The sequence below is a fragment of the Ahaetulla prasina genome, chromosome 3 (genome assembly GCF_028640845.1).
Source record: "Ahaetulla prasina isolate Xishuangbanna chromosome 3, ASM2864084v1, whole genome shotgun sequence".
Classification (NCBI taxonomy): domain Eukaryota; kingdom Metazoa; phylum Chordata; class Lepidosauria; order Squamata; family Colubridae; genus Ahaetulla; species Ahaetulla prasina.
In genome coordinates, this window is record NC_080541.1 from 228,212,903 (window position 1) to 228,354,720 (window position 141,818).

The 141,818-nt window shown below is 47.6% G+C and overlaps 3 protein-coding genes across 6 annotated transcripts; all 3 read left to right on the plus strand.

Annotated features, from left to right (window-relative positions):
- Positions 1-1,658: 1,658 nt before the first annotated feature.
- REM1 (RRAD and GEM like GTPase 1) lies at positions 1,659-19,620 on the plus strand. 3 transcript variants are annotated; one of them, XM_058174646.1, is made up of 6 exons: positions 1,659-1,810; positions 5,615-6,023; positions 7,553-7,635; positions 12,755-12,965; positions 17,224-17,462; positions 17,720-19,620. In XM_058174646.1, exons 2-6 carry the CDS (start codon positions 5,693-5,695, stop codon positions 17,729-17,731), a joined length of 876 nt encoding a protein of 291 aa, XP_058030629.1. In that variant the 5' UTR covers positions 1,659-1,810; positions 5,615-5,692; the 3' UTR covers positions 17,732-19,620. The 3 variants fall into 3 exon arrangements, with proteins under 3 accessions (XP_058030629.1, XP_058030627.1, XP_058030628.1); XM_058174644.1 differs by having other exon boundaries at positions 17,224-19,618; XM_058174645.1 differs by having other exon boundaries at positions 1,735-1,810; positions 5,562-6,023; positions 17,224-19,618.
- A 28,020-nt stretch (positions 19,621-47,640) lies between these two features.
- HM13 (histocompatibility minor 13) lies at positions 47,641-93,866 on the plus strand. Of its 2 annotated transcripts, XM_058174638.1 has the most exons (13): positions 47,641-47,929; positions 52,972-53,070; positions 66,479-66,561; positions 71,334-71,422; positions 73,814-73,899; positions 75,683-75,808; positions 77,827-77,884; positions 78,807-78,890; positions 80,320-80,356; positions 81,033-81,135; positions 84,418-84,503; positions 88,328-88,538; positions 93,289-93,866. In XM_058174638.1, exons 1-12 carry the CDS (start codon positions 47,756-47,758, stop codon positions 88,476-88,478), a joined length of 1,176 nt encoding a protein of 391 aa, XP_058030621.1. In that variant the 5' UTR covers positions 47,641-47,755; the 3' UTR covers positions 88,479-88,538; positions 93,289-93,866. The 2 variants fall into 2 exon arrangements, with proteins under 2 accessions (XP_058030621.1, XP_058030622.1); XM_058174639.1 differs by lacking the exon at positions 88,328-88,538 and having other exon boundaries at positions 47,643-47,929.
- Positions 93,867-129,371: 35,505 nt separating this feature from the next.
- On the plus strand, positions 129,372-132,860 carry ID1 (inhibitor of DNA binding 1). Its single transcript, XM_058174658.1, has 2 exons — positions 129,372-129,825; positions 132,346-132,860. Exons 1-2 carry the CDS (start codon positions 129,439-129,441, stop codon positions 132,385-132,387), a joined length of 429 nt encoding a protein of 142 aa, XP_058030641.1. The 5' UTR covers positions 129,372-129,438; the 3' UTR covers positions 132,388-132,860.
- The last annotated feature ends 8,958 nt before the right edge of the window (positions 132,861-141,818 follow it).

The window sequence follows — 141,818 nt, forward strand, 5'->3', positions numbered from 1 at the left end:
GCAATAAGTTGACTTTGTATATAATATACAAATGGATGAAGACTATTGCTTGACATAGTGTAAGCCGCCCTGAGTCTTCGGAGAAGGGCGGGATATAAATGCAAATAAAAAATAAAAAATAAAACAAAAAAACCAATAAAGTCAGGTAGTAAATAAATAAATACAAATAAATGTAAATACAGCTAATCCTTGTCAGTTTTGGTCACAAGTCAGGGTTTACCTGCAGCGTTCAATGGCCTTGGAGAGGGCTTAATTCAAGAACTACCTTCTCCTGGGTGAACTCGGAATAAAAACAGAGGAGGAGGGATCTTTTTAAAAATGCACATTTTCTGAAAAATTCCACGCTGGGATTGGGATGGGAAGTTCCTGGTGAGCATCCACATTGCAATGGAGGGCTGAGCATCTGCTGCTCTCATTAAATCCTTTCTCACAGATCCCCCTTGGTCTCTCATGGTCCTCTGAAGGGCCCCAGGGAGCCATCTGGATCCCAAATACAGAATAACGAAATTGGAAGGAGTGACAGGGTAGCGGCTTCCACGACTTCCATGAAAAAAGGAGGGGGTCAACTTATTTTCCAAACCACCCGACAGCAGGACAAGAAGCAAGGGATGGAAACTAATCCAGGAGAGAAGCAACCTGGAACTAAGGAGAAATTTCCTGACAGGGAGGACTATTAAGCAATGGAACTACTTGCCACCAGACGTTGTGGGTAGCTCCATCACTGGAAGCTTTCAAGCAGTGGTGAAATTTTTTTTACTACCGGTTCTGTGGGCGTGGCTTGGTGGGCGTGGCAGGGGAAGGATACGGCAAAATCCCCATTCCCTCCCCACTCCTTGGGAAGGTTACTGCAAAATCTCCATTCCCTCCCCACTCCAGAGGAAGGTTACTGCAAAATCTCCATTCCCTCCCCACTCCTTGGGAAGGATACTGCAAAATCTCCATTCCCTCCCCTCCAGGGGAAGGATACTGCGAAATCTCCATTCCCTCCCCACTCCAGGGGAAGGATACTGCGAAATCTCCATTCCCTCCCCACTCCAGGGGAAGGATACTGCGAAATCTCCATTCCCTCCCCATTCCAGAAGAAGGTTACTGCAAAATCTCCATTCCCTCCCCACTCCAGAAGAAGGTTACTGCAAAATCTCCATTCCCTCCCCACTCCTGGGGCCAGCCAGAAGTGGTATTTGCCGGTTCTCCAAACTACTCAAAATTTCCACGACTGGTTCTCCAGAACCTGCTGGATTTCACCTGGTGCTTTCAAGAAGAGACAGACATTTGGTCCACAATTGTGTAGGGTCTTCTGCTTGAGCAGGGGGTTGGGCTAGAAGACCTCCAAGGTCCCTTTCGGAATGTGAGTTTCCAAGGAAAACCAGCTTGGCAGCGCCAAGTGGAGACGGCTGAGACCCGGGCCAGCCTGGGTCTTCCCAGATGGGGTTGTTACTGAGCCATGCCCGCAAGAGCATCAATTCACTTTTCTGCAGGGCTCGGCTCCCCTCCCCGGCTCAGCCCAGGGAGACCCCTGCCCAGCCGTCTGCATGCTCTCAAGAGACCCCCTTCTCCTCGCCCTGTTTGGGAAGGGCGGCGGCAGGGAGGGAGGGAGGGAGGGAAAGGGAGGGGGGTCTATCTGGGTCGCAGGGGGTGTGTCCCGCCCGCAGCTGCGACGGGGCGGGGTCGCCTCCGCTCCGCTTAAAAGTTCCCCGCCTGTCCTGCCCCGCCGCAGCCGACGCTGCGCCATGAAGCCGGACCGGGCTGCTGGACCGGGCGCAAGGTTGGAGGCGGCCGGAGGATCCCCGAGAGCGACCCCGTCCAGTTGGTAAGCCACCGGAGTGAGTAGGTGGGTGGGTGGAGTAGCGCGCGACCCCCGCTCCAGCGGAGCCCCTCCTGCAACTTTTAGAGCCAACCCCCCCTCCCCAGATGCGGGCGAGAGGACCCCCGAGGCTATGCAGAGTGCCTTGGAAAACTTTCCACCCGTGACTGATTTTTGGCGAGGTTTCTGGGGGGGGGGAGAAGGATTCCGGACCCACCCACCCCCATTAAAGAGAGGGTAGAGGAGGGGTCTGCAATTTGGGCAGTTTTGGAACCCTCCAGCGATGGAACAGAAGTTGCCATCGGAAGGAAGTCGTGGGAACTTCATTCCCTGGAAGCTTTTCAAGAAGAGACTGGACTTTGCCAGAAACGGTGTAGGGTCTCCTGCTTGGATTGGGGGTTGGACTAGATGACCTCCAAGGCCCCCTTCCGACTCTCTTAACCTGTAAACTAGTTGGACTCCGCAAGTCTTAAAAGTTGGCAAGGTCGGATACCCCTGGATTTGTGACCCCCACCCACCCACCCCCACAAATCGAAGCGCGGGCCCCCTTTGGGAATTACCCCCGTGGGAAAGCAGGGCGACGCGCTTTGCACGTGCTCAGGTGCACCTTCGCCTTCCCCCCCGCCCGAACCTTACTAGCCTGGGCTCCCGGAGGCGGCCGATGGCAAGTCGGCTGCGGCCAGCCTTTGCGGAGCGCGCGTGTAACTGTATGCCGCGGGTGACAATCGGAAACTGCTCTCCTGTTTGAATTTTTAACCGTGTTTTGGAAGCAGGGAGCTGGCAAAACCAGCCTGGCCGGGCGTTGGGTTACTGGTGCCCTGGCAAGAAACCAGAGTTGGATTGCAACCCAGGGAGGGAGAGAAAGAGGGGAGGGAGGGAGGGAGGGAGGGGGAGAGAACGAGAGCGCTAAAGGACCAAAAAGGACGATGGGCTTCGTGATATTTTTATTTCACTTGTGGGCTAATGGGCTTCTTCTTCCGCCCAAAAGAGGATCCAGGTACTGAGATTAAATTGAAATTAAAAGCCGAGGTAGCAGACCGAAATCTGCAAGCAAATGAACTGGATTAATTTGAGTCATCAGTGGAACGACTTGCCTCCAGAAAATGTGGGTGCTCCAATACTGGAGGCTTTTAAGGAGGGTCTCTTCCTTGAGGGTCTCTTGCTTGAGCAGGGGTTGGACTAGAACATGGGTCTCCAACCTTGACAACTTTAAGCCTTGTGGACTTCAACTCCCAGAATCTCTCGGCCAGCAAAGAAAGTTATTCTGTTGTTCTGTTAAGGAGAGAAGCAACCTAGAACTAAGGAGAAATTTCCTGACGGTGAGAATGAACCAGTGGAACTACAAGCCACCAGAAGTCGTGGGTGGTCCATCACTGGAGGTTTTCAAGAAGAGTTTGGACAGCCATTTGTCTGGAACGTTATGGGGTCTCCTGCCTGAGATAGAAGGGGTTAGGCTGGAAGACCTCTGAGTTCCCTTCCAGCTCTGTTATTCTGTAAGGGTCTCCTGCTTGAGCACAGGGTTTATTCTATTTTTTATTTATTTTTATTTTATTTATTTTATTTTGTCACAACAATATATGTAGGTATCATACAAAAAGATTATATAGTAAATAAACACATATATGGGTAAATATAAGGAGGTATAAGCATATATATAGGAAGAAGAAAAGAAAAACAATAGGACAGGAACGGTAGGCACGTTTGTGCGCTTATGAATAGAATAGAATAGAATTTTTATTGGCCAAGTGTGATTGGACACACAAGGAATTTGTCTTGGTGCATATGCTCTCAGTGTACATAAAAGAAAAGATACGTTCATCAAGGTACAACATTTACAACACAATTGATGATCAATATATCAATATAAATCATAAGGATTGCCAGCAACAAGTTATAGTCATACAGTCATAAGTGGAAAGAGATTGGTGATGGGAACTATGAAACGATTAATAGTAGTGCAGATTCAGTAAATAGTCTGACAGTGTTGAGGGAATTATTTGTTTAGCAGAGTGATGGCCTTCGGGAAAAAACTGTTCTTGTGTCTAGTTGTTCTGGTGTGCAGTGCTCTATAGCGTCGTTTTGAGGGTAGGAGTTGAAACAGTTTATGTCCAGGATGCGAGGGATCTGCAAATATTTTCACGGCCCTCTTCTTGATTCGTGCAGTATACAGGTCCTCAATGGAAGGCAGGTTGGTAGCAATTATTTTTTCTGCAGTTCTAATTATCCTCTGAAGTCTGTGTCTTTCTTGTTGGGTTGCAGAACCGAACCAGACAGTTATAGAGGTGCAAATGACAGACTCAATAATTCCTCTGTAGAACTGGATCAGCAGCTCCTTGGGCAGTTTGAGCTTACTGAGTTGGCACAGAAAGAACATTCTTTGTTGTCCTTTTTTAATGATGTTTTTGATGTTAGCTGTCCATTTTAGATCTTGCGATATGATAGAACCTAGAAATTTGAAGGTTTCTACTAAATACATGCCCAAGTTGCCAAACTCCCAAATTTTGGTCATGTGGCTGGGCGGGTGTGTGTATGACTGCAATGGTTGTAAGTTGAAACATGGTTGTAAGTCAGGTTTTTTGGGGGGGCTCTTGTATTTTTTTTTTGAAAAAGTTTTTTATTTTTATTTCTCATAAACATGTCTTAAATGTACAGTCTTTTATCTATTGTTAATCATCCATATTCTCTTTTGACTTTCATATTAGTTCGTTCTTCACCCTAAACAATTTAAGTATATTCAGGGTTGCTCTTTTACCATTCTATCTCCCTTATTTTTACAACAATCCTTCTTCTCCTTCTCCTCTCTTTCCCTTTCCTCCCTTCTTCTCTTCTACTTTCTTTCCTCCTCTCCTTCCCCTCCTCTCCTTCCCCTTCCTTTCCCCCACACCTCCCTTCTTCCTCCCTTCTAACCTTCTCTCCTACTCTTATTTCCCCTCCCTTTCTTCCTCTCCTTTTCCCTTTCTTCTGTTCTTCAAGTTTCTCCTGAATTCCAGGTTCCTTCTCTCCTTGATTAGTTTCCATCCCTTGTTTCTTGTCCTGCCTTCAGGTGCTTTGGAGAATAGCTTGACTTCCTCTTCTTTGGGGCAGCCCCTGAGATATTGGAACACTGCTATTGTGTCACCCCTAGTCCTTCTTTTCATGAAGCTGTTCAATTCAGAATAGAGTTGGAAGGGACCTTGGAGGTCCTCTAGTCCAGGGGTCTCCAACCTTGGCAACTTTAAGCCTGGAGGACTTCAGCTTTGCTGGCTGGGGGATTCTGGGAGTTGAAGTCCTCCAGGCTTAAAGTTGCCAAGGTTGGAGACCCCTGTTCTAGTCCAATCCACTGCTTGAGCAGGAGACCCTATACCACCACTTCAGACAAACGGTTGTTCAACCACTTCTTAAAAACCTCCGATGGTGGAGAACCCTCGACTTCCAGTGGCAAATAGTTCCACTGGTGAATTGGGCCTCTGGTGGCTCAACAGACTAATGCAGTCTGTTATTAACAGCAGCTGCCTGCAGTTACTGCAGGTTCAAGTCCCACCAGGCCCAAGGTTGACTCAGCCTTCCATCCTTTATAAGGTAGGTAAAATGAGGACCCAGATTGTTGTGGGGGGGCAATAAGTTGACTTTGTATATAATATACAAATGGATGAAGACTATTGCTTGACATAGTGTAAGCCGCCCTGAGTCTTCGGAGAAGGGCGGGATAGAAATGCAAATTTTAAAAAAAATTTAAAAAAATTGTCCTCACTGTTAGCAAGTTTCTCCTCAATTCCAGATTGCTTCTCTCCTGGATGAGTTTCCATCCGTCCTTTCTCGTCCTGCCTTCAGGTGCTTTGGACAACAGGAGGATCCCCTTTTTCACCAGAGCCGCAAAGCTAACCGTGGACCGATTCTCCGGGGCAGAAGATGACGCTGAACATCCAGCGGGGCAACACCGGGGGTCCGTGCCAGCGAAGGGCCAGCACCCCTCTCCCGGCTTCTCATCGGGAGAGGCTGGACCCCAGGAGCAGGCGGGCTGAGCTTTGCCACCCTCCGCTGGGACAGTCTTTATCCTGCGAACCCCGAGCCCGCCTCCCGGAGCCCTGCGGGGCCTGGCGGTCCGAATCCTCCAGCTCGGAGGAATCCTGTGGCTCCCTCTACCACGTGGTCCTGCTCGGTGACCCCGGGGTGGGCAAGAGTACCCTTGTGAGCCTCTTTGCCGAGGTGCAAGAAAAGGACTCGCTGGAACAGCAGAGAGGTAGGGGGGGGGTCTGTTACTCTTCCCTGGCGGGTGGGGGCGAGACCCAGAATTTTGCTACGCTTTTTTGGGGGTGGGTTGGGGGAGAAAACCGTGGGCCTGATGATCTCCCCTTTTGTGGGTGATCTGTGACCCGACAGGAGGCAGATTAATTTCTCCAAGAAGCCCTGAAGGCTGTAAGTGGAGAGGGCGGAAGAGCATCCGGGAGATGTGTGGGGGAAAAATGAAGAATTATTTTAAGATTCCCCAAGGAATTAATTTAATTTAATTCATTTAAAGTTAATTATTTAATTATTTTAATTTAATTTTTTTAAGATTCCCCAGGAATCTTTCTAACTCAGGATTCGAACTTGGCGGGGGTCTCGGAGCTTGTTTTCTTGCAGGTGTTTTTTCATGGCCCAGCTAGGGAACGTCATCCGTGCTAGAATGGGGAGAAGGGTTGCATGGATGGTGTTACCTAGTTGGGTCCTGAAACGTCTGCAAGAAAAATAACCCAGCTCAGAGAGCACCAAGGATACCACAGTCCTCCTCCTCCTCCTCCCCCCTCCCCTTCTCTTTGCTTCCTCTCCCGCTTCTCCTCCACTCCTCCTCCTCCTCCTCCTTTAATCCACACTCCCTTCCAAGCACTGATAATGTTACCAAGTTGGGTCATGAAATATCTGCAGGGAAACAACCAAGCTCAGGGAGCACCAAGGACCCCAGAGTCATCGTCCTTCTTCTCTTCCTCTTCCTCCTTTTTTCTCTTCCCCTTCCTCCTCCTCCTCCTTTCCCTCTCTGCAACCCCCCTTCCTTCTAGTATTGATGATGTTCGATAGTTGGGTCATGAAACATCTGCAGGAAAACAAGCATGCTCAGAGAGCCCTAAGGACCCCACAGTCCTCCTCCTCTTCCTCCTCCTCCTTCTCCTCTTCCCCTTCCTCCTCCTCTCTGCAACCCCCCCCCCCTTCCTTCTAGTATTGACAACGTTCCCTAATTGGGCCACGCAACATCTGTAAGAAAGCAACCAAGCTCAGAAAGCACCAAGGACCCCAAAGTTGTCCTAAGGTTGGTGACTTTTAGAATAGAATAGAATAGAATAGAATTTTTTATTGGCCAAGTGTGATTGGACACACAAGGAATTTGTCTTGGTGCATATGGTCTCAGTGTACATAAAAGAAAATATACCTTCATCAAGGTACAACATTTACAACACAATTGATGGTCAATATATCAATATAAATCATAAGGATTGCCAGCAACAAGTTATAGTCATACAGTCATAAGTGGAAAGAGATTGGTGATGGGAACTATGAGAAGATTAATAGTAGTGCAGATTCAGTAAATAGTCTGACAGTGTTGATTTTAGCATCGTTGCGGTCTCATTTCCACCACTTGCCCACCTGTTTTCTGCAATGGCTGCTCCCAGTGGCTCCCTCCCTGTTTTTGGAGTCTGGGACGGTTGCGATTCTCTGGGTCTCGTCTCTTGATTGCGAATTCTGAAGCAGTTAATCATCTCTGCGCCCGGTTTTGTTTCTTCTGCTTTCTTCCAGATGACACCTTCGAGCGCACTTTGTCCGTGGACGGAGAGGAGACCACGCTGGTAGTGATTGATCCTTGGGAAGCTGAGAAGCGGGTAGGGGCAGTGGGGAAATCCAGTTTTTTGTACTACCGGTTCTGTGGGCGTGGCTTGGTGGGCGTGGTTTAGCTTGGTGGGCGTGGCAGGGGAAGGATATTGTAAATTCTCCATTCCCACCTCACTCCAGGGGGAAGGATACTGCAAAATTCCCATTTCCAGCCCAGTGCAGGGGAAGGATACTGCAAAATCCCCAGTCCCTCCCCACTCCTGGGGGAAGGATATTGAAAAATCTCCATTCCCATCTCACTCCTTGGGGAAGGATATTGTAAAATCTCCATTCCTTCCCCACTCCTGGGGGAAGGATACTGCAAAATCCCCATTCCCACCCCATTTCTGGGAGAAGGATATTTAAAATCTCCATTCCCATCTTACTCCTGGGGGAAGGATACTGCAAAATCCACATTCCCACCCCACTCCTGGGAGAAGGATATTTAAAATCTCCATTCCCACCCCATTTCTGGGAGAAGGATATTTAAAATCTCCATTCCCATCTTACTCCTGGGGGAAGGATACTGCAAAATCCACATTCCCACCCCACTCCTGGGAGAAGGATATTTAAAATCTCCATTCCCACCCCACTCCAGGGGAAGGATATTGCAAAATCCCCATTCCCTCCCCACTCCTGGGGGAAGGATACTGCAAAATCCCCATTCCCTCCCCACTCCTGGGGGAAGGATACTGCAAAATCTCCATTCCTACCCCACTCTGGGGTCAGCCAAAGGTGGTATTTTCCGGTTCTCTGAACTGCTCAAAATTTCTGCTACTGGTTCTCCAGAACCTGTCAGAACCTGCTGGATTTGTATCCCTGGGTAGGTGGGCGTGATCTGACCTAGGGAGCCAGGCCAGCCTTTCTCAAACAGGTAAGGGAGCCTGCATTTTTCGCGGAAGGAGAAAATTTGCAAAGAGCTCTTCCTGACCGGTAGACAAAATTCCTTTATTTCTTTGTATCCTGCCGTTATTATTTTTGCAAAGAACTCAAGGCACTGAATCTATTTCCACTTAGAATAACTTTGTTGTCGCTTTAAATGTACACTAATTGGCCTACGTTAAGATGTAATTTCGTTGCATACCGCACCTCCGATATATCCAACACAACTTTCTCCTATTTCTTCCCCCCAACAACCCTGTGAGGTGGGCTGGGCTGAGAGAGAGAGGGACTTGCACCACCTGTCTTAAAGTTGCCAAGACTGAGAAACACCAATGTTGACACTGTCAAACTTTGCAGGAGGGTCTTGCTTTGGTCTGTTGGTTAAGGAACTAGACTAGAAAGCCGGAAACCCTGAGTTCAAGTCTTACCTTAGCATGAAGGCCGGCTGGGTGACTTTGGGCCAATCAACGGGAGACAGTGAGTTCTAGTCCCTCTTTAGGCATGAAAGTTGACTGGATGACTTTGAGCCAATCACTAGGAGACGGTGAGTTCTAGTTCCGCCTTAGGTGTAAAATCTGGCTGAGTGACTTGGGCCAATCCCCAGGAGACTGTGAGTTTTGTTTTTTTATTTGCATTTATATCCCGTCCTTCTCTGAAGACTCAGGGCGGCTTACACTATGTCAAGCAATAATCTTCATCCTATTTGTATATTATATACAAAGTCAACTTTTATTGCCCCCAACAATCTGGCTCCTCATTTTACCTCCCTTATAAAGGATGGAAGGCTGAGTCAACCTTGGGCCTGGTGGGACTTGAACCTGCAGTAATTGCAAGCAGCTGCTGTTAATAACAGACTGTCTTAGCAGTCTGAGCCACCAGAGGCCTAGAGTTCTAATCCTGCCTTTGGCAAGAAATCCTGCTGGGTGACTTGGGCCAATCCCCAGGAGACAGTGAGTTCTAGTCCCACCTTAGGCAGGAAAGCCGGCTAGGTGACTTTGGTTCAAACGCCAGGAGATTGTGAGTTCTAGTTCCGCCTTAGGTGTGAAAGCTGGCTAAGTGACCTTGGACCAGCCTCTCTCTCTCTCTCTCTCAGCCCATCTCACATCACAGGATCGTTGTTTGGAAAATAGGAAGTTGGGTTGTACACGTCTACCACTTTGAGTTATTTGTATAAAAATAACAAAGTCAAGAAACAAACGAATGAATTCAATTTAATTAATTCTTAGTTCAGCACTGGCAGTGGCCTTCCTAGGAAATCACCTGCGCTCAGGTAATCAAGCAACGGGTATCTTTTCTGATCAAAGAAAGAAGCAACTTAGAACTAAGGAGAAATTTCCTGACAGTTAGAACAATTAATCAGTGGAACGACTTGCCTGCAGAAGTTGTGAATGCTCCAACACTGGAAATTTTTAAGAAAATGTTGGATAACCATCTGACGTGAGATGGTGTAGGGTTTCCTGCCTGGGCAGGGGGTTGGACTAGAAGGCCTCCAAGGTCCCTTCCAACTCTGTTGTTATGTTATGTTATGTTTTGGCCCTGTCCTCACCTGGCTGCCTACACAAACTGCTCACCTGTGCGATGGGGTGCTCCAGGTACAGGTACTCCTCGACTTACATCCACAATTGAGCCCAAAATTTCCATCGCTAAGCGAGACGGTTGTTAAGTGAGCTACGCCCCATTTTACGAACTTCCTTGCCGCTGTTGCTAAGCGAATCGCTTCGCTTGTAAAACGAGTCACACGGTCGTTCAATGAATCCGGCTTCCCCAGGGACTTTGCTTGCCGGAAGGCCGCAAAAGGAGATCACGTGACAACTCCTCCCCATCCACCCCGCCCCCGGTCGCTGCAGCCGTCATAAATATGAGACTGTTACCAAGCGTCTGAATTTTGATCACGTGACCTGCACGGATGCTGCAGCCGTCGTAAGTGCGAAAACAGCCATAAGTCACTTTTTTTTCAGGGCTGTTGTAACTCCGAACGGTCGGTGAACCAAAGGTTGTGAGTTGCAGGCTACCTGTACTTTGTGCTAGCAAGAAAAGGATTGTTATGACAGATTTGAACATTGGGTGCTATCTAACAAAATACTGGAGGATAAAACATATGAAGAACGGTTGCAGGAACTGGGTATGTCTAGTTTAAAAAAAGAAGGACTAGGGGAGACATGATAGCAGTGTTCCAATATCTCAGGGGTTGCCACAAAGAAGAGGGAGTCAAACTATTCTCCAAAGCACCTGAAGGCAGGACAAGAAGCAATGGGTGGAAACTCATCAAGGAGAGAAGCAACTTAGAACTAAGGAGAAATTTCCTGACAGTTAGAACAATTAATCAGTGGAATGACTTGCCTGCAGAAGTTGTAAATGCTCCAACACTGGAAATTTTTAAGAAAATGTTGGATAGCCATTTGCCTGAAATGATGTAGGGTTTCCTGCCTGGGCAGGGGGTTGGACTAGAAGGCCTCCAAGGTCCCTTCCAACTCTGATGTTATGTTATATTATGTTAAAATGAAATTTTAGCAGTGAAAAAAGTAAAGTTCTACATTTAGGCAAAAAACCCAAAATGCACAGGTACCGGATATGTGGTACCTTGCTCAATAGTAGTACCTGTGAGAGGGATCTTGGAGTCCTAGTGGACAACCATTTAGATATGAGCCAGCCGTGTGCAGCAGCTGCGAAAAAAGCCAACACAGTTCTGGGCTGCATCAACAGAGGGATAGAATCAAGATCACGTGAAGTGTTAGTGCCACTTTATAATGCCTTGGTAAGGCCACACTTGGAATCCTGCATCCAGTTTTGGTCGCCACGATGTAAAAAGGATGTTGAGACTCTAGAAAGAGTGCAGAGAAGAGCAACAAAGATGATGAGGGGACTGGAGGCTAAAACATATGAAGAACGGTTGCAGGAACTGGGTATGTCTAGTCTAATGAAAAGAAGGACTAGGGGAGACATGATAGCAGTCTTCCAATATCTCAGGGGTTGCCACAAAGAAGAGGGAGTCAAACTATTCTCCAAAGCCCCTGAGGGTAAAACAAGAAGCAATGGGTGGAAACTATTCAAGGAGAGAAGCAACTAAGAACTAAGGAGAAATTTCCTGACAGTTAGAACGATGAATCAGTGGAAAGACTTGCCTGCAGAAGCTGTAAATGCTCCAACACTGGAAATTTTTAAGAAAATGTTGGATAGCCATTTGACTGAGATGGTGTAGGGTTTCCTGCCTCGGCAGGGGGTTGGACTAGAAGACCTCCAAGGTCCCTTCCAACTCTGTTATTATGTTATCGTCATCATCGTCTCCTTTTAATGACCCCAGAATCAGTGGTGAAATTCAGCCAGTTCTATCTGGCTCGGGTGAACCTGTAGCGCCGGTGGTGGGAGGCTCCGCCCACCCATCTGGACATCATCACCTCCCATTTTTGACCCTCTGCACATGCCCACCTGCCACCCCCAAATTGCATCCCTAAAGGGGGCGGATGGCTAAGCGGGAGGCAGGAGCCCTTCCATGCCCGACGAGTGGGGGGGAGAAGAGACAGCAAGGGGAGCCACCTCTCGCTCCACGCATCTTGTTTCTCCCCGGCCCCACCTGTCACCCGCGAGGAAGGGAAGCAGGCAGGCTGCTATTGCCATTGGGGTGGGAGTGGGAGGTGTTGGGCCGCTCGGGCGGTGCAAAGAACAGGGAGGGGAGGGCATGTCCCCCCCTTGCCCCTCCTTCCGGCCTCGCCTCCTCAACTCATTTTGGTTGCGCGGCAAGCAACCAGAGGAAATGGTGGGACCTGCCTGTAAGTAGTTGGGGGGGGGCTTATTTTGCGACAGTGGCTTATATTATCGCATGCGCTGAAAAGCCCGATTGGGCTTATTATCCGGACATGTCTTATTTTTCACAGAAACACGGGAACTAAATTTCACCCCTGCCCGTAATCCCTTGCGGGGTGGAGTTTGGGGCAGCTGAATGGAGCTGAGTGTTTTACTGGCCGGATGCCTTTCCTGTCCCCAGTACTGAGTTTTGTTCAGCAGATATATTCTCCATGTGACCAGAGAGAGAAATATCTGCCTCTACCTAGGATCGAACCCGCAGCCTTCTGATTGTGAGGCGAGAGCTCCACCTCTAGGCCGCCGCCCCACCGCTAGCAAGGAAAGGATGGCGAGATTTATTCCTCTCACTGTGGGGTCAAAACGCTGGGCGTGGATCAGGGTGGGGCAGAGGGCAAAGGAGACCCCTTCCCCTCTTGCGAGCACCCTTCTCGTCCCCTCTTCTTGCAGTCGTCGGGCGAAGACAACTGGCTGCACAACCACTGCATGCAGGTGGGAGACGCGTATGTGATTGTCTACTCCATCACCGACCGGGGCAGCTTTGAGAGCGCTTCGGAGCTGCGCATCCAACTTCGGAGGACCCGGCAAGCGGAGAACCTGCCCATCATCCTGGTAGGGAACAAGACCGACCTGGTGCGCTCCCGGGAAGTCTCGGTGGAAGGTAAGTCCACAAGGGGCCAAGCTGGTTCCTGAAGGTCCCTGGAGGGTCTCCGTCATTCAGGTCACGGTGGTCCGAGAGACGCTTTTCCAAAAGGAAACTGGACTTTCTAGGGGGGGGTTTCCTTGGAAATGTTTTGGTTCTCAGCCAAGAAGCTTCTTTAGTTCTTCAGGGGGAGGAAGAGAGGGAGGAAAGAAAAGGGAAGGGAAGGGAAGGAAGGAAAAGAAAGAGAAAGAGAGAGGAAGGAAGAAAGAAAGAAAGAAAGAAAGAAAGAGGGAGAAAGGAAGGAAGGAAGAAACAGGGAGAAAGGAAGGAAGGAAGAACGGAGAGATGGGAAAGAAAGGAAAGGAAAAGAAGAAAAGGAAGGAAGGAAAAGAAAGAAAGAGAAAGAAAAAAGAGAAAGAAAGAGAAAGAGAGACGAAGGAAGAAACAGGGAGAAAGGAAGGAAGGAAGGAAGAACGGAGAGATGGGAAAGAAAGGAAAGGAAAGGAAAAGAAGGAAGGAAAAGAAAAAGAAAGAGAAAGAGAAAGAGAAAGAAAGTTAGGGGTTCTCCATCACTGGACATTTTAAGAAAAGATTGGACAGCCACTTATCTGAAGGGTCTCCTGCCTGAGCAGGGGGTTGGTCTAGAAGACCTTCAAGGTCCCTTCCAGCTCTGTAATTCTGCTCTCTTCTCTGGGCCAGGCGGTCTCTCCACGCCTCCCGATCTTGCGCTGCTTCCTTGAATTTTCCGATGCTCTGGCTGGTGTCAGCTTTGACGGTGTCCGGCCACCGAATTCTTTGGCGGCCTGGTTGCCTTTTACCGCTAACTCTTCTCAACATAACTGCTTTCTCCAGAGAATTCCCCTGCACGGCCAAAATCAGTGAGACAACAATTTCCTGATTTTCTCATCCCACTTCTGGTGTTATGCACTTGTTGGTCAACCTTTATATATGTAGGTATGGCAATAGCCCTTAGACTTATAAGCCGCTTCATAGTGCTTTCCAGGCCTCTCTAAGTGGTTTGCAGAGTCTGCCTCTTGCTCCCAACAACCTGAGTCCTCGTTTTACTGACTTTGGAAGGAGGGAAGGACGAGTCGACCTTGAGCCGGTGAACATACAGCTCTAACCAAGCTTTCGGTGCTGCATGAAAGAATCCTTCAATTTAAGATTCCTTAGGCCAGTTTAAAAAAAAGTTTTAAAAGTTTTTTTTAACTGGCACTTGGGAGTCTGCCATCTCTCTCTCTCTCTCTCTCTCTCTCTCTCTCTCTCCTCTCTTTCCTTCCTCTCTCTTTTGGCCTGATTGAATGTATTGCACAAAAGCTACCTTTAGTAAATCTTCCTTCCTCCCTCTGTCCTCACCACTTTCTTCCTTCCTCCCTCTGTCCTCACCACTTTCTTCCTTCCTCCCTCTGTCCTCACCACTTTCTATACAGAGACAATGGCGAGCATCCTGTCCTATGGCATTTTACTGTCTGTTTTGGAAGCATTAACTGCTTCGGACAGGCAGGCAATGCAGAGAATGGTGAGGACAGCAGAAAAGTTCACTGGCAGTTCACGCCCTTCTATCCAGGACATGTCATATAAGCGATGTTTGAGCAGGGTCCGCAGGATTGTCTGGAATGCTACACATCCTGTTCATGATCTGTTCTTCTTCGTACCTTCCGGGAGCGGGCTTCGTGGTACCCGAAGCAGAACATCCAGATTCAGTCAGTTTTATTCCCTATAGTATCAACCCTTTAAATCCTCACGCTTCACCTTTCTGCTATGCAGTCAAGGTGGACAATGATATAAATGTGTGTGTGTGTGTGTGTGTGTGTGTATGCATAAACTATTTGTATATGGGTATTGTGTACACTTTTGAGAGCAGGCCAATGTGCCCCAGTAAATAAATGACAATAAAGGTTATCTTATCCTCACCACCTCCTACCTAAGACTGAAGCCCTCCCACCCACCCCAATTTTGTCGGGTGTTGCTTTCAACGGAGGTTATAGGACCAAACCATCCTGTTAGCTACAGAGTGTCCTTGACTTATGACCATTCTTTTAGCGACCGTTCAAAATTACAACACCACTGAAAAAAGCGACATATGTGCATTCTTCAGGGTTTTTGCAGAATCCCCCCAGGACACATGATCAAAGTTTTTGCAACAGGCATGTAATTTTTAACAACTGCAGTCTTAGGGGATCGTCATTTCTGACGTTCCCAGACGGCTTCTGACAAGCAAAGTCCTTCCTCCCTCCCTCCCTTCCTTCCTCCCTCCCTTCCTTCCTTCCTTCCTTTTTCCTTCTCCTTTCTTCTTCCTTCCTCTCTTCCTTCCTCTTTTTTTTGGCCTGATTGAATGTATTGCACAAAAGCTACCTTTAGTAAATCTTCCTCCCTCCCTCTGTCCTCACCACTTCCTTCCTTCCTCCATCTGTCCTCACCACTTTCTTCCTTCCTCCCTCTGTCCTCACCACTTTCTATACAGAGACAATGGCGAGCATCCTGTTCTACGGCATTTTACTGTCTGTTTTGGAAGCATTAACTGCTTCGGACAGGCAGGCAATGCAGAGAATGGTGAGGACAGCAGAAAAGTTCACTGGCAGTTCACGCCCTTCTACCCAGGACATGTCATATAAGCGATGTTTGAGCAGGGTCCGCAGGATTGTCTGGAATGCTACACATCCTGTTCATGATCTGTTCTTCTTCGTACCTTCCGGGAGGGGGCTTCGTGGTACCCGAAGCAGAACATCCAGATTCAGTCAGTTTTATTCCCTATAGTATCAACCCTTTAAATCCTCACGCTTCACCTTTCCGCTATGCAGTCAAGGTGGACAATGATATAAATGTGTGTGTGTGTGTGTATGCATAAACTATTTGTATATGGGTGTTGTGTACACTTTTGAGAGCAGGCCAATGTGCCCCAGTAAATAAATGACAATAAAGGTTATCTTATCCTCACCACCTCCTACCTAAGACTGAAGCCCTCCCACCCACCCCAATTTTGTCGGGTGTTGCTTTCAACGGAGGTTATAGGACCAAACCGTCCTGTTAGCTACAGAGTGTCCTTGACTTATGACCATTCTTTTAGCGACCGTTCAAAATTACAACACCACTGAAAAAAGCGACATATGTGCATTCTTCGGGGTTTTTGCAGAATCCCCCCAGGACACGTGATCAAAGTTTTTGCAACAGGCATGTAATTTTTAACAACTGCAGTCTTAGGGGATCGTCATTTCTGACGTTCCCAGACGGCTTCTGACAAGCAAAGTCCTTCCTCCCTCCCTCCCTTCCTTCCTCCCTCCCTTCCTTCCTTCCTTCCTTTTTCCTTCTCCTTTCTTCTTCCTTCCTCTCTTTCCTTCTTTTTCCTTCCTTGTTCCCTTCCCATCTTTCCTTTCTCCCCTTTCTCCTTTCCTGCCCCTTCTTGCATGCTCAAATGCAAAAGTGCAAATGTTTCTCCTTTTGTTTTGTTTTTTTAGCTTTGATGGCTCTATGCTAGCCAAAAATGGGGCATGGGGGCCCTGCGTGCAGCCCCACTGCGCCCCGTTTTTGGCCGGGACAGCCTTCCGCAACACATTGCCAGCCAAAACGGAGCACCTTATTATTGCTGGCAGAGGCACTGCAAGCTGGTCCTTTGCTATTTTCTGGCTGGCCACACGGGCCAGTTCTAAGCACCCTGCGGGCCAGATCTGGTCCGCAGCAGAGATGGGTTTCAGCCGCTTCTGACCAGTTCTGGAGAACCGGTAGCGGAAATTTTGAGTAGTTCGGAGAACCAGCAAATACCACCTCTGACTGGCCCCGCCCACATCTATTCTCTGCCTCCCGGGTACCCAGCTGATCAGGAGGAAATGGGGATTTTGCTGTATCCTTCCACTGCCACGCCCACCAAGCCACGCCACGCCCACCAAGCCACACCCACAGAACCGCTAGTAAAAAAAAAATTGAAACCCACCACTGGTCCGCAGGCCTTGAGTTTGACACCCTTGCTGTACAGCATTAATGTCTGAAGTGATCCTTCTACATTTCCTCGGTTATGAATTGTGCTTTAAAACAGGTCTCCAAACTTGGCCCCTTCAAGACTTCTGGACTTCACCTCCCAGAATCCCCCAGCCAATTCAGCAGAGCTTAAAGTTGCCATTTTTGGAGACCTGGCTGAAGAACTCTGGGAGTTGAAGTCCACAAGTCTTAAAGGGGACAAGGTTTAGAGACCCCCCACTGTTTTAAAAGATGCCCAGAGAGAGAGACACCAATCAATCTCTTGCCCAGCGGGTTCTCATCACCTGGCATTTTCCCCTTGCAGAAGGCCGGGCCTGTGCCGTGGTTTTCGACTGCAAGTTCATCGAGACCTCCGCTGCCCTCCAGCACAACGTGACCGAACTTTTCGAAGGGGTCGTGCGGCAGATCCGGTTGCGCCAGGACAGCAAAGAGGCCAACGCGCGGCGCATGTCACTCTACAAACGCAAGGAGAGCTTGACCAAGAAGGTGCGCCGTTTCCTGGACCGGCTGGTGGCGCGCAACAACCAGAAAGTTGCCCTGAAGGTCCGTTCTAAGTCATGCCACGATCTTTCTGTGCTGTGAGAGACAATCGGGGGGGAATCTTTGTCCTCTCGCCCCCTCTTGTACTGTTGTAGAAAACTTACGTATTAAAGTGAGGAGACAAGACCACGAAGGATTTGAGAAACAAGAATTAATTTATTATTTGCGCAAATAGGACACAGACCCCCACTCGGGTGGAAAACAAAGGTCTGAGCATCGAGCATGGCTTAAACATAATCTTTTATACTTTTTGGTTACAGACATTGCCATAAGAAAAAAAGAAGAAGTTATCCTAATTGGTTGAAATAAACAAAAGCCCATATATGGTCTACTCTTATCATACACCTTCTGGATACACGTGTTACTCTCGATGCCCCCTCCTCTTTGCCACAGAGTCACAAGAACAGTTTGTAGAAATATTTCTGCACTTTCCCGAAAGCTTGCAACACCATATACCTGCCCAATGGTATACTTCTGCTTTCTAAGTGACACGTTGACTTTTATACAAGTTGGTGATATCTGATCTTGCTATAATCCTAACAAATAAACATAAAGCACTTGTATTATAAAGCATTGGGGTCTTGCTTCAGTACCACTCTTGGTGCCTAGCATGGCTTTGCAAATGCCCGTAACTGCGAAAAGGATCTTGGAATCCTAGTGGACGATCACTTAAAAATGAGCCAGCTGTGTGCTGCAGCCGCCAAAAAGACCAACCCAATTCTAGGCCAGGGGTCTCCAAACCTTGGCAACTTTTAAGACTTGTGGACTTCAACTCCCAGAGTTCCTCAGCCAGCAAAGCTGGGACCCCTGTTCTAGGCTGCATCAACAGAGGGATAGAATCAAGATCACGTGAAGTGTTAATACCGCTTTATAAGGCCTTGGTAAGGCCACGCTTCGAATACTGCGTTCAGTTTTGGTCATAACAGTATAAAAAAAGATGCGGAGACTCTAGAAAGAGTGCAGAGAAGAGCAACCAAAAGGATTTAGGCTAAAACATACAAAGAACAGTTGCAGGAACTGGCTATATCTCTTGTCTACTGAAATAAGGATTTAGGGGTGACAAGACAGCAGTCTTCCAATATTTGAGGGGCCGTTACAGAGATGAGGGGGTTTCAATCGAGTCACTAAAGCACCAGAAGGCAGGACAAGAAACAATGGATGGAAAGAAATCAAGGAGAAATCTTGAACCAAGGAGAATCTGGAACCAAGGAGAAAATTCCTGACAGTTAGAACAATTAATTTGGGGGGGACGGGACTGGAGGCTAAAGCATATGAAGAATGAAGAATGGTTGCAGGGTTTGGGAATGTCTTAAGAGTAACAGAGTTGGAAGGGACCTCGGAGGTCATCTAGTCCAGGGGTCTCCAACCTTGCCAACTTTAAGACTTGTGGACTTCAACTTGAAGCCCACACGTTTTACAGTTGCCAAGGTTGGAGACCCCTGTAATCCAGCCCCCTTCTCACGCAGGAAACCTGTACTAAGGATTTGAACCGCTGAACGGCTGACTTTTCTGATGGACAAGCTCCGTGTCTTAGCCTCTGAGCCACCTAGTCGGGCGAGTTTAATGAAAAGAAGGACCAGGGGTGACATGATAACAATCTTCCAAAATTTGAGGGGCTGCCCCAAAGAAGAGAGGTGGGTCCACCTATTTTCCACAGCATCACCGTTCAAGAAAAGAAACAATGGGTGGAAACTCATCAAGGAGAGAAGCAACCCTGGAATTAAGGAGAAACTTCCTAACAGTGAGGACAATTAACCAGTGGAACTGCTTGCCACCAGAAGTTGTGGGTGCTCCAATACTGGAGGTTTTAAAAAGAGACTGGACAGCCACTTGTCTGGAGTAGGGTCTCCTGCTTGAGAAGGGGGTTGGACTAGAGGACCTCTAAGGTCCCTTCCAAACTCTGTTATTCTGCCTTTGTGGGCGGTATTCAATTTTTACGGTAGTAAAAGACGGGAGGGCAGCAGGAGGGAATGGCAGAGAAGGAAAATTTGTAAAATTTGTTACTACCGGTTCTGTGGGCGTGGCTTGGTGTGTGTGTGTGTAATGTGACTGGTGGGCGTGGCCAACTTTTTTTACTTTTGAAAGCATTTTTTCTACAAGGTTGTAGAAAAAATGCTTTTAAAAGGCTCTGACGATCCCAGCTGAGCCGCGCGATCATCAGAGGCTTTTTTTTTTACTTTTAAAAGCATTTTTTTCTCAACCGAAGAAAAAATGCTTTTAAAAGTTAAAAAAAAAAAACCTCTGATGATCACACGGCTCAGCTGGGCATGGGAGGGGGGGGCAGGGATTTTTGCTACCAGTTCTCCGACCCACCCGCTGCCATCGCTACCGGATCGAGCGATCCGGTCCGAACCGGGAGCATTTCACCCCTGAATCTCCTGAGCTGATTGCTCAGGATTTGTTCAGGGGAGGCTCACCTTGGCTCGACCACCTTTGCATATCTGAGACAGGTGCCAAGAAATTCGGGCTTTCTGGCTTACATTTGGTGGATGAGTACCAGCACTGAAAGAGACCACAGCGTGGGACTGAAGCCCACCTGATTCCTTCGGCTCCCCGAGGCGTGTGATTTTTTTGCCCTCGTGGCTCTGCAGGGCTGCCCGCTATCTTTGAGATTCAGGCCAGTGGCTTCGTGCCAGGCTGGGTCAGGAATGGAGCCGGCTGCTTGGCAGATGCCAGTCGCTGAGCCCTGGCGAGCACAGATAAGCAGAAGGAAAGGGGGAAAAAATGCAATTCAACGGGAAAGTTTTCTGAAATACGGCCGCCTCTCGCATTGTAATTAGCCGAACGTCCCTTCTTGCGAACGGTATTTCCGGCATTAAAACTGAAGTACAGGTAGTCCTCGACTTACGACTACAATGAGCCCAAGGTTTCCGTTGCTAAGTGGGACGGTCGTTAAGTGAGTTTTGCCCCATTTTACCACCCTTCTTGCCACAGTGGTCCGAGTGAAGCGCTGCAGTTGTTAGTTAACTCCGTCCTTGAGGGAATCTAGCTTCCCCATGGATTTTGCTGGTCGGAGGGTCGCAGAAGGGGATCACATGACCCCAGGACACCGGAGCTGTCATAAGTATGAGACAGTTGCCAAGTGTCTGAAGGGATGCTGCAACGGTCATAAGTGTGAAAATTGGTCGCCAGTGCCGTTGTGTTGTGTCTGCGCCCCCCGACTTGGACAAGGACCATCAGGACTTACCTGGGGAGCACCGGCTTCCCTGGCTCAGTTCCAGGAGCCAGAGGCAGGCCAGGTGGGGGAGATAATGAGGCCTCCGTCCCCTGACTCTTCCCCCCCCAGGCCACGCCTCCAGATCCGGCTGATGGCAGTCAGGCCTGGCTGGACCCTAGGTTTCGTAGGCAGGAGAGGCGGGAACAACAGAAGCAAGGGTGGGGCAGGCCTAGGAAGTGCTGAGTCATGGAGCCACACCCCATAGGATATAAAAGCAGCAAGGGCTGCTATACCACTTCGTGGCGAGCAAATCAACTGCTTAACTAGAGCTGAAGTACTGTTTGTTCCTGGTTGACTCATCGGCATCAAGAGAGATAACAGAGACACTTGGCAGACGCTTGCTAGTTTGCTGCCAGAAGCTGATAGTTGACAGCTAATTAAGTCATCGCTCGGACTGAGGCGAGGGGGACAGAACACGTTATAACTTTGAAACGGTCACTAAATGAACAGTTGTTAAGTCGAGGATTATCTGCAGTCACCCATGGAAACTGGAGATGTCGCCTTGGAGGGTTGAGAGTTTAGAAAGTACTTTTGGGGAACCGGGTCTGCTCTCAGATTGAACAGAAGGGGTTCAGAAATGGTCCCGAGCTTTTTTGCGCTCTTCATTACAGCAGATGTGATTTTCAACTTGGCCACTTAATGATAGGTGGACTTCAGTTCCCAGAATCCCCCAGTCAACTATGATTGCTAAGCAGAAGTGAACGGAGCTCTTCCCTAATCCAACATTTCTTAATTTAGGGCAACGTTAAGATGGGTGGACTTCACCTCCCAGAATTCCCTAACTAGAATGCTTTAAGATGGGGGGACTTCAATTCCCAGAATTCCCTAGCTAGAATGCTTTAAGATGGGGGGACTTCACCTCCCAGAATTCCCTAACTAGAATGCTTTAAGATGAGTGAACTTCAATTCCCAGAATTCCCTAGCTAGAATGCTTTAAGATGGGGGGACTTCAACTCCCAGAATTCCCTAACTAGAATGCTTTAAGATGGGGGGACTTCACCTCCCAGAATTCCCTAGCTAGAATGCTTTAAGATGGGGGGACTTCAACTCCCAGAATTCCCTAGCTAGAATGCTTTAAGATGGAGGGACTTCGACTTCCAGAATTCCCTAACTAGAATGCTTTAAGATGGAGGGACTTCGACTCCCAGAATTCCCTAACTAGAATGCTTTAAGATGGGGGGACTTCGACTCCCAGAATTCCCTAACTAGAATGCTTTAAGATGGGGGGACTTCGACTCCCAGAATTCCCTAACTAGAATGCTTTAAGATGGAGGGACTTCAACTCCCAGAATTCCCTAGCTAGAATGCTTTAAGATGGAGGGACTTCAACTCCCAGAATTCCCTAACTAGAATGCTTTAAGATGGAGGGACTTCAACTCCCAGAATTCCCTAGCTAGAATGCTTTAAGATGGAGGGACTTCGACTCCCAGAATTCCCTAACTAGAATGCTTTAAGATGGGGGGACTTCGACTCCAAGAATTCCCTAACTAGAATGCTTTAAGATGGGGGGACTTCGACTCCCAGAATTCCCTAACTAGAATGCTTTAAGATGGAGGGACTTCAACTCCCAGAATTCCCTAACTAGAATGCTTTAAGATGGAGGGACTTCAACTCCCAGAATTCCCTAGCTAGAATGCTTTAAGATGGGGGGACTTCAACTCCCAGAATTCCCTAACTAGAATGCTTTAAGATGGGGGGACTTCACCTCCCAGAATTCCCTAGCTAGAATGCTTTAAGATGGGGGGACTTCAACTCCCAGAATTCCCTAGCTAGAATGCTTTAAGATGGAGGGACTTCGACTTCCAGAATTCCCTAACTAGAATGCTTTAAGATGGAGGGACTTCGACTCCCAGAATTCCCTAACTAGAATGCTTTAAGATGGGGGGACTTCGACTCCCAGAATTCCCTAACTAGAATGCTTTAAGATGGGGGGACTTCGACTCCCAGAATTCCCTAACTAGAATGCTTTAAGATGGAGGGACTTCAACTCCCAGAATTCCCTAGCTAGAATGCTTTAAGATGGAGGGACTTCAACTCCCAGAATTCCCTAACTAGAATGCTTTAAGATGGAGGGACTTCAACTCCCAGAATTCCCTAGCTAGAATGCTTTAAGATGGAGGGACTTCGACTCCCAGAATTCCCTAACTAGAATGCTTTAAGATGGGGGGACTTCGACTCCAAGAATTCCCTAACTAGAATGCTTTAAGATGGGGGGACTTCGACTCCCAGAATTCCCTAACTAGAATGCTTTAAGATGGGGGGACTTCGACTCCCATGGGCGAGTGGGGAATTCTGGGAGTGGAAGTCCACCCACCTTAAAGTGGCCAAGTTTGAAAACCACTGCTTTTTAGAGCATCAGCCGGCCGTTGCTGTAGCTCCAGAAGGCTCCACTAATGGCACGATGATGATGATGAAGACGAAGGCGATGAGGATGAAGGAGAAGGCGATGATGAGGATGAAGGAGAAAGGGATGGTGGTGAAAAGTGCTAATGGAGATATAGTCTCCGGGTGGACTGGAACTGCAGCGAGGCGAGAGCCAAACTCTTGGTGGGGAAACCATCCACAATTCCTGGTCTGAACCCGGGCAGGGTGGGTGGGTGGGTGGGGTGTGGCTGCCTGGTTTGCCAGGGTCCCCGCCTCTCCGGCTTGCACAGTTGTAAATAAAACCGATGCCACACGAACCCTTTCTGTCTCCAAGCCCTTCTCTCTCGAAAGGCAGCACAAGACCGGCAACCACACGGTGGGTGGGGAGGGGGAGGGAGGGAGGGCCGAACAGTGGCTGAAGGAGAAGGCAGCTGGGCCCAGCGCCAGCCCTGACCAGCTCCGGGAGCTGCTCCTTCCTAGGGTCAGTCAGGTCAGCAATTTCCGTAGCTGGTGGGAGCTGCCAGGGTTGTTTAAGGAGGACAGAAGAGGATGGGGATGTGGGGGGGGGGTGGAGGGCTCAGCTCCTCTGCTTTGCAGAATTAATTTTATCGGCAACAGCAGCAGCAGCAGTGAGGGGGGAAGAGGAGGAGGAGGAGGAAGGCTTAGCTCAATCACCTTGCAGAATTCATTGTCAGAAGGAGGAAGAGGAGGAGGAGGAAGAGAGGGAGAAGGAGGGGAAGGAACAGGAAGAGGAGGATGAAAAATGAGGAGGAGAAAGAGGGAGGAGGAGAAGGAGAAGGAAAAGGGAGGAAGAGGAGGTGAAGGAGGTGAAGGAGAAAGGGAAGGAGAGGAGGAAGAGGAGGAGGAGGAAGAGGAGAAGGAGGAAGGAACAGGAAGAGGAGGAGGAAAGAGGAGGAGGAGGAGAAGGGGGGAGGAGGAGAAGGAGAAGGAAAAGGGAGGAAGAGGAGGTGAAGGAGAAAGGGAGGGGGAAGAGGAGGAGGAAGGCTTAGCTCAATCACCTTGCAGAATTCATTGTCAGAAAGAGGAAGAGGAGGAGGAGGAAGAGAGGGAGAAGAGAGGAGGAGGAAGAGAAGGAACAGGAAGAGGAAGATGAAAAATAGGAGGAGGAGGAGAAAGAGGAGGAGGAGAAGAAGGAAAAGGAGGAAGAGGAGGAAGGAGAAGAGAGGGAAGAGGAGGAGGAAGAGGAAGAGGAGGAAGAGGAGGAGGAAGGAGGTGAGGAAGGCTTAGCTCACTCACCTTGCAGAATTAATTGTCAGGATGAGGAAGAGCAGAAGGAGGAGGAGGAAGAGGAGGATGAGGATGAGGAGGAAGAGGAGGAAGAAGAGGAGGAACTGGGAGGAGGAAGAGGAGGATGAAAAATAGGAGGAGAAAGGGAGGAGGAGGAAGAAGAGGAGGAGGAGAAGGAAGGAGGAGGGGGAGGGGGAGGAAGGCTTAGCTCACTCACATTGCAGAATTAATTGTCAGAATGAGGAAAAACAGAGGGAGGAGGAAGAGGAGGATGAAAAACAGGAGGAAGAGGAGGGAGGAGGAGAAGGAAAAGGGAGGAAGAGGAGGAGAAGGAGAAAGAGAAGAAGAAAGAGGGAGGAGAAAGAAGAGGAGGAAAAGGAGGGAGTTGGGAAGAGGAGGAGGAAGAGGCTGTTGGAAGAAAAATCCAGGGTCAGGTCCACACAGGGAATAAAAAGGAGGCTGATTGGAAAGTAAGTTTATTGATGAGCAGAACCCACAGTGGTCAGTTCTGGGACCGCTGACCAAATGGAGTTGAGAGTAGGGTGGGTTTTGATTTCAATGGGTTCGTGGCTGGCTCTATTGGCGAAAGGGGAAATGCAAATCCTAGGGGTTTCTCTGAGCTAATCTCCTCTTTCCTAATCACTTATCGGGAGTCTCTGTTTGACCCAATCGGCAGTTCTAAAAAGCTGGCCGCCTCGGTGTCTGCTTGGGGGCAGGGAGGCTGGGGCTGGGTTCTGCCTCCCTTAAGATATTTTCCCCCCATTTAGGGAAAATATTCTATCCTGCCTTTTTGATATCCCCCAAATATTTCATTCTCTAAGAGGGTGGGTGGAAGGGGGAGGAAGAGGGGGAGGAAAGGGAGGGGGGAGGAAGAGGAGGAGAAGGAGGAAGAGGAGGAGGAGGAAGAGAGGGAAGAGGGGAAGGAGGAGGAGAAGGAAGAGGAAGAGGAGGATGAAAAACAGGAGGAGGAGGAGAGGAGAGGAGAAGGAAGAGGAGGAAAGGGAAGGAAGGAGGGAGGAGGAAGAGGAAGAGGAAGAAAGGAAGAGGAGAAAGAGGGAGGAGGAAGAGGGTGAGGAAGGCTTAGCTCACTCACCTTGCAGAATTAATTGTCAGGATGAGGAAGAGCAGAAGGAGGAGGGAGGAGGAGGAGGAGAGGAAGAGAGGAGGAGAGGAGAGGAAGAGGAGGAGGAAGAAGGAGGAGGAAGGAAAGGAGGAAGGGGAGGAAGGGGAGGAAGAGGAGGAGGGAGAGGAAGAGGAGCTGGAAAAGCGGGAGGCGAAAGGGGAAGAAAAGGAGGAAGAGGGGGAGGAGGAAGTGGGGAGGGGAAAGGGAAAGGGGAGGAAGAGGAAGAGGAGGAGGAGGAAGAAGAGAGGGAGGGGGAGGAGGTGGAAGAGCGGGAGGTGAAAGGGGAAGGAAAGGAGGAAGCTGGGGAGGGGAAGGGGGAGGAAGAGGAGGAGGAGGAAGAAGAAGAGAGGGAGAAGGAGGAGGAGGGAGAGGAAGAGGAGGTGGAAGAGCAGCAGGCGAATGGGGAAGAAAAGGAAGAAGAGGAGGAGGAGGAGGGGAGGAAGAAAGGATCCTTCCAGCAAATTCCAGCTTCCCCGTTTCCTCCTTATGGAACCAAGCGGTTGGTTTGCCTTTGTTTGCAGCCAAAATCCAAGTGGACTTTCTGAGTTGTGGAAGAGGCTGGGAACACTTTCCCCTGATTGGCCAGGCTCCAGGGAGCGATGCTGATGTGGTTTCCCTCCTTGCACCCGTCCTGAAGTTTCCCAGAGATTCCAGATGTTCGGAACGGACGTCCCTCTGGTCTACTTGGGTTGCAGGAAACATGCAATACCCAGAAATCTGTCCAGGCAGGGCAACCTGGTGACCCATCACCCAGGAGCTTGGAGCCCTCTCGGGGGTATCCCGGGGACCCTGTGTATGTAGTTTATGTATTTCTTGATATCCCACCCTTCTTGTTTTTATAAATGATTCAAAGTGAGGAACACAGCCAATGTATTTTTTTTCCTCCTATTTTCCACAACAACCCTGTGAGGTGGGTTGGGTTAAGAGAGAGGGAGTGGCCCAAAATCACCTGGACAGTTTTAATACTTAAGGTTGGACTAGAACTCACCATCTCCTGGTGATTGGCCCCCATTCACCCAGCTGACTTTCATGCCTAAGGCAGAACTAGAACTCACCATCTCTGGTGATTGGCCCAAAGTCATCCAGCTAGCTTTTTTTTTTCTTTCATAAAAAAGTTTTATTTTTACAATCATATCAAACAGCTCATCCAATGTACAGTTATATACAATTAGTCGGGCTTGCCCAGTCACCACCCCCTCCTTTTAAATCTCTTCCCTCTTCTACCTTCTTCTACTTTCCAGACCTTCCTCTCCTTCTCTCATCTACATCCTCTCCTCCCTCCACCCTCCACCTTCCTTCTCCCTCTTCTACCCCTCTTCCTTCCTCTTCTCCTCTTTCCTACCTCCTACTCTCTCCTCTTTTCTCCCTCCCCACCGTTCTAAAATGGTAACTGGGCAGACCCGACCCTACATTAATTATATTTATACATCTTCAATAATCCCTGTACATTAACCATCACTCCATCCTCTACCCTCAACCCCAATTCCCTCCCCTTACCCCCACCCCCACCCCGACTTCCCAGAACAAAATGCAGGGTATCAAAACTGACAATCATAATCCAAAATAATTCCTAAATTATAATCTCTAGTCACTCCACACATAATCACACTCTCAATTCCCCTCTCCTTCAGAAATCCAGCTAGCTTTCTTGACTAAGGTAGAACTAGAACTCACAGTCTTCTGGTGATTGGCCCAAAATCATCCAGCTGATTTTCATGCCTAAGGCAGGACTAGAACTCACCATCTCCTGGTGACTGGCCCAAAGTCACCCAGCTGGCTTTGGTGCCTAAGGCGGGACTAGAACTCACTGTCTCCTCCTGATTGGCCCAAAGTCACTCAGTCGATTTTTGTGTCTACGGCAGGACTAGAACTCACAGTCACCTGGTTTCTAGGCCAGCACCTAAGCCAGTATGCCAAATTGGTTCTCAATTATTGGATCACTGTCCAAATATTATTGCCCCTAAAACAGTCATCAAATGAGATTTAGAACTTCTCCACCATCCGGGCCCATAAAAAGTGGCTGGCACGTTGCTTTGTGACTGAATTGCCCCTCCCTCATTAAGCAGAGCCCCTCAGAAACGCAACCCATCTCTCAAGTGTGTGTCAACTATTAAATAAATGTTGTGTTTGTCTCTCGCTTGCCAAGGGAAAAGGGGATTTCCTGCAAAGCGTTTGCACGTTCCCTGAATATTCCCCACCCCCCACCCCCCAGCCTAGCCCCCTCCCAGCTTCTAGCTCAGCGGACCAGATGCAGGCAAAGACCCCTGTTCTCCACAGGACCCCCACCCACCCCGTCCCGCTGCCTACTTCCCCCCCCCGCCAAAAAAAAAAAGAAAAAACTTTATTTTTTTTTTAAAAAATCCATGTTGTCATTTAGCAAGAGGCGGCGAAAAGATGGAAGGGAGAAAGGAGGGGAGGGAGAGAAAGCAGAGCTGCGGATGGAAAGTTGGCAAGAGGAGGAATGGAAACAGTGAGATCGGACACAAAAAATGCGGGGGGGGGCCAGACACAGGAAGTTTGTGGGGAGGGAGATAACAACCACATCTGGGCAGGGATTAGAAGCAGCCGAAGGGTTTGGGCGAAACACAGAGGACTCTAAGAGGAAGGGTCTCCAAGTTTGGCCACTGTAACACTTGTGGACTTCAATTCCCAGAATTCCCCAGCCAGCAGGACTCCAATTGACCACTTTAAGACTTATGGACTTCAACTCCCAGAATTCCCCAGCCAGCAGGACTCCAATTTGGCCACTTGTAACACTTGTGGACTTCGACTCCCAGAATTCCCCAGCCAGCAGGACTCCAATTTGGCCACTTGTAACACTTGTGGACTTCGACTCCCAGAATTCCCCAGCCAGCAGGACTCCAATTTGGCCACTTGTAACACTTGTGGACTTCAACTCCCAGAATTCCCCAGCCAGCAGAACTCCAATTTGGCCACTTGTAACACTTGTGGACTTCGACTCCCAGAATTCCCCAGCCAGCAGAACTCCAATTTGGCCACTTGTAACACTTGTGGACTTCGACTCCCAGAATTCCCCAGCCAGCAGAACTCCAATTTGGCCACTTGTAACACTTGTGGACTTCGACTCCCAGAATTCCCCAGCCAGCAGAACTCCAATTTGGCCACTTGTAACACTAGTGGACTTCAACTCCCAGAATTCCCCAGCCAGCAGGACTCCAATTTGGCCACTTGTAACACTTGTGGACTTCGATTCCCAGAATTCCCCAGCCAGCAGAACTCCAATTTGGCCACTTGTAACACTTGTGGACTTCGATTCCCAGAATTCCCCAGCCAGCAGGACTCCAATTTGGCCACTTGTAACACTTGTGGACTTCAACTCCCAGAATTCCCCAGCCAGCAGGACTCCAATTTGGCCACTTGTAACACTTGTGGACTTCGATTCCCAGAATTCCCCAGCCAGCAGGACTCCAATTTGGCCACTTGTAACACTTGTGGACTTCGATTCCCAGAATTCCCCAGCCAGCAGAACTCCAATTTGGCCACTTGTAACACTAGTGGACTTCAACTCCCAGAATTCCCCAGCCAGCAGGACTCCAATTTGGCCACTTGTAACACTAGTGGACTTCGATTCCCAGAATTCCCCAGCCAGCAGGACTCCAATTTGGCCACTTGTAACACTTGTGGACTTCGATTCCCAGAATTCCCCAGCCAGCAGGACTCCAATTTGGCCACTTGTAACACTTGTGGACTTCGATTCCCAGAATTCCCCAGCCAGCAGGACTCCAATTTGGCCACTTGTAACACTTGTGGACTTCGATTCCCAGAATTCCCCAGCCAGCAGAACTCCAATTTGGCCACTTGTAACACTTGTGGACTTCGATTCCCAGAATTCCCCAGCCAGCAGAACTCCAATTTGGCCACTTGTAACACTTGTGGACTTCGATTCCCAGAATTCCCCAGCCAGCAGGACTCCAATTTGGCCACTTGTAACACTTGTGGACTTCAACTCCCAGAATTCCCCAGCCAGCAGGACTCCAATTTGGCCACTTGTAACACTTGTGGACTTCGATTCCCAGAATTCCCCAGCCAGCAGGACTCCAATTTGGCCACTTGTAACACTTGTGGACTTCGATTCCCAGAATTCCCCAGCCAGCAGGACTCCAATTGACCACTTTAAGACTTGTGGACTTCGATTCCCAGAATTCCCCAGCCAGCAGGTCTCCAATTTGGCCACTTGTAACAATTGTGGACTTCGATTCCCAGAATTCCCCAGCCAGCAGGACTCCAATTTGGCCACTGTAACACTTGTGGACTTCGATTCCCAGAATTCCCCAGCCAGCAGGACTCCAATTGACCACTTTAAGACTTATGGACTTCGATTCCCAGAATTCCCCAGCCAGCAGAACTCCAATTTGGTCACTTGTAACACTTGTGGACTTCGATTCCCAGAATTCCCCAGCCAGCAGGACTCCAATTTGGCCACTTGTAACACTAGTGGACTTCAACTCCCAGAATTCCCCAGCCAGCAGAACTCCAATTTGGCCACTTGTAACACTAGTGGACTTCGATTCCCAGAATTCCCCAGCCAGCAGGACTCCAATTTGGCCACTTGTAACACTTGTGGACTTCGATTCCCAGAATTCCCCAGCCAGCAGGACTCCAATTTGGCCACTTGTAACACTTGTGGACTTCGATTCCCAGAATTCCCCAGCCAGCAGGACTCCAATTGACCACTTTAAGACTTATGGACTTCGATTCCCAGAATTCCCCAGCCAGCGCATGCACGGTTGTTAAGTGAATCCGGCTTAAGCCCCATTGGACTTTGCTCGTTGGAAGATCGCAAAAGGGGATCATGTGACCCCGGGGACCGTCATAAATACAAGTCAGTGGCCAAGCATCTTAATTTCAATCGCGTGACCGCAGGGTTGCTGCCACGGTCGTTAAGTGTGAAAAAACAGGTCGTAAGTCCCTTTTGCCAGTGCCGTCGTAACTTGGAACGGTCGCCGAACAGACTGTGTGTTGACGTGCCGTCTCTCCATGAAGAATAGGTGAGATCTGAAGGCTGAAGTATGCGCGACGTGAGACATGTGTCAGTTTTACAAATCGTTTCAGCCATAAAATTCATTTTTTTCCCAGCCGAGACCCCTAAATTTTGGGCTCTTGAATTAATATGCATCTGGGTGGCACAATCCTAAGGTACTTACTCAAGTTTTCTCCGCATAACCTCACTGCAGCTTGTTAATTTTGAGTTTCTAGCTTTATCTTCGGTTTAACTGCCTCCCCGAGATTTCAAAAATAGAAACCGGTGCACCAGGGGTTGGGTGGGAGGTAAATTGACAGCCATCTGGCCTCCGTAAGACGTTGCTGGAGGTTGATTGGGCCTGTCATAAATTGTTAGGTCTGGGATATGTTAACTCCTATTTAATTCCGTGCCTCTCTAACCGCTTCTGGGAGCAAGGCTGGCCCGGGGCCATTCACTGAGCTAAAAAAAGGCTTTGGTGTAACAGAATATAGAATCGTAGGGCTGGAAGGGACCTCCGAGGTCTTCTAGTCCAACCCCCCTGCCCGAGGCGAGAAACATTATATCATGCCAGTCAAATCGAGTCTGTTTTTGGAAGCCTCCACTGACGGAGCGCCATTCCTGGAGGGAATCTATTGCACTGAAGGGACCTCGGAGGTCTTCTAGCCCAACCCCCTGCTCAAGACAAGGGACCTTATATCATCCTGCTCAAACGGCAGTCCAGTCTGTTTTTGGAAACCTCCAATGTGACGGAGCATCCACAGTTCCTGGGAGCAATCTATTCCAGTGAATAACAGAATTCGGAAGGGACCTTGGAGGTCTTCTAGTCCACCAAGCAGTGCTGCTGCTGTTATCCATTCAAACGTGATTGACTCTTGTTGATTCTGTCGGCCAGCTTTCTCCAAGCCTCCCGATCATGCGCTGCTTCCTTGAATTTTCCGATGCTCTGGCTGGTGTCAGCTTTGACGGTGTCCAGCCACCGAATTCTTTGGCGGCCTGGTTGCCTTTTACCGCTAACTCTTCCCAACATAATTGCTTTCCCCAGAGAATTCCCCTGCATCACAGGGCCACAATAAGTGAAGTCACGGTTTTGTGACTTTTTTTGCCTTCCAGTGACATGTCTGGTGTGATCCTGCTTAAGCGAGAGGTCCTATACCATTCCGGACAAGTGGCTGCCCAGCCTCTTCTTAAAAGCCTCCAGGGATGGAGCTCCCACAACTTCTGGAGGCAAGTCGTTCCACTGGTTAATTTTTCTCGCTCCCGGGAAACTCCTCCTTAGTTCTAGGTTGCTTATGAGTTTCCACCCGTTGCTTCTTGTTCTGCCCTCAGGGGCTTTGAAGAATAGTTTGACTCCCTCTTCTTTGTGGCAGCCCCTCAAATATTGGAAGACTGCGATCATGTCACCCCTGGTCCTTCTCTTCGCTAGATTAGAAATACCCAATTCCTGCAACTGTTCTTCATATCTTTTAGCCTTCAGTCTCCTAATCATCTTTGTTACTCTTCTCTCCACTCGTGGACCCTTAGAGAATACAGAATAACAGAATTGAATAGAATTGAATAGAATAGATTTTTTTTTTCTTTTGCATTTATATCCCGCCCTTCTCCGAAGACTCAGGGCGGCTTACACTATGTTAGCAATAGTCTTCATCCTATTTGAATATTTATATACAAAGTCAACTTATTGCCCCCAACAATCTGGGTCCTCATTTTACCTACCTTATAAAGGATGGAAGGCTGAGTCAACCTTGGGCCTGGTGGGACTAGAACCTGCAGAAATTGCAGGCAGCTGCTGTTAATAACAGACTGCATTAGCAGCCTGAGCCACAGAGGCTCTTTTTATTGGCCAAGTGTGATTGGACACACAAGGAATTTGTCTTGGTGCATATGCTCTCAGTGTACATAAAAGAAAAGATAGGTTTATCAAGGTACAACATTTACAACACAAATGATGGTCAGTATATCAATATAAATCATAACGATTTGCCAATTGTCTGGGCAATGGAGCCAGGGCTGGGGCCGGGAGGCATGCTAGGACATTCCTCAGCGTTCGGAAGCAGATAAGAAGGCCCTGGCTGCGGGGAAAGCGGGCGAGGCACAACAGCGTGTGTGCCGGCACCCATAATGCAATATGTGTGCAATGCCCCCTGTGCGCCGCGCCCCCCCCCCCTGGTAAATGCATGCAACGATGCTCCTCGTTTTGGTCTACCAGGCATCCCTGCAGCATCCTGGGACTAAAAACAGCTGCACTGCACTCTCCCGGTGCTCCCCCCGCCCCTCCATGTGCTCCCCCCGCCCCTCCATGAATGTGTGCGTGTCTCTCGCATGCGCCCCGCCCCTGTGCATGCGTGGCAGAGACCCGAAAACCAGCTGGCCAGCGGGAGAGGTGCACACATGTGCAGTGGAGGTGAGCTGGCCGATGGCTCGCCATACGTGCCATAGGTTCACCATCACGGCCTACACCATTCCAGACAAATGGCTTTCTTGAGGACCTCCAGTAATGGGCCGCCCACCACTTCTGTAAGAAAGCCGTTCACTGATTCACTGTCCCCACTGTTAGGAAGTTTCTCCTTTAGTTCCAGGTTGCTTCTCTCCTTGGTTAGTTTCCATCTGTTGCTTCTTGTCCTGCCTTCAGGTGCTTTGACGAACAGGTAGACCCCCTCTTCTCTGTGGCAGCCCCTCAAGTCCTGGAAGATAATGATCATGTCCTTCCCTATCCTTCTCTTCGTTAGACCAGACATATCTAGTTCACTCAACCGTTCATCGTGCAATTTAGCACCCAGATTCTTTATTATCGTTTGTTGGGAGAAATATCCATCTGGTTCGGTCCCGAGCCGGGAGAAAGATGCTGGAAACATGGACGCTGACTGGAAAGATGGTTTCATGACGAAGCAGAACCACATGGGTTTGAGGTCCTGGCGCAACTGACCATGCGGAGTTGAGAGTGAAGGGTATTTATACCTTCTCTTGGGCTTTGCCCTTGAGCTTCCTGTTCCTGTGCAAGGACAATGTATCCTGTTGGCAGTTGTAGGGGTCATAGCTGGCTCAATAGGGTTAGTCTGAGCTAAGTTTGTTTGAGGTTTGGAGGGAGATGCCATGTCCTTAGGGGATTGTGCAATAGAATAGAATGGAATAGAATTTTTTATTGGCCAAGTGTGATTGAACACAAAAGGAATTTGTCTTGGTGCATATGCTCTCAGTGTACATAAAAGAAAAGATACCTTCATCAAGGTTCAACATTTACAACACAAATGATGGTCAATATATCAATATAAATCATAAGGATTGCCAGCAACAAGTTATAGTCATACAGTCATAAGTGGAAAGAGATTGGTGATGGGAACTATGAGACGATTAATAGTAGTGCAGATTCAGTAAATAGTCTGGCAGTGTTGATGGAATTATTTGTTTAGCAGAGTGATGGCCTTCGGGAAAAAACTGTTCTTGTGTCTAGTTGTTCTGGTGTGCAGTGCTCTATAGCGTCGTTTTGAGGGTAGGAGTTGAAACAGTTTATGTCCAGGATGCGAGGGGTCTGTAAATATTTTCACGGCCCTCTTCTTGATTCGTGCAGTATACAGGTCCTCAATGGAAGGCAGGTTGGTAGCCATTATTTTTTCTGCAGTTGTAATTAGTGAGCCCTGCTGCTAAATGGTAGTAGGTTAATCCTATGATGTCCTGAAGGATCGTGTCCCGTTCTTCTTAATCCCATCACTCTGGTGCTGAAGGTCTTTTGTTTTGTAGATAGGTTGGCCCAGTCTTTCTCAATGGGCACCAAATACCTGCTGGGGGATTATTAAGAAAGGCAGGGGCTGCTGTCTCTTGCTGTCTCCAAGACCATTCCTCCTTTAGGGAAATACAATATTTTGCCTTTTTAAATATTTCTCAAAATTATTTCATTCTTCGAGGAGATGGGTGTGTGTGTCTTCCCTCATTGTGTAGCCCTTCTCTGCACACTTTCTAGGGTCTTGGCATCTTTCTAACAAGTTACGCTCAGACTGCGCCCTCCATTCACGGCACCCTTGGCAAGGTTTCCAATCTTACAGCCGTTTCCTTGCTGTGTGTTTTCCTTCTAGGGAGCATCTGCTGTGCTGCCGTTTTTTTAAAAATAGGATGAGTAAACACGAGGGGAATTTTCCAAGAATTGAGCTGATTATATGGAAGCAAAACGGTTATTTTTTCTCCCCCAAATTGTTTAAAGTCTGAGCGGCCGCAGCGAAGAGATTTACTTGCAGCAGGGATTTTGTTAGGTTTATAATTTGTTGGACCTTCGACCGATGAAAGGGACAAATTTTCTTTGTCATAACAAACCAGTGGGTTGGATAAGCCATTTCTAACCTCGATTCACCTGTTGCAAAAAACAAAAAGCCACAATTTATGCTTACGTAGCAAAAGGCGGCCAAAAATTGTGCTAACTAGGTTCCCTACCTTCTTTCATACAAAGGTTTTGAAAGATGAGAATTTCGGGGAGAACTTTATAATATTGATTTAAACTTCACGGAAACCCCCCAAATCATTAATGGAGTTCTAAAATTGAGGCCTTTGAACTCTGGTGCTGGAGAAGACTCCTGCGAGTCCCTTGGACTGCAAGGCGAACAAACAAGTCAGTTCTAGAGGAGATCAACCCTGACTGCTCTTTAGAAGGCCAGATCCTGAAGATGAAACTGAAATACTTTGGCCGCCTAATGAGAAGGAAGGACTCCCTGGAGAAGAGCCGAATGCTGGGAAAGATGGAGGGCAAAAGAAGAAGGGGACGACAGAGAACGAGGTGGCTGGATGGAGTCACTGAAGCAGGAGGCGTGAGCTTAAATGGACTCCAGAGGATGGTAGAGGACACGAAAGCCTGGAGGAATGTTGTTCATGGGGTCGAGATGGGTCGGACACGACTTCGCAACTAACAACAACAACAATAAACCCTGTGAGATACAAGAAGGAATAAAATAAGGTTGTGGTCCGCCAGCAGCCTGCAGACCTGGCAGTGGAATCGGACAGTGAGGAGGCTGGGGAGGACAATGGGCCAGTCCTGGAGTCAGGGGAAGGCCCGGACGAGGACTCTGCATCAGAGGCAGAGATGGGGCCAGGGCCATCTGGGAGTGAGGCGCGGCCTCCGGAGCCTCCAGAGGCGAACAGTAGTGAGGCAGAGGAACAGGAGGAGCCTGTTCCTAGTGCATGCATGCGAAAAGCTGCCAGAATGCAAGAGCAGCTGAAGCAAAAAGGATGACTTGGGAGTAAGAGCCAAGAGATGATTGGCCCCTCCCATAAGGCTTAAAAGAGCAGCAACGACTCTTGGGCTCTTTGTAGGAAAGCAATGTTGCTACATTGGTTTCTAGTCAGTGTCTCTTGTTTCTGAACTTCATGGGGCTTTGCCAATAAAAGCCTTTGGCAGGGTGCCAAAGAAGACAAAGGTTGGTGATAAGGCCGAAGGACTGTTTATGAAGAATTTGTAATTCATTCTCAGCTGTTTTAATAAAATAAGTTTGTTCGGGACTGAATTGTGTTTGGTAATCACTACTTGGGCCTCGTTCACAGCAGATACCCACAGTCTCCTCTCCTGTTTTATTTTGTTGTTCTTCTTTAATTTTTATTTTATTCAAAAGATTAAAAATCCAAAATCCAAAGGGAAAAAAAACCCTAACAAAACAAAATGACACAAGAACACCCACAACCGTGGCAAGAAAGGTCGTAAAATGGGGCAAGTCTCAATTAACAACTGTCTCGCTTAGCAACAGAAATTTGGGGCTCAATTGTGGTCATAAGCCGAGGACTAACTGTAACGTACAATTGGAACAATGGGAAAATACAGGAAGTCCTCGACGTACGACCACAATTGAACCCACAATTTATGTTGTTAAGCAAGTCATTCGTTCAGTGAGTTTTGCCCCATCTTACGACCTTTCTTGCCACCGTTGTTAAGTGAATCTCTGCAATTGATAAGTGAGTCACAATTGTTAAGGGAATCTGACTTTGCTTGTCAGAAGGTCGCAAAAGGGGATCTGCCACAATATGAGTCAGTTGCCAAGTGTCTGAATTCTAATCACATGATGAGGCAACGGTTATAAGCGTGAAAAACAATCATAAGTCACTTTTTTTCAGTACCGTTGTAACTTTGAACGGTCGCTAAATGAACTTCGTAAAGTGAGAATTACCTGTATCATTTTTCTTTCTTTTTAGTTTTTCTTTTTTGTTTACTGTTCTTGCGCGTTTAGTTCTCTGTTTGATGTCTCTTTTGTTTTCTTACTTTATATTAATAGAATAGAATAGAATAGAGCTGGAAGGGACCATGGAGGTCTTCTAGTCCAGCCCTCTGCTCATGCAGGAGATCCTATCCATTTCAGACAAATGGTGGTCCAATCTCTTCTTGAAAACCTCCAACGATGGAACACCCACAACTTCTGGAGGCAAGCAGTTCCGCTGGTTAATTATCCTCACTGTCAGGAAATTTCTCCTTAATTCCAGGTTGCTTCTCTCCTTGATTAGTTTCCATCCATTGTTTCTTGTCCTGCCTTCTGGTGCTTTGGAGAATAGGTGGGCCCATCTTCCTTGTGGCAGCCCCTAGAATAGAATAGAATAGAATAGAATAGAATTAGAATAACAGAGTTGGAAGGGACCTTGGAGATCTTCTAGTCCAGCCCCCTGCTCAAGCAGGTGACCCTATAAGATTTCAGACAAATGGTTATCCAACATCTTCTTAAAAATTTCCAGTGTTGCAGCATTCACAACTTCTGGAGGCAAGTTGTTCCACTGGTTAATTGTTCTACTAACTATCAGGAAATTCCTCCTTAGTTCTAAGTTGTATTATTAATTATTACTAAGCTGTAATATCAGTTGTATTAGCTTTTATTTTCCTTTTTAGCAAGCTTTTATAAAAATTATATTTTTAAAAGGAGGCTTCCTACTTTTCTGGATGGATTCAACATCTCAATTTTCCTTAAGAGAAGATGGGTCTGCTTTTTACCAGGAACTAAACTATGTGAGAATTTACAAGGGACTTAAATTCTCCCTCTGAAAGCATTTCAAATTGATGTCAGTGGTGTTTTTTTTTTCCTTTCGGTATACAGCTGGGAGATGATGAACAGAACGAAGCTCTCTAGTGATGTCTTGACTTGGGGATTTTATAGTTTCATCCTCAAAGGGTGAAAAGAGCAAAAGGCCCCTTTCTAAAAACATAGAAGCTGAAATTTTAGGAAATGAGATGCCTAGGGGATGAAGGGGCTGCAGAAAAACGGCGAAAAGAAACCCCTGCAAGACACAGGGCAATGTTCCTCTTTGTCGGACCCCAAATTATTAAAAAACAACATATGGAGATACTTCCAAGCTGAGTTTATTTTATCGTTTCACAGCGACAGACAAAAACCTTGCGAGATTGAAGATCTATCGTATACAGGTAGTCCTCAATTTGCAACAGTTTGCTTAGTGACCGTTCATAGTTACAGCGGCATGGGATGATTTACGAACGTTGTTCACACTTATGACCAGGGGGTGCTATTCAGCAGGTTCTGACAGGTTCTGGAGAACTGGTAGTGGAAATTTTGGGGAGTTCGGAGAACCAGCAAATACCACCTCTGCCTGGCCCCAGAATGGGGTGGGAATGGGGATTTTGCAATATCCTTCCCCTGGAGTGGGGTGGGAATGGGGATTTTGCAATATCCTTCCCCTGGAGTGGGGTGGGAATGGGGATTTTGCAATATCCTTCCCCTGGAGTGGGGTGGGAATGGGGATTTTGCAATATCCTTCCCCTGGAGTGGGGTGGGAATGGGGATTTTGCAATATCCTTCCCCTGGAGTGGAGAGGGAATGGGGATTTTGCAGTTTACTTCCCTTGCCACGCCCACCATGCCACGCCCACAGAACCAGTAGCAAAAAAAAAATTGAATTCCACCACCGTTTATGACCGTAGTAGCATCCCCAAGTCCACAGGATCAAAATTCACCCCTGGTGTGCATCTTTTGAAATCCTGGAGACCAGAGATATAAATAAATGCACCCACACGGATGGGGGGAACGGAATCCGAAATGTTGGGCCACAAAGAGTGAACTGCTTGTGCGCCGCTTGTGTGTGTTTGAGGCAGGAGAATTGGCGGGCAGATGTTGTCCAAAGGAAACAACATACTAAGGCAAAAGGCCAGATTTCTTGGGGACGGGGGGGGGGGGGGAGGGAGGAAGGACCACTGCTCCCAGGAGCCTCTTATCTTTGCTCTTAGCTTGAAATGTGAATTCATGATTCATCTCTCTTGGAGCCTTAAAATAGACGCTCAGAGTATTTTTTTTTAAGGGGACATTTTAAAAACACCCTAACCCTCTCCCTCCCTCCCTCCCTTCCCCTAAGCTCAGCTTCCATTCAGAAATTTTGATGGGTCCTGAGAAGACTTCGAAAGACAAAAGAGTTGTGTTAAGGATCATTTGCCTCAGTAAATGATCAGACTTGAACCCTGGGCCCTATCTAACAAAATGAAATTCAACGTAGAGAAAAGGAAGGCAAGAAAAATCCAAAGTGCACATATAGACTGGGTGAAACCAGGCTTCGTAGAAGGAACTGTGAGAGGCATTTTGGAGTCTTAGTGAACAACCAGCTAAATAGGAGCTAGCCGTGTGCAGCGGCAGCCAAATAAGCCAATGCAATCCTAAATTGCATTAACGGAGGGATACAATCAAGATCAAGGGAGGTACTAAGACCACTCTATAAAGCCACACCTAGAGTCCTGCATCCAGTTTTGGTTGCCATGATGTAAAAAAGATGCTGAGACTCTAGAAAGAGTGCAGAGAAGAGCAACCAGGATGATGAGGGGACTGGAGGCTAAAACATACCATGAACAGTTGCAGGAACTGGGCCTGGCTAGTCTAGTGAAGAGAAGGACCAGTGGAGACAGGATAGCATCTTCCAGTATTTGAGGGGCTGCCACAGAAAGGAGGGGGTCAAGCTATTTTCCAAAGCCTGCGAAGGCCAGAGAAGGAATAATGGACGGAAACTGACCAAGGAGAGATTCAATCTGGAAATAAGGAGGAATTTCCTGACAGCGAGAACCATCCATCCATGGAACAGAAGTTGCCTTCGGAAGTTGTGGGAGCTTCATTCCTGTAGGCTTTCAAGAAGAGACTGGATTGCCATCTGTCAGAAATGGCGGTTGGGTTGGTCTAGATGACCTACAAAGTCCCTCCCAACTCTGTCATTCTGTTAAAGCACAGCCAAGAACAGGGATTGAGGTTCGAGCCAACATCCAGATAACGGGGCCAAAGAACCAAGCAGAAAATAATATCCTCATGATGGAACTACCAAGGAGAAAAACCACACCCATTGGAAGGGGAAGCTACTGCCAAGTTCTAAATCCAATTAGCCCAAATTTCATACTATGTATTTGTACACAGTTGTGCAGATTAATAGAGTGTTGTGTCTCGTCCGATCTCACCACAGCCGGGGCCTTCTTATCTGCTTCCGAACACGGAGGAATGTCCTAGTATGCCTCCCGGCCCCAGCCCTGGCTCCATGCCCAGACAGGCTGAAGAGGAAGAAGTACCTCCAGCCCCCAGCTCTGGCTCCATGCCCAGGCAAACGGAGCAACTAGACCCCTCCCCCTCCTCCACAGCATGTGAGCCTGAGGGAGGTCAATTGCCAACAGCTGCAGACTGGAGTGACCCTTGCGTCAGAAGACTTGATAGACGGAGGCAACAGAAGGAAGGGAGGGGCAGGCCTGGATAAGTGCTGAGTCATGGAGCCACACCCCATGGCCTATATAAAGGACCTGCTTTCTGGCATTCTCTGAGTCAGGCAAAGTCTAAACATATCTTGCTGATATGTTTCTGGTCTCCTGCCTGCCCTGAGGACTTTGCTAGGACTTTGGCAGAGCTGCAGAGGCACGCCTGATTCGGATTTCCCTGACCCGGCCGTCAGCGGAGGAGTGGGACACGACATAGAGTTGGAAGGGACTTTATAAGTCATCTAGTCCAACCCCCCCACCCAAGCAGGAAACCCTACACCATTTCTGACAGATGGCAGTCCAGTCTCGTCTTGAAAGCCTCCAGTGATGAAGCTCCCACAACTTCCGAAGGCAACTTCTGTTCCATGGGTTGATTGTTCTCACTGTCAGGAAATTTCTCCTTATTTCTAGGTTGAATCTCTCCTTGGTCAGTTTCCATCCATTGTTTCTTGTCTGGCCTTTTGGGCGCTTTGGAAAATAAGTCGACCCCTCTGTGGCTAAGTGAGACATTTCTTAAATGAGTTTTTTTCCATTTTACGACCTTTCTTTCCACAGTTGTTAAATGAATCACTGCCGTTGCTAAATTAATAACACTGTTGTTAAGTGAATCTGGCTTGCCCACTGACTTTGCTTGTCAGAAGGTCGCAAAAAGGGATTGCATGACGCCCCGGGACGCTGCAACCGTCATAAATATGAGTCAGTCTGAATTTTGATCACGTGACCATGGGGATGCTGCAAAATCCAGACGCTTGGCAACTGGGTTCCCCTTTTGAGACCTTCTGACAAGCAAAGTCAGTAGGGAAGCCGGATTCACTTACTGACCTTGTTACTCGTTTCAGAACTGCAGTGATTCACTTAACGACGGTGGTAAGAAAAATCGGGAAAACGGGGCAAAACTCGCTTAACAAATTTCTCCCTTCGCTACATTAGTTCTGAGCTCCGTTGCGGTCGTACGTCGAGGACTACTCAGTGGTGGGATTCAGCCAGTTCGCACCACTTCGGGAGAACCGATTGTTAGCTTTCTGAGCAGTTTGGCAAGCTGATTGTTGGAAGAAATCATTAGGGCAGAGAACCGGTTGTTAAATTATTTGAATCCCACCACTGGGACTACCTGCAATGTAAATTCTGGTTCCCATCACGGTCATAAAGCGAGGAATGTCCATGGAGGAACACCTCCCCCCCACACGCACATAGCTGGCTAACAGACCAGAAAACAAGATACTGGGGAACGGGAAAGATGTTTAATAGGAAATAATAACACGAACGCCAACGTGCTAATCAACAGCTCCACAAAAATTCCAAAGGAAAATGCATTTTTCGGCCAATTTTCCAGTGATTCCTGGCTCTTTTCCAGCATTGTAGAACATCTGATTCTCTTTACAAGGCAGTTTCATTAGAGAGCTATAAACTTCGCCCTGGTGAAGAAGATCCAGAAAGAAGCCAAGAGAAGTTTTGCTCCGTCTACAGAGAGTCCCCATCTTATGACGACAATTCAGCCCAACATTTCTGCCGTTTGGGGAGAGATGGGTTCGGTGAATTTCGCCCCATTTTAAGGCCTTTCCTCCCCCAGTTGTTAAGTGAAGCACTGCGGTAACCTGGTCGTTAAGTGAATCTGGCTTCTCCCATGGATTTTGCTTGTGCGAAGGTCGCAAAAAGAGGAATCACGTGACCCCAGGATGCTGCGACCGTCATAAATATGAAAATGCTGGCAAGTGGCCGAATTTTGATCGCGTGGTCCGACGGCCAAAAGTACAAAAAACTGTCACAAGCCACTTTTTTTTTCAGGGCCGTGGTGGCTTTGAATGGTCACTAAATGAACTGTGGTAAGTCGAGGACTAATTTTGGTCAGAAGCAACAGCTGGATGATGCAGCTGGGTCCTCCCTGGTTTCTTGCCACGATGGGAAGCTTTGCAGGAGCAGCTTCCCAGGAAGGGCAAAAAACCCAGGAGGTTTCGCTTTTCCGCGCCAATAAAACCACCGGATTAGTTGCACAGACTCTACTACAGATCTTAAAGTGGGCTAAAGTTCAAAGTGCTAATTTTTTTCTGAGCACATCCCTTCCGGTCACCCAAATCCATTATGCATTCGAAGCATTGTGAGAGATCCCCCCCACACCCTCTCAAAGCCCCTTTACGGTCTGTTTCTGTATTTCTAGCAGGACTGCCAGATTCTGAAACGGCTTTGTTCCCTCGGCCGGCCGTCTGGTAAACTCACAAGATTCTTTTCTCTCGCCGTGTAGACATCCGAACTAGACTGTGGTGTTTCTCTACCACTTAAATGTGAGCCAGCCGTGTGCAGCAGCTGCCAAAAAAGCCAACATGGTTCTAGGCTGCATCAACAGAGGGATAGAATCAAGATCACTTGCAATGTTAATACCGCTTTATAATGCCTTGGTAAGGCCACACTTGGAATATTGCATTCAGTTTTGGTCGCCACGATGTAAAAAAGATGTGGAGACTCTAGAAAGAGTGCAGAGAAGAGCAACAAAAGTGATGAGGGGACTGGGGGCTAAAACATATGAAGAACGGTTGCAGGAACTGGGTAGGTCTAGTTTAATGAAAAGAAGGACTTGGGGAGACATGATAGCAGTCTTCCAATATCTCAGGGGCTGCCACAAAGAAGAGAGAGTCAAACTATTCTCCAAAACACCTGAGGGTAGAACAAGAAGCAATGGGTGGAAACTAATCAAGGAGAGAAGCAACCTAGAATTAAAGAGAAATTTTCTGACAGTTAGAACAATGAATCAGTGGAACAACTTGCCTGCAGAAGTTGTGAATGCTCCAACACTGGAAATTTTTAAGAAAATGTTGGATAGCCATTTGTCTGAAATGGTGTGGAGTTTCCTGCCTGAGCAAGGGGTTGGACTAGAATACCTCCAAGGTCCCTTCCAACTCTTCATTACTATTATTATTAAACTAAATCAATGGGGGAAGCCAACTGATTCACTTAACAGCAGTCATTCCTTTAAGTGTAACCCTCGAGGGCTGAGAATCTTCACAGACTTCCAACAAACAGGATAGTCCACATAATGGGATTTTGCTACCCCCTGGAGGCTGATATACTTGCATGGACACTCATTCCCTAGGAGTCTCCCTGGGTCTTGCTCTTCCAGCATTGCTATGGTGGCTTGGTTTTCCGGTGTGATTGGTTTCCCACAAGGGTTTCCTGATGAGCCTACAACCCAGCATTCTCTGCCATAATCGAGGGTCTTCGGCCCAAATGTTCAATGTCTGCTCTCCCTCCAAAATAAGAGACAAGAGACCAAGCAAGCTTAGCTTGAGGACCTTCAGCAGCAAATCCATCCTGCTCTTCGGTGCCTTCCTGGAGTTTCCCCTCCTACCAGTGGTGGGTTGCTCCTGGTTTGGTCCGGTACCGGTAGCAAAACTGGCGGGAGGCAACGCCCACTTGCCACAACATCACCATGGGTGATCTGCGCATGGGCAGAAGCGTGTGTGCGCATGCATGAGCAAAGCGTTGCAAACCGGTAGTAAAGGTAAGTTAAGTGGAACCCACCCCTGCCTCCTATAGTTATTTATGCATAAATAAATGTCCAGGAGAGATGGACGGTATGTTAAGTTGAATATTTAAATACATTTATTCAGGTTTATTTTTTGTTGGAATTTATTGGCCAAGTGTGATTGGACACACAAGGAATTTGTCTTGGTGCATATGTTCTCGGTATACATAAAAGAAAAGATACGTTCATCAAGGTACAACATTTACAACACAAATGATGGTCAATATATCAATATAAATCATAAGGATTGCCAGCAACAAAGTTACGGTCATACAGTCATAAGTGGAAAGAGATGGGTGATGGGAACGATGAGAAGATTAATAGTAGTGCAGATTCAGTAAATAGTCTGACAGTGTTGATGGAATTATTTGTTTAGCAGAGTGATGGCATTCGGGGGAAAAACTGTTCTTGTGTCTAGTTGTTCTGGTGTGCAGTGCTCTATAGCATCGTTTTGAGGGTAGGAGTTGAAACTGTTTATGTCCAGGATGTGAGGGATCTGGAAATATTTTCACGGCCCTCTTTTTTTTTTCTAGTCTGGCGCTAATCCCTTATATTATGTCAGAATAACAAAATAGCAGAGTTGGAAGGGACCTTGGAGGTCTTCTAGTCCAACCCCCTGCTTAGGCAGGAAACCCCATACTATTTCATACAAATGGTTGTCCAGTCTCTTCTGAAAAACCTCCAGTGTTGGAGCATTCACAACTTCTGGAGGCAAGTTGTTCCACTGATTAATTGTTCTCACTACCAGGAAATTTCTCCTTAGTTCTAAGTTGCTTCTCTCTGTGATAAGTTTCCACCTGTTGCTTCTTGTCCTGTCTTCTGGTGCTTTGGAGAATAGCTTGACATCCTCTTCTTTGTGGCAGTCTCTCAAATATTGGAAGACTGCTATCGTATCACCCCTAGTCCTTCTTTTCATTAAACTAGACATACCCAGTTCCTGCAACTGTCTTTCATATATTTTAGCATCCAGTCCTCTCAATTAATTGCCCTCACTGCTAGGAAATTTCTCCTTAGTTCTAGGTTGCTTCTCTCCTTGATTAGTTTCCATCCGTTGCTTCTTGTCTGCCGTGACCCTTTTCAAAGGAGAAAGAAAAGGGTGCGACTGAAAAAAGAGAGAGATGCAAACACAGTCTTTGTCACCAAAGGACACCTTGCAAAAGGAGTTTTCCCTGCCTCCGATACAAGCCATATTGTTAGACAAGGCTGGTGACCAGCTGGCTTAGAGTTTAGAGTGCTAGTCATTCTCCATCAAGGTTTTGATGCTTCAAGGCCTGGGACAGCTGTCTCCTACTGTTCCTGCACGTCCTTCGCGCCTAGCAAGGCTGGCATGCTCCAGATGCAACCAACAAAAGAATGCCATTAGGGGGGTTTCAAGATACTCTTTGTCCATGGCTTCCCGTCTTTGGGAACATCATCATCGCTTCCTCAACTCAATCAATTGGTGAGACCAAGCTTGGTCTAATGCAGAGGTCTTCAACCTTGGCAGCTTTAAGACTTGTGGACTTCAACTCCCAGAATTGGAGTTGTGCTGTGGTGGCTGGAGAATTCTGGGAGTTGAAGTCCACAAGTCTTAAAGCTGCCAAGGTTGAAGACCTCTGGTTTAATGGTTAAGGCATCAGACTGGAAAGCAGAAAAACAGGAGTTCTAGTCTATGTGTAAATGAAGACTCAATCACCCAGGCCAAAAGTTATCTTTAAAAAGTTTAAATCAAGGCAACCGGACCAATGATTATTAAAGATTATTTTCATTTTGACTGATGAAGTTATTTGGATGGGTAACGAAACGTCTCAGTTTTTTAAAAAAAAACTTGGTCCGGGTGCCTTAATCTTTCTAGATGGATTCTAGTCCCTATTTAGGCATGAAAGCCGGCTGGGTGAATGAGCCAATCACCAGGAAATGCTGAGTTCTAGTCCTGCCTTAGTCATGAGAGCTGACTGGGTGTCAAATCCCCAGGAGACGGTGAGTTCTAGTCCTGCCTTTGGCAAGAAAGCCGGGCGGGTGACTTTTCAATCACCAGGTGACTGGGAGTTCTAGTCCAGCCTTAAGCACGAAAGCTGACTGGGTGACCTTGGGCCAATCACCAAGGGGACAGCAATACTTGCAGAAGTAATAGCAATTAATTGCAGCAATAATAGAAATAACTGCAACAGTAGCCATAATAATGGCAGCAGCAATAGGAGTAATTGCAGCAGCGATAAAAATAATAACTGCCCTAACAGCAATATAACCACCGCAGCAGTAACACCAATAATTGCAGCAATAAGAGCCACAACAGCAACGACTACAGAAATAATAACTGCTGCAATATAGCAGGAACGCTGCCATCATCGCAACAAGTATTCAGGGCAGTCACAGTCATCATCCCAGCATCCAGCTGACACGTGTCAGGAGGGCGTTACGTGGGAATGCACCGTCTGGGGAGAGAAGGGGGCGGTGAAGCGGGAGGAAAGGGCCAGTGCCGAGGGCCAGTTGGGGTGGGGGTGGGGAAAGAAAAGGGTGCGACTGAAAAAAGAGAGAGATGCAAACACAGTCTTTGTCACCAAAGGACACCTTGCAAAAGGAGTTTTTCCTGCCTCCCATACAAGCCCTATTGTTAGACAAGGTTGGTGACCAATTGGCTTAGAGTTTAGACTGCTAGTCATTCTCCATCAAGGTTTTTACGCTTCAAGGCCTGGGACAGCTGTCTCCTATTGTTCCTGCATGTCCTTCGCGCCTAGCAAGGCTGGCATGCTCCAGATGCAACCAACAAAAGTATGCCATTATGGGGGTTTCAAGATACTCTTTGTCCATGGCTTCCCGTCTTTGGGAACATCATCATCGCTCCCTCAACTCAATCAATTGGTGAGACCAAGCTTGGTCTAATGCAGAGGTCTTCAACCTTGGCAGCTTTAAGACTTGTGGACTTCAACTCCCAGAATTCTCCAGCCAGCACACCTGGCTGGAGAATTCTGGGAGTTGAAGTCCACAAGTCTTAAAGCTGCCAAGGTTGAAGACCTCTGGTTTAATGGTTAAGGCATCAGACTGGAAAGCAGAAAAACAGGAGTTCTAGTCTATGTGTAAATGAAGACTCAATCACCCAGGCCAAAAGTTATCTTTAAAAAGTTTAAATCAAGGCAATCGGACCAATGATTATTAAAGATTATTTTCATTTTGACTGATGAAGTTATTTGGATGGGTAACGAAACGTCTCAGTTTTTTTAAAAAAAACTTGGTCCGGGTGCCTTAATCTTTCTAGATGGATTCTAGTCCCTATTTAGGCATGAAAGCCGGCTGGGTGAATGAGCCAATCACCAGGAAATGCTGAGTTCTAGTCCTGCCTTAGTCATGAGAGCTGACTGGATGTCAAATCCCCAGGAGACGGTGAGTTCTAGTCCTGCCTTTGGCAAGAAAGCCGGGCGGGTGACTTTTCAATCACCAGGTGACTGGGAGTTCTAGTCCAGCCTTAAGCACGAAAGCTGACTGGGTGACCTTGGGCCAATCACCAAGGGGACAGCAATACTTGCAGAAGTAATAGCAATTAATTGCAGCAATAATAGAAATAACTGCAACAGTAGCCATAATAATGGCAGCAGCAATAGGAGTAATTGCAGCAGCGATAAAAATAATAACTGCCCCAACAGCAATATAACCACCGCAGCAGTAACACCAATAATTGCAGCAATAAGAGCCACAACAGCAACGACTACAGAAATAATAACTGCTGCAATATAGCAGGAACGCTGCCATCATCGCAACAAGTATTCAGGGCAGTCACAGTCATCGTCCCAGCATCCAGCTGACACGTGTCAGGAGGGCGTTACGTGGGAATGCACCGTCTGGGGAGAGAAGGGGGCGGTGAAGCGGGAGGAAAGGGCCAGTGCCGAGGGCCAGTTGGGGTGGGGGGGTGGGGGAAAGAAAGGGTCAAATCAAGCGAGGCTCCCCATTTCAACTCCAAAAAAGTAGGCCCGGTGGCGGCGGTGGCGGCTGCTGCCTAGCAACGGGCCGGGCCGCCGTCGTTTCCAAGGGGCGTGTCCGCGCGCGCGTGTCGTTTGCGACGCCCGCGCATGCGCCGCGGCGGCACTTCCGGCTGGGTAAGGGAAACGTGTCCCTGGGCTCTTTTCGCGGGGCCGCCTCTGCCGGGTCGGAAGTGTGTGTGTGTGCGCGCGTGTGTGTGGCGGCGGACATGGAGCAGGCCGAGGCGCACAACGGCAGCGGGGCGGCCGAAGCCCCCGCGGCCGGCACACGACCCCCGGCCACCCCGGAAGGCATGGCCTTGGCCTACGGCAGCCTGGTGGTCATGGCTCTGCTGCCCATCTTCTTCGGGGCGCTGCGCTCCGTCACCTGCGCCAAAGGGAAGGTGAGGAGGAGGAGGAGGAGGAGAGCCTCCCCAAGCAGGGGCAGTCTATCTCACTGGGGGGTGGGGGAAGCTTTCATCCCTAAAAATCAAACGTGGCCCCTTTAAGAGGGGGGGGTTGGACTTCAACTCCCAGAATTCCCCCAGCCAGCTTTGCTGGCTGGGGGATTCTGGGAGTTGAAGTCCACCCCCCCAAAGGAGCCACGTTTGAGAAACACGTCTATGAAGTTAGTCCTCGACTTACGACCATTCATTTAGTGGCCGTTCAGCACAGTTTTGCTGGCTGGGGGATTCTGGGAGTTGAAGTCCCCCCCCCTCTTAAAGGAGCCATGTTTGAGAACACGTCTACGAAGCTAATCCTCGACTTACGACCATTCGTTTAGTGACCGTTCAATGCAGCTTTGCTGGCTGGGGGATTCTGGGAGTTGAAGTCCACCCCACCCCCCGAGCCACGTTTGAGAAACACGTCTATGAAGTTAGTCCTCGATTTACGACCGTTCATTTAGTGACCGTTCAGCACAGCTTTGCTGGCTGGGGGATTCTGGGAGTTGAAGTCCACCCCCCACCTTAAAGGGCCACGTTTGAGAAACACATCTACGAAGCTAATCCTCGACTTACGACCATTTAGTGACATTCAACGCAACTTTGCTGGCTGGGGGATTCTGGGAGTTGAAGTCCCCCTCTTAAAGGAGCCATTTGAGTGTCCCCGGGGTGTGTGTGTGTGTGTGTGTGTGTGTGTTACGTGATCCCCTTTTTTTCCCCCCGCCTCCTAAACGGCAAAAGTCCATGAGGATTCACTTAACAACCGTGCGACTCACTTTTATGGCAGGCAGGGATTGTGGCCAGAAAGGTCGTAAAACGGGGTGGTGTGTGTGTGTGTGTGTGGCGCTTAGGAAACGCCTCGTTTTGGCATCAAGAAATTGGGCTCCCTTGTGGTCGTAAGTCGAGGACTGCCTGTAACTTTGAAGGGTCACTTAAGAGACGGGTTATAGTCTATATTCCACTTGTATTATGGTTTTTTTTTTGAGAGGGGGTCTTTTTCTCCCCCCTGGACTCCCATCTGGGCTGGTTCTGACCATCTATCCCAGCAATCTTGACTGCTGCCTGGGATCCAATAAGGCTGGGTGGGTGGGGAGGTGTTTTTTTAGCAAATAGGGGGTCCCCATGTACAGCAATGGGGGTATGTCCCTGTGGGCCCCCCCCATCCTTTTTTGGCAGCTGTGTGTGTGTGAGAGACCCCAGCTGGTCCCCAGGATTAGTGCAAAGGATTGTGCCCAGAGGTGACTAATCTGGTAATGGGTGTGGGGGGGTGGACACAATTTTTTTTGGCCTTTTTTCTGCTTAGTCTCTGCTTCTTGGCCCCTTCTTCATATTATATTGTGCATATCTAAACTGCCTGTCTCTCTCAAACGGGGCTCTGCAATGTAACATAACTGATAAATCAAACAATGGGAAAAAATTCAATTAGGGTTAAAATTTTAAAAGGATAGGATTTCAAATATAGTCTCTTCCCTCCTCCAGAGATTCCTATAGATATGATTTATATCCTATAGATTTATGTTTTTCTCCCCTTCTTCCTTCCTTCCTCCCTTCCTCCCATTTCTCTGTCTCTGTCTCTCTCTCTCTCTCTCTCTCTCTCTTTCTTTCTTTCTCTCTTTCCACTTATGACTGTATGACTGTAACTTTGTTGCTGGCAATCCTTATGATTTATATTGGTATATTGACCATCATTTGTGTTGTAAATGTTGTACCTTGATGAAGGTGTCTTTTATGTACACTGAGAGCATATGCACCAAGACAAATTCCTTGTGTGTCCAATCACACTTGGCCAATAAAAAAAAATTCTATTCTATTCTATTCTTCTTTCTTTCTTTCTTTCTTTCTTTCTTTCTTTCTTTCTTTCTTTCTTTCTTTCTTTCTTTCTTTCTTTCTTTCTCGCTCCGTCCCTTTCTCCCTCCCTCCTTTGCTTTTCTTTCTCCTTCCTCCCTCCCTCCCTCTCTCCCTCCCTCTCCCTTTAAATAAGCCAAGACTTTCAATGGAAGGGTGGATCTACTGCCCCCCCCCATTTTTTTCCCTTCCCCCTTCCGCGAGGAGTCTTCATGGGTGTGAGCTAAAACAGGCAAAGAACTGACGTGTTAGTAGCCAAGAGGGCCTGAATGAGAAAGAAATCCCACCTCTTCACTGACTTCGACTGCTTCCTTTGCTGGAAATTATGGCTCAGTGGGTGTCAGGGAGGATGCGTTGACCTTCGCAAAAAGTCGAGATTTGCATCGGGTGCATTGACTCTGGATTCCGTTGCTGACCTTCGCAGCAGCAGCTGTCCTGTTTCAGGCTATATAATTATTTCTGCAGCACATTTAAAGTGTGGGAACTAACAGCTGTTGAGGGCTGCTGCCGCCTGAGTCAGACAGTGGTTTTAATCCAGTATGGTTAAAACTCTTTAAGAGGGGATCTGATTTGCAAATACTTTGTAATCCAGCATCCCAGTTCTGGTTGCCACGATACAAAAAAAAGACGTTGAGACTCTAGAAAGAGGCCAGGGAAGAGCAACAAGGAGGAGGCTGGAGGCTAAAACATACGAAGAACCGTTGCAGGAATTGTTTAGTTTAATGAAAAGAAGGACTGGGGGTGACTGGATATCAGCCGTCCAATATTTGAGGGGCTGCCACAAAGAAGAAGGGGGGTCAAATTATTCTCCAAAGCACCAGAAGGCAGGACACGAAACAATGGATGGAAACTCATCAAGGAGAGAAGCAACCTGGAACTAAGGAGGAATTTCTTGACACTTAGAACAATCAACCAGTGGAACAGCTTGCCACCAGAAGTTCTTGGTGCTCCAACACAGGAGGTTTTTAAGAAGAGATTGGACAACCATTTGTGTAAAACGGTATAGGGTTTCCTGCCGGAGCAGGGGGTTGGACTAGCAGACCTCCAAGGTCCCTTCCAACTCTGTTACTCTGTTCTGTTAGTTTAATGAAGGAACTAGTGGCGACATGATAGCAGTCTTCCAATATCTGAGGACCTGCCACAAAGAAGAGGAAGTCAAGATATTCGCCAAAGCACCTGAAGGCAGGACAAGAAACAATGGGTGGAAACTGACCAAGGAGAGATTCAACCTGGAATTAAGGAGAACACTTCCTGATAGTGGGAATAATCCACTGGAACCTGTGCCTTGGGTGAACAGGTCTCTGTTTAGGAATCCATCATTCTTACAGATAGCCCTTGACTTATAACAATTCGTTTAGTGACCGTTCAAAGTTACAGAAGCCCTGAAAAAAGTGACTTATGGCCATTTTCCACACTTAACGAACAACGCAGGATTTCCCCACGGTCGCGTGATCAAAATTCAGACGTTTGGCAGCCGTCTCACATTTATGACGGTCGCAGCCTCCCGCGAGGGTCACGTGATCCTTGTCACTCATTTAACAGCCGTGGCAAGAGAGGTCGTAAAGAATAGAATAGAATAGAATAGAATAGAATAGAATTTTATTGGCCAAGTGTGATTGGACACACAAGGAATTTGTCTTGGTGCAGATGCTCTCAGTGTACATAAAAGAAAAGATACGTTCATCAAGGTACAACATTTACAACACAATTGATGATCAATATATCAATATAAAGTGGGAGAACAAAAGAATTACTGGGCTCCGTTGTGGCCACGAGTCAAGAACTACCTGCATTTATTTTCTGAATCACTTTTTCTTTTTTCTCATACAGGAACTTCTCCATTCCAGAGATGGGGAACTTCGAGTTCCTTCTTCCTATGTTGCCGAACTATATTTCTCAGGGAGGCTTGTTGTAATTCGGCAACATCTGGAGTCTATAAATTTCTCTTTCCCCCACCTCCAATCTTCTCCTTGATATCCGGAGCAAAATTCTCCCTTTTTCATTGGGTTACTTTCCAATCTGATTTAAACCAAAGGACCAGAGGTTTTGTTTTTTTTAAAAAAAACGGAGAATCTTTTCCCAAAAAAAACAGAAACAAAAAAAAAACCAGACATTCTCTGGATATTTTGGATGGCGGTTCGTATATCGGATTCAGCCAGCACCTTCAAAACAGGGCAGGGAGAACGGAAAGTATGATTCAAAACATCTTCAGGGCCACCGGGCTGAAAATGGCTGCAACTGTAGAGTTTTTGTTGTTGCTCTTTTTTTAAAAAAACGGAGAATCTTTTCCCAAAAAAAACAGAAACAAAAAAAAACAACAGACATTCTCTGGATATTTTGGATGGCAGTTCGTATATCGGATTCAGCCAGCACCTTCAAAACAGGGCAGGGAGAACGGAAAGTGTGATTCAAAACATCTTCAGGGCCACCGGGCTGAAAATGGCTGCAACTGTAGAGTTTTGTTCTTGCTCTTTTTTAAAAAAAAAGAAAATTTGCTTTAGGGGTTTAAAAAAAAAAAAAGTTCGGAAGGGTTCCAAGTCGTCACACGAAGCAGGCAAGCGCCGCGACGCGAGAGGGATATTTAGCAGGATATTCAGATTAAATCAGAAAGCAGGAAAAGTTCAATGAAAACAGCTGTTTTGCGTGTAGCGGGGCAGAGCTCCCACCCTGGTGCCTTCCTGCCAAGCGGCTAATTTTGCCACCGGTCCTTGTGCAGGGATGCCTCTCTTGAGCTGCGAGGACTGTAAAAAATGACAGCCGAGGACTGTAAAAACCGACAATCGCAACCCTCGGGGTGTGTGCGGACTGCTTACCTCACGCCACAACTTCTGCTGTGGAATGAGGAGGGGGGATCAGTTGATGTGTATATACCAGGGGTCTCCAACCTTAGCAACTTTAAGACTTGTGGACTTCAACTCCCAGCTCTGGGAGTTAAAGTCCACAAGTCTTAAAGTTGCCAAGGTTGGAGACCCCTGGTATATACAATAGCAAAGTTGGAAGGGACCTTGGAAGTCATCTAGTCCAACCCCCTGCTCATGCAAGAGACCTGCACTACGGATTCGAACCGAGGTGGGCTGGTTTTGAGAGGCGTTGCGAAATCCTGGCTTCTGCCTGCTACACCCGGGGTGGGTCTCAATCCTGGCTTGTTTCTCTTCTAGAATGCTTCGGATATGCCAGAGACCATCACAAGCCGAGATGCGGCCCGTTTTCCTATCGTTGCCAGCTGTACCCTCCTAGGCCTCTATCTCTTCTTCAAAGTAAGTACAGCAACAGAGGTCCCTGGGTGGGGCAGTTTGCTTCTCCTCGGTGCTCTCTGAGCTTGGTTCTTTTCTTGCAAGACGTTTCGTAACCTGACCCGGTAACATCATCAGTGCTGGAAGGGAGTGGGGTTTGCAGAGAGGAGGGAGGAGGAGGTGGTGTGATGGGTGATCTCTGGGCTTGGTTGTTTGCTTGCAGAAGTTTGCTTGCAGAAGTTGCATGACCCAACTAGGTAACATCATCAGTGCTGGGAGGAGTGTGGAATAGAGGAGGAGGAATGGGGAAGGAGAGGAGGCAAAGAGAAGGGGTGTGGGGGAGGAGGAGGACTGTGGGGTCCTCTCTGAGCTTGGTTGCTTTCTTGCAGAAGTTTCATGGCCCAATTGTTGGGGTTCCAAGGAACACCCCAACAAAATAAAGCTCTGAGCCTTGAGGTTCCTCAAAGTTCCAATTTATTAGAGATGTCATGTTGGCACAGCTGGGAAAACCCGAAACTGAAAGCTTCTAGATTTTCTACACCCAGTTGACAGTTCACAGCCCTGCCCCACACCCACAACTTCATCACATTGTCCAATCAACTCTTCACACTCAGCTGGATACAATCTTCAGGCAGTCTCCATCAGACGCTGGATGTCCTTGAATATGGAATGTTGTTATGACTAACTTTCTACCGCTCCAACAACAACCCCCTCCCAACTTCCCCAGCTAAAATATGTGGCAGTTAAGAAGCAAAAAAGAAAATTGCCTTCCAAAACTGACACCAACTAGATAACATCATCAGTGCTGGAAGGGAGCCCGGAGTGGTGAAGAAGGGGAGAGGAGACGAAGAGAAAGGGAGCAGGAGGAGGAGGAGGGGCTGTGGGGTCCTTGGTGCTCTCTGAGCTTGGTGGTTTTCTTGCAGACGTTTCATGACCCAACTAGCTAACATCATCAGTGCTAGAAAGAAGGAGGAGAAAGAAGAAGAAGACTGCAAGATCGATGGTGCTCCCTGAGCTTGGTTGTCTTCGTGCAGGCCTTTCATGACCCAACTAGGGAACATCATCAGTGCGAGAAGGAAGGAAGGGTTCAGGGTTAAGGAAGAGTTCAAGAAGAGGAGGCAAAGAGAAGGGGTGTGGGGGAGGAGGACTGTGGGGGTCCTTGGTGCTCTCTGAGCTTGGTTGGTTGCTTTCTTGCAGACGTTTCATGACCCAACTAGGGAACATCATCAGTGCTAAGGAGGGAGGAGTGGGGTTTGCTCTGTTTATATTTCAGTTTTCCTCTGCTTTGCAGCTAATCAATATTTTTATCCTGTGACCAGGGAGGACTGCAGTTCCTCTTGGAGATGGAGGAAAGTTTTTCCAACCCTCCGTTAGACAGGAATTCATAGTTCTGGAGGGCAAACCTAACGTCACTTTTTTAACTGCTTGGTCTGGTTTGGTCTGCCACGTGCTGGAGGCATTGGTTTCATTCAGAGGAACGCAGCTATTGGGTTTCCTAAAAGTCAAGAAAGCAGCAGATAATTATAGGTCGGTTACTCCTAGCTTTTTTTTTTAAAGTTTGTGCAGGGTTTTTAGCGTGACAACAATTGTGCAACAAAAGCGAAGGTGGATTATTTTCAGTGAAAGCAGAACCGCAAATTGCATGAAAAGCAAATAACCAACTTCAAGCAACTGAGTTATAAAATAAACTAGCCTTCAATTAGCAGGTAGGCCAGCAGGGAAAGGCGCAGAAGCGACAATCTGATGTGAGACCGCTGCGTTTCGACGCTTGCGTGAGTTCAGCGATACATAATAAAATATTCAAGAGCAGTTCCTCGGGCAGATCGGGAAAAATTGCCAGATGCAAACAGGAAAAGTTAAAAATATTTTATAATCCATAATGTAAATGTAGGGAGGTGGCCTCGTGGCTGTTGTCTAGGAAGGCATTTTGCATATCTTAGTCCTCCAATTTACTGTAAGAGACGGTGATTCTCAGCCTTGGCAGTTTGAGGATGGGGGGACTTCAACTCCCAGAATTCCCCAGTCAGGAACTAGAACTCACATTGGCCTGGTGATTGGCCCAAAGTCATCCAGCCGGCTTTCACTATTCAGCACTAGAACTCACCGTCTCCTGGTGATTGGCCCAAAGTCACCCAGTCGACTTTCGCTACTAAAGCAGGACTAGAACTCACCGTCTCCTGGTGATTGGCCCAACGTCACCCAATCGGCTTTCACTATTCAGCAATAGAACTCACCGTCTCCTGGTGATTGGCCCAAAGTCATCCAGTCGACTTTCACTACTAAAGCAGGACTAGAACTCACTGTCTCCTGGTGATTGGCCCAACGTCACCCAATCGGCTTTCACTATTCAGCAATGGAACTCACCGTCTCCTGGTGATTGGCCCAAAGTCACCCAGTCGACTTTCACTACTAAAGCAGGACTAGAACTCACCGTCTCCTGGTGATTGGCCCAAAGTCCCCCAGCTGGCTTTTGTGCCTAAGGCGAGACTAAAATTCACCGTCTCCTGGTGCTTGGCCCAAGTCCCCCAGCCGGCTCTCATGCCTAAGGCTGGACTAGAACTTACAGTCTCCCAGTTTCCAGTCCAGTGCCTTAACCTCTAGACAAATCTGGCTTCCTCCAGCCAATACCATGCTTCCCGGGTGGTGGGAAGGGGAGGATCCCCATTTCCCCCTCTCCAGCCCTTTTGCAGCTTCACGTCCTCCATGAGATGTTTGAACCGAACTGGATTTCGTCGCTGTTTGGCAGCTCCTTTCCCAGTCCCAGGCCACATCGAGGCCTGCGCCCTGAGGCCAGGATGCGTCGTTAATTGGCAATTCATGTTTCCTGCAAGACGGTGGCTTGCATCTCCAGGTATTTAGAAAGCTGTTCTGGAAGACAGAAGCCTGGAGGGAGGCTGCTCCTGGGAATAACCACAAGAAATGAGGAACGGTGGCCGGCTGTACCGCGGAGGTAGTCCTCTCCTTATGACCATTTGGTTCAGCGACCGTTCGAAATTACAACAGGGCTGGAAACAAAAGGAGTGTTGTGCCTCGCCCGCCCTCCTCTCCTCAGCCGGGCCCCTCCCATCTCCTGCTATCTGAGCCAGAGACTGATAGTGAAGAAGAATGGCCTGGCATGCCTCCAGCCCCCAGCCCTGGCACCATGCCCGGACAGACTGAGCAAATAAACCTCCCTCCTACAGCGTGTGAGCACGAAGCTAGCCACGAGCTAGAGTTGCCGGCAGCTGAGCAGCAGGACGAAAAGATATAGTGGACAGATCCCCGCTTCCGGAGAATGGAGAGGCGACGTCAGCAAAAGGAAGGGAGGGGCAGGCCTGGATAAGTGCTGAGTCATGGAGCCACACCCCATGGCCTATATAAAGGATCTGCTTTTTGGCATTCCTTGAGTCAGGCAAAGTCTCATCTGGTTTGCTGAAGTCACACCTTGGATTCCTGCCTGCCCTGAGGACTCTGACAGGAATTTTATTTATTTATTTATTTATTATTTAAACTTATATACCGCCCTATCTCCCAAAGGACTCAGGGCGGTTTACAGGCATATAAAAAACATCAATATACAAATTAAAATAATCATTAAAAGACTTATTCTAATGCCAATAGTTAATAATACCAATTGTTAAAAATAGAAATATAAATATTAAAATCGATTTAAAACCCCTCTAAATTTAAAAAATCTAAGCCAGTCCTGCGCAGATGAATAAATGAGTCTTAAGCTCGCGACGGAAGGTCCGAAGATCTGGAAGTTGACGGAGTCCTGGGGGGAGTTCGTTCCAGAGGGTGGGAGCCCCCACAGAGAAGGCCCTTCCCCTGGGCGTCGCCAGACGACACTGCCTAGCTGACGGCACCCTGAGGAGTCCCTCCTGTGAGAGCGCACGGGTCGGTGAGAGGTATCTGGTCGCAGTAGGCGGTCCCGTAAATAACCCGCCCTATGCCATGGGCGCTTTAAAGGTGGTCACCAAAACCTTGAAGCGCACCGGAAGGCCACAGGTAGCCAGTGCAGCCTGCGCAGGATGGGTGTTATCACGGGAGCCACGGGGCTCCATCTATCACCAGCGCAGCCGCATTCTGGACTAACTGCAGCCTCGGATGCCCTTCAAGGAGCCCCATGTAGAGGCGTTGCAGTAATCCAGGCGAGGCGTCACGAGGCGTGAGTGACCGTGCATAGGGCCTCCCGGTCCAGAAAGGCGCAACTGGCGCACCAGGCGAACCTGGTAGAACGCTCTCCTGGAGGCGGCCGTCAAGTGATCTTCTAGAGACAGCCGTTCATCCAGGAGGCGCCTAAGTTGCGCACCCTCTCCATCGGGGCCAATGACTCGCCACCGATGGTCAGCCATGGTTAGCTGACTGTACCGGGATGCGGCATCCACAGCCACTCTGTCTTGGAGGATTGAGCTTGAGCCTGTTTCTCCCCATCCAGACCCGTCGGCCTCCAGACACGGGACAGCACTTGATGGCCGTTGGGGTGGTCCGGTGTGGAAAAGTACAGCTGGGTGTCATCCGCATACAGCTGGTACCTCACACCGAACCCACTGATGATCTCACCCAGCGGCTTCATGTAGATGTTGAACAGAAGGGGCGAGAGAATCGACCCCTGCGGCACCCCACAAGTGAGGCGGCTCGGGGCCCGCCTCTGCCCCTGTCAGCACCGACTGCGACCGGTCGGAGAGATAGGAGGAGAACCACCGATAAACGGTGCCTCCCACTCCCAATCCCTCCAACCGGCGCAGCAGGATACCATGGTCGATGGTATCAAAAGCCGCTGAGAGGTCTAATTTGACAAAGCTGCAGAGGCTTCGTGGGCACGCTGGATACAGACTTCCCAGACCCGGCCGTCAGAGGAGGAGTGGGACATGACGAGGTGACTCAGGACCGTTTTTCACACTTAGCGACCATTCCAGCATTCCCTTCCCCGGTCACGTGATCCAAATTCGGATGCTATTTAGGACAGTCGCAGCATCCCCTTTTGTGACCTCAAGTCAACGGGGAAGCCCGATGGTTTTCAAGTCAAAGCTGATGGTTTTCTTGCATATGTTTCATGACCCAACTGAGGAACATCATCAGTGTTAAAAAGGTGTGGGCTTTGCAGAATGAAGTAGAAAGGGAATAGGAGAACAACTATGGAGTCCCTGGTGCTCTCTGAGCTTGGGTGCTTTCTTGCAGACGTTTCATGACCCAACTAGGTAGCATCATCAGTGCTAGAAGGGAGGGGGGTGAGGAGGAGGAGGAGGAGGAGGAAGAGAGGGAAGAGGAGGAGGCGGAGGGGGGGGAGGAGGAGATGGAAGAGGAGGAGGAGAAGGACTGTGGGGTGCTTGGTGCTCTCTGAGCTTGGCTGCTTTCTTGCAGACCTTTCTTGACCCAACTAGGGAACATCATCAGTGCTAGAAGGGAATGGGGTGTGTGGAGGAGGAGGACTGTGTGATCCTTGGTACTCTCTGAGCTTGGTTGGTTTCTTGCAGACGTTTCATGACCCAACTAGGTAGCATCATCAGTGATAGAAGGGAGGGGGGTGAAGAGGAGGAGGAAGAAGAGAGGGAAGAGGAGGAAGCGGAGGAGAAGGGGGAGGAGGAGGAGGAGATGGAAGAGGAGGAGGAGAAGGACTGAGGGGTCCTTTCTGCTCTCTGAGCTTGGGTGCTTCTTGAAGATGTTTTATGACCCAGCTAGGGAACATTATCAGTAGTAGAAAAGGGAATGGAGTTTGCAAAGAGGAGGACGGCAAATGTGGGATCCTTGGAGCTCTCTGAGCTGGGTGGTTTTCTTACAGACATCTCATTACCCAACTAGGTAACATCATCAGTGCTAGAAGGGTGGTGGTGGGAGGATTGATGTTACCAAGTTGGCTCATAAAACGTCTGCAAGACAACCGACCAAACTCAAGAGAGCACCAAGGACCCCGCAGAGCCACCATTTTTGTTTCCCAGAATTCCCCTCCATCCTACTGATGCATTGTGGGAATGAAAACGTCGCTGGGTGTTTTTTTCTGATGTGTTTTAAGGACGCCCAGCTGCACAGGTTAGCCTGTGGAAGACGAGTGAGCTTTCTCAAGGATCGTCTAGATACCCAAATGGGTTCTCATTTTCAGAGGGAAAGAGAGGTAAATTACGCAGAGCAAACAGCTGGCCAGGCCTTGTAAAATCAGGCGTCGCTAGTGGCTTAATCTCGTTTATTATTTGTTTGCAGATTATTATTATTGTTTCTTGCACTAGGGTCCTAAACAGATTTAATGTACGGGGGTGCGGAGAGTATAAACTGCAGAACAGGAAATTAGAAGTATATTATTTCTTGAAAATAATGGCGTAAACCATTTGTAATACCTGGGTGTTAACCTGATTGCCTGTCAAAACACACCGCGTGGCATAAATCGGAAATATCCTTTGCAATTTGGATTTGTTTGTCTTGGGGGTTTGTTCTGTGCCCGGAGAGGCTGGCATTTGGGATGGTAAACTGAGGCACCGAGCCGCAAAGGAGCCTGGGATCCCCATCAGAATGGAACTTCCTCATTGGCTCACTTCCCTCTTAGCTCTATATTTATTTAATTTGATTTATTGATTGCATTTATCGGCCGCCCACTTCGGTGTCACCTGAATGTGGGCCTGTTGTAACATTTATTTATTTATTTTATTTTATTTATTTTGTCACAACATCATACAAAAAGATTATATAGTATATACACATATAAACATATATAGGAAGAAGAAAAGAAAAACAATAGGACAGGAACGGTAGGCACGTTTGTGCGCTTATGCACGCCCCTTATGGTCCTCTTAGGAATGGGGTGAGGTCAATAGTCGAAAGTTTTTGGTTAAAGCTTTTGGGATTATGGGAAGAGACCACAGAGTCAGGTAAAGTATTCCAAGCACTGATGATTCTGTTGCAGAAGTCATATTTTCTGCAATCTAGATTAAAGCGGTTGACATTAAGTTTAAATCTATTGGTTGCTCTAGTATTATTGCAATTAAAGTTGAAGTAGTCTTTGACAGGAAGGACATTACAATAGATGATTCTGTGAGTTAAACTTAGGTCTTGTCGAAGGCGACGGAGTTCCAAGTTTTCTAAGCCTAGGATTTCAAGTCTAGTGGGATAAGGTATTAACATGATAAAACAAAGTTAGAAAACATTAAAATACTGTACAAGTAGTCCTGGACTTACAAGCCGGGATTCATTTAGTGGCCACTTGAAGTTATAACAGCACTGAAAAGGTGATTTATAACTGTTTTTCACACTTACGACCATTGCAGAATTGGATACTTGGCAACTGACTCGTATTTACGACGGTTGCAGCGTCCCTGGAGGTCCCATGAGCCCCCTTTTGCGACCTTCTGATGAGCAAAGTTAATGGGGGAAGCTGGGTTCACTTAACGACTGTGTTACTAACTTAACAACTGCAGTGATTCACAACTATGGCAAGAAAGGTCGCAAGATGAGGCAAAGCTCACTTAACAAATACAGCCAGTCCTTGACGTACAACAATTTCGTGACAGTTCAAAGTTACAAAGGCACTGAAAAAAGCGACTTATGACCGTTTTTCACACTTAACGACCATTGCGGCGTCTCTGGGGTCACGTGATCAAAATCCGGACGCTTGGCCACAGATTCATACTTATGACGGTTGCGGTGTCCTGGGGTCACGTGATCATCTTCTGAAGAGCAAAGTCAACGGGGACACCGGATTCACTTAACGACCGTGTGACCCACTTGGTGCTCCCTTGAGCTTGCCGATGTTTTATGACCCAGCTAGGGAACATTATCAGTAGTAGAAAAAGGAACGTGTAGTTTGCCAAGAGGGGGAGAAGGACTGTGGGGTTCCTTGGAGTGCAGTGATTCACCGAACAACCGTGGCAAGAAAGGGCGAAACTCACACTTAACAAATAACTCACAAATTTGCGGCTCAGTTGCCGGTCGTAAGTCGAGGACTACCTGTAACTTCGAACGGGTCATTAAGTGACCAGTTGTAAGTCAAGGACCAGCTGTACTACGGCTAAGAGACTGATATTGCAACATTGGAAGAAATAAATGTATGGGCCATTCACTCAATGGATCAGAGACCTGACTATACTCATCTCCAGAGGTGGTGTTCAGACCGGTTCGCCCGAACCGGTAGCAGAAATCACAGGTGGGCCCGTCCACTTGCTCTGGCTCTATGCCAACCTATTTAGGCACATTTTTGTGGGCGGATGCATGAGCAAAGCCCATGTGCGGAAGGCCGGGCACATGCACGGAAGGCACGCACGCACACACGAAGTGAGTGCGCGCGGGTGGGTGAACCAGTAGTAGCGTCATGTGAAACTGTTGCTCCCCTCCTATGATAGCTGTTGTGTCTCGTCCAATCTCACCACCACAGCCGGGGCCTTCTTATCTGCTTCCGAACGCTGAAGAATGTCCTAGCATGCCTCCCGGCCCCAGCCCTGGCTCCATGCCCAGACAGGCTGAAGAAGAGCAAGTATCTCCAGCCCCTAGCTCTGGCTCCATGCCCAGGCAAGCGGAGCAACTAGACCCCTCCCCCTCCTCCACAGCATGTGAGCCTGAGGAAGGTCTATTACCAACAGCTGCCGATTGGAGTGACCCTCGCTTCAGAAGAATTGATAGGCGGAGGCGTCAGAAGGAAGGGAGGGGCAGGCCTGGATAAGTGCTGAGTCATGGAGCCACACCCCATGGCCTATATAAAGGATCTGCTTTCTGGCATTCTCTGAGTCAGGCAAAGTCTAAACATATCTTGCTGAAGTCACTTTCTGGTCTCCTGCCTGCCCTGAGGACTTTGCTAGGACTTTGGCAGAGCTGCAGAGGCACGCCTGATTCGGATTTCCCTGACCCGGCCGTCAGCGGAGGAGTGGGACACGACAATAGCGATGTAGACTTTGTATGGATTATAATACAGAATATGGAACTTTCTGCAAAATACAGCTGGTTTTTTTTTTTTTTACAAAAGCACGATAGTTATATAAGCCTTTAAGAGAAATAAATAAGATACATGCTGGCATAACATTTGCATTAGATAAGTATAAATAGAATTGAAACTGATTATTGTTATAACACTTTTTTTTTTCCTTTGGTCCGCTGTATTTTTGTCACCTTTTTAAAATCAGTTGTTAACGTTTTTGTTTTCCTTCGATACTGTATGTCTTTCTACCCTGGTTATCTCTGCGTTTTGTTCCTTTCTTTTCCTGTGATTATTTAAAATCAATTGAAAGAAAGAAATGTGGACATTTTTTTGTTGTTGTCTCCTAAAGCTCTTACCAAAACATTTTGTTCAACAGGAACTTTGCTGCTTTCTGTACCTAGAATTTGTGTTGGAGATGTTCATTGCTTTGAGTTATTTGCAAAAAATAATAATAATAAAGCAGGGATTACAAAGAAAGAACTAATAAATAGGGGTGGCACCGAAATACAATTCTATCCTATTTTATTTATCTATATATGTGGACTGGAGGAGAGTGGCTAGCTTATTTGGAGCCAGGGCCTATACTGTTGGGCGTGGAACTTCTGCTGAAATGACATCTGGACCGGCTGGATGGGCTGCTAATCGCACCACAACTTTATTATGCGAAGATTTTCTACTGCGGACCTTCTTGCCCTGCGAGATTCCCCTCTCTCGCAGGTCTGGCCCTCCTCACTATCGAGGGCCCACCTTGAGGACGGGTTTTGGAACCCCGAGAGCTGGCATGCTAAATCTAGGAGGCTTAGGGGACTTTTAGTTAATTGTTTTAACCGTTTTTTAAGTGGGAGTTTTAATGGAAATTTTAAGGGGAGGAAACCGACGGGTCTGGGTTGGGGTGGGTGGGAGGTTAGGGCGGGTGATGGGGTAGCCCGTCGGGAGAAACCAGTTCCAGCACATGCTCATGGCGACTATCAAATGGGTTCGGAGGTTATGGGGGAAGTGTGTTCCTTTGTGTGAGGTGAGTCCATCTGCACGGTAAGTGGGAGGCAGATATGGCGGAAGGGGGGGATCGCATCGGTTTAGGGGGTCACGCGTTCGATGTATACAGGCGATCGCGTGCCCCGATCCCCCTGACTTCTCCCGTTCCCCGGATGGTCAAGACCCTCAGAGCCTGGGCCTTCGTCTGATGTTATGCAACGCACGGTCCGTGGCCAATAAGGCCCCCCTAATACATGATCTGATTCAGGGGGGTGCCGCGGATATTATAGGTGTTACGGAGACCTGGTTGGGCACTGAAGGGGGCGTGCCCCTGGTCGAGATGTGCCCACCGGGTTTCCGTGCATTCCATCAGCCGAGGGCCCAGGGTAGGGGTGGTGGGTGGCGGTTATTATTAAAGAGAGTCTAGAGCCGAAGGAGACCACTGTACCTCAGATTGCCGGGTGTGAATCCCTCTTTGTGAGGTGGGGTCATAGATGTCAGATGGGCTTGCTGGTCGCGTACCTGGCTCCTTGCTGCGTGACAGCCGCCCTGCCCGAGCTTCTGGAGGTGCTTGCCGGGGTGGCAGTGGAGACCCCCAGACTTTTAGTCATGGGGGACTTTAACTTGCCATCTGCCGGCCCGTCATCGACAGTAGCTCGGGAGTTCATGGCCTCCATGACGGCCTTGGACCTGACCCAAGTAGTGGATGGCCCTACTCACATCGGGGGAGGCACACTGGACCTGATTTTCATCTCTGGTCAGTGGCTGAAGGATCTGGACTTGAGAGATATAGTCACAGAACCTTTGTCATGGTCAGATCACTCTCTCCTTCGCCTGGACTTTCTGACCGCTACCCAACACCGCAGGGAGACGGAACCACTACGTTGGTACCGTCCCAGGCGCCTGATGGACCCAGAGAGGTTTCGGACGGAGCTTGGGCCATTCCCTGAGGGTCTGGCTCACGGCACGGCAGAGGAACTAGCCGCAGCCTGGGAACGGGCTGCGGCTGGGGCTTTGAACCGTGTCGTGCCTCTGCGACCTCTGACCCGGCGCAGATCCCAACCGGCTCCTTGGTTCTCCGAGGAGCTGAGAGATGAAAGCGCGGAGAAGGCGCCTAGAGAGTTCCTGGAGGTCCAGCCGTTCAGAGGCTGATCGGACACTAGTTAGATCCTATACTAGGACCTACCTAGTGGCACTGAGGGAAGCGGCGTTGCTCGCCTCCTCCCTCATTCCGCCGACAAATAACCGCCCAGCTGCCCTGTTTCGGGTGCCCCGCTCCCCCCTTCACCAGGGGGAGCGGGATGACCCGTTGCAGGGACGTGCTGAAGAGTTTAACGGTTATCTATACGATAAAATCGCTCAGCTTCGGGACGGCCTGGACCAAAATTGTGGCGATTCGGACGGGGCATCTGAGGCGGTCTTGGTGATGTTGTTTGGGATGAGTTTGACCCTGTGACTCCGAGGACATGGACAGGTTGCTGGGTAGATTGAATGCCACCACGTGTTTACTGGACCCGTGCCCCTCCTGGCTGGTGCTGGCCACTCAGGAGGTGACACGAGGCTGGCTCCAGGGATTACGAGTGCTTCCTTGTTGGAGGAGTCTTTCCGCCGCCTTGAAAGAGGCGGTGGTGAGGCCCTCCTCAAGAAGCCTTCCTGGACCCGCTGTTTTAGGTAATTATCGTCCGGTCTCCAACCCGCCGGCGAAGGTTGTAGAGAGTATGGTGGCATATCAGTTTCCCTGCACCTGGAGGAAACTGTCTATCTGGACCCGTTCCAGTCCGGCTTCCGGCCGGTTACAGCACTGAGGCGGCTTTGGTCGCGTTGGTGGATGATCTCTGGAGGGCCAGGGATAGGGGTTGTTCCTCTGCCCTGGTCCTATTAGACCTCTCAGCGGCTTTCGATACCATCGACCATGGTATCCTGCTGCGCCGGTTGGAGGATTGGGAGTGGGAGGCACCGTTTATCGGTGGTTCTCCTCCTATCTCTCCGACCGTCGCAGACGGTGTTGACGGGGGCAGAGGTGGGCCCGCGGCGCCTCACTTGTGGGGTGCCGCGGGGTCGATTCTTCGCCCTTCTGTTCAACATCTATATGAAACCGCTGGGTGAGATCATCAGTGGCTTGTGTGAGGTACCAGCTGTACGCTGATGACACCCAGCTGTACTTTTCCACCGGGCCACCCCAATGAAGCTATCGAAGTGCTGTCCCGGTGTTTGGAAGCTACGGGTCTGGATGGGGAGAAACAGGCTCAAGCTCAATCCCTCCAAGGCGGAGTGGCTGTGGATGCGGCATCCCGGTACAGTCAGCTGAGTCCAGCGGCTGACTGTCGGGGCGAGTCATTGGCCCCGATGGAGAGGGTGCGCAATTTGGGCGTTCTCCTGGATGAACGGCTGTCTTTTGAAGACCACTTGACGGCCGTCTCCAGGAGAGCTTTCCACCAGGTTCGCCTGGTGCGCCAGTTGCGCCCCTTTCTAGACCGGGATGCCTTGTGCACAGTCACTCACGCCCTTGTGACGTCTCGTCTGGACTACTGCAATGCTCTCTACATGGGGCTCCCCTTGAGGGGCATCCGGAGGCTACAGTTAGTCCAGAATGCAGCTGCGCGGGTGATAGAGGGAGCCCCTCGTGGCTCCCGAGTGACACCTATCCTGCGCAGGCTGCACTGGCTACCTGTGGCCTTCCGGGTGCGCTTCAAGGTGTTGGTGAACGTCTTTAAAGCGCTCCATGGCATAGGGCCGGGTTACTTACGGGACCGCCTGCTGCTACCGAATACCTCTCACCGACCCGTGCGCTCTCACAGAGAGGGACTCCTCAGGGTGCCGTCGGCGCGACAGTGTCGTCTGGCGGCGCCCAGGGGAAGGGCCTTCTCTGTGGGGGCTCCCGCCCTCTGGAACGAACTCCCCCCAGGACTCCGTCAACTTCCGGACCTCCGAACCTTTCGCCGTGAGCTTAAAACTCACTTATTCATCTGCGCTGGACTGGGTTAGTTTTTTTTAAGTTTATGGGTTTTTAATGGGTTTTACTTCTAAATTTTAATTCTGGCCAATTTAATAAGTTTTTTAATAGTATTTTAATTGTATTTATAGTGTATTATGTATTTTTACTTGGCTGTGAACCGCCCTGAGTCCTTCGGGAGAAGGGCGGTATACAAATTTAAATAATAAATAAATAAATAAAAATATTAAATTATTGTATGTTATTCCAATTTCATTTTAAATTGTATTTTATTTTAATTTCATTTATAATCATATTTTATTCCAATTCCATTTTAAATTGTTTTTATCAGATTTTAGTAATAATTTGTGTCTGAAACTCTGCACTTTGATACGGCCACAGGGCTCATCAGTAAAGTAAACTTAACTAATAAATACTTTTATTATTTATATTATTATTTAATACAATATATTAGTTTATTATTTATTATTATATTATTTATTATTTAAGCTGAAAGAGCTTTTGATGAGCTGGCTGGCTGATTTTGCTCAAAATATATAAAATAAAAATGGGAGTGTGCTTCTACGATGTCATTTGTGTCGTTGGGAAACCCAAAGTTTCACCTCGCCTGGTTTTGTCTTGCCTCTTAGATCTTCTCCCAAGAATATATCAACCTGTTGCTCTCCATGTATTTCTTCGTCCTTGGGATCCTCGCCCTGTCACACACCATCAGGTAAAGACCAGAAGTGTGAAGAACACAATGTACTGTGAGTGTGCAAAACATCTAAAAAGCTTGTAATGCCAGGAAATTTATTAATTAAATTGATACGCGGCCTGTCTCACTGTCTCGAGCGACGCGAAACAGAGAAAAGAAGGATCCTCGCCCTGTCCCACACCATCAGATAAAGAAGTGTGAAGAACACAATGTACTGTGAGTGCAAAACATCTAAAAAGCTTGTAATGCCCGTAAATTCGTTTATTAATGAAATTGATACGTGGCCTGTCTCACTGTCTCGAGCGACGCGAAACAGATAAAATAAGCTTTTGCTTCGTAAAAAGAAATAAAAAATGAACAGAACATGAGGCCTATGACAGACGTCCTTAAGGGTAGTTATAACCCCCTTTCTAACACCCCTGCACTTGGGTGCCCTACAGTCAGCCCCCATTTATGTCACTGTGGTCACATGTCCCCATTTTACGACATTTTTTTTTTGCCAAAAACTGGCAATTGCTTGTAGTTTTCGGCAAAAACACCACATTGGTTCGCTTAACGACTGCGTCAGTTGCTTTAAAGATTGCTTCATTCACCTTACGACCGTGGCCTTTGCTTTTTCAATTGCAGCACTCCCTTAATGACCGCCACAAAACAAGTCACAAAATCAGGTCCTTCATGTGAACCGCCTTATGACTGTCATGCCTTATGGACAAAGTCTATTACCATCATAAGTCGAGGACTACCTGTATACACCGAAACACACCTGGTACACAAGAATGCTTTTTAAACAAACCCTTTGGTCTGCTTAATGACCGCAGCAGCCACTTAATGACGGCTGCAAAAATAATGTCCAAAAAAACAGCTCGGTTACATGATACGCGGACTGTCATGACTTGCGGCCATGATGGGCAGGCTCCCTTATGGTCGTACCTCGTGGACTACCTCTACTAAGTGAGTCATGCTCATCCCGTTCCTGAAATATCCTTTTTATACCTTTCTGGCTATTTAACAGATTACCAGAGTTGGAAGGGACCTTGTAGGTCGTCTAGTCCAACCCCCTGCCCAAACAGGAGACCCTAAATCATTTCTGACGGATGGCAGTCCAGTCTCGTCTTGAAAGCTTCCAGGAATGAAGCTCCCACAACTTCTGAAGGCAACTTCTGTTCCATGGGTTGATGGTTCTCACTGTCAGAAAATCCCTCCTTATTTCCAGGTTGAATCTCTCCTTGATCAGTTTCCATCCATTATTCCATGTCTGGCCTTCAGGTACTTTGGAAAATAGCTTGACCCTCACCTCTCTGTGGCAGCCCCGCAAATATTGGAAGATGCTATCTTGTCTCCCCTTCTCTTCACTTGACTAGCCAGGCCCAGTTCCTGCAACCATTCATGGTATGTTTTAGCCTCCAGTCCCCTCATCATCCTGGTTGCTCTTCTCTGCACTTTTTCTAGAGTCTCAATGTCTTTTTTATAGTGTGGTGACCAAAACTGGATGCAATACTCTAGGTGTGGTCTTACTAAGGCTTTATAGAGTAGTATTAGTACCTCCCTTGATATTGATTGTATCCCTCCGTTAATGCAATTTAGGATTGCATTGGCTTTTTTGGCTGCCGCTGCACACAGCTGGCTCCTATTTAGCTGGTTGTCCACTAAGACTCCAAGATCCCTCTCACAGTTCCTTCTATTAAGCCTGGTTTCACCCAGTCAGTATGCGTACTTTTGCTTTTTCTTGATACGCGGACTGTCATGACTTGCGGCCATGATGGGCAGGCTCCCTTATGGTCGTACCTCGAGGACTACCTGTACTAAGTGAGTCATGCTCATCCCGTTCCTGAAATATCCTTTTTATACCTTTCTGGCTATTTAAAGTGTAGGACTTTACTTTTCTCTACGTTGAATTTCATTTTGTTAGATAGGTTTCTTCACTTCTCTACCAGCGCAGAAAATTTATGTCTTTGGGCTGAGTGAAAGCTGAAAAAAGTTTTGGAGGCCCCATCATCTGCAAGTAAAGTAAAGCTTAGTTGATTATTGGCACATAAAGGAAAGGTCAAAATCCTGGCAGAGACTTAAGTTTAATAGTTAACCGCCTTATCAGATGGGAAATGGGCACCCATTTCTGGCTGCTGAGCTTCCTCTCCGTTAGCCACGAATGAGAATATTTACATGTGGGTGGAAAACATCTGACAACTTTGGAGGCCAGCTTTCCCCGTTGAAAACAAAAGAGTCCCAGCCTTTTAAAACGAGTTTTTTTTTTCAAAGCTTCATTTTGATCTCCAGGTGCCAAACAAGGCTCAGCGTTGGCTTACTCAGTTTATTATTTTATTATTATTTATTTTATTTTATTAGATTTCTAGACCGCCCTTCTCCCGAAGGACTCAGGGCGGTGTACAGCCAAGATAAAAATAAACAATGTACAATTAAAAACTAAATTAAAAAACTTATTATACAATTTGGCCGGAAAATTAAAATATTTAAAATCTAAAAACCCCAATTTAAAACTTAAATAAAATTTAAATTCAAAATCTAAACAGTCTAAGAAAGCCCCGCGCGAACAAACAAGTATGTTTTCAATTCGCGGCGAAAGGTCCGAAGGTCAGATATTTGGCGTAAACCAGGGGGAAGTTCATTCCAAAGAGTAGGAGCCCCCACAGAGAAGAATCTTCCCCTGGGGGCCGCCAGCCGACATTGTTTGGCGGACGGCACCCTGAGAAGTCCCTCTCTGTGCGAGCGTACGGGTCGGTGGGAGGCACGAGGTAACAGCAGGCGGTCCCGTAAGTACCCAGGCCCCAAGCCATGGAGCGCTTTGAAGGTGGTAACCAAAACCTTGAAATGCACCCGAACATTGCCGTGCCTTAACAACCAAAAAATGAAGGATTATCTTGCAAGGTCTTTGTACAATTAATGAAAACTCTTGATTGGCAATCCTGGAACGGAATTTATGGGGGTGCACAGCCCCACACCCTGATCCTGCGGGATCTCTCACCCAGCTGTGTGGAGGGGAGGGGGGATAACACTGCTGTTTCTGGAGAATTTCAAGCCAGAATGTTGATTATAAATTAATAATACAGAATAACAAGAGTTATGGAAGGGACTTTGAAGGTCTTCTAGTCCAACCCCTTGCTCAGGCAGGAGACCCTATGCCGTTTTAGACAAATGGCTGTCCAGTTTCTTCTTAAAATCCTCCAGTGATGGAGCAACCACAACCTCTGGTGGCAAGCAGTTCCACTGATGAATTGGTCTTAACTGTCAGGAAGTTTTTTCCTTAATTCTAGGTTGCTTCTCTCCTTGATTAGTTTCCATCCATTGCTTCTTGTCCTGCCCTCGGGGGCTTCAAAACCCCTCCAGAAACAATTCTTATTGGGTGCCGATTTGTTTGCGGTGATGCAATTCCAGGTGCTAGTTGTCACCTTTAAATCCCCTTATTGTATTTGAAGGACCATTTTTTCCAAGTTACATCTATCCAACCCCACCAGAGCAGGGAGGTGGGAGATGTTATGGGCCCGCTCCTCTAAAGGAGGTCCATCTGGTGGGACCCCTTCTTCGGTGGTGGCCTTCCCCGTGACACTCGATAAAGGCCCTAAAGAACTGGTTTTGCCAGGGGGCCTGTGTTGTGGTCCGCCAGCAGCCTGTGGAGCTGGCAACGGAGTCAGAGAGCGATGAGGCTGAGGAAGAACGTGGGCCAGTCCTGGAGGCTGGGGAAGGCCTGGATGAGGGCTCTGCGTCGGAGGCAGAGATGGGGCCAGGGCCATCGGGGAGTGAGGTGAGGACTCCGGAGCCTCCAGAGGCTGACAGTAGTGAGGCAGAGGAACATTAGGAGCCTGTTCCTAATGCATGCATGAGAAGAGCTGCCAGAAGGCAAGAGCAGCTAAAGCAAAGAGGACGACTCGGGAGTAAGGCCAGAAGATGATTGGCCCCTCCCATAAGGCTTAAAAGACCAGCAACGGCGTTTGGGCTCCTTGTCGGAAAACAACGTTGATAGCCTTGCTCCTTGTCTTGCTGCATTTATTTCTTGTCGGCGTCTTCTGCTTTTGGACTTTTGCCAAGAAAAGCCTTTGGCAGTTTGCCTAATTAGACCAAGGTTGGTGATAAGATTGAAGAATTGTGTTAGGAAGGATTTGCTTTGATTTAGTTTGGACGACGCTGAGAGTGAGTTTAATTCTTAGCTGTTCTAATAAAGTCTGTTTGTTTTTGAACTGATTGTGTCTACTACTACCTACTTGGGCCTGGGTCACCACAGCCTGGGGACCCCAGAGTGTTATAGAGCCCCTCAAGTGGCTGGTTTGATTTTCATCATGGGGGTGGGAGGGTTTACTGGGGTTCGTATTTGGGGCTGCCCAATGAAAGCTGCCCACAGTCACCTTGAGTGAATTGGGCGACCATATAAATTTTCTTAATCAATAAGTAATGGCTAAATTAACTCAGAGGTTATGGCATCATTGTGAGGCTTCAGATTTCCATGTTTATAATTCTCTTTTTGAGTTTTACAACTTCAGCTACCTTATGGTAATGGCTGGGGAATTCTGGGAGTTGAAGTCCACCCGGATTAACATTTATTCACATGCTGGCTGGGGGATTCTGGGAATTGAAGTCCACACACCTGAAAGTGCCTGAGGTTGAGAAACACCGCTCTTAAGTATTTGCTACTCCTTTCGTTAGATTTATAAAGGTATTTTTGTGGGATTTTTGATTTTCCTTCCATACCGCTGCCCTTCTTGGTTATGCCTTTTAAAACAACGATTCCTTCCCTTCTTTTTCACCTTTCTTTCCTTCCTTTTCCTCCGATCTCATTTCAGCCCCGTGATGAATAAATTTTTCCCAACCAACTTTCCCAACAAGCAGTATCAACTCCTTTTTACTCAAGGCTCCGGAGAAGCAAAAGAAGGTAAGTTTGTTCCTTTGTTCAGCCAAAGAATTTCCTCTGTGAACCTTCGTTTCCTGCCTTTGTGTGTCTGCTTGTGTAGGGCCATGCAACAAATGCTTTCGGCATCTTTCCTGGCTGTGTTGTGTTGTAGCCAAGGAGTGAATTTAAAAGAAGAGCAAAACTTTATTAGTCACTATTTCTTTATCTGTCTATCCATCCATCCATCTATCTATGATCTATCATATCTGCTTACCTACCTATTATTTCTCTGTCTGCCTACCTACCACTCTAAGCTATCTCCTTCCTTAGCAACATCTATCTGTCTGTCTCTTTCTCTCTTTCTCTTTGTGTCTTTCTTTCTTTGTGTCTGTCTGTCTATCTATCTATCTATCTATCTATCTATCTATCTATCTATCTATCTATCTATCTCTATCCACCCATCATCCAAGCATCCATCCATCATCTCTCTCTCTCTCCCATCTATCTGTCTTTGTGTCTGTCTATCTATCTATCTATCTATCTATCTATCTATCTATCTATCTATCTATCTATCTATCTATCTCTATCCATCCATCCACCTGTCTGTCTGTCTATCTATCTATCTATCTATCTATCTATCTATCTATCTATCTATCTATCTATCTATCTATCTATCTCTATCCACCCATCATCCAACTATCCATCCATCATCTCTCTCTCTTCCATCTATCTATCTTTGTGTCTGTCTATTTGTCTGTCTGTCTATCTATCTATCTCTATCAATCCATCCATCCACCCATCTGCCTGTCTATCTATCTGTCTGTCTGTCTATCTATCTATCTCTATCCACCCATCATCCACCCATCCATCCATCCATCAACTCTCTCTCTCTTCCATCTATCTATCTTTGTGTCTGTCTGTCTGTCTGTCTATCTATCTATCTATCTATCTATCTATCTATCTATCTATCTATCTCTATCCATCCATCCATCCACCCACCCATCTGCTTGTCTGTCTGTCTGTCTGTCTATCTATCTATCTATCTATCTATCTATCTATCTATCTATCTATCTATCTATGTGAGATTGCATGCCAAAACAATTAGACAGAAAGACATTTTTCCTTCCTTTGCCATCACTCTGCTAAACACCTAATTCCCACAGCACTGTCTTAAGCCTAAGGATATTTACCCATGTGGTAGGTCTGCATTGCTATTATCCTTCTCATTTTATCAATTATTGTTATGACTTACGATTAATGATTGTAACTATGATCTCTGATATATGACCTACCCCCTTGTAGGTCATCTGTAATCTGTAATCATCTGTAATCTGACAGTTTAAGCACCAGAGATAAATTCCTTGTGTGTCCAATCACATTTGGTCAGATAAAGTTATTCTCTCCTGCCCTGTCTTTTATATACACAAACATACATACTGGTTTTCCCAGTTGCAATGTATGGCTGTGAAGGTTGGACCATAAGGAAGGTTGAGCGCCAAAAAATTGAGGCCTTTGAACTCCGGTGCTGGAGAAGACTCCTGCGAGTCCCTTGGACTGCAAGGCGAACAAACAAGTCAGTTCTAGAGGAGATCAACCCTGACTGCTCTTTAGAAGGCCAGATCCTGAAGATGAAACTGAAATACTTTGGCCACCTAATGAGAAGGAAGGACTCACTGGAGAAGAGCCGAATCTGGGAACGATTGAGGGCAAAAGAAGAATGGGACGACAGAGAACGAGGTGGCTGGATGGAGTCACTGAAGCAGTAGGCATGAGTTTAAATGGACTCCAGAGGATGGTAGAGGACAGGAAGGCCTGGAGGAACGTTGTCCATGGGGTCGCGATGGGTCGGACACAACTTTGCAACTAACAACAACATACATACATACATACATACATACATACATTCATACATACATACATACATGCTCTTTTTTAAATGCACGCACACTCCCATCCATACTTTATTCATGTCCTCCACAACTAGGCTGGCAGGTACCAACCAGAGCAGGGGTCTCCAACCTTAGTAACTTTATTTATTTATTTATTTATTTAATTTGATTTTTATACCGCCCTTCTCCCGAAGGACTCAGGGCGGTGTACAGGCAAAATAAAACCAACAATACAAATATACACAATTTAAATACCCTTAAAAAACTTATTCAAAATTAGCCTGACTAATTTTAAGGTTTGTGGACTTCAACTCGCAGAGTCCCTCAGCCAGCAAAGCTTTTTAACTGCTAGGAAGAAACAGCTGCAATCACACATTGCTCCCAGAAGCATGAAGCTGAAGCCTGAAGATGACGAATGAGACTTCGTCGAAAAGTCGCCAAGACACTTCCAATTTTACGCGGGAGAAAACCCAAATAACCAAAGACCTACATACAAACACCCGCGAAAACCTCAGAAAACATATATATATTTGTCTCGTTGCAGAGATTGTGAACTATGAGTTCGACACCAAGGATCTCGTCTGCCTGGCCATGAGCAGCGTTGTAGGTGTCTGGTACCTGCTGAGGAAGGTAAGCTGACCTGCTGGCGAGGCAGGTGGAATGTCAGTAGCACTTTATAATACCTTGATAAGACCCCACGTGGAATATTGCACCCAGTTTTGGTTGCCACGATACAAAAAAGATGTGGAGATTCTAGAAAGAGTGCAGAGAAGAGCAACAAAGAGGATTAGGGGACTGGAGGCTAAAACATATGAAGAACGGTTGCAGGAACTGGGTATGTCTAGTTTAATGAAAAGAAGGACTAGGGGAGACATGATAGCAGTGTTCCAATATCTCAGGGGTTGCCCCAAAGAAGAGGGAGTCAAGCTATTCTCCAAAGCACCTGAGGGTAGAACAAGAAGCAATGGGTGGAAACTAATCAAGGAGAGAAGCAACTTAGAACTAAGGAGAAATTTCCTGACAGTTAGAACAATTAATCAGTGGAACAACTTCGCCTCCCGAACAGGGGTGAAATGATACCGGTTCAGGCCTATTTGCCCGAACCGGTAGTAAAAAAATGCTTTAAGAAGTAAAAAAAAAAAAGAGGTTCTGATGATCATGGGCACAGCTGATCATTGGAACTTTTTAAAAACTTCTCTTAGTTAAAAAATGATTTAAAAAGGTAAAAAAAAGTTGGCCACACCCACCCAATCACATCACACACACACCCACACCCACACACACACACACCCCAACCAACTAAGCCATGCCCACAGAACCGGTAGGGAAAATTTTTGAATTTCACCACTGCACCAGAAGTCATGAATGCTCCAACACTGGAAGTTTTTAAGAAGATGTTGGATAACCATTTGTCTGAAATGGTGTAGGGTTTCCTGTCTGGGCAGGGGGTTGGACTAGAAGGCCTCCAGGGTCCCTTCCAACTCTGTTATTAGTGTTCTGCTAGTTTAATGCAAAGAAGGACTAGGGGTGATAGGATAGCAGTCTTCCAATATCTCAGGGGTTGCCACAAAGAAGAGGGAGTCGGGCTGTTCTCCAAAGCACCTGAGGGTAGGAGAAGAAGCAATGGGTGGAAACTAATCAAGGAGAGAAGCAAACTAGAAATAAGGAGAAACTTCCTGACAGTGAGGGCAATTAACCAGTGGAACGGCTTGCCACTAAAAGTTGTGGGATCTCCTTCCCTGGAGGTTTTGAAGAAGATATTGGACAGCCACTTGTCTGGAATGGGGCAGGGTCTCTTGGTTCAGCTGGGGGTTGGACTAGAACAGGGGTCTCCAACCTTGGCAACTTTAAGACTTGTGGACTTCAACTCCCAGAGTTCCTCAGCCAGCAAAGCTGGCTGAGGAACTCTGGGAGTTGAAGTCCACAAGTCTTAAAGTTGCCAAGGTTGGAGACCCCTGGACTAGAAGACCTTCCCTTCCTATTCTAGTTTTTCCGAGGCTGGGCAGCTTGAGCAGGCAGCAGACAGCGGTGTGGCTCAGGCTGTAAGAAGCCTGTTATTAAAACACAGCAGCCTGCAATTACTGCAGGTTCGAGTCCCACCAGGCCCAAGGTTGACTCAGCCTTCCATCCTTTATAAGGTAGGTAAAATGAGGACCCAGATTGTTGGGGGGGCAATAAGTTGACTTTGTAAATATACAAATAGAATGAGACTATTGCCTTACACACTGTAAGCCGTCCTGAGTCTTCGGAGAAGGGCGGGATATAAATGTAAATAAAATAAAATAAAATAAAAAAGAAGGATCTGCAGAACGAAAGGGCTGCATTGCTGTCGGACTGAGGGGGTGGGATGTGGGCTGGGGGTGGGTGGGGGAGCATGGTTCATGGTAGTTCTTCTCTCTCTTTTTTTTCCCAGCACTGGATTGCCAACAACCTCTTTGGCCTGGCCTTCTCCCTCAACGGGGTGGAGCTGTTACACCTGAACAACGTCAGCACGGGCTGTATCCTGCTTGGAGGCCTCTTCATCTACGATGTCTTTTGGGTAGGCCTCTGCTCCTGCCGTTCCTCCCCAGGCTCAGCAGGTCCTGCGGACAAAACCATCGTTATTTATTAGCCTTTCATCCTGCTTTTTCGTCGTTGTTTTTTTTTTTATAAGTAACTCAAGGTGGCGGATGAATTTTTTCCCCCACAGCAACAACCCTGTGAGGTGGGTTGGGCTGAGAAAGAGGAGTTGGCCCAAAGTCACCCAGCCGGCTTTCGTGCCTAAGGCGGGACTAGAACTCACCGTCTCCCAGTGATTGGCGCAAAGTCACCAGCCAGCTTTCATGCCTAAAATAGGCAGGACTTGAACTCACCGCCTCCTGGTGATTGGCCCAAAGTCATGCAGGTGGTTTTCATGTCTAAGGTGGGACTAGAACTCACCGTCTCCTAGTGATTGGCCCAGAATTATCCAGCCGCCTTTCATGTCTAAGATGGGACTAGAACTCACCATCTCCTAGTGATTGGCCCAGAATTATCCAGCCACCTTTCATGTCTAAGGTGGGACTAGAACTCACCATCTCCTAGTGATTGGCCCAGAATTATCCAGCCACCTTTCATGTCTAAGGTGGGACTAGAACTCACCGTCTCCTGGTGATTGGCCCAAAGTCACCCAACTGGCTTCTACACCTAAGGCGGGACTAGAACTCACTGTCTCCTGGTGATTGGCCCAGAATTATCCAGCTGCCTTTCATGTCTAAGGCAGGATTAGATCTCACCTTCTCCTTGTGATTGGCCCAAAGTCACCCAGCTGGCTTTCATGCCTAAGGCCAGACTAGAACTCACCATCTCCTATACAGTTTGCAGGAGCTTCTCCTTAACCCAAGCTCCTTGTCAAGGACCTGTCTGGCTTTGGAAAGTCAGCCGGTCTGGAAAAAACAGAATTGAATTGTGGTGCACCAGACTTTTGGTGGTAGGCAGGGAGGAGGGACGCAGTGGCTCAGTGGCTAAGACGCTGAGCTTGTCGATTGAAAGGTCGCCACTTCAGCGGTTTGAATCCCTAGTGCTGCGTAACGGGGTGAGCTCCCGTTCCTTGTCCCAGCTTCTGCCAACCTAACAGTTCGAAAGTACATAAAAAAAATGCAAGTAGAAAAAATAGGGACCACCTTTGGTGGGAAGGTAACAGCGTTCCGTGCGCCTTTGGCGTTGAGTCATGCCGGCCACATGACCACGGAGACGTCTCCGGGCAGCGCTGGCTCTTCGGCTTTGTAACGGAGATGAGAACCGCCCCCTAGAGTCGGGAACGACTAGCACGTACGTGCAAGGGGAACCTTTACCTAGGGAGAAGGAGTGGAATGGGATCCTGAGAACCATGAACCTGGAAGGGCGGTCGGTGTGAGGACCTCCAGTCTTGTAGTGTTGTGGTCTGTCAGCAGCCTACGGAGCTGGCAACGAACGGAGTCGGACAGCGATGAGGCTGAGGTGGGGCCAGGGCCATCGGGAAGTGAGGTGCGGACTCCGGAGCCTCCAGAGACTGACAGTACTGAGGCAGAGGAACAGGAGGAGCCTGTTCCTAATGCACGCATGAGAAGAGCTGCCAGAAGGCAAGAGCAGCTCAAGCAAAGAGGACGACTTGGGAGTAAGGCCAGGAGATGATTGGCTTCTCCCATAAGGCTTAAAACAAGACCAGCAACAGTGTTTGAGCTTTGCTGGAAAACAACATTGTAGCTGCGTCTTCTGCTTCGTCTACATCTTTGTTTTTGTGGCTTCTGGACGTTTGCCAGGAAGGGCCTTTGCCAGTTTGCCTAATTGGACCGAGGTTTGTGAGATAACCGAGGAATTTGGGTTGGGAGGCATAAAGTTTGTTTTTTCACAGACTTAAGTTTATTACTACCTACTTGGGCCTGGGTCACAACGTGTAGATCGGTGCAGCTCAACAACCGTCCTCTTCCTTACTCTCCTCCACCTTCGCAAGGGACTCCAAAAAGCTCAAGACGTACGGTAGAAGCCGACTCCCTTGGCAATTGTGCGGCGCCTGCCGGTCGCCCCCTCTTCTTCAAACCCGCTTTCCTCTTTTCCTAGGTCTTTGGGACCAATGTGATGGTGACCGTGGCCAAGTCATTTGAAGCCCCTATCAAACGTGAGTAGCCCCCCCTTTCTCCCCCCCCCAAAAAAAACCTTGAATGGCAGCTCACCCTGATTGAAGTTGGTAGCGCCTCCCCAACTAGGTCGGTCCCTTCAAGATAACGGGGGAGTCCTCAGCATACAACCACTCTTTGCTTAGGGACCGAAGTCACAATGGCACTGGAAAAAAAAAGGGGAGGGGAACTTAAATGGCCGTTTTTCACACTTAACGACCGTTGCAGCATCCCGGCAGGTACACGATCCAAATTCGGCCGCTTGGCAACCGGCTTGTATTTATGGTGGCTGCAGCGTCCCCTGGGGAGTGGGGGGGGGAGTGTCAGGCGATCCCCTTTGGTGACCTTCCAACGAGCAAAGTCAACGGCGGGGGCGGAGGGGGGGGGAAGCCGGATTCGCTTAATGACCGTGTGGTTTGCTTAACAGCTGCCCTGATTTGCTAAACGGCTTCAAAACCAGGTCGTAAATACGTTTGGGTTGGAACTTCAGGAGGTCGCTAAGTGACTGCCCGTAAGTCGGGGACTACCTGGTTTTATTTCCCTGAAGACTTAGATCAGGGGTCTCCAACCTTGGCCACTTCAAGGCTTGTGGACTTCAACTCCCAGAATTCCTCAGCAGCCAGCAAAGCTGGGAGTTGAAGTCCACAAGCCTTAAAGTGGCCAAGGTTGGAGACCCCTGCTTTAGAGGGGAGGGGCTTTCACTTGTCTAAGGCTAAAGACCCCTCCCAGCCCAGAACCAAATGTCCTTTGATGTCTTTTGTGCCAATTTCTGGGGCTCCTCCGTCTGAGATGGGCCCGGCGTTTGCAGCATCTCTTTCTCTCTCTCCTTTTCTCCCTCCCTCTCTCTCTCTCTCTTTCTCTTTCTCTCTCTCTCTCTCTCTCTCTCTCTCTCTCTCTCTCTCTCTCTCGTTTTTTCCCTTGCAGTGGTTTTCCCCCAGGATCTGCTGGAGAAGGGCCTGGAAGCCGACAATTTCGCCATGCTGGGCTTAGGGGACATTGTGATTCCAGGTAAGGCAAATGCTATAAGGGTTGCGGTAAATCCTTCCTTCCTTCCTTCTGTCTTTCTGTCGTTCTTCTTCCTTCCTTCTCTCCCATCCACCCTCCTTCCTTCCTTCCTTTCCTTCTTTCTTCTTCCTTCCTTTTCTCACACTCCTTCCTTCCTTTCTTTCTTTCCTACCACATTCCTTCCTTCCTTCTTCCTTCTTCCTTTCCTTCTCTCCCACACTCACTCACTCCTTCTCTCCCATCTTTCTTTCCTCCCTCCCTCCCTTTTCCTTCCTTCCTTCCTTCCTTCCTTTCCTTTTTTCTTCTTCCTTGCTTTTCACACTCCTTCCTTTCTTCTCCCACCTTCCTTCCATCCTTTCTCTTTCTTTCCTTCCTTCCTTCCCTCCTTCCTTCCTTCCTTCCTTCCTTCCTTCCTTCCTTCCTTCCTTTCTCTTTCCTTCCTTCCTTCTTTCTTTCTCTCCCACCACCTTCCTTCCTTCCTTCCTTCTTCCTTTCCTTCTCTCCCACACTCACTCACTTCTTCTCTCCCATCTTTCTTTCTTCCCTCCCTCCCTTTTCCTTCCTTCCTTCCTTTCCTTCTGTCTTCTTCCTTCTCTCACACTCTTTCCTTCCTTCTTTCCTTTCTTTCCTTCTTTCTTCTTCCTTCCTTCTCTCACACTCCTTCCTTCCTTCTCTCACCTTTCTTCCTTTTTTCCTTCTTTCTCTCCCACCACACTCCTTTCTTCCTTTCCTTCTCTCCCACATTCACTCCTTTCTTCTCTCCCATTTTTCTTTCCTCCCTCCCTCCCTCCTTCCCTTTTCCTTTCTTCTTTCCTTCCTTCCTTCCACAACACGAGGGCAGCCAAGTCAACGGGAAAACCAGATTCAATTAATAACCACATTACTAACTTAGCAACCCTATCAATTTGCTTATCAACGGCAGCAGGAAAAGCTGTAAATCCGGGGCAAAAAAACCTCATTTGACTGTCTTGCTTTAACAACGTAAACACTGGACTTCATTGTGTTTGTAAGTCAAGGGGTGTCTGCATTTGTAGCCACAAGGGGGCGCTGTGGGCCGGTTGCTAAATGGAATGGGACTATATCCAGCTGGCAGGAAAGACGTCTAAAACTGGGCTGAAAACGTTCAATTTTTTTTTTTATTTGCATTTATATCCCGCCCTTCTCCGAAGACTCAGGGCGGCTTACACTGTGTTAAGCAATAGTCTTCATCCATTTGTATATTATATACAAAGTCAACTTTTATTGCCCCCAACAATCTGGGTCCTCATTTTACCTACCTTATAAAGGATGGAAGGCTGAGTCAACCTTGGGCCTGGTGGGACTTGAACCTGCAATATTGCGGGCAGTTGCTGTTAATAACAGGCTGCATTAGCCTGTTGAGCCACCAGAGGCCCAATTCACGGTGACTTTATCCAACTTCCTCTCCCTCCAGGTATCTTCATCGCTCTTCTCTTGCGCTTCGATATCAGGTAAATCCTTTGCAACAATTTGCCAATTGGAAAAAAATCCCCCCAACCCCTTTCCAGCATTAAGAGGACAGACAGCAGAAAAGGTTGGGTTGAGCGCAACAACGATGGTTAGGGGGGGCTGGAGGCTAAAACACACAAAGAACGGTTGCAGGAATTGGATAGGTCTAGTCTAGTGAACAGAAGGACTAGGGGGGACACGATAGCACGTTCCAATATTTGAGGGGCTGCCCCAAAGAAGAAGTATATTCTCCAAAGCCCCTGAGGGCAGGACAAGAAGCAATGGGTGGAAACTAACCAAGGAGAGAAGCAACCTGGAATTAAGGAGAAACTTCCTAACAGTGAGGACAATTAACCAGTGGAACTACTTGCCTCTAGAAGTTGTGGGCGCTCCATCACTGGAGGCTTTTTAAGATGAAATTGAACAACCGTTTGTCTGAAATAGTATAAGGCAGGGGTCTCCGACCTTTCGGGCCACCAGTTGGTGACCGCTGGTATAGGGGGGGTCTCCTGCTTGGGTAGGGGTTGGACTAGAAGACCTCCAAGGTCCCTTCTCACTCTCTTATTCCTGTTATTGCCCGACCACCACTTTCCCTTTGGGTCTGTTTTCCTAATTCCCTCAATCTGTGGGTTTTTACTTGGCTCTGGACCGTCCTAACCCCTTCGCTTCTCACGACAGCCTAAAGAAGAACACCCACACGTATTTCTACACCAGTTTCGTGGCCTACATTTTTGGACTCAGCGTGACTATCTTCATCATGCACGTCTTCAAACATGCTCAGGTGAGCTTCCTGGATGTCCTCCCCCCCCTTCCCCTCTCTCACCAGGTTGTAGGAGCTAAACAGGTTTTCAGAAACAAATCAGTCTCGGAAATGTGTGAGAGGACACAAAGGCCATTAATGTGTCCCTTTAAGACAGCGGTGGGCTGAGGAATTCTGGGAGTTGAAGTCCATGGGTCATAAAGGAATCATCGTTCCCACCCCTGCCTTAAAGGGACAGGCCGACAGCATGGCTGCCCCAGGAATTCTGGGAGTTGAAGTCCACAAGTCACAAACGACTACCCAGTCCAGCAAACTATGGCTGTAAACGCTGAGTAGAGAGGCAGTCGGGTGTAGCGATGTTGGTGCTTAAGTATTCATTTGGGAAACTAAAACAGTATGAAGCAGCCTAAAGCAAATAATAACACTTTTCAAGAAGAAAGGACTTCCAGAGAGAAGTAAAGGAGCAGCAGGAGCTGTAGTAGACTAGGGAAAGAGTGTAGGACTTCCAAAGGGAAATAGTGGAGAAGCAGGAGCTGTAGTAGACTAGGGAAAGAGTGTAGAACTTCCAAAGAGAAGTAGTGGAGGAGCAGTATCTGTGGTAGACTAGGGAACGAGTGTACGACTTCCCAAAAAGAATTATTGGAGGAGCAGGAGCTGTAGTAGACTAGGGAAAGAGTGTAGAACATCCAAAGAGAAGTAGTGGAGGAGCAGTATCTGTGGTAGACTAGGGAAAGAGTGTAGGACTCCCAACAAGAAGTAGCGGAGGAGCAGGAGCTGTAGTAGACTAGGGAAAGAGTGTAGGACTTCCAAAGGGAAATAGTGGAGGAGCAGTATCTGTGGTAGACTAGGGAAAGAATGTAGGACTTCCAAAGGGAAGTAGCCGAGGAGCAGGAGCTGTAGTAGACTAGGGAAAGAGTGTAGAACTTCCAAAGGGGAGTAGCCGAGGAGCAGTATCTGTGGTAGACTAGGGAACGAGTGTAGGACTCCCAACAAGAAGTAGCGGAGGAGCAGGAGCTGTAGTAGACTAGGGAAAGAGTGTAGGACTTCCAAAGGGAAATAGTGGAGGAGCAGTATCTGTGGTAGACTAGGGAAAGAATGTAGGACTTCCAAAGGGAAGTAGCCGAGGAGCAGGAGCTGTAGTAGACTAGGGAAAGAGTGTAGAACATCCAAAGGGAAATAGTGGAGGAGCAGTATCTGTGGTAGACTAGGGAACGAGTGTAGGACTCCCAACAAGAAGTAGCGGAGGAGCAGGAGCTGTAGTAGACTAGGGAAAGAGTGTAGGACTTCCAAAGGGAAATAGTGGAGGAGCAGTATCTGTGGTAGACTAGGGAAAGAGTGTAGGACTTCCAAAGGGAAGTAGCCGAGGAGCAGGAGCTGTAGTAGACTAGGGAAAGAGTGTAGAACTTCCAACAAGAAGTAGTGGAGGAGCAGTATCTGTGGTAGACTAGGGAACGAGTGTAGGACTCCCAACAAGAAGTAGCGGAGGAGCAGGAGCTGTAGTAGACTAGGGAAAGAGTGTAGGACTTCCAAAGGGAAATAGTGGAGGAGCAGTATCTGTGGTAGACTAGGGAAAGAGTGTAGGACTTCCAAAGGGAAGTAGCCGAGGAGCAGGAGCTGTAGTAGACTAGGGAAAGAGTGTAGGACTTCCAAAAAGAAGTAGTGGAGGAGCAGGAGCTGTAGTGGACTAGGGAAAGAGTGTAGGACTTCCAAAGGGAAATAGTGGAGAAGCAGAAGCTGTAGTAGACTAGGGAAAGAGTGTAGGACTTCCAAAGGGAAATAGTGGAGAAGCAGAAGCTGTAGTAGACTAGGGAAAGAGTGTAGGACTTCGAAAAAGAAGTAGTGGAGGAGCAGGAGCTGTAGTAGACTAGGGAAAGAGTGTAGGACTTCCAAAGGGAAATAGTGGAGAAGCAGGAGCTGTAGTAGACTAGGGAAAGAGTGTAGAACTTCCAAAGAGAAGTAGTGGAGGAGCAGTATCTGTGGTAGACTAGGGAACGAGTGTACGACTTCCCAAAAAGAAGTAGTGGAGGAGCAGAAGCTGTAGTAGACTAGGGAAAGAGTGTAGAACATCCAAAGAGAAGTAGTGGAGGAGCAGTATCTGTGGTAGACTTGGGGACGAGTGTAGGACTTCCGAAGACAAGCAGCAGAAGAACAGGAGTGGTGGACTTCCATGGCGGAGGAATTCTGGGAGTTGAAGTTCCCCGTCCCCCCGTCCCCCAAAATATCTTCAAGTGGCCAAGGTTGAGGAACACCTGGCCATAGAGTTTGGGATTCTCAAGACACCTGTGGGCTGTGACCAGTGGGGGCTTCCAGATTTTTTAACAACCGGTTCTCTGATGGGTGGGCGTGGCTGGCTGGGGTCATGTGACCGAGTGGGCATGGCCAACTCTACGTCACTTGTGTGGGTGGTACCTGTATGGCAGGGGTCTCCAACCTTGGCCCCTTTAAGACTTGTGGACTTCAACTCCCAGAGTCCCTCAGCCAGCAAAGCTGGCAGTTGAAGTCCACAAGTCTTAAAGGGGCCAAGGTTGGAGACCCCTGCTGTATGGGACAGGAATCATTTGTGAGGGAATTCAGGGGTCTCCAGTGAACGTGGGGGAGGCAAGGAAGATCTAACCTGTGTATGTGTGTGTATGTGAAAGAGAGAGAGTAAGAGAAAGAGAGACTATGTGAAGCTAGACTGGGAAAGCTGGTTGCAAGAGGAAGAGAAGCTGGGTAAACCGGTTTTTCGGCGTTTCAGGGCTTTTTCGGGCTGTTTTCAGGCCAATTTCAGCCGGAAAAATGGACTGAAAATGGCATTTTTCTGGCTGGTTTTCTAGCTGGTTTTGACCTGAAAAACGGCTGGTTTTGTTGGCATTTTTGGACCGTTTTCAGGCCATTTTTCACCCGAAAAAGGGCTGAAAACAGCTTAAAAATGGGGCTGAAAACGGTCCGAAAAATGTTCTGTTTTTTGGGGTTTTTTTCCAGGCCATTTTTTGGACCGATTTTGGCTGGAAAAACGGCCTGAAAAAGGCCCGAAAAATAAAAACGGGGGCGGGGCCAGGCGGTGGTCCGATTTGCCGGTTCTCCAAACCGCCCAGAATCGGAACTACCGGTTTCCGCGAACCGGTCCGAACCGCCAGCATCCCACCTCTCGCTGTGACCCCCGTCACCTTGTGATTACGACAGTCCCAGTTTGGAGAAGGCTTCCCACCGGGGGACCACAAGAAGGTCGTGAGCAGCTCCGCTGCTGTGAGGGAGGGGTGTAACTCAGCAGGCTGGGCCCCGATTCCCCCTGAAGTTCTCTCTTGGGTCTTCCTCCCTCAGCCAGCTCTCTTGTACCTGGTCCCGGCGTGCATCGGCTTCCCTCTTCTGGTGGCCTTGGCCAAAGGAGAAGTGACCGACCTGTTCAGGTGAGTCCAAATGGGTGTGGTACAGGAAGTCCTCGACTTACGGCCATCACAGAGCCTGGGATTTCTGCTGTGGGTCACGACTGCCGTAAATCGAGGTAGCCATGTGATTTTTATGATGTTTTTGCGGTGACAAGCTTTCCCGTTAACGGTCATAAGTTGCGATGGGCTTCTAAAGTGGTTTTGTTCTGTCCCCCTCGCCTCAGTCCGAGTGATGACTTAATTAGCAACTATCAGCTCTGGCAGCAAACTAGCGAGCGTCTGCCAAGTGTTCTCTCTTGATGCCGATGAGTCAACCAGGAACAAACAGTACTTCAGCTCTAGTTAAGCAGTTGATTTGATTGCCACGAAGTGGTATAGCAGCCCTTGCTGCTTTTATATCCTGTGGGGTGTGGCTCCATGACTCAGCACTTGCTAGGCCTGCCCCACCCCTGCTTCTGTTGTTCCCGCCTCTCCTGCCTACGAAACCTAGGGTCCAGCCAGGCCTGATTGCCATCAGCTGGGTCTGGAGGCGTGACGGGGGGGGAAGAGTCAGGGGACGGAGGCCTCGTTATCTCCTCCACCTGGCCTGCCTCTGCTCCCGAGGTAAGTTCTGATGGCCCTTCCCCCTCACTTCCTGAGTCACTTTCTGGCAGGGGGCCCGGCTCGGGGGGGGCGCAGACACAACAGGTTTTTGTCCATGAGACCAAACCTGATTTGATGAGTTTTAGGCGGTCATTAAGCAAACGCCATGTTTGGGGGGGGGGTTTTGCTGAGATGATAATCCCCCTCCCCAGAAGTCTACAGAAGTGGTGGGCAGACTTCCTTAGAGAGGAGCCTCCTTGTGAGTTAGGGTCTCTCCCACAGGCTCAAAACCCAGATAGAAGTAATCCTCGCCTTACGGCCACAATTTTGAGCCCAAAATTTGATCACATGACCCCGGGAGACTGCAACTGTCATAAATACGAACCAGTTGACAAGTGTCGGAATTTTGATCACAGGAGCATGGAGGAGGAAGAGGACTATGGGGTCCTTGGTGCTCTCTGAGTTTGTTTTCTTGCAGACGTTTCATGACCCAACTAGGGAACATCATCAGTGCTAGAAGGGAGGAGGAGGAAGACAGGAAAGAGGGAAGGACGGAGGGGGAAGGAGGAAGAGGACTATGAGGTCCTTGGTGCTCTCTGAGCATGGTGGTTTTCTTGCAGATGTTTCATGACCCAACTAGGGAACCTCATCAGTGCAGGAAGGGAGGAGAGTTTGTAGAATGGAGGAGGATTATGGGTTCCTTGGTGCTCTCTCAGCTGGGTGGTTTTCTTGAAGACGTTTCATGACCCAACTAGGGAACCTCATCAGTGCTAGAGCGGAGTGGAGTCTGCGGAGTGGAGAAGGAAGAAGATGATTGTGGGGTCCTTCACGCTCTCTGAGTCTGGCTGTTGGCTTGAAGGCATCTCATGACCCATTTCTAAGAGTTATGGCATCTGTTGAGATACGTCCGCCAGAAGAGCTGTTCAGGATGTTTTTGGATTGTCGCTCTGTGTTGCTTGGCTCGGCTTTGAGAGTGGAGTAGTAAGTGGGGAGACACTAGTCCCACAGGTGCAGCTTCAGGTATTACCCGGAGATTCTCCACCTTCTGCTCCAGCTGGTCTTGTTTCTCCTGGGGAATTCTGGGAGTTGAAGTCCACCTATCTCCAAAGTCTGCAAGACTGAGAAGCCCTGAGCCTAATAGAACTGGCCCGATAGGACCTCCTTCAATCAGCAGCACCTCCTAAAAACCATATGGAGATGTCTATCTTGTTTTCTTGCAACGTCATGGGTTTGGCTTGCCTTGCCATCACTGTCGTGTACGACTCCCCCTCCGACGGCCGGGTCTGGGAAGTCTGTATCAAGCGTGGCCACGAAGCCTCTGCAGCTTTGCCAAATTCAGGGCAGGCAGGAATCCAAGGTGTGACTTCAGCAACCAGATGAGACTTTGCCTGACTCAAGGAATGCCAGAAAGCAGGTCCTTTATATAGGCCATGGGGTGTGGCTCCATGACTCAGCACTTATCCAGGCCTGCCCCTCCCTTCCTTTTGCTGACGTCGCCTCTCCATTCTCCGGAAGCGGGGATCCGTCCACTGTGACTTTCCGTCCTCCTGATCTGCTGCCGGCAATTCTAGCACGTGGCTGGCTTCGTGCTCACACGCTGTAGGGAGGTTTGTTTGCTCAGTCTGTCCGGGCATGGTGCCAGGGCTACGGGCTGGAGGCATGCCAGGCCATTCTTCTTCACTATCAGTCTCTGGCTCAGATAGCAGGAGATGGGAGGGGCCCGGCTGAGGAGAGGAGGGCAGGCGAGGCACAACAATCGCCTTCTGTTTATGGTGGGCTTTTATCTCCCCATCTAGTCTGTGTCATGGAATTTGTGGTGGTCTTCCATTCCAAGGGCTCATCCTTCCAACCCTGCTTAGCTTTTCTGCCCAGATGAGAGAAGCCAGGAGAAGGTCTTCTCCCATCTTCTTCAAGCTTGGTCTGTGATTCTGTTCCCATGGGAGAAACTTGGAGGTCAGGAAGAGGAGTTTAAGGTGGGAGGGGGATCACGATGTCCCTGGGTTAGTCTGACAAGCCATATCGGGCCTTCAAGATATCTCAGTTTCTCTTCTTAGTGGAAGACTGAAATTTGGTCTTCTGACTTGGCTCCAGAAGTTGTGGGCGCTCCATCACTGGAGGTTTTTAAGAAGTGATTGGACAACCATTTGTTGTAGGATCTTCCGCTTGAGCAAGGGGTTGGGCTAGCCCAGGGGTCTCCATCTTTAGCAACTTTAAGACTTGTGGACTTCAACTCCCAGAGTTCCTCAGCCAGCTTTGCTGGGAGTTGAAGTCCACAAGTCTTAAAGTTGCCAAGGATGGAGACCTCTGGGCTAGGAGACCTCCAGGGGGTATTCATGTGCAACCTTGGCGCCTCTTAAGACCTGTGGACTTCAAGTCCCATAGCTGACTGGGGAATTCTGGGAAATGAAGTCCACAAGTCTTCAAAGTGGCCATTGTTGAACTTCTCTAGTAGAAGGTCTCCTGCTCAAGCAGGAGGTTGGACTACAAGACCTTCAAGGGACGTTCATGTCCAACCTTGGCGCCTCTTAAGACCTGTGGACTTCAACTCCCGTAGCTGACTGGAGAATTCTGGAAAATGAAGTCCACAAGTCTTCAAAGTGGCCATTGTTGAACATCTCTAGTAGAAGGTCTCCTGCTCAAGCAGAAGGTCGGACTAGAAGACCTCCAAGGGGCATTAATGTCCAACCTTGGTGCCTCTTAAGACCTATGGACTTCAACTCCTGTAGCTGACTGGGGAATTCTGGGAAATGAAGTCCACAAGTCTTCAAAGTGGCCATTGTTGAACATCTCTAGTAGAAGGTCTCCTGCTCAAGCAGGGGGTTGGACTAGAAGACCTCCAAGGGGCATTAGTGTCCAGCCTTGGCACCTTTTAAGACCTATGGACTTCAACTTCCAGAACTGACTGGGGAATTCTGGAAATTGAAGTCCCACAAGTCTTGAAAGTGGCCAAGTTTGGACGCCTCTAGTAGACGATTTGCCGCTCCAGCAGGGGGTTGGACTAGAAGACCTCCAAGGTCCCTTCCAACTCTTGTTATTCTGCCATCAAGTCACCCCGTGGGACCACCCCAGTTTTGACACTCCACCCACCCTGAACTCTTTCTCCGTGGGTAAATCCAAATGGAGGGGATGTGGGCAGCTTTGCCGGCTCGTCTGTGCCTCGCCGACTCTTTCTAAGCTTCTCTTTCTCTTCCCCTCCCCTCCCCACTTTGTCTCTCCCTCCCCCCTTCCTCCCTGCCCCCTTTCTCTCTCTCTCTCTCCTGCAGCTATGAGTCTTCTGCCGAAATCTTGCCCCACACCCCACGGCTCACCCATTTCCCTAACGTCTCCGGGTCTCCGTCCAGCTTGGCCGATTCCATGCAGCAGAGCCCGACTTGTTCCCACAGACGCCGCCAGCAGAATCCCAGCGTCATGTAGCGCCCCCCCCTTCCCTCCCCCCCAAGGCAAGGCCCTGCCCACCTGTGACTGACTGGCCAGGTAGGGGGAGAGCTGAGGGCCCCGCGGAGCGGGGAGGGTCTGGGGAGGGCACGGCGTGAACCACTTATCAATAAGATAAGTTATTGTTCATTCTCACAAACAAGGAACTACAGGGAAGTCCTCGTTTGACGACCGCGATTGAGCGCAAAATTTTCACTGCCGAGCAAAAAGAGAGTTTTGTCCTGTTTGACGGCCTTTCTTGCCGACCGTCGTTAAGCGAATCACGGCAGTTGTTTAGCACCGTGCAGGTAGTCCTGGAATTGCGACCGTAGTTGATCCCGAAATCTTATGTGGTAAACTGAGAAATTGAAGTGGGTTTCCTCCATTTTCTTGCCTTAGTTCCGTGATAGAGAACCTATGGCACGCATAGCCATATTGGTGGGCACGCGAACTCGGCTCCGGCGCGCATGCACACACTGCCCAACTGATTTTCGGGCCTTCTGGGCCCACCGGCAGTAGGGAAACCGGCTGTTTCCCTACTGCCGAAGGGCTTGGGGGGGGGGGAAGGCCCGGTTTTTCCTCTCCTCAGCCTTTCTAGCTCTTCAGAGCCTTTCTAGGAGACTGGGGAGGGCAAAAATGGCTTTCCCCACCTCACCCCCTGGAGGCCGGAAACACCCTGTTTGCTGCCTTCTGGTGGGACCGGAAGTCGGCAAACGGGCTGTTTCTGGCTTCCAGAAGGCCTCCGGTGGCGGGGGGAGACCGTTTTTGCCCTCCCCAGCCTCCTAGAAAGGCTCTGAAGCCTGAAGAGGGCAAAAAATGGGTCTACCGGGCCCACCGTGCCATCGCTCACTGAAAGCGGGGGGAGGGCATGGGGAGGGGTCGCACACGCATGTGTGGGGGCAGGGCACATAGGATTAAGGGTGTGGGCATGCACAATCCCCCCCACCCCACCCCTGCTTTTGGCACATAATGGCAAAAGGTTACCCATCACTGCCTTAGTTCTTTAAGTGAAACACTGCAGTTCTTAAATTAGTCACACTAATTTAGTCACTAATTAGTCACTTGTTAAGTGAATCCATCTTTCCTGGTTGGCTTTGTTGGTCAGAAGGTCGCAAAAGGGGGTCACGTAACCCCAGGACACTGCGACCGTTGTAAATATGAGCCAGTGGTCAAGCATCCGAACGTAAATCGTGTGACGGTTGCTGCCAACGGTTGTGAAGTGTGAAGTATGGTCATAAGTCACTTTTTTTCAGTGCCGTCGTAACTTGGAACGGTCACTAAATGAACGGTTGTAAATTGAGGATTGTCTGTAGGAGATTCTCTTGTAATTCTTACGAAGCCAATCTGGACCAACAACATGAAAAAAAAAAAGTTGTGATGTAGCGACTACGTAAGTGTCTTAACAACTTTAAATGCATAGTGGTTCATTCAGTGGCCGTCTGAAGTTACGACGGCACTGAAAAAAAAAGTGATTTATGACCGTTTTTCACACTTATGACCATTGCAACATCCCCATGGTCACGTGTTCAAAATTCAGATGCTTATGGCGGCCAGTCGTAACTGGAAGACCACTTAGGCAGATAGTCCTCGACTTACAACCACAATACTGACTCGTATTTATGACGGTTGCGGTGTCCCAGGGTCACACGATCCCCTTTCTGATCAGCAAAGTCAACGGGGAAAGCCGGATTCACTTAACAACCGTGCGATTCGCTTAACGGCGGCAGTGATTCGCTTAACAACCATGGCAAAATGGTGCAAAACGGCACAAAATTATTCGCTTAACGAATTTCTCACCCAGCCACGTAAATTTTAGGCTGTAATGTGGTTGTAAGTTGAGGACTGTCGGCCTAAGTGGTCCTCCAGTTACGACTGGCCGCTGACCAACCTTTTCAAGATATAACTGAGCCCCGCAAAAGGTTTTTGCAACCCAGATTCACAACTGCAATGGACAGGCTCCCCACAATCACATTTTGTGTGTTTAGCAATAAGCCTATATTTGCTTATTTCTAGTAATCTAGTGGAAATGTTAATATATATGGCTGCTCCATCATGATATGCCATACATTAAATAAATAAAGTTTATGACTTATTGACCGCGATTTGTGATGAGGTGTTTTTTTGGCTAGAAACCGGGGTTTTATTTCCACTTCCGGGCCAAAAAAACAATGTCCATTGTGGACAACGGAGTTCACTTAACGACCTCAGCGTTTGTTTTACAACTGCTGGGTTTGTTTAACCACCTGTTGCAAAAAAACGTAATAAAATCAGGTCGGGTCAAGTGAGTGCCTCGACTTACGACCGTCGGGCTCTGTAACGGTGTTAAGTCAAGGACTACCTGTAACCGGTTTTACTTCAAAACAGAAGCAACGTTCGTGAGCCGCAGAAAATTCTTTGGATCTTTGGCATTGCTTATCCCTTTTCGCAAACTTGGTTAGTCAGAAAAGAGGGGAACAGTTCGCGTAGTGACCATTCAGAGTTACAACAGCATTGGAAAAAAGTGACTTAGGACCGGTTTTTTCACACTTACGACTGTTGCAGGGTCCCTGTGGTGACATGATCAAAATTCAGACGCTTGGCCAATCGGCTCCTATTTATGACGGTCGCAGTGTCCCAGGAAGGGGGTGGTCACATGATTCCCCTTTTGCGACCTCGAATAAGCCAAGCCAGATTCGTTTAACAACCGTGCGACTCACTTAACAAACTGCAGTGATTCACGTAACAGCTGTGGCAAGGAAGGTCGTAAAACGGGGCAAACCTCGTTTAACAACTGTCTCGCTTAGCAGCAGAAATTTAGGGCTCTGTTCTGCCCTCACTCTGCATGTGCAGCTCAACCTACAGCTAAACCCACCTATCCTCCAATGAAACAGACCATAGATCTGAAGACTTTATTGAAAGAACAGGATATGGATGAAAACTGGGGGGAAAATAGGGATACATACAATGAGAACCACATACAAGACAGGCAGCATTGGGTTACTGCTGAACATAACAATGAATAAATACAAGCAATTTAAATCTGTTCACTTGGTTTGAGAGTGTGAGCTGATGTGGGGTCAACTTCAAACAATATACTTGGTATTTTGTCTCTCTGGCCACCAGATGGAGCTAGAGAGCAACAGTATATACAGATCATATGTTGGGGCATATTTGTCCCTCCGGCCACCAGATGGAGCTAGAGAGCAACAACAGTATTTAAAGAGCTTATGTTGGGGCATATTTGCCCCTCCAGCCACTAGATGGAGCTAGAGAGCAACAACAGTATAGAAAGATCATATGTTGGGGCATATTTGCCCCTCCGGCCACTAGATGGAGTTAGAGAGCAACAACAGCCTATAAAGATCATATGTTCCGGCCACTAGATGGAGCTAGAGAGCAACCACAGTATATAAAGATAGTATGTTAGGGCATTAATTGTTCATAATTAATTTCTTGACAATATTTGTCCCTCTGGCCACTAGATGGGGCTAGAGAGCAACAACAGTATATACAGATCATACTGTATGTTGGGGCATATTTGCCCCTCCGGCCACCAGATGGAGCTAGAGAGCAACAGTATATACAGATCATATGTTGGGGCATATTTGTCCCTCCGGCCACCAGATGGAGCTAGAGAGCAACCACAGTATATAAAGATAGTATGTTAGGGCATTAATTGTTCATAATTAATTTCCTGACAATATTTGTCCCTCTGGCCACTAGATGGAGCTAGAGAGCAACAACAGTATAGAACAATCATATGTTGGGGCATATTTGCCCCTCCGGCCACTAGATGGAGTTAGAGAGCAACCACAGTATATAAAGATAGTATGTTGGGGCATTAATTGTTCATAATTAATTTCCTGACAATATTTGTCCCTCTGGCCACTAGATGGGGCTAGAGAGCAACAACACTATATAAAAGCTATATATGCTGGGGCACGACCGGCTCAATTGTGGTTAAAAGTGAAGATTTTCAATTTCCATCAGCCATAGACTCCCCCAGTTCCCCTCCAAGCTCTGCAACCTTGTTGGGAGTTGAACTGTGGAAGTGGTGGTGGTGGGGTCTTAAGCGGTGGGTCACTGTCGCAGTCAGAAGACTGGATTGAATTCTGTCTCTGGTGATGCCTTGGGTCTTGAGGGGGAGTGTGTGGGGCTGCTCTTCCCCACCTCCCTAAGAGCTTGGTGCTCCATGTTGGAGGCCTCATTCACCAGGCCTCACTCTGGATTAATGTTTCTCAACCGCTTTAAGAGAGTTGGACTTCAACTCCCAGAATTCACCGGCAAGATGTTGAAGGCCACCCATCTTAAAGCCTGCTGGCTGGGGAATTTTGGGAGTTGAAGTCCACCCAACGTAAAGGATACTGGCTGGGGAATTCTGGGACTTAAACTCCATCCATCTTAAAGCCTGCTGGCTGGGGAATTCTGGGAGTTGAAGTCCACCCATCTTAAAGCCTGCTGGCCTGGGAATTTTGGGAGTTGAAGTCCACCCAATGTAAAGGATACTGGCTGGGGAATTCTGGGACTTGAACTCCACCCATCTTAAAGCCTGCTGGCTGGGGAATTCTGGGAGTTGAAGTCCACCCATCTTAAAGCCTGCTGGCCTGGGAATTTTGGGAGTTGAAGTCCACCCAACGTAAAGGATACTGGCTGGGGAATTCTGGGACTTGAACTCCACCCATCTTAAAGCCTGCTGTCTGGGGGATTCTGGGAGTTGAAGTCCACCTAACTTAAAATGACTTACATTGAGATTATGGTGGGGAAGGGTGCTATAACTGACCCCCTCTGCCCACGAGTCGGCCTCAACCTCCTTTCCTTCTTGCCTCCCCAGCTACGAGGAAAACGCCGCCCCGAAGGAAGCCAAGGAAGACCCTAAAGGAGACACGACAGAGACAGACCCCGAGAAGAAAGAGAAATAACAGCGAGCGACTGGCCAGGCTGGGCTTTCTCCCCCCCCCCCCTCCCTCCGACCCCCTTCCCCATCGCAAATGGTTTTCATTTTTGTTTTCCAAGCCAACGGGATGGCGTCACGGCCGTACGTGCGGTGCGCTTGTGTTTCTGTGCGTGCGTCTGTCTGTCTGTCTGTCGGACTTGGGGCAGCCCCGGAGGCCGATCTGTGGTTTGGATCCCAGATCTGCCTTCCTGGACCTGGAATCTCCTGCTTGGGGAGGAAACAGGCAGGTGTTGGGGGGAGTTGTCTGTGGAGTTAACAGTTCTCCTCCCCCCCTCCCTCCCCACTCCCCCCCCTTCCCCAGATGAAGCTTTTGACACCAATCCCCCTTCCCTTCTTCGTTGCCTTGGTGGGGCGGGGGAGGTAGAGGGAGGGGTCCTGGGTGCTGATTTTTAAATTTTGTATTGTGGATTTGCTTCTTCTCATATTAAAAGGGAAAAAAAAAATGAAAGCCAGAAGCAGACCTGACCGGATAATTCTTGGGGATGAATTATCAATCCTGGGAGGTATTGGGGGTGAGTGGGAGGGTGGGTTGGATTTGGGGGGGGTCTCATGGCCTTCACAACAGGGATGCGGTGGCTCGGGCTAGGATGTTGAGCTTGTCGATCGAAAGGTTGGCAGCTCAGCGGTTCGAATCCCTAGTGCTGCCATGTAACGGGGTGAGCTCCTGTGCCTTGTCCCAGCTTCTGCCAACCTAGCAGTTTCGAAAGCCCATAAAAATGCAAGTAGAAAAAATAGGGACCACCTTTGGTGGGAAGGTAACAGCGTTCCGTGCATCTTTGGCGTTGAGTCATGCCGGCCACATGACCACGGAGACGTCTTCAGACAGCGCTGGCTCTTCGGCTTTGAAACGGAGATGAGCACCGCCCCCTAGAGTCGGGAACGACTAGCACGTATGTGCGAGGGGAACCTTTACCTTTATCTTTACATGGCCTTCATAGGTAGCAAAAGGAGAAAGACTCCGGTTACGGGAGACAGTCATCAAATAAATTTGGTAAATAGTAAAACTTGGAGAAAGGCAACCAAATCGGAAGGCCTGCAAATAGAAATAGAACGACTGTGAAAGCTACAGTACGACCAATAGAATAGAATAGAATAGAATAGAATAGAATAGAATAGAATAGAATTTTTTATTGGCCAAGTGTGATTGGACACACAAGGAATTTGTCTTGGTGCAGATGCTCTCAGTGTACATAAAAGAAAAGATACGTTCATCAAGGTACAACATTTACAACACAAATGATGGTCAATATATCAATATAAATCATAAGTAGTAAGAAATGGTTGTAGGAACTCTGGCTGAGGGACTCTGGGAGTTGAAGTCCACAAGTCTTAAAGGGACCAAGGTTGGAGACCGCTGGTCTAGTCTTATGAAAAGAAGGACTAACGGGGACATGATAGCAGTCTTCCAATATTCCAGGGGTGGTCACAAGGAAGAGGGAGTCAAGCTATTCTCCAAAGCACCAGAAGGCAGGACAAGAAGCAATGGGTGGAAACTCACCAAGGAGAGAAACAACCTGGAATTAAGGACAAAACTTCCTGACAGTGAGAACAGTTAACCAGGGGAACTGCTTGCCACCAGAAGTTGTGGCTACTCCATCCCTGGAGGTTTTCAAGAAGAGATTGGACAGCCTTTTGTCTAAAATGGGATAGGGTTTCCTGCCTGAGCAAGGGGTTGGACTAGAAGACCTCCAAGGTCCCCTCCAACTCTCTTATTCTGATACAGGTTGTTAAAGTTAGTCACACACAGCGGTTAAGTGAATCCTGCTTCCCCATGGACTCGGTTTATCTCAGAAGGTCACAAAAGGGGAATCGCAAAACCCCAGGAGGTAGCAAAGGTCATAAATACGAGTGACTCGGCAAGCGTCGGAATTTGGATCACGTGGCCCTGAGGACGCTGCAGCGGTCGTGGGAAGTACGGTCATCTCACTTGTTTTCAGCGCCGGTGCAAGTTCAAACGGTCGCTAAACAAACGGTTGTAAGTCGAGGACTACCTGCAGTCGACGTTTTCTTTAATTTAAATTCCTCTTTAAATTCAGTTCATAGTGTATGGAGTTTTTCAGCTCCTGCCGTTTTCGTGGTTAAAGCAGGGGTCTCCAACCTTGGTCCCTTTAAGACTTGTGGACTTCAACTCCCAGAGTTCCTCAGCCAGCTTTGCTGGCTGAGGGACTCTGGGAGTTGAAGTCCACAAGTCTTAAAGGGACCAAGGTTGGAGACCCCTGAATTAAAGCTTGGCTCTAGGGCCGTTCCTCGGTGGCACCAGCATCTATGTTGCCGGTGGGGAAGCCCAACAGGTGTGTCACCTGCTCAAGGGCCTTTGGATACCTTTTGTCCAGGTGTTTTTCCTGAATCGAGTTCTTTAATCAGTACCTGATGTCCAGATCATTTCTCCATCTGGACAGCAGGGGGCAGCGTATGACTCTGGACTAATAAACAGGAGCCACAATAATGGCTCTTTCACATTGAGATGTGTGGACTTCAACTCCCAGAATTCCCAGGGCAGCAACGCTGGCCGGGGAATTCTGGGAGCTGAAGTCCAGCCATCATAAAGGACGTTGGCTAGGCAGTTCTGAGGTTGAAGTCCAGTCATCTTAAAGCACACCAGCTGGGGAATTCTGGGAGTAGAAGTACTCCCATCTTAAAGCACACCGGCTGGGGAATTCTGGGAGTAGAAGTACTCCCATCTTAAAGCACACCGTCTGGGGAATTCTGGGAGTAGAAGTACTCCCATCTTAAAGCACACCGTCTGGGGAATTCTGGGAGTAGAAGTACTCCCATCTTAAAGCACACCGGCTGGGGAATTCTGGGAGTAGGAGTACTCCCATCTTAAAGCACACCGGCTGGGGAATTCTGGGAGTAGGAGTACTCCCATCTTAAAGCACACCGGCTGGGGAATTCTGGGAGTAGGAGTACTCCCATCTTAAAGCACACCGGCTGGGGAATTCTGGGAGTAGAAGTACTCCCATCTTAAAGCACACCGGCTGGGGAATTCTGGGAGTAGGAGTACTCCCATCTTAAAGCACACCGGCTGGGGAATTCTGGGAGTAGGAGTACTCCCATCTTAAAGCACACCGGCTGGGGAATTCTGGGAGTAGAAGTACAAGCACATTGGCTGGGGAATTCTGGGAGTAGAAGTACTCCCATCTTAAAGCACATTGGCTGGGGAATTCTGGGAGTTGAAGTCTACCTATTTTAAAATTGCCAGGTTAAGAAACACCACTCTGCAAGATTCTTCGGGGCAGTCAGAAGCATGGAGGTATCAATGCTGAAAGACCCCCAAAACTGCCAGTTTTTTTGGAGTGGGGAGCTATAATTTTAAGCAGTGTTCCTTACCTGGGGTTGGACTAGAAGACCTCCAAGGTCCCTTCCAGTCCTAGGATTTCATGATGATCTTAACAGCTTTAGACATGGCTGGGGGGGGGAGTGCTATTCTCTTGATAGGGGCTGATTTGGAGTTGTCAAGTTAGGAGAAATTCTAAAGATCACCCACCAGCTCATAAGGAAGGACCTTCCTTGTGGCTCCGACTATGCTCACCTGCCCCCCCCCCCCTTCATAACCACTCAACCCCCACCTCAACTCTCAAACCTTTTCTCTTTCGGTTAGTTAAAAATTACAACTTTTTAATGCTTTGCATTCTTAAAAAAAAAAAAATCTGGTGAGTTTGCTTTAGAGTCCTCCGGGCAGAAAGCTGAGGTTCGGTTAAATAAATAATAAAGAGCTTTTTTGGGGGGGGTGGGGTATGTGTCTTGATCATCCTCGGCTAGGCTTTGCCCTAGTCAAAAATAATAGAATAGAATAGATAGAATAGAATAGAATTTTTATTGGCCAAGTGTGATTGGACACACAAGGAATTTGTCTTGCTGCATATGCTCTCAAGTGTACATAAAAGAAATAGAATAGAATAGAACAGAACAGAACAGAATTTTTTTATTGGCCAAGTATGATTGGACACACAAGGAATTTGGCTTGGTGCATGTGCTCTCAGTGTACATAAAAGGAATAGAAGAGAATAGAAGAGAATAGAATAGAATAGAATAGAATTTTTTATTGGCCAAGTGTGATTGGACACACAAGGAATTTGTCTTGGTGCAGATGCTCTCAGTGTACATAAAAGAAATAGAATAGAATAGAATAGAACAGAACAGAATTTTTTTATTGGCCAAGTGTGATTGGACACACAAGGAATTTGTCTTGGTGCATGTGCTCTCAGTGTACATAAAAGGAATAGAATAGAATAGAAGAGAATAGAATAGAATAGAATAGAATTTTTTATTGGCCAAGTGTGATTGGACACACAAGGAATTTGTCTTGGTGCATGTGCTCTCAGTGTACATAAAAGAAATAGAAGAGAAGAGAAGAGAACAGAACAGAATTTTTTATTGGCCAAGTGTGATTGGACACACAAGGAATTTGTCTTGGTGCATGTGCTCTCAGTGTACATAAAAGGAATAGAAGAGAATAGAAGAGAATAGAAGAGAATAGAATAGAATTTTTTATTGGCCAAGTGTGATTGGACACACAAGGAATTTGGCTTGGTGCATGTGCTCTCAGTGTACATAAAAGAAATAGAATAGAATAGAATAGAATAGAATAGAACAGAACAGAATTTTTTTATTGGCCAAGTGTGATTGGACACACAAGGAATTTGGCTTGGTGCATGTGCTCTCAGTGTACATAAAAGAAATAGAATAGAATAGAATAGAATAGAATTTTTTATTGGCCAAGTGTGATTGGACACACAAAGAATTTGTCTTGGTGCATATGCTCTCAGTGTATATAAAAGAAAAGATATTCATCAAGGTACAACATTTACAACACAAATGATGGTCAATATATCAATATAAATCATAAAGATTGCCAGCAACAAAGTTACAGTCATACAGTCATAAGTGGAAAGAGATTGGTGATGGGAACGATGAGAAGATTAATAATAATAATAAGCGGTGTAACCAGCTGGGAGGCAGAAACCAATCCTGGCTTTTACAGTAGATCAAGTCCATATGGCAGGCAAGGAACAGATTTCTAGCAATTTGCATTTGACAGCCCAGCCTCCCAAGAGTTCTGGGACGCCCAGAAACTTGTATACATTCACACAACACACTGACCCTAGTAAGTTAACAGCCTTGTTTCTGCATATTTGCTGTGTAATAGGCTGGATTTGTCTCTTCTTAACAGCCTCATCTCTTTACTGAATCCAACTGTATTTGGTGTATTTACACAAGAAAATGGCTTCCCTCTGATTCTAATAAGATTGGCAGATTAACAGAGTTGGAAGGGACCTTGTAGGTCATCTAGTCCAACCCCCTGCCCAGGCAGGAAACCCTACACCATTTCAGACAAATGGCTATCCAACATTTTCTTAAAAATTTCCAGTGTTGGAGGATTCACAACTTCTGAAGGCAACTTCAGTTCCATGGGTTGATTGTTCTCACTTTTTCTCCTTATTTCCAGGTTGAATCTCTCCTTGATCAGTTTCCATCCATTATTCCTTGTCTGGCCTTCAGGTGCCTTGGAAAATAACTTGACTATTTCCTCTCTGGGGCAGCCCCTCAAATATTGGAACACTGGACAACACAGAATAGAACAGAAAATATGGAATAGAATAGAAAACAGGATAGAATAACTATTGTCACTTTTGTTGTTGTTAGTTGCGAAGTCGTGTCCGATTCATCGCGACCTCATGGACAACATTCCTCCAGGCCTTCCTGTCCTCTACCATCCTCTGGAGTCCATTTAAGCTCACGCCGACTGCTTCAGTGACTCCATCCAGCCACCTCGTTCTCTGTCGTCCCCTTCTTCTTTTGCCCTCAATCGTTCCCAGCATTAGGCTCTTCTCCAGGGAGTCCTTCCTTCTCATTAGGTGGCCAAAGTATTTCAGTTTCATCTTCAGGATCTGGCCTTCTAAAGAGCAGTCAGGGTTCATCTCTTCTAGGACTGACTTGTTTGTTCGCCTTGCAGTCCAAGGGACTTGCAGGAATCTTCTCCAGCACCAGAGTTCAAAGGCCTCGATTCTTTGGCGCTCAGCCTTTCTTATGGTCCAATCTTCACAGCCATCCATTGCAACTGGGAAAACTATAGCCTTGACTATACACACTTTTGTTGGCAGGGTGATGTCTCTGGTTTAATACGCTGTCTAGATTTGCCATACTTTCCTCCCCAGGAGCAAGCATCTTTTAATTTCTTGGCTGCAGTCCCCATCTGCGGTGATCTTGGAGCCCAGGAAAATAAAATCTGTCACTACCTCCATTTCTTCCTCATCTATCTGCCAGGAATTGAGAAGGCCGGATGCCATGATTTTAGTTTTCTTAATGTTGAGTTTCAAGCCAACTTTTGCACTCTCCTCCTTCACCCGCATCAAGAGACTCTTTAGTTCCTCTTCGCTTTCTGCCATTAGAGTGGTGTCATCTGCATATCTGAGGTTGTTGATATTTCTCCCGGCAATCTTAATTCCAATTTTTGATTCATCCAGCCCTGCCTTTCTCATGATGTGCTCTGCATATAAGTTAAATAGGCAGGGTGATAGTATACAGCCTTGCCAGACTCCTTTCCCAATTTTGAACCAATCAGTGGTTCAAGAATAGAACAGAATAACTATTCAGAATAGAATAACTATTGTCACTTTTAATGTACGCTAATCGGCATTCATTAAAATGAAATTTCGTTGCACACAGCTCTCAGAGGGCCACCATCTCCAACATATACTACATAAACAAGACAGAATCAATCAATCAATCAATACAAAATTATGCATACACCCACATATGTGACATGGACAAATAACACAGTCTAGTTACGGATGTATACATGTACATAGCAAGAAAAACGAATCTTGCGAGTTTACCAGACAGATGTCATTATGACGCCTCGATTTGGCACCATTTGCTCCGACCACAAACGGCTACTCGGGCGCCAGGATGAATTGCAAATCACTCAGGCTTAGAATCTTAGAAGGCCGGAAAGGACCCTGGAGGTCTTCTAGTCCAACCCCCTCACCGTTATTCCGCCCCAGATAAAGAACACGGCTTAAATGATTAGCCTCCACCCATCCAAAACCCTGTCAATTTATAAGACCACAATGGAGCCCCCCAAATGTTCTGTTGCTAAACAACAATAGGACCTCTGGTGGCTCAGACTGCTAAGACAGTCTGTTATTAACACAGCTGCTTGCAATTACTGCAGGTTCAAGTCCCACCAGGCCCAAGGTTGACTCAGCCTTCCATCCTTTATAAGGTAGGTAAAATGAGGACCCAGATTGTTGGGGGCAATAAGTTGACTTTGTATATAATATACAAATGGATGAAGACTATTGCTTAACATAGTGTAAGCCGCCCTGAGTCTTTGGAGAAGGGCGGGATATAAATGCAAATTAAAAAAAAAACCACGACTTGTCGAGTGAGTTTTGACCTATTTTACGACCTTCCTTGCCACGGTGGTTAAGCGAATCACTTCCCTTGTTCAACGAGTCGCACGTTGAACCCGGTTCCCCCGGTGCGACTTTGCTTGGCAGAAGGTCACAGAAGGGGAATCGCCTGAAGCCCAGGTGAACCACAGACCACCGTCGTAAGTATGAGTCAGTTGCCAAGCGTACGAATTTCGCTCGCCTGACCATGGGGGGGAATGCCGCAACGGTCGTAAGTGTGAAAAATGGTCGTGAGTCCCTTTGATTCGAATGATCGCGGAAGCGAGCCGTTGTAAGTTTGAGGACTGGGATCTGCAGCTGGGGATGACCGCTGCTGTTTTCACATCTGGAGCGGTGACCCAGCGGGGGCTCCCCCCCCCATTCTCTCTGGACTGCTTTTCTTTTCACACTGACCCTTCTGTTCAGAGGCAGGTGGGTCCTTTCGGGACCCTCCCCTCCCCTCCCCCTTGAACTGCCTTGTTCTGGGGAGGGGTCCGGAGCCCAACCACATCAATGCAATGCAGCCTTCTGTTGCTGGGCTGTTTCCAAGGGACCGTCCCAGCTGATGGCTTGGAGACTTTTGTTTCCAGCAAAGCTGGCCGTTCTTCGTGGCCAACTCCACTGAGGACAGCCATGGACTGACCCCAGCAGGGTCCTGGAGCCACACGGTGCGGGAGGGGGGGCCCTCCAGGCGCAAACCAGGTTGCCAGTCTCACCAGATGATCCTCGCCTTCACAACCGCCCATCCCCCTTCCAGTCAGAGCTGAGGAAGCTTCTCGGATGAGAAGCGAAAAGGTCTTCAAAGAAACACCAGAAAGTCCAGTTGCCTCTTGAAAAAAAAAAATCTTGACGTGTAATATGAACTTCTTATAAACTTATAATTTCTAATTTTAACTTCTCTAATTTGTTAGACATCTTCCTTCTTTTTACTGCCGAATTTAATCCGTTTATATTCAAAGATATTACTTTAATTTCTTCCTCCATTTCTTATTTATTTACTGGTGCTGTTGATCTGGTCACTCTTATCTCTCTGTGTTCTCCAATTTTTTTTGGTCGAGCTCCTTCTCTTATCCTTAGTGAGAGGGATCTTGGAGTCCTAGTGGACAACCATTTAGATATGAGCCATCCGTGTGCAGCAGCTGCCAAAAAAGCCAACACAGTTCTGGGCTGCATAAACAGAGGGATAGAATCAAGATCACGTGAAGTGTTAGTACCACTTTATAATGCCTTGGTAAGGCCACACTTGGAATATTGCATCCAGTTTTGGTCGCCACGGTGTAAAAAAGATGTTGAGACTCTAGAAAGAGTGCAGAGAAGAGCAATGAAGATGATTAGGGGACTGGAGGCTAAAACATATGAAGAACGGTTGCAGGAACTGGGTATGTCTAGTTTAATGAAAAGAAGGACTAGGGGAGACAGAATAGCTGTGTTCCAATATCTCAGGGGCTGCCACAAAGAAGAGGGAGTCAAACTATTCTCCAAAGCACCTGAGGGCAGAACAAGAAGCAATGGGTGGAAACTAATCAAGGAGAGAAGCAACTTAGAACTAAGGAGAAATTTCCTGACAGAACAATCAATAAGTGGAACGACTTGCCTGCAGAAGTTGTCAATCCTCCAACACGAAATTTTTAAGAAAATGTTGGATAGCCATTTGTCTGAAATGGTGTAGAGTTTCCTGCCTGGGCAGGGGGTTGGACTAGAAGGCCTCCAAGGTCCCTTCCAACTCTGTTATTATGTTACGTTATGTTATTACTTTCTCTTCTTGTTCTTTAGTCGTCTCCCTTGACTGCTCTTTCTTTTCCTCCTGTTGTCCCATCTCTCCTTTCTTGCAGCCGCTTTGGCCCACCGTGAGGAGGAGGCCGCCGGAGTGGCGATTAAATACCTCCAGCTACAAACACGGTTCAGCCGGGACGGCACTGCTGCCCGCACAAGTCCGGCCCTCCGAGTCACCAAGTCTAGACTCCAGATGTGGTTTCGCCAGCTACTAGTGGCCCAGGCTGCAAGGATGGGCGCCTGACCCTGGGCTGGAGAAGAGAGTGGGAGAATTGGAAAGAAAGAGAGAGAGAGGAAAGGAAAGGAAAGGAAAGGAAGGAAAGGAAGGAAGGAAGGAAGGAAGGAAGGAAGGAAGGAAGGAAGGAAGGAAGGAAGGAAGGAAGGAAGGAAAGAAAGAAAGGGAGAGGAAGGAGAGGGGAGAGGAGAGGAAAGGAGAGGAAAGGAGAGGAAAAGAAAGAAAAAGAAAGAAAGAAGAAAAGGAGAAAGGAAAGAAAGATAAAAGAAAGGAGAAGGAAGAAAGTAAAGGAAAGGAAGGAAGGAAGGAAAGAAAGAGAGAAAGGAAAGAAAGTAAAGAGGAAGGAAGGAAGAAAAAGAAAGAAAGAGAGAGAGGAAAGGAAAGGAAGGAAGGAAGGAAGGAAGGAAGAAAGAGAGAAAGGAAAGAAAGAAAGAAAGAAAGAGAGAAAGGAAAGGAAAGGAAAGGAAAGGAAAGGAAGGAAGGAAGGAAGGAAAGAAAGAGAGAAAGGAAAGGAAAGGAAGGAAGGAAAGAAAGAAAGAAAGAGAGAAAGAAAGAAAGGAAGGAAGGAAGGAAGGAAGGAAAGAAAGAAAGAGAGAGAGAGAGAGAGAGAGAGATTCCTGGATAAGTTGTCCTGCCAACTGTTCTGAAAACTCTGCCCTCTGGCATATTCAGTCAGTCCATACCAGCCTGGGGCTGCCTGGCTTGCGTAACATTTCCCATCATCCCCTGCCAGGATGGCTTTGGATCGCGGCTGCCCGTGCCATGCCCAATCCGACTGGGAAGACCTGCAAGGTCCCTTCCAACTCCATACAGTTAGTCCTCGACTTAACGGCCCAAAATTTCTGTTGCTAAGCAAGACAGTCATTAAGGGAGTTTGGCCTCTTTTTCTCACCTGTCTCGCCACAGCCGTTCAGGTCCCCCCCCCCCCCCGGGATACCCCAACCATCATAAAGACGACACTTTATTTTGATCACGGGGATATGCTGCGACGGTCGTAAGTGTGGGAAAAAAAGTCACCTTTTTCAGGGCCCTTGTAACTTTGGTCACTAAATGAGTGGCTGTAAGACGAGGACTGCCTATTCTGAACTCTGGGGGTGGGGGGTCTGAGGGGGCGGCATCACCGAGGCTATAGGGAATCCCCCTTTTTTTTCTTTTTCTCCCACCCCCTCCTGCCTCGGTTCCCCCAACACCTGGACCCGTGCAATCACAACCTTCCCTTCGCGGCTTTCCAGCCCCATCCTCCCTCCTCCTGCGCCCCCCCCTCCCCACGAAGCCTGGCTCCAGCCAGTCTGGCCAGCTGTTCAGGCCACCTTCCTGCTCGCGGTGGGGTCCCTCCAGATGGGAAAAGCTTTGCCGGCCCCTCCCAAGGAGGAAACGCCGGCCAGCCAGGAAAAAGTCCTTTGCAGAAAAATCCAGGAATGGGATAGTTGCATTAGGACAGCTGGCCAGGAGCTTCGCCCTCTGTAGATCACTTCCTGTCAAACCTGGGATGTTTCCCCCCACCCCCCATGGTCCCTCCATCCCCCAGATGATCCTCGCCTTCACAACCGCCCATCCCCCTTCCAGTCAGAGCTGAGGAAGCTTCTCTGATGAGAAGCGAAAGGTCTTCAAAGAAACACCAGAAAGTCCAGTTGCCTCTTGAAAAAAAAAATCGTGACGTGTAATATGAACTTCTTATAAACTTATAATTTCTAATTTTAACTTCTCTAATTTGTTAGACATCTTCCTTCTTTTTACTGCCGAATTTAATCCGTTTATATTCAAAGATATTACTTTAATTTCTTCCTCCATTTCTTATTTATTTACTGGTGCTGTTGATCTAGTCACTCTCTGTGTTCTCCAATTTCTTTTGGTCCAGCTCCTTCTCTTATCCTTAGTGAGAGGGATCTTGGAGTCCTAGTGGACAACCATTTAGATATGAGCCAGCCGTGTGCAGCAGCTGCCAAAAAAGCCAACACAGTTCTGGGCTGCATAAACAGAGGGATAGAATCAAGATCACATGAAGTGTTAGTGCCACTTTATAATGCCTTGGTAAGGCCACACTTGGAATATTGCATCCAGTTTTGGTCGCCATGACGTAAAAAAGATGTTGAGACTCTAGAAAGAGTGCAGAGAAGAGCAACAAAGACGATTAGGAGACTGGAGGCTAAAACATATGAAGAACGGTTGCAGGAACTGGGTATGTCTAGTTTAATGAAAAGAAGGACTAGGGGAGACATGATAGCAGTATTCCAATATCTCAGGGGTTGCCACAAAGAAGAGGGAGTCAAACTATTCTTCAAAGCACCTGAGGATAGAACAAGAAGCAATGGGTGGAAAATAATCAAGGAAAGAAACAACTTAGAACTAAGGAGAAATTTCCCGATAGTTAGAACAATCAAGAAGTGGAACAACTTGCCTGCAGAAGTTGTGACTCCTCCAACACTGGAATTTTTAAAGAAAATGTTGGATAACCATCTGTCTGAAATGGTGTAGAGTTTCCTGCCTGAGCAGGGGGTTGGACTAGAAGACCTCCAAGGGTCCTTCCAACTCTTGTTATTCTGTTATTCTTGAGCTAAACCTTTCCCCAAATTTGGCGGAGAAGTCGTAAATTGTCCCCTGGTGCTAAACAGGCTGAGCTCTCCAGTTCTATGTTTGGACGGTAGAGAGCGAGAATCAGGGGACGGAGGGGGGGAACAGATGATGTCTTTTAAGGCTCCCCCCCATAATTCAGACCCTTCCAGGGCCTGTCGCTGTTGCCTTCCAGCCAAAATCTACCATTTTTAGTTTTATTTGTTTGCCCTGCTGGGTGAGCTGCCTCTCTGCTGGCAGGGAACTAGCCCGACTGGGGAATCTGCCAGCTGCCAGAGTCAACAACTGGTGTTTGCTGGCCGGCTTCTGCGTCCACAAAAACAGCATTGAAACCTCGCTGTCATCCGGCTGCGAGGAGCCTCAATCCCGGCGCCTCGCACCCCTGCCATGGGGTGACCCTTTGCTGTCTCCCGCAGATGTTACGCCACAGCTTGCGGCTCCTTTCTTGCAGCCGCTTTGGCCCACCGCGAGGAGGGAGGCCGCCGGAGTGGCGATTAAATACCTCCAGCTAAGCAAACACGGTTCAGCCGGGACGGGCACTGCTGCCCCGCACAAGTCCGGCCCTCCGAGTCACCAAGTCTAGACTCCAGATGTGGTTTCGCCAGCTACTAGTGGCCTAGGCTGCAAGGATGGGCGCCTGACCCTGGGCTGGAGAAGAGAGTGGGAGAATTGGAAAGAAAGAGAGAGAGAGGGAAAGGAAAGGAAAGGAAAGGAAAGGAAAGGAAAGGAAAGGGAAGGAAGGAAGGAAGGAAGGAAAGGAAGGAAGGAAGGAAGGAAGGAAGGAAGGAAGGAAGGAAGGAAAGAAAGGGAAAGGAAGGAGAGGGGAGAGGAGAGGAAAGGAGAGGAAAAGAAAGAAAAAGAAAGAAAGAAGAAAAGGAGAAAGGAAAGAAAGAAAGATAAAAGAAAGGAGAAGGAAGAAAGTAAAGGAAAAAAGGAAATAAGAGGAAAAAAAAGAGAAAGGAAAGAAAGTAAAGAGGAAGGAAGGAAGAAAAAAGAATGAAAGACAGAACGAAAGAAAAGGAAGGAAGGAAGGAAGGAAGGAAGAAAAAAGAAAGGAAAACAAAGAAAAAACAAAAGAGAAAGAATTAAAGGGGGAGAGAGAAAGAAAGAACGAGAGAAAGGCAGAAAAAGAAAGAGAGAAAGGAAAAAAAGAGAAAGAAGGAAAAAGAAAGAACAAGAGAAAAAGAAAAGGAGAGAAGGAAGAAAGAGAGAAAGAAAGAAAAAGAGGAATGAGAGAGAGAGAGAGAGAGAGATTCCTGGATAAGTTTTCCTGCCAACTGTTCTGAAAACTCTGCCCTCTGGCATATTCAGTCAGTCCATACCAGCCTGGGGCTGCCTGGATTGCATAACATTTCCCATCATCCCCTGCCAGGATGGCTTTGGATCGCCGCTGCCCGTGCCATGCCCAATCCGACTGGGAAGACCTGCAAGGTCCCTTCCAACTCCGTACAGGTAGTCCTCAATTTAGCGGCCACAACGAAGCCCAAAAGTTCTGTTGCTAAGCGAGACAGTCATTAAGGGAGTTTGGCCTCTTTTTCTATCGACTTTGCTGGCCCAAAGATCGCAAAAGGGGACCGCATGACACCCCCCCCCGCCGGGATACCTCAACCATCATAAAGACGACACCGGTTGCCAATTTTGATCACGGGGGGGGGGGGGGTATGCTGCGACGGTCGTTAAGTGTGGGAAAAAAACTCACCTTTTTCAGGGCCCTTGTAACTTTGGTCACTAAATGAGTGGCTGTAAGACGAGGACTGCCTATTCTGAACTCTGGGGGTGGGGGGTCTGAGGGGGCGGCATCACCGAGGCTATAGGGAATCCCCCTTTTTTTCTTTCTCTCCCAACCCCTCCTGCCTCGGTTCCCCCAACACCTGGACCCGTGCAATCACAACCTTCCCTTCGCGGCTTTCCAGCCCCATCCTCCCTCCTCCTGCGCCCCCCCCTCCCCACGAAGCCTGGCTCCAGCCAGTCTGGCCAGCTGTTCAGGCCACCTTCCTGCTCCCGGTGGGGTCCCTCCAGATGGGAAAAGCTTTGCCGGCCCCTCCCAAGGAGGAAACGCCGGCCGGCCAGGAAAAAATCCTTTGCAGAAAAATCCAGGAATGGGATAGTTGCATTAGGACAGCCGGCCAGGAGCTTCGCCCCTCTGTGGATCACTTCCTGTCAAACCTGGGATGTTTCCCCCCCCACTCCCCCCCCCATGGTCCCTCCATCCCCCAGATGATCCCTGCTCATCCCGACAACCTTTTCCCAAAAACGAGCTCAGAGGAGGAGAAGGAGAAAGATCCCTGGCTGCAGCCTTCACAAGCCTCTGCTTGCCAGATGTGGTCACCTCTGGACAGCGAAATGAGATGCCGGCTCTGTCCCTTTGCAACAGTCCTCGGTGGGTTGTGGAAGGGGCTGCTCTCGTGGGGTCCTTGGGGGGCAGGGGCGGGTGTCTCTGAGCTTGGCTTTCTTGCAGATGTTTCATGGGTTTTATGAAAAGAGGCCATCCATGCAGCTAACAAGGGAACATGACCGAAGCAACCAACATGAAGATAAGCAGGGATTGACACCAGACAAAGCACTAAGCAGCTAAAGGTAAAAGTAAAGGTTCCCCTCGCACATATGTGCTAGTTGTTCCCGACTCTAGGGGGCGGTGCTCATCTCCGTTTCAAAGCCGAAGAGCCAGCGCTGCCCAGAGACGTCTCCGTGGTCATGTGGCCGGCATGACTCAATGCCAAAGGCGCACCAAAGGTAGTCCCTATTTTTTCTACTTGCATTTTTTTTACGTCCTTTCGAACTGCTAGGTTGGCAGAAGCTGGGACAAGTCACGGGAGCTCACCCCGTTACGCGGCAGCACTAGGGATTCGAACCACTGAACTGCCGACCTTTCCATCGACAAACTCAGCGTCTTCGCCACTGAGCCACTGCTAAGCAGATAGCAACACTCTAATCAAAGAACCATCAAGAAGAAAACCACAACGCCAAGGCAAGTGTCTTGTGTATAGAGTGTGCAAACCCGACACCCTTCGAGCACCAATGATGTTACCTAATTGGGCAGCTAAATGTCTGCGAGAAACCAATGAACCTTAGAGAGCATCCAAGACCCCACAGTTCTCCTCCTCCTCCCTGCATATCCCACTCCCTTCTACCCTGTTTCCCCAAAAAAGAGGACATCCCCTGATAATAAGCCCAATTCGGGCTTTTGAGCGCATGGCAATAAGGCCAAGTGCTTATTTCAGGGTTCCAAAAAAATATAAGACAGGGTCTTATTTTGGGGAAAACATGGTAATATTGATGATGTTCCCTAGCTGGGTCAAGAAACGTCTGCAAGGAAACCTCCAAGCTCAGAGAGCACTAAGGATATCACACTCCTCCTCCTCCCCTTCCCACTCCTCCCTTCTAGCACTGATGATGTTCCCTAGTTGGGTGATGAAATGTCTTCAAGGAAACAACCAAGCTCAAAGAGCATCCAGGACCTCACAGTTCTCCTCCTCCTCCTCCTCCTCCTCCTCCTCCTCCTCCTCCTCCTCTCTGCGAAATTCATTCCCTTCTAGCACTGATGATGTTCCCTAGTTAGGTAATGAAATCTCTGCAACAAAACAACCCAACTCAGAGAGCACCAAGGATCACACACTCCTACTCCTCCTCTCCACAAACCCATCACCTTCTAACTCTGTTATCCTCATCAGTTTGTTCTTCCTCTTCTCTTCTGCTGTCTCCACATCCTGCCTCCTCCATTATCCAGAGCTTGTCTTTCATATTAACAATTGTTAAACCTCGGAGGAGCCTTGCGTGTCAGGTGCCTCCCTGTTTGAATTCTAAATTCCCAGAGCACTTTTAACTTCAAGGCTGCCCAAAAAAAGAGTGGGGTCAACCTATTCTCCAAAGCACTTGAAAGCAGGACAAGAAAGAATGGATCGAAACTCACGAAGGAGAGAAGCCACCTAGAAATAAGGAGAAATAGAATAGAATAGAATTTTATTGGCCAAGTGTGATTGGACACACAAGGAATTTGTCTTGGTGCATATGCTCTCAGTGTACATCAAAGAAAAGATCATCTAGAATCATAAGGTCCAACACTTACAACACTTAATGATAGTCATAGGGTACAAATTTAACACTTAATGATACAACACTTAATGATAGTCATAGGCTACAAATAAGCAATCAGGAAACAATATCAATATAAATCGTAAGGATACAAGCAACAAAGTTACAGTCATACAGTCATAAGTGATGGGAACAGTGAGAAGATTAATAGTAGTGCAGATTTAGTAAATAGTCTGACAGTGTTGAGGGAATTATTTGTTTAGCAGAGCGATGGCATTCCAGAAAAAACGGTTCTTGTGTCTAGTTGTTCTGGTGTGCAGTGCTCTATAGTGTCATTTTGAGGGTAGGAGTTGAAACAGTTTATGTCCAGGATGCGAGGGGTCTGTAAATATTTTCACAGCCCTCTTTTTGACTCATGCAGTATACTGGTCCTCAATGGAAGGCAGGTTGGTAGCCATGTTTTTTTCTATAGTTCTAATGATCCTCTGAAATCTGGGTCTGTCTTTTTGGGTTGCAGAACCGAACCAGACAGTTATAGAGATGCAAATGACAGACTCAATAATTCCTCTGTAGAACTGAATCAGCAGCTCCTTGGGCAGTTTGAGCTTACTGAGTTGGCGCAGAAAGAACATTCTTTGCTGTCCTTTTTTAATGATGTTTTTGATGTTAGCTGTCCATTTTAGATCTTGCGATATGATAGAACCTAGAAATTTGAAGGTTTCTCCTGTTGATACTGTGTTGTCTAGTATTGTGAGAGTTGGAAGTATGGAAGGGTTTCTCCTGAAGTCTACCACCATTTCTACGGTTTTGAGTGTGTTCAGTTCCAGATTGTTCCGGTTGCGCCATGAGGCTAGTCATTCGACCTCCCATCTGTATGCGGATTCATCGTTGTCTTGAATAAGACTGATCACTGTTGTGTCATCTGTGAACTTCAGTAGTTTTAACAGATGCAGAAATTTTGTAACAAGGAGAACAACTAACCAGTGGAACAACCTGCCTCCAGAAGTTCTAGGTGCTTCATCACTGGAGGTTTTTAAGAAGAGTCTTGACAGAAGAGGAGGTATTCAGCCATTCAGACCGGTTTGCTCGAACCGGTAGCGGAAATCACAAGTGGCCCCGCCCACCCTCCCCCGCTCTATGCCATCCTATTTAGGTATGTTTTTGCGGCTAGGCGCATGGGCAGAAGGCACATGTGAGAACAAAGAGCGTTTGCGGAAGGCAAACATGCGTGTAAACCTTGCTCACGCAGGTCGAACCGGTAGTAACAGAATGTGAAACCCACTGCTGCTGGAAAGCCTTTTGTCTGAAGTGGCATAGGGTTTCCTGCCTGAGCAGGGGGAGGACTAGTTGACCTCCAAGGTCCCTTCCAATTCTGTTATTCTGTATTCTGATGGTCCCATTGATCCTGGGCTTTTTTTGCATAGCCCTGAGTTTTCCAGTCTGGCATTCAGCGGATCCAGAATGTGGTGAAGACGGAAACAGACGTGAGGAGGGGCAGGAAATCGAACACAATCCCAGCCCCAGCCTCTGGTTCCAGCTGGTCTAGCCTGATGCGGGGTGGGGGGGCGGGGGGAGGAGAAGGAGGCGGTGAGAAGAATCTGCTGGAATTCAGGGTCACTTTTTTTTCTACCTTCCTGGTCAAGAGGATATTCCCAGATCTTTTCGGAGCCAAAGATGTACAGGATATTACGGAACTGGTCAGTGCTCCCCAGGGCTGCATTCAGTTAGCTGGATTCATACAACTCCCGTAACTTGGCTGCATATGTCCATAGGACTTATGAGACCAGTTCTGTAGCACTAGACTGGTCAACTATGGTCCTTTTAGGACCTGTGGACTTCAACTCCCAGAATTCAACCCATCTTCAACTGGCCAAGATTGACAAACAGGGTTGTAGATCAGCGTTTCACAACAACCTTGGCAGCTTGAAGATGGGTGGACTTCAACTCCCAGAATTCCCCAGCCAGCATGCTGGGAATTGGAGTCCCACCTGTCTTCAACTGGCCAAAATTGACAAACAGGGTTCTAGATCAGCGTTTCACAACAATCTTGGCAGCTTGAAGATGGGTGGACTTCAACTCCCAGAATTTTGGAGCCAGTATGCTGGGAATTGGAGTCCACCTGTCTTCAACTGGCCAAGATTGACAAACAGGGTTCTAGATCCATGTTTCTCAACTTTGGCTGCTTGAAGATGGATGGGACACTGCAACCGTTCGTAAATTTGAACCTGTTGCCAAGTGTCCAAATTTTGATCATGTCACTATCATGGGGATGCTGCAAAGGTCGTAACTGTGAAAAACGGTCATAAGTCACATTTTTTCAGTGCTGTTGTAATTTTCAAACGGTCATTAAATGAATAGTTGTAAGTTACTGTAAGTTCTACCTGGAATTAATTAGGGACAATTAACCAGTGGAACAGCTTGCCACCAGAAGCTGTGGGTGTTTCATCACTGGAAGTTTTTAAGAAGAAACTGGACAGTCACTTGTCTGAAATAGTATAGAACCTCCTGCTTGAGCAGGGGGCTGGACTAGAAGACCTCCAAGGTCCCCTCCAGCTCTATTCTATTCTAAACATTCTAAATTTTGAAGGAATCAAGTCAAATGCTAACATTGGTCCAAAGATTTGCCAAATTTGGGGCAGCGGACACCCCCCCCCACTTCGGTGCAACCTCATCCCCTTTTCCCCCAAAGGGGGGCTCGGATCTGTGGATTTAATTTCACCTCCTCCCCCCACTCAGCCCCCCCCAGGATCCCACCCCAGAGCACCTCAACTCTTCCACAGCTGGGCCTGGAGTCCCCCTTTGTTATGCTAAGAGTTCCCCATTCTCTTTATCTGCATTTGAAGAGCCAGCCAGTATCCCAGGCAAGGGGGCACCATCTGGAGCAAAGCTGTCCAGCCATTCATTCTCTTCCCCCCCTCCCCACCTCAGAATTCTCCACCCACCCCCTCTCCTCCTCCTCCTCTCCCAATTCTCAGAAAAGGATTTGAGGGATTTGAGGAAGGGGGCAGAAAGAGGGAGCCTGTGGGATTTTGGAGGAAAACCCCCAACATATTTCTCCTGGCTATTCAGCTCTTGGAGGAAGCAGCTGTGACACCCCCACTCCAGACACCCCCACTCCCTCTCCATGGCAGGGGACAGATGCAAAAACTAAAAGAGGAGGCATCCCACCACCACCCCATCCCACTCACCCCACTCTTAAGGGGGTCCCGTATTTGCAGTTGAAAGAGCCTGCAGAGTGATGAAATGAATTCTCTTTTAATTTTCACAACATACACAAGACAGATTTAACCGTCGTTTCAATTGGGGAAATCCTGGGTGGTATAAACAGAGGCATAGAATCAAGATCCACGTGAAGTATTAGCAACCGCTTTGTAAAAGCCTTAGTAAGGCCACACCTGGAATACCGCAACCGGTTTTGGTCCCCACATTATAAAAAAAGAAAAAAAAAAGATGCTGAGACTTTGGAAAAAGTTCAGAGAAAAGCACCTCACATAATTTAAAGGCCTGGAGACTAAAACATATGAAGAATGGTTGCAGGAATTGGGGTTCGGCTGGTCTAAAGAAAAGAATTAGGGGTGACATGATAGCAGCCTTCCAATATTTGAAGGGTAGCCACAAAGAAGAGGGAGGGTCAAATTATTCTCCAAAGCACCTGAAGGCAGGACAAGAAACAATGGATGGAAACTCATCAAGAAGGGAAGCAACGTGGAACTAAGGAGGAATTTCTTGACACTTAGAACAATCAACCAGTGGAACAGCTTGCCACCAGAAGTTCTTGGTGCTCCAACACAGGAGGTTTTTAAGAAGAGATTGGACAACCATTTGTGTAAAAGGGGCCTCTGTGGCTCAGACTGCTAATGCAGTCTGTTATTAACAGCAGCTTGCTTGCAATTACTGCAAGTTCAAGTCCCACCAGGCCCAAGGTTGACTCAGCCTTCCATCCTTTATAAGGTAGATAAAATGAGGATCCAGATTGTTGGGGGCAATAAGTTGACTTTGTATATAAATATACAAATAGAATGAAGACTATTGCTTGACATAGTGTAAGCCGCCCTGAGTCTTCGGAGAAGGGCGGGATATAAATGCAAATTAAAAAAAAATGGTATAGGGTTTCCTGCCGGAGCAGGGGGTTGGACTAGCAGACCTCCAAGGTCCCTTCCAACTCTGTTACTCTGTTCTGTTAATTTAATGAAGGAACTAGTGGTGACATGATAGCAGTCTTCCAATATTGGATGGGCTGCCACAAAGAAGAGGTGGTCAAGATATTCTCCAAAGCCCCTGAAGGCAGGATAAGAAATAATGGATGGAAACTAATCAAGGAGAGAAAACCTGGAATGAAGGAGAAACTTCCTAACAGTGAGGACAATTAATCAGAGGAACTGCTTGACACCAGAAGTTGTGGATGCATCCATCAATGGAGGTTTTCAAGAAGAGACTGGACTGCTATCTGACATGGCCAGTGGAACAGCTTGCCACCAGAGGTTGTGGGTGCTTTATCACTGGAACTTTTTAAGAAGAAACTGGACAGTCACTTGTCTGAAATAATACAGGGTCTCCTGCTTGGACTAGAAGACCTCCAAAGTTCTTTCCATCTTGTCATACAGGCAGTGTCAGGAAGCCTTTGACTCGAGTGCCTGGGGGACGGAAGCGAACGTGTCCAGCCCATCCCCTAACAGGCCTGGCTGCTGCGAAGGGCGAGACCCCCAGAAGGCAGCCCTTGACTTGTGTGGTCTTCTCACAACCTTCTAGATGTCGGTCATTTTTATCTTGGCTGCTGCCGGGCAACCTTTGCTAAGCCCAGCTTAGCTGAGACCAGGCGCCATATGGCTGGGTGGCTGGTCCTGGAGCCCCCCCCCCCAGCTCTTTCCCAGAATTCAAATGGTAATGAAGCAGTCCTCCGGCAGGGGAACATGGGCCAAGTGGCAACAGGCGTTCAATGGCCTGGGAAACACCTGTTTGGTTTTCCCACCAGAGGGTGGGAGGGGGGAGGAAGGGGACTCTGCGAGCTTAAATCCCCTCTCGGCCCATGAGGCTGAATTCCTCCCTTCTTCCAGAGATGTTCTGGGATGCAACATCTGCCCCACAACACAACACAACCCCATTTGAAACCACAACCCCAGCCGAGCTTTGCACAGTCCGTCTGGCCTGTAATTGGGGTTTGCAAGATTATTATACAGAGGGCCAGGATAGGAAAGCTCCCCCCAAGGACATCCCCCCCCTTCTTTGAAACGGGAGTGGAGTGGACGAGAGGGGGAGGGGGGAGAAATATAGCCAGATAGACAGATAATAGATGGAAGGATGGATGGATAGAATGTGATCGGACAGACTGAGATAGATATAGTCATAAAGATAGCTAGCTAGAGAGAGAAATAAATGATAGATAGATAGATAGATGATAGATAGATAGATCGATTTATTTTATTTATTTATTTATTTATTTTGTCACAACAATATATGTAGGTATCATACAAAAAGATTATATAGTATATAAACACATATGAGTAAATATAAGGAGGTATAAGCATATATATATATAGGAAGAAGAAAAGAAAAACAATAGGACAGGAACGGTAAGCACGTTTGTGCGCTTATGCACGCCTCTCATGGTCCTCTTAGGAATGGGGTGAGGTCAATAGTAGAAAGTTTTTGGATAAAACTTTTAGGATTATGGGAAGAGACCACAGAGTCAGGTAAAGTATTCCAAGCACTGATGATTCTGTTACAGAAGTCATATTTTCTGCAATCTAGATTAAAGCGGTTGACATTAAATTTAAATCTATTGGTTGCTCTAGTATTATTGCAATTAAAGCTGAAGTAGTCTTTAACAGGAAGGACATTACAATAGATGATTCTGTGAGTTAAGCTTAGGTCTTGTCGAAGGCGACGGAGTTCCAAGTTTTCCAAGCCTAGGATAGATAGATAGACAGACAGACAGACAGACAGACAGACAGACAGACACAGACAGATAGATGATAGATAGATAGATAGATAGATAGATAGATAGATAGATAGATAGATAGATAGATAGATAGACAGATAGACAGATAGACAGATAGACAGATAGATACAATATGTTCTCCAAAGCACCTGAGGGTAGAACAAGAAGCAATGGGTGGAAACTCATCAAGGAGAGAAGCAACTTAGAACTAAGGAGAAATTTTCTGATAGTTAGAACAATTAATAAGTGGAACGACTTGCCTGCAGAAGTTGTGAATGCTCCAACACTGGAAATTTTTAAGAAAATGTTGGATAACCATTTGTCTGAAATGTGTAGGGTTTTCTGCCTGGGCAGGGGGTTGGACTAGAAGGCCTCCAAGGTCCCTTCCAACTCTGATGTTGTTGTTGTTGTTGTTGTTGTTGTTATATTATTATTATTATTATTATTATTATTATTATTATTATTATTATTATTATTATTATTATTATTATTATTATATTATTATTATTATTATTATTATTATATATGTCTATAGAATAGAATAGAATAGAATTTTATTGGCCAAGTGTGATTGGACACACAAGGAATTTGTCTTGGTGCATATGCTCTCAGTGTACATAAAAGAAAAGATACGTTCATCAAGGTACAACATTTACAACACAATTGATGATCAATATATCAATATAAATCATAAGGATTGCCAGCAACAAGTTATAGTCATACAGTCATAAGTGGAAAGAGATTGGTGATGGGAACTATGAGAAGATTAATAGTAGTGCAGATTCAGTAAATAGTCTGACAGTGTTGAGGGAATTATTTGTTTAGCAGAGTGATGGCCTTCGGGAAAAAACTGTTCTTGCGTCTAGTTGTTCTGTTGTGCAGGGCTCTATAGTGTCGTTTTGAGGGTAGGAGTTGAAACAGTTTATGTCCAGGATGTGAGGGATCTGCAAATATTTTCACGGCCCTCTTCTTGATTCGTGCAGTATACAGGTCCTCAATGGAAGGCAGGTTGGTAGCCATTATTTTTTCTGCAGTTCTAATTGTCCTCTGAAGTCTGTGTCTTTCTTGTTGGGTTGCAGAACCGAACCAGACAGTTCTAGAGGTGCAAATGACAGACTCAATAATTCCTCTGTAGAATTGGATCAGCAGCTCCTTGGGCAGTTTGAGCTTACTGAGTTGGCGCAGAAAGAACATTCTTTGTTGTCCTTTTTTAATGATGTTTTTGATGTTAGCTGTCCATTTGAGATCTTGCGATATGATAGAACCCAGAAATTTGAAGGTTTCTACTGTTGATACTGTGTTGTCAAGTATTGTGAGAGGTGGAAGTATGGAAGGGTTTTTCCTAAAGTCTACCACCATTTCTACGGTTTTGAGTGTGTTCAGTTCCAGATTGTTTTGGTTGCACCACAAGGCTAGTCGTTCGACCTCTCGTCTATATGCGGATTCGTCATTGTCTCGAATGAGACCAATCACTGTTGTGTCATCTGCGAACTCTGCGAATCACAGAGATAGTGATATACATGATAGATAATGTTAATGATAGATAATGATAAGATATATGTAGAAAATGGTAGATAATGATACAGATAGAGATAGATAGAGATATATAGATGATAGATAGAAGCAGATAAACTTTTAACCTGCTGACAAGGCCTGCATATCTCGAAGTACGGAAGTGCTGTCAATGGATTCCCTTGCAAATTTGAACCCAGATCTCCACAATGCCCCCAGCCTCAACCCTGAAGGGATGCCCTCCCCCAACCATCTCATTCTTCTGAAGACCTGAACCCTCGGCACATGCTCAGGAGCACTGTCTTCCTGTGCCCTCTCCACCCCTCTCCACCCCCAGCCAGGCAGACGCATAAGGTGGGCACCTTCCTCCGGAGAGATGGGGCCAGGTGAGCTGGGCACCCCCATCCTGGGCTGCAAGGGGCAGCAGAGGTCCCTTGACCTCTGACCTCGGGGCCAAGCCTTGACACGGGGCTAATGGGTGCAGAAGGCCCAGATGCAAACGGTGGGGTGGGGGCTGTGGGGTGGCCCCCCCTCCCAATTGTTCTCCTGGCCAGGGATTCCTGCAGACAAAGGAAAGCTGAAAAGAGGCTCAGAAGACCCCAAGGGTGGGGAGGGGGCTGCCCGGCAGCAGATGGGAACTAATTAGCTGCTTTGAGAGCCCCTGTGGGAACACTGCAGCCCCCTCCCCAGAGAGGTGGGGGGGCAGCCAGTGAATGGGGAAGCCAGCCTGGGAAAAAAAACCCTGCAAGGACTCAAAACTCAGCCAGAAGGCCCTCAGCCTGCCAATCTTCCCCCATTTTTGGGGGGTGGGGTGGGGTGGGGCTTGAGCTTTGACTCCCATCGTTCCTGGCCTGAACGATGGGAATTGTAGTCTAACACCCTGGCTGAACACAAGTGGAGGATGAAACCCCCCCAGGCGGTCAGCCCAGCCAGCCTTCCCATTTTCAGAAGTGCAGTTGGGGCGATTGAGCTGCAGGTGTCCCATCGTTCCCAGCCTGAACGATGGGACTTGTAGTCTAGCCTCCTGTCTTTATTGCAATTGGGGTTACGCGAAGGAGGAAGACTCAAGGTCTTCAGCCAGGTAAACTTCTCCTTTTTTTTAGGGGGAGGGGGGAGGATCTTGGACTTCAGCTCCCATCATTCCCAGCCGGAACGATGGGAGTTGTAGTCGAATAGCCTGAATCCAGCACGATTAGTGTCAAGTTGAAAGAGAAAGCCCCCAGGGCCACCAGCCCAGCCAATCTTCCCTCTTTTAGGGTTCTGAGTGGGGTGATTAAGCTGCAGCTCCCATACTTCCCAGCCTGGACGATGGGAGTTGTAGTCTAGCATGCCAGCTTCAGCACCACTGGTGTCAGCCAAGGAAGCTCCGAGTGACACGAATCTCCGAGTGACACGGGTCTCTTGTGGCTCAACAGGCTAATGCAGTCTGTTAGTAACACAGCTGCCTACAATTACAATTACTGCAGGTTCGAGTCCCACCAGGCCCAAGGTTGACTCAGCCTTCCATCCTTTATAAGGTAGGTAAAATGAGGACCCAGATTGTTGGGGGGGGCAATAAGTTGACTTTGTATATAAATATACAAATAGAATGAGACTATTGCTTAACACAATGTAAGCCGCCCTGAGTCTTCGGAGAAGGGCGGGATATAAATTCAAATTAAAAAAAAATAAAAATCTTTGCAGGTTGAATTTCTGCCTGCCCTTTGGTGGGAAACCTGTTGCATCTTGGGGGATTCCAGGTGGCCCCCTCCTCTTTGCAATGTCACCCCCTCCCCCGATCTAAGATTGGCCCCCGCCCTGCTGGCCTTCCGTGTCATGACTGGCCGGGACTCTGGTGAAGCATTTTCACCAGAATTGCGTGCAGCGCGATGCAAGGATAGATTTTGCTGTAGATCACACTTAACTTTGCTTTTCGTGGTGGTGCTTGACAGAAATAGACATCTCGCCTATTTTATTTTATTTCACTTTTTTTTCTTGGATTTGCTATTTTTAACTGCTGGCAGCCCACCAGCATCACTCAGGTGAAGTGGGAGGCCATATGGGTAATTCTCGATTTACGACCATGATTTACTATTTATCTATCTATCTAATCTCTTTTATCTATCAGTCTATCAATATCTATCTTTATCTATTGATCTATCGATCTATCCAATTTCTATTAACTATCAATTGTCTCTGTCTGTCGATCTATCTATCTGTCTAATATCTATCTATCTATCTATCTATCTATCTATCTATCTATCTATCTATCTAATATCTATCTATCTATCTATCCATCCATCCATCCATCCATCCATCCATCCATCCATCTATCTATCTATCCATCTATCTATCTATCTATCTATCTATCCAGTGGTGGGATTCAGCCAGTTTGCACCACTTCGGGAGAACCGGTTGTTAACTTTCTGAGCAGTTTGGTGAACTGGTTGTTGGAAGAAATCATTATGGCAGAGAACCGGTTGTTAAATTATTTGAATCCCACCACTGTATCTATCTACCTACCTACCTGCCTAATATCTATTATCTATCTATCTATCTTTGAACTGCTGCAAGTCCAGAACTACCTGTATCAAATAAAATAAATAAAACAATAAAATAAATAATAAAATAAAATAAAATATCTGCATGAGATGGGATGAAGCTATTCAAGGTCTCTCAAGAGAAGAAAGTGGCCCAGGGGTTATTTGTCTGAAGTGTGTGAGGTTTTGTGCAAAGAAAAACAACTCACTTTCTTTCAAAAGGCTGAGGGTGAAATAGAGGTTCTTCCAAAGCTGGTCCTCACTATCCCACAGACAAAAGCTTTTCTCAAAAACACACAAAGATTTCCTCTGGCCAACACAAATACCCACCCCAAATAGAAAGCAGAGCCCAGACGACAACTGCGTTTGCTGGGACTGGAGGGCAAATAATATTCCTAATAAAATAGCAGAATTCTTCAGACGTGCAATCGCTCTCCCTTTTCTATCAGTCTTCCAGGTGACAATATTTAAAACCCAACCTGGCCAATGTCCAAAAAAAGTCAGCGGGGTTGAGCCCGCGTAGGATTCGGGCGTTAAAAAATTCCCAGGACTGGAAATTTGCAAATCATATCCTGGAAACCGCAGCATCAAAATAGTCCTTGCTGGAAATTGGACGGTCTATAAATACTCGCAAATAAATAAACAAGAAAAAAAACCGCCTAGACATTTTCATGAAGTCACCGGATAAATGTTACCGTTGCAATGAAAAATGACAATTCCCTTCTTGCCAAGGAAGCCCCACAGTGTGGCTGGATCGTGTTCTCAGACTATCTTGCAAGTACGGCCACGACAGTGCCCCAGATATTCTGTTGCCTGAGGGTTGCTCCGCGGTACCACCTTCTCTTGCCGCAGTTCTGAAGCGACTCACACGGTCGTTAAGTGGATCTGGCGTCCCCGTGGGTTCTGCATGTCAGAAGGTTGCCAAAGGGGGGATCACGTGACCCCTGGGACACTGGGACCGTCGTAAATATGAGTCAGCTGTCAAGCATCTGAATTTGGATTGCGTGGCTGCAACGGTATGCAAGTATGTTGATATATAAGTATGAAAAATGGACATAAGTCACTTTTTTCAGTTCTGTTGTAACTTTGAATGGTCACTAATCCATCATCATCTTTTAATGACCCCATAATCCCTTGCGGGGTAGAGTTTGGGGCAGCTGAATGGAGCTGAGTGTTTCCTGGCCGGATGCCTTTCCTATCCCCAGTACGGAGTTTTGTTCAGCAGATATATTCTCATTGTGCTCAGAGAGAGAAATATCTGCCTCTACCTATGATCGAACTCACAGCCTCCTGATTGTGAGGCGAGAGCTCCACCTCTAAGCCATCGCACTACTCTATCTCCATTAATCTTTACATCAACACTTAATTCAGAATATACCATTCACTGGATGAACGGTTATAAATCGAGGATTACCTGTAATCTGGAATTCTGGGCCATCCAGCCTCCCACACCTTTGAAAGCCACCCCAGTGAGCTGATAACCTCCTCTTCTCAAATCGTCACCCAGGAATGATGTTGGCTCCAGGGCTTTCGGTGGCACCCCAAAATAATAATAATCTACAGCAATTATTTCTCAACTTTGGCCAAATTTAAAACGGGTGAAACTCCCAGGATTCCCCAGTTTCAGAGCTTCCGTGACTTGCCGCATCCATCAAGGGAAAAAAGCCACGCACCAGGTGTTTGCCTGAGCTAATCTTGTCAACTTTTGACTTGCCGAATTGTGTTGCTTATCTGGAGTCTCTGCCTGAGCCAATCTTTCTGAATGGATGACCCAATCTGCATTTCTAAAAAGCTAGTCTCCTCAGTTTCTGTTTGCGGGGCAGGGAGGCTGGGACTGGTTTCTGCTTCCCTTAAGATTTTTTTCCCCCCCCATTTCTCCTTTAGGGGAAATATTCTATCCTGCCTTTTTAATATTCCCCAAAATATTTCATTCTCTAAGAGGGTGGGTGCTGACTTTCTACAGTTCACACATCTGTTAAACCAGCGTTTCTCAAATTTAAGACTCCAACTGGCTGCCAAAAAAGCCAACACAGTTCTGGGCTGCATAAACAGAGGGATAGAATCAAGATCACGTGAAGGGTTAATGCCACTTTATAAGACCTTGGTAAGGCCACACTTGGAATACGGCATCCAGTTTTGGTCGCCACGATGTAAAAAGGATGTGGAAACTCTAGAAAGAGTGCAGAGAAGAGCAACAAAGAGGATTAGGGGACTGGAGGCTGAAACATATGAAGAACGGTTGCAGGAACTGGGTAGGTCTAGTTTAATGAAAAGAAGGACTAGGGGAGACAGGATAGCACTATTCTAATATCTCAGGGGTTGCCCCAAAGAAGAGGGAGTCAAGCTATTCTCCAAAGCACTTGAAGGCAGGACAAGAAATAATGCATGGAAACTAATCAAGGAGAGAAACAACTTGGAACTAAGTAGAAATTTCCTGACAGTTAGAATCAGTGGAACAACTTGCCTGCAGATGTTGTGAATGCTCCAACACTGGAAATTTTTAAGAAAATGTTGGATAACCATTTTTCTGAAGTGGTGTAGGGTTTCCTGCCTGGGCAGGTGCTTTGGAGAATAGTTTGACTCCCTCTTCTTTGGGGCAACCCCTGAGATATTAGAACACTGCTATCATGTCTCTTCTAGTCCTTCTATCCCCTAGAATAGAATAGAATAGAATAGAATAGAATAGAATAGAATAGAATAGAATAGAATAGAATTTTATTGGCCAAGTGTGATTGGACACACAAGGAATTTGTCTTGGTGCATCTGCTCTCAGTGTACATAAAAGAAATGATACGTTCATCAAGGTACAACATTTACAACACAATTGATGGTCAATATATCAATATAGATCATAAGGATTGCCAGCAACAAGTTATAGTCATACAGTCATAAGTGGAAAGAGATTGGTGATGGGAACGATGAGAAGATTAATAGTAGTACAGATTCAGTAAATAGTCTGACAGTGACAGAAGACCTCCAAGGTCCCTTTCATATCTGTTATTATTATTATTAACACCCAGAATCCCCCAGTTTCTGAGAGTTTCAACTTCCATCAAGAGAGGAAAGCCACACGCTGTCTTGTTCCATTCACACATACGTTAAACCGGTATTTCTCAAATTTTAAGATCGGTGGACTCCCAACTCCCAGAATTCTTCTCTGGCTGGGGAATTCTGGGAGTTGAAGTCCACCCGTTTTCCAAGTTGCCAAGGTTGAAAAATCCTTGAACTTTGCAGAAGAAGAAGCGGGGGAGGGGGGAGGGTTGAGTGACAGTTGGCTGCCCGCTTCCCTTGACGGCTTGCCAGACTGGTTCCGCAACCGCAGCCCACCTGTTGTCCATACCTGATGCCTATCGGTCAGCTGGCCTGGATGGAGGTGAAGACAGGGAGACCTCTGGCACCATGGGAACGTCCTTGGGTGGATTAGCTCAATGGTCATGGGAAACTGCCTTGGGCAGGGAGGGGCCAGCTGGAAGGAAAGCACCGGCGGGCAGCACACCTGGGCCCAGGTGCGGCACCTGGGAGATGGAAGGTGCTTTCTTGAAGCTGCAGGTGGTGCTTAGGCAGCGATTTCCAAAACTCCACCTTCCTGAAAACTGTGCTGTCTTTTGAACTTCCATCTTTGATCTCCCTGCGAAGCAAGAGGTATTCAGGTCCTCCGCAGATGCCGAGCCTCCATTCGCTCCCCAAACTCCAAAGTTTGGGGAACGAATTGGCTGCGTTCACACGACCCGCCTAACCCGAGAGATGCCGTATCCCAGGTTGGCAAGGATACAGCCAGCGAACTATAAACTGTCCAGGAATGAGCTGACATACCAGGTCAGTTCAGTTCGCCAACCTTTGACACAGATTTTGGTATTTTACAATAAGCAGCCTAGAGCAGGGGTCTCCAACCTTGCTGGCTGGGGGATTCTGGGCGTTGAAGTCCGCCAGGCTTAAAGTTGCCAAGGTTGGAGACCCATGGCCTAGAGAACAGAGCTGTGTTGCTCAGTTTTAGCAACATAAAAGGTGTGGAATTCAACTCCCAGAATTCCCCAGCCAGCAAGGAAGTTGAAGTCCACCCGTCTACCAATTGCCAAGCTCGACAAACATGGCTGTAGAGAAAGAAAAACGCTTTTGGTGCTCTGAGCCTGGTGGTTTTCTTGCAGATGTTTCATGACCCAACTAGGGAACATCATCAGTGCTAGAAGGGAGTGGGGTGAAGAGGAGGAGGAGGAGGACTGTGTGGGCCTTGGTGCTCTCTGAGCCTGGTTGTTTTCTTGTAGACGTTTCATTACCCGAACTAGGGAACGTCATCAGGGCTAGAAGGGAGAGGAGGAAGAGGACAACTCTGGGGTCCCTGGTGGTCTTTTGAGCTTTGTTGCTTTCTAGCAGATGTTTCGTGACCCAGTTAGGGAACATCATCAGGACTAGAAGGGAGTGCAGTTTGTGAGGAGGAGGACTGGGGGATGCTTGGTACTCTCTGAGCTTGGCTGTTTTCTTGCAGACATCTCATAACCCAGCTAGGGAACATCATCAGTGCGAGTAAGGATACTTTGGGTCATGACTCATCCAGTACCAGGGACCCTTTAATTCAAACTTGGGCTTCCAAATATTCTCCTTTATTAAAGTAGGGCTGGGAACCGCTGCTTGGAGATGGGCAGGAGGAGTAGCAGGTCGTTTCTGCCAGACCCGGGTCGCTTGCAAACACGTGTCCCCGCATTCCTGAGAACGCCGCTTTCCTTTCTCCTCCGGGCTCAGTCGGGCGCTGGCTGCGCATCCTTCGGAGTCTCTCCGCCTCCCGGTTCTCCAACTTCCCAGCGGTGCGCCAAGCCCTCGCGATCCCCTCGCAGTCCTCGCTCGCGTCCGGCGCTCTTGGCAGCCGGTCCCCACCACCACCTCCCACCCCGCCCGCCCGGGGCAGCGGAGAACAATGCAGGGCAGCGATGGAGCCGCTCTGTCTGGGCTGGCCGTCTCAAGCCGGCCGACGCCGACAATAGCCCGCACAGCTGCACGGCTGCCCCCCCTGCCTTCCTTCCAGGCCGTGAGGAGGGGTTGGGGGGGAGGGAGAGGCAGGCGCGGGAAGGACCATCCCCAAATTTTGGGGGTGGGGAGGCTTCTGGAGCGTCAAATTTGGTGGTGTCAGCCGAGACAACGTCTTCCCTGCCTAGATGGCTCCTGCCAGTGAGCCAAGCCAGATCTTGCTCTAAAATTTGGGGTGTCAGTGGGGAGAAGCTCTTTTTGCTTAGGCTGCTCTTGCCACTGAGCCAAGCCAGGTCTTGCTTCAAATTCGGGGTGTCTGCCGAGAGAGCCTCTTTCTGCCTAGATGGCTCCTGCCAGTGAGCCAAGCCAGATCTTGCTCTAAAATTTGGGGTGTCAGTGGGGAGAACCTTTTTCTGCTTAGACTGCTCTTGCCACTGAGCCAAGCCAGGTCTTGCTTCAAATTCGGGGTGTCAGCTGAGAGAACCCCTTTCTGCCTAGATGGCTCCCGTTAGTGAGCCAAGCCAGATCTTGCTCTAAAATTTGGGGTGTCAGTGGGGAGAACCTTTTTCTGCGTAGACTGCTGTTGCCAGTGAGCCAAGCCAGGGCTTGCTTCAAATTTGGGGTGTCTGCCGAGAGAGCCTCTTTCTGCCTAGATGGCTCCTGTCACTGAGCCAAACCAGGTCTTGCTTCAAATTCGGGGTGTAAGCAGAGAGAACATTTCTTTAGATAGCATTTAGCAATATCAATAGCCCTCAGCGTAGACTTCTATACTGCTTCACAGCGCTTTCCAGCCCTCTCTAAGCGGTTTACAGAGTTAGCATATTTGTCCCCAAAAATCGGGGTCCTCATTTTACCGACCTCGGAAGGACGGAAGGCTGAGTTAAGCTGGCCAGGATCGAACCCCTGGCAGACAGCAGAATTAGCCTGCAATCCTGTATTCTAACAATCCCACCGCTGACAACGGCTCCCATCAGTGAAGCCAAGCCAGGTCTTGCATTCAGACAGGCTGCGTGGTGCCTTTTTCCCAACTCTGTTTGGACTGACTCACAGTTATGACGGTTGCCGTATCCCAAGATCACGTGACCCCCTTTTGCGACTTTCGGACCAGCAAAACCCAGTTGGAAAGCCAGATTCGCTTAACAAACGTGTAACTAACTTAGGGATTCACATTTAACGACCCTGGCAAGAAAGGTCATAAAATGGGGATAAACCTCATTTAACAAGTGTCAAAATTAACAGAAATTTTCGGGTTCAGTTATGGTCGTAAGCTGCTTGTGTGTGTGTTTGTGTGAAAATGATCTATGTTCAAATACTAAAGTCTAGGCCAGCAGTGTGCAGCCTGGCTACCCAGCTGGGGTGGGGAGAGAGGAATAATTGAATAGAATAGAATTTTATTGGCCAAGTGTGATTGGACACACAAGGAATTTGTCTTGGTGCATATGCTCTCAGTGTACATAAAAGAAAAGATACCTTCATCAAGGTACAACATTTACAACACAATTGATGGTCAATATATCAATATAAATCATAAGGATTGCCAGCAACAAGTTACAGTCATGCAGTCATAAGTGGAAAGAGATTGGTGATGGGAACGATGAGACGATTAATAGTAGTGCAGATTCAGTAAATAGTCTGACAGTGTTGAGGGAATTATTTGTTTAGCAGAGTGATGGCCTTCGGGAAAAAACTGTTCTTGTGTCTAGTTGTTCTGGTGTGAACTGGGACACACGAGCGGTGGGCCAGCCCCCTTGCATACACACACACACACTTTTGTCTGAGTGGTGGCCTGGCACACACACACAGAGCTCAATTTGCAGGAGTTGAGGGCTCGCTGAGGACTGGCCACTTGCGCAGCCCAATTCCAAATAGGTCACAGCTCAAGGGTTGGAGTCCCCTGGTCTAGGCCATCGAGTTGCGGCATCCTTTCTATTAAAAAAACAAATAAACCAGAGATTGCACAGGTCTATGCCCTCAGCTACTGCTGTACAGATAGTCCTCGATTTAGAACCAGGCATTTTGTGACCGTTCCAACTTACAACGGCAGTGAAAAAAGGGACATGGCTGTTTTCCACACTTAGCGACCGTTGCAGCACCCCCTCGTTCCGTGATCAAAATTCAGACGCTGGGCAATTGACTCGAATTTATGACAGTTGAAGTGTCCTGGACTCAGATGATCCCCTTTTGTGACCTTCCGACAAGCCAAGTCAATGGGGGAGGCCAGATTCGCTTAATGACCGTGTAGCTTCACTTAACAACCACAGTGGGGGGGCGATGATAAAAGTGCCACTCTGGGCTCCCAGGGTGGCCTGACAGGTGAATGAAAGCTCCCGGTGGGCGGAGACGCTGCTCAGCTGGCTCCGCCCCGCCCTCTTCTGGTTGCCATGGGCACCGGCCGCCAGGCGCCAAGCTGACAGCGCTGGGGATTTTTATGAATGGGTGACGTCACGGGCCTTGGCGTCTGAAGGTCTGAGCGGCTTGTTAAGGCAGGGAAGCGGCCCGGGAAGCGGGGCGGGGGGCGCTGTGCCTGCTGTGGGAAACGGCTATAAATGGCAGCCTTCCAGGTCGGGGTCCGGGCAGGGCAGGGACCTGGTGGTCGTGTGAACGTAAAGCGGGCGGAAATCTTTGCAAGAGGCGAAATATATTTTGGGGGAGGGGAGAGGGCAAGGAGACGTGCGAAAGGACCCAGTCGCATTCGGATGGTGGGAAGGGAGACCACGCAGCGACCCTCCTTGCTACCTGTGGCTGCACTAGGTCGGGGATGGGGCCCCGCCCATGGAGTGGGAAGCTTTTCGCGTGGATTCCCCTCCCCACTCCCCCCGTTCAAAGTAAACGTGGATGCCAGTTCGACCGTTCTATGAAATATAATCTAATACAAGGATACACAAACCAAACACTGTATGAGAGTACATAACGCGCACAAAGCCCATTAAGTAAATGACCCGCGCTAAAGCAATAAAGAACATGGAAAGGCAAAGCAGTAAATGGCACAGACAAAACACACAGAGAACACTCGCAACAGTTCAAATGACACACAAACACAGTAAATAACACATAAAATGCACAACACACACACACATGGTGATTGAATTCACCTTGACAAGATTCCTGCCAAGGAGAACTTGAGACAACATGGGTGTGTCAAGATTAGAATTAGAATAGAATAGAATTAGAATAGAATAGAATAGAGTTGGAAGGGTCCTTTGAGGTCTTCTGTTCCAGCCCTCTGCTCAAGCAGGGGACCCTTACAGAAATACAGAGTTGGAAGGGCCCTTTGAGGTTTTCTAGTCCAGCCCTTTGCTCAAGAAGGTGAACCTAAGAGGACTATAAGGGGCGTGCATGTGCACAAAAGTGCCTACCGTTCCTGTCCTATTGTTTTCTTTCATTATATGTGTTTATGTATAATGTTGTGACAAAATAAATAAATAAAAATAATAATAAATAAAACCTTTCCTATAGTGTTAGGTTGCTGGAGCCAGGAAACCAAATTCTCCAGGACCGCATTCCGTGACTCCATTCAGACAACAAGCCCAACTACATGAAGTGAAGATTAGATGCTGGCTTGTCATTGTCCAGTGCCACAGTTTTTTCCCCCCGGGGTGGGGTGGGGGAGGAAGGCGTTGAACAGAATAGAATTCTTTATTGGTCAAGTATGATTGGACACACAAGGAATTTGTCTTGGTGCATATGCTCCCAGTGTACATAAAAGAAAAGATACCTTCATCAAGGATCATAAGGGACAACACTTAATGATAGTCATAGAATAGAATAGAATAGAATAGAATAGAATAGAATTTTTTATTGGCCAAGTGTGATTGGACACACAAGGAATTTGTCTTGGTGCATATGCTCTCAGTGTACATAAAAGAAAAGATACCTTCATCAAGGATCATAAGGGACAACACTTAATGATAGTCATAGAATAGAATAGAATAGAATAGAATAGAATAGAATAGAATAGAATAGAATAGAATAGAATAGAATTTTATTGGCCAAGTGTGATTGGACACACAAGGAATTTGTCTTGGTGCATAGGCTCTCAGTGTACATAAAAGAAAAGATACCTTCATCAAGGATCATAAGGGACAACACTTAATGATAGTCATAGAATAGAATAGAATAGAATAGAATAGAATAGAATAGAATTTTATTGGCCAAGTGTGATTGGACACACAAGGAATTTGTCTTGGTGCATAGGCTCTCAGTGTACATAAAAGAAAAGATACCTTCATCAAGGTACAACACTTACAACTTTTAATGATAGTCATAGGGAACAGTCAATATGAATCTTAAGGATGCCCCCAGGAAAGTGGGGTGTGTGTGTGTGTGTAAAGAACCCCCACCCCCCATCTAGGTAGCGCCGTTCCTTAACCTCGCGTCCTCCTGATGCTTCGAGAGACACAGATCCAGCAATCCCTCACTGGCAGCCGGCTGAGTGGAAGGCATAGGTTTTGTAGTCCACCACCCAACATGAGCAGATTCCGGCATAAAGATGTCAAAGCAAAATTCCTCCGGAACATCGCCGGGCTGAATTCTTCAATGCGCGCCCCCTCCCCACTACATTTGCCGGCCGGGGGGGGAGGGGAAGGGAAGCCTGGAGGTGCGGAAGGAGGAGGCGAGAAAAGGAATGTTCAGACACACGTTTGTTTCCGTCCCTGCGGGTCGCGGCGACGGGGAGGCGGAGGGAGAAGAGTCAAAACTGTCCATCAACTCCCTCCAACCTTCCTTCCCTTCCCCTCCCCCACTCCCGACAACGTGTCCCGGGGCGCCCTCCACCTGCACCTGGCCCCGATCCCCCCTTTCCCCCCCCCCGTCCCGCCTCCCCACGACCAGCAGAGGGGGCGAAACCCGCGTTTGCAAAAAAAAAGTCCCGGGAACGCCAGTCCCATCAATGAAAGCGTGAGAGCGGGAAGCCGCGCCCCTCTCTTTCTCATTGGTTGACCGGCAGCCGCGAGGCTCCGCCCCACCGCTCCGAAGGCTATAAAAGCCGGCTCTCCGCCGCCGGAGCGCCACTCGCGGCTGCGTTAGACGGGTGGTTGGGGTTCTGTGCTCGAGTTCTGTCCTCGGAGTTGCGTCCGTTGGTGTCTCCCGGCCATGAAGGTGATCCCCGCCGCCTCCGCCGTCTCCCCCGGCCCTAGCTGCTCTCTCAAGGGCGCGGGGGGCGACCCTTTGCCGCGGTGTCTCTCGGAGCAGAGCGTGTCGTTGTCCCGCGTGGGCAGCCCCTCTTCCCGGGGTTTGCCCCTCGGCCCGGATCAAGCGGCCGCTGCCGCCGCTGCCTCGCTGCTACTGGACATGAAAGGCTGCTACTCGCGCCTGGCCGCGCTGGTGCCCACCTTACCTCGCCATCGCCGCGTCTCCAAAGTGGAGATCCTCCAGCACGTGATCGATTACATTTGGGATCTCCAGCTCGAGCTGCAGGACCCACTGGGTACCGGGGCGCCCCCTCCGCGGGGCGTGGACGAGCCGGCCGGAGGAGCCGAGGTGAGCCTTTCCCCCCTCCCGGAGAGAAGAGCAGGGCGCGCGCAACGTGGGGTCCGTGCCCATCTGCCCCCCCCCGCGCCCAGATCGCGCAGCCAGGGCTCCGTGGGGTTCGTGCCCATCTGCTCCCCGCGCCCAGATCGCGCAGCAATAGTCTGTGGGATTTGTGCCCATCTGCCCCATGCGCCCAGATCGCGCAGCAATAGGCCGTGGGGCTTGTGCCCATCTGCCCCATGTGCCCAGATTGTGCAGCAATGGTCCGTGGAGTTCGTGCCCATCTGCTCCCGCGCCCAGATCGCGCAGCAATAGTCTGTGGGATTTGTGCCCATCTGCCCCATGCGCCCAGATCGTGCAGGAATGGTCGGTGGAGTTCTTGCCCATCTGTCCCATGCGCCCAGATGGCGCAGCCAGGGCTCCGTGAAGTTCGTGCCCATCTGCTCCCCCTGCGCCCAGCAATAAACTAGGATTTGTGCCCATCTGCCCTATGTGCCCATCTGCCCTATGTGCCCAGATCGCGCAGCAATGGTCCGTGAGGTTCATGCCCGTCTGCTCCCCGTGCCCAGATTGCGCAATCAGGGCTCTATGTGGGGGGGTTTGCGTCCTGTCTGCCACCCCACCCCAGTGCCTAAGTTTCTTCCAAGGGCACTGCCAGCCTCCGCAGCGGTTTGTTGTAGACTTTTGCCAGTTGTGTGTTCCCATTGCTGGCCTGGGAATCTCCTGCCCTTCTCCAAATAAATTCACGACCCACAGAACAGGAATTTTGCTTGGGAAGCATGAGTTATCCAAGGGGAAATTCTCACCACCTTGCCAGCCCTTCTGGTGGGCATTGAGGTCCGTCCCCCCCACCCCCGTTGACTGCAGGGCATGCCAGCAACTGGTTGGCCAGGCCAGTTTTTTGAAGTCTGCTCAAGCTTTTGTTAGAATGTAGAAAGGAAATTTTGCTGAATTTTGATCGTTGCAGCAAATCCAGCGGAATCTGGTGCCCCGTTTTGCAGTGATAACACTTCTCTAACAAGACAGCTTGGAAGGTTTTTGCTTTTCAGTAGAATTGGAGGCGCCATCCTGTCTCTGGATTCTTAGAAGAAGAAGAGAAAAAAAATCACTTTTAGGATCTTGAGATTAGAAACGATTTCTCTATAATTCTCTAGGTCAGGGGTCTCCAACCTTGGCAACTTTAAGACCTGTGGACTTCAACTTTAAGATCTGTAGACTTCAACTCCCAGAATTGCACAGGTCTTAAAGTTTCTAAGGTTGGAGACCCCTGCTCTAGGTGCTTTCTGAATTGTATCCCCCCTTTCCAAATCTGTCCAAGGTTGTCGGCCTTCACTTTTTTTGCAGTGTTCGCAGATGGAGGAAGGATTTTTTTTAAAAAAAAAAGTTCCTGATACTTTTATATAAAATATACTTTTTCTAGAACTCCATTCTTTTTGTACAAAGTTTACAGCTGTTCATCTCCTTTCTCTCCTCCATTATATACCCAGATTTGTTTACAGGTAGTCACTGTTCATTTAATGACCATTCAAAGTTACAATGGCACTGAAAATGTGACTTATGACCGTTTTTCACACTTAACAACCGTTGCGGCGTCCCCGTAGTCGCCCGATCAAAATCCAGCCGCTTGGCAACTGACTCCTACTTATGACCGTTGCCGTGTCCTAGGGTCACGTGATCCCCCTTTTGCGATCTTCCGACAAGCAAAGTCCACTGGGAAGCCAGATTCACTTAACAACCGGGTTACTCACTTAGTGACTGCGGCGATTCACTTAACAGCGGTGGCAAGGAAGTTCGTAAAACGGGGCGAAACTCACTTAGCCAATGTCTCAACTTAGCATCCGAAATATTACCCTCCATTGTGGTTGTAGGTTGAGGATTTGCATGTATACACAGCTGTCCATCCCTTACCCCAGGGGTCACCAACCTTTCGGACCTCGGGGACCACTAAATTCCTAATTTTAAATCCCACGGACGACTAATATGAATTTTTTAAAAAAGATAAATAGTATTTAGTGCAATATAAAAAATGCAAACAATTTTTCTGCGGACCACCATAATTTTCTCACGGACCACTGGTTGGTGATCACTGCCCTACCCCATTATAAATTGTTTATTTGGTTGTTGTTTTTTAATATAATGACGATATGAAGGAATCTTTCAATTATGCCAGTCCAAGAGCCTCTGCTGTCGAATTCTGGCCGAATGGGCATTTTATTTATTTATTTATTTTGTGTGGATTTTCGGAATAAACCAGTTGCAAGAAAAGAAAACTCTCTAGATTAAACAGCTGCTTTTAGGGGTATGTCAGCTTCCGAGTTTCACAACATTCTTGAACTGGCTGTTGACCTCACTCTTGTGGCATCTGCAAGCTGGTGTCACCATCTTTTCTGTTCCTCTTTTTGACCACCGAAACCATACAATTAATTCACCTTTTTTTTGCCTTCGGGGTGGGGGAAGGGGCGGATGGCAGCACAACTGCTAATTTTTTCTCTTTTAACCCTTTGCTTTTAATTTTGTCTTTCAAAACAGCCTGCTTGCGTTAGCTCGGACGACCGGATCTTGTGCCGCTGAAGAAGCCTGCCGGAAGATCCGTTTGTGAAACGCCTTCCTTATATCCCTCCAATGGCTGGGAAAGTGGGGCGCTTCGGTGGTGATGTGGTTGGTGATGATGTCTGTCTGCCTCTACCCCATTTCCTTCGCTGGATGGCAAGATGAAAACTGGGTTTTTGGGAGGTCAAGACACGACGGGGAATCCTTGTCCGTCGCTCCGGTGCTTTTAATCCCAGATGGGACCGACTTGCTAGACTTGGACTCAAAATAGTACCATCCCGCATCTCTTTTTAACGTCTTGATGGGACCGTGCCTTTTTTTTTTCCTTTTCTGCTTTCTTTAAAAGCAGGGACTTAAATACCCGATGCGAATATTTCTCAGTTTTCTGAGAATTGACTGTATTGTATATTACAATGCTCCTTATTTCTGAGAATATTTTTCTACTGTTGTTTTGCTATTGTTAGGGAATCAAATGCATTATGTGCTGTGAAAAAGGCTTTTTGTAGTGTCATTTCATTGAGGATGGGAGGAGGGAATGGGTGGGTGTTGGGGAGACCCACCCCAGACCCCAACTATGTTGGTTGTGGGGGGAGGGGGGCTTGGGGATTCCCCCAGATCCAAGCTATGCTGGTTAGGGGAATCTTGGGTTTGATGTCACAGCCTAAATCAGGTCTTCAAACTTGGCCGCTTTCAGACTTGTGGACTTCAACTCCCAGAATTCAAATCCCAGAATAGTGGAAACCCCACCAATCCTAGGCCAAGGGTGGCCGTCAATCACAGTTTAGAGCAGCATTTCTCAAGCATGGCTGCTTTGTGGACTTCAACTCCCAGAATTCCCCAGCCAGCAACTGTTTAAAAATCCACAAGTTTAAAGTGACAGAAGAGTGTGTTTTACGTGAAATGCCTGAGTGAAGAGATGAGGCTAAAGTTTGTCTCCACCCAGGTTGGGAATGAAAAAGCGCTTGCCGGGATGATAGATGGTCTGCTTTGAGCAGGGGGTTGGACTAGATGATCTCCAAGGTCCCTTCCAGCCCTAGGATACATAGGATATACCAGTCTGGTAAAAAGGCTGAGAGATAAAACCTCTCTTAGCGATGGTGCCTGAAAGATTAGTTGGCAGGAGAATCCAAATTCTAGGGCTGAAGGGACCTTAGAGGTCTTCTAGCCCAACCCAGTGCAGAGATGCTCTGCTCATCGCAAATGGTTGCGCAATCTCCAACAGATGCAGCCCCTTATAACTTCAGAATGCTGGCTTGTTCTGTTGGCTTTCACAATTGGGAAATTCAGACCCACCAAAGATCATGTAGCCCTTGACTTACAGTAGTGGCCAAAATCGTTGGAAACCTTTTGGGAAAAGTGTATTTTCTAAAACTAGCTAATGACACCACTTTTTTTTTGCAGTAGTACCATAAAAATTATATATCAATGGAAAGTTAATTTAATTAAGAATGTAATGCAATAGCTTTTATGAAGGATTTGCTCCTAGAATAGCAGTTACAGTATAAAAAGAAAAGTGAAACACGTAGAAAAAACGAGATATACAAAAATTACCACCATGTCAGTTAATACTTAATTGGGTAACCTTTAGCATGAATTATGGCCTTACAACGTCTTCCCATGGAGTGAACCAAGTCTTTTGAGTTCTGCAGCTTTTCTAATGTGAAACCAAGATTAAATGATGGCTTCTATTAACTGGGTTTTATTGCTGGGTCGCTTCCGACTAACCAATTTCTTTAGTCTGCTCCATCGATTTTCAATTGGGTTAAGGTTTGGGCTATTCCCAGGCCATTCCAGCAGTGGAATAGGATTATCTTGAAACTCCAAAAAAAAAAGTGGTGTTATTGGCCATCAAACCTCAAAAATACACTTTTCCCCAAAAGGTTTCCACAATTTTGGCCACGACTGTACAACAATCCAACCAAAGTTAAATATCCCTTAAAAAAAGTGATCAATGACATTTTTTCACACTTCACGACCATTGCAGCATCCCCACGGTCACATGACCAAAATTCAGACAATTTTGGCAACTGACTCACATTTACGACGGTTGCGATGTCTTGGGGGGAGGTGTCACATACGCGATGTTTCCAGATTCACTTAACAAGCCGTGTTACTAACTAAACTTCTGTGAAACACTTAAAAAGACTGGCAAGAAAAGTCATAGAACGGAGCAAAACTTACTTCACAACAGAAATTGGGGGCTCAGTTACGGTCGTAAGTTAAGAACTACCTGTATTCATTCCAAAGCAGGGGTCTCCAACCTTGGCCACTTTTAAGACTTGTGGAGTTGCTGGCTGAGGGATTCTGGGAGTTGAAGTCCACAAGTCTTAAAAGTGGCCAAGGTTGGAGACCCCTGCTCCAAAGAGCTTCCTACTAAACCTGCCAGCCGGGTAAGCCAGTTCCAGCTGGCAAAATTTTAGAAAGTTTCCGGCTCATTTTAATGTCACATATCTACTTTTCCCCTTGCAACCTTTCCTCTTCTTCCCATTGCAACTCTGGGAAACTGAGGCTGAAGCCCCAAAGGCAACCTGGTGCCTTTTTGGGGGTTCCTGGGCGCAGCGCCCTGTGGTGCCGGCAGAATCCGCCTGCCAATGGGAGTGACTTTCTGCAGAAACTGGGTGGGTTCGGATTGTGTCCTCCAGGGTTTGTGAGTAATGCTGCCGCTTGAGTGGGAAGGAACCAGTCCCTGCCAGTCCCTAGAGGTGGAGAAGACACGCACCCGCTGTGTAAATTGGTTGTGCAGCTGCTAAGCTGGGGGCAGAGTTTTTACCACGTGGAGCAGAGCTGGAGAAGAACGGAGTTGGGATTACGAGACCTAGGAGGTTTGCAGAGAAGAGTAACTAAGATGATTAAAGTCCTGGAGACTAAAACGTGAAACGGTTGCAGGATTAAGAGAGTTGGAAGGGACCTTGGAGGTCCTCTAGTCCAACCCCCTGTTCAAGCAGGAGATCTTATATCATTTCTGACAGTCTTTCAAGACAGGTTCAGTCTCTTGAAAGCTTCCAGTGATGAAGCTCCCACAACTTCTGAAGGCAACTTCTATTCCATTGATATAACTTTGAACAGTCATTAAAGAAATTATTGTAAGGACTACCTACTCCTTGTTAGAGGACTACCTATCCTTGCTGGCTTAGGAAATCTGGGAGTTGAGGTCCACACGTCATCAAAGAGCCAAGTTTGCAGACCCCTGTTCTAGAGCTTAAACCAGGTTCCATGAACATCTGTTATCTGCAGTTGAGCTGAGAGATTGTGTGGTGACCCCAATTCTGCCTCTCCTAGTCCAACTTCCTAACCGCTACACCAGTCTCCTATTTTGAGTGGGAGACCCGAAAGACATGCCCAGGGTGCAGAGCAACCTGAGATGTGGGACCATCATAACGGCTGATGGCCATGTAGAAGACACTTCCATGCTGGCTCCAAAAGAACCACATGTTTGCTTCCGTGAAGAAGACACCGAGAGCTAAGCTAACCCAAAACGAAGACTTTGCTTTTTCTGGCCAGACTGTTGATCGGGATGGGTGGGTGGGGGGTGTCTAAGCTGACTTTTCTGACCCACCACAGGTCTTCTGACCCATTGCAGAACATGAGACCTCACACATGGCTCCATGTGCATCATTTGGTTGGAAAGATCCAGCCAAGCAAATTCCTTGTGTGTCCAATCACATTTGGCCAATAAAGAATTCTATTCTATTCTATTCTATTCTATTCTGTTCCTTTCATATTCTATTCTATTCTATTCTATTCTGATTTAAGGGGCTGTCATAGAGGAGGGGGTCCACCTATTCTCCAAAGCAGGGGTCTCCAACCTTGGCAACTTTAAGCCTGGCGGACTTTCAACTCCCAGAATTCCCCTGCTTTGCTGGCTGAGATGCGGGTTGGCTGGCTTGGGAATTCTGGGAGTTGAAGTCCGCCAGGCTTAAAGTTGCCAAGGTTGGAGACCCCTGCTCCAAAAGACCTGAAGGCAGGACAAGAAGCAATGGCTGGACACTCACGAAGGGGAGAAGCAACCTAGAACTAAGGAGAAACTTTCTAACAGTGAGGGCAATTAACCGGTGGAACAGAATTTCAGAAGTCGTGAGCTTAAACCAGGTTCCGTTGAGGATCTGGAGTTAATTAGTGGAACAAAAGTTGCCTGCAGAAGTTGTGAATGCTCCAACACTGGAAGTTTTTAAGAAGAGATTGGCTAACCATTTGTCTGGAATGGTATAAGGTTTCCTGCTTGAGCAGGGGGCTGGACTAGAAGACCTCCAAGGTCCCTTCCAACTCTTGTTATTCGGTAATCCTGTAAGGTTCTCCTGCTTGAGCAGAGGGTTGGACTAGAAGACCTCCGAGGTCCCTTCCAACCGTTATTCAATCATTCTGCTTGTGGATCATTTTTCCTCCCCCTCTCTCTCAGAAAAGACCCTTTTGATGGCTGGATCTGTGCGTCTCTGCGCGTGTACAATCTCCAGAGTCTGGAGCACAGAATGGAGACAGCGCATAGCCAGCGCATAGGTTGGTGATGTTTGCTGCTCATCCCTGGGCTTCCCCTCCCTCCCCTCCTCCCTCCCCTCCCCCTCCCCAACACCTCTGGCTCCCACCCAGCCCATCTGGAGCCTGGCTCGGCTGGCCTGTTTGTTAATGTTTCAATCAGCTGTATGCGCAGCTCTGGAATGTGTACCGCATTTAACCTGAGCTTCCCCAGGTGTACCGAGGCGCCAGCTTGTCTGCGGCCTGCCTCCTCCTTTTGGCAGGGCTGTACTTATCTAAACATGACTCTCCACTCCCCCCCCCTCTCTCCACACACCCCAGTGGGTGAGCAAACACACCCACACACCCCCCTTGCACATTCTGGGTGTGTGCAGTGCCGCACAGCTGCTGCCTTGCAAGCAGCTCATGAGTCCTCGCTCTCCCTCCCACAGCTTAGCCAGCCGGCCACACGCGAGTTTGGACACAGAGCAAGTCGGGAAGAAGAGAAATCTTCGGGGGAAGACCCAGAAAGATATTCCTAATGCATTTAAAAAAAAAAAAAAGAAAGATATTATAATTATTTTGTTTTACACAAATGAAAGTCAATATACATGGCCCAGGATGATGTTGCAGAATCTTGACTCTGGGCAGCTTAAAATCAAAGAGCAAAAGAAGGAAAATGTTAAAAGCGCTATCGAGTTTTTAACAATAAAATTGATCAACGGTAAAAACTAACCAAGGAGAGGAGCAACCTGGAATTAAGGAGGATTCCTAATAATAATTCCTAATAGGAGAATTAACCAGTGGAACTGCTCGCCACCAGATGTGGTGGGTGCTTCATCGCTGCAGGTTTTTAAGAAGAAACCAGACATCTATCTGTCTGGAATGGTGTCGTCTCCTTTTTTAAGCAGAGGGTTGGGCTAGAAGACCTCCAAGGTCCCTTCCAATTCTTTTATTCTGCTAACATCATCAGAGCTTACCTAGTTTGGGTTTCAGTCATCACAACCGTTCCAAAGAGTATTAATTAATACATGGATTAAAAAAAGTAATTGTCCAGGGACTGCCATTTGTCAGAAATAGTGTAGGGTCTCCTACATGAGCAGCGGGTTGGACTGGATGACCTTCAAGGTCCCTTCCAGTTTTATTCTGATTCCGATGGGTGAGGGGGGCAGTTGCTTTTGTAGCTTTTCTTGGCTAAATTACAAGGGAGGGGATTATTTATTTATTTATTTTATTTATTTATTTTGTCACAACAATATATGTAGGTATCATACAAAAGATTATATAATATATAAACACGTATATGAGTAAATATAAGGAGGTATAAGCATATATGTATATAGGAAGAAGAAAAGAAAAACAATAGGACAGGAACGGTAAGCACGTTTGTGCGCTTATGCACGCCCCTTATGGTCCTCTTAGGAAAGGGGTGAGGTCAAAAGTGGAAAGTTTTTGGTTAAAGCTTTTGGGATTATGGGAAGAGACCACAGAGTCAGGTAAAGTGTTCCAAGCACTGATGATTCTGTTACAGAAGTCATATTTTCTGCAATCTAGATTAAAGCGGTTGACATTAAGTTTAAATCTATTAGTTGCTCTAGTAGTATTGCAATTAAAGCTGAAGTAGTCTTTAACAGGAAGGACATTACAATAGATGATTCTGTGAGTTAAACTTAGGTCTTGTCGAAGGCGACGGAGTTCCAAGTTTTCCAAGCCTAGGATTTCAAGTCTGGTGGGATAGGGTATTTTATTGTTTTCAGAGGAATGGAGAACTCTTCTTGTAAAATATTTCTGGACACGTTCAATTGTATTGATGTCAGAGATGTGGTGAAGGTTCCAGACAGGCGAGCTGTATTCTAGAATTGGTCTAGCAAATGTTTTATATGCTCTGGTTAGTAGTGGGGTGTTTTTGGAAAAGAAGCTACGCAAGATTAGGTTTACAACTCTTAGAGCCTTTTTTGCTATGTAGTTGCAGTGGGCTTTGGGTCAGAGATCCTTTTCTGGCAAACGTTTGGCATTGAGTCCCTGTGAATCCTGCAGTTGTTGTTGTTGTTTTTTTTACTGTTGTTCAGGTTCCTTTTTCCAGCTGTTGCTGCTGTTTCTTTTCACACAGGAAGGCCTCCTTGATCAATACGGCGTGCTAAGCCCTGCCCTGAAACAACAGCCACAATCGCACAAAAACAAAAACAGCTGCCTCCCATTTCAACACGTTGCATCTCCCGAGTTGCTAAACTCCAGGTTGGAAAACGCGAGTTCGGGATGGGTCAAATCGGAGGCGGCGCATCTGCACTGAATCTGGTAAGCAGGGAGTCCTCGGCGTTACGACGATGGCGGAGACCTGAATGACGGTTGCTAAGCGAGGAGCTTGTCCGGTGAATTCTGACCTGATTTTACGACCTTTCCTGCCACCGTCGTTAAGCGAATCAGTGCAGTTGTGAAGTTAGTCACACGGTCGTTCAGTGAGGCGGGCTTCCCCGCTGACTTTGCTGGTCAGGAGGTCACCAAAGGGGATCACGTGACCCCGGGACACTGCGACCGTCGTAAATATGAGTCAATTGCCAAATGTGTGAGTTTTGATCACGTGACTGCGGGGGTCCAGCAATGGTCGTAAGTGTGAAAAGTGTGCAGCGCTGTTGCAACTTTGAATGGTCACTAAACAAATGGTTGTAAGTTGAGGACTACCTATAACCTGTACAGGTAGTCCTCAATTAACAACAGTTCACAGAAGCAATGGTTGGAAACTAATTAAGGAGAGAAGCAACCTGGAATTAAGGAGAAACTTCCTGACAGTGAATTAACCAATTAACCAGTGGAACTGCTTGCCTCAAGAAGTTGTGGGTGCTTTCATCAATGGAGGTTTTTCAAGAAGAGACTGGACTGCCATCTGTCAGGATAGGATAGGATAGGATAGGATAGGATAGGATGGGATGTTGTGGGGTCTCCTACTTGTGGGGGGTTGGACTAGACGACCTACAAGATCTCTTCTCTTCTCTTCTCTTCTCTTCTCTTCTCTTCTCTTCTCTTCTCTTCTCTTCTCTTCTCTTCTCTTCTCTTCTCTTCTCCCCTCCCCTTCCCTTCCTCTTCTCTTCTCTCCTCTCCTCCCTTACCCTACCCTACCCTACCCTATTATTTCTATTCTATTCTGTTCTGTTCTGTTCCGTTCCGTTCCGTTCCGTTCCGTTCCATTCCCTATTCTATTCTATTCTATTCTATTCTATTCTATTCCAGTCGTCCAGTCCAGTCCATTCTATTGCATTCTATTGCATTCCATTGCATATTCTATTCCATTCCATTCTATTCTATTCTATTCTATTCTATTCTATTCTATTCTATTCTGTTCTGTTCTGTTCTGTTCTGTTCTGTTCTGTCCTGTTCTGTTCCGTTCCGTTCCGTTCCACTCCACTCCTATTCTATTCTATTCTATTCTATTCTATTCTATTCTATTCTATTCTATTCTATTCTATTCTATTGTATTCTATTCTATTCTATTCTATTCTATTCCCTCTTCTCTTCTCTTCTCTTTTCTTCTCTTCCATTCCATTCCATTCCATTTCATTCTCTATTCTATTCTATTCTATTCTATTCTATTCTATTCTATTCTATTCTATTCTATTCTATTCTATTCCATTCCATTCCATTCCCTCTTCTCTTCTCTTCTCTTCTCTTCTCTTCTCTTCTCTTCTCTTCTCTTCTCTTCCATTCCATTTCATTCTCTATTCTATTCTATTCTATTCTATTCTATTCTATTCTATTCTATTCTATTCTATTCTATTCTATTCTATTCTATTCTATTCTATTCTATTCTCTATTCTATTCTAATCTATTCTATTCTATTCCATTCCATTCCATTCTATTCTCTTCTCTCTCTCTCTCTCTTCTCTTCTCTCTCTCTTCTTCTCTTCCATTCCATTTCATTCTCTATTCTATTCTATTCTATCTATTCTATTCTATTCTATTCTATTCTATTCTATTCTATTCTATTCTATTCTATTCCATTCCCTCTTCTCTTCTCTTCTCTTCTCTTCTCTTCTCTTTCATTCTCTATTCTATTCTATTCTATTCTATTCTATTCTATTCTATTCTATTCTATTCTATTCTATTCTATTCTATTCTCAACTTCCAGTGATTCACAACATCTCTGGCAAGAAATGAGGCAAAAGAAACTCATTTAACAAATGTCTCACTTAGCAGGAGAAATTTGGAACTCAGCTGTGGTCATAAGTCAAGTACTAGCTGTACTTCACCCATCCTCTTCTGCACACAAAACTTTAATTGCTTAGGAAGAAGGAAAGTTGGTTGCTACACGAGGGACCGACTGCTGAGTAAACACGGGCAGAATTATATTCTTAAGTGACTTAATTAGACTTAAGTCCATCAATTATAGAAGACATTATAGAAGGCCCCAGTTCTCAGGGAAAAGAAAATAGCAGCCTCTTTCTTCATAATGCACCCCAAGAGAGTTTTGCCAGGGGAGGGAGAGAAGTGCAAGGAGGGTTTCCTTACATATATTTCTACATTATATATTCTATATTATAATATATATATAAATATATATCAAATATATTTAAAGAAATATGCCTCTCCTTAAATATGAGCCAGCAACGTGCAGTGGAAGGCAAAAAAGCGAATATAATCCTTGGTTGTATAAAAAGAGGCATAGAATCCAAATCACATTAAGTTTTAATACCGCTTTATAAAGCCTTTATAAAAGCTACACCTGGAATCCTGCATCCAGTTTTGGTCCCCACATTACAAAAAAAGATGTTGAGACTTTGGAAAAAGTGCAGAGAAGAGCAACTAAGAGGATCAAAGGCTCAGAGGCTAAAACATACGAAGATACGGTTGCAGGATTTGGGTTTGGCCAGTTTAGAAAAATAGAAGGACTAAGGGGGCCATAATAGCAGTCTTTCAGTATTTGAGGGGCTACCACAAAGAGGAGGGGGTCAATCTATTATCCAAAGCACCAGAGGGCAGGACAAGAAACAACGGATGGAAACGAACCAAGG

What these genes read in the sequence shown, in the direction of transcription:
- ID1 (XM_058174658.1), top strand. Translation starts at nt 129,439, where the DNA reads ATGAAGGTGATCCCCGCCGCCTCCGCCGTCTCCCCCGGCCCTAGCTGC. An exon ending in AGCCGGCCGGAGGAGCCGAG is followed by an intron (nt 129,826 to 132,345) that starts GTGAGCCTTTCC and finishes CTTTCAAAACAG; the next exon opens with CCTGCTTGCGTTAGCTCGGA.
- REM1 (XM_058174644.1), top strand. Translation starts at nt 5,693, where the DNA reads ATGACGCTGAACATCCAGCGGGGCAACACCGGGGGTCCGTGCCAGCGA. An exon ending in CTCGCTGGAACAGCAGAGAG is followed by an intron (nt 6,024 to 7,552) that starts GTAGGGGGGGGG and finishes GCTTTCTTCCAG; the next exon opens with ATGACACCTTCGAGCGCACT. An exon ending in CTTGGGAAGCTGAGAAGCGG is followed by an intron (nt 7,636 to 12,754) that starts GTAGGGGCAGTG and finishes CTCTTCTTGCAG; the next exon opens with TCGTCGGGCGAAGACAACTG.
- HM13 (XM_058174638.1), top strand. Translation starts at nt 47,756, where the DNA reads ATGGAGCAGGCCGAGGCGCACAACGGCAGCGGGGCGGCCGAAGCCCCC. An exon ending in TCACCTGCGCCAAAGGGAAG is followed by an intron (nt 47,930 to 52,971) that starts GTGAGGAGGAGG and finishes TTTCTCTTCTAG; the next exon opens with AATGCTTCGGATATGCCAGA. An exon ending in TCATCTACGATGTCTTTTGG is followed by an intron (nt 75,809 to 77,826) that starts GTAGGCCTCTGC and finishes CTCTTTTCCTAG; the next exon opens with GTCTTTGGGACCAATGTGAT.